This window comes from Pogona vitticeps, chromosome 13, assembly GCF_051106095.1.
Source record: "Pogona vitticeps strain Pit_001003342236 chromosome 13, PviZW2.1, whole genome shotgun sequence".
In the NCBI taxonomy this organism is placed as follows: domain Eukaryota; kingdom Metazoa; phylum Chordata; class Lepidosauria; order Squamata; family Agamidae; genus Pogona; species Pogona vitticeps.
Genome location: NC_135795.1, coordinates 11,525,635 through 11,637,423, shown reverse-complemented (window position 1 = coordinate 11,637,423; position 111,789 = coordinate 11,525,635). Strand labels below are relative to the sequence as shown.

The following is a 111,789-nucleotide window of genomic DNA, read 5'->3' as shown; positions in this document are numbered from 1 at the left end:
TAAACCTGCTTTGCTGCAACGATTTGCCACTCCTTCTGCCTCCTTACGCAGTCCCTCTGCGGCTGTTTCTGTGAGCCAGGAAGGGCAGGAATCCAGCACAGAATGGGGTAGCCTTCACCTCTCCAAGGATCTTGTCCACATCCTCAGGCATATGTTAACCTGTCTATATGTATTATGGCCTTTAAAAATATATATATTTGTATAATACCTTAAACTTTAAGGTGGCGTGGGCAACATGTGGCCCTCAAGGGGTTCCTATGGGTACCTCTAGTGTGCCCACTCTTACCTGTTTGAAAAACTTTCAAAGAAAAAATGGGTTTAGAAAGACCTTTTGGGCCCGCAAGGGGTTTGGTACGCAATTTTGCCATGTTTTGAGAGGGTGACATTATCCAGGGACATTCTACACCTTCCAATTCTTAATTTAAAAAATAAAACACAAGGAGAGTTTTTCAGGTAAAACCCTTGCTTTTTATAAGACTGTTTGGGGTCAAGTAGGGAACTTGGGGGGCAATTGTGGCTTTCCAGAGTCCATAAATGGGTATGTACATTCCCTGTTTAAGGCACTTAACAGCAACAAGAATAACTATTATTGCAAATGATAACAGTTACTTCTCTAATAATTGTTACATTCTTTCTAATTCTATTGAGATTTGCTTGTAAGTAAACATTTATAGAAGTTTGTTACCAACCAGATCTGGTGTAGGGCTTAAATGTTTCAGAGAAAGTGAATGTTTTGTGGTGAAATGAACTAGAAAATTTCTGGTTGCATTATTCTTGAGCCAAAGTGTCACCAGGTCTCCTCTACACAAGCCATAGGGTCTCAGTCACTTATCTGTGCTGTGGAGATAATGATGTTGACATATCTATGCAATTTGTTGTAAAGTTAATGGTAGAAATATTTATAGACATCACAGGTAGCAAGCAAAATCTTGGGAATGAATGCTTCTTGTTCAAGAAATTCTCATTTTGACCTATTACACAGATTTAATCTAAAACATATTCGATCAAGTAACAGCTATAATGCCAACTAAAGATTTTTGCCAATTACAGTATTTCAATAATTTTTTTAATTTATTACTATTAGGGAATCTTGCGTATGGATTGCAGTAGCTACTTCCATGACAAAAATCAAAAGACAATATTGTCATGTGTAGCAATGGGCATGCATTAGACTGCATTATTGTCTGTACTGGCTCTGATAGTGAGGGATTCATTGAGGCTCTTACAACCATGTGCCTATAATTGGTGCTGTAGCATCAGAAGTAAAAAAATTGTCTTGACTTCAGACAATGACTATTTCTCTCTTTCATCAAATTTCTGATAGAACACAACCCATCAGTGGGTTGGTATGGGAGGGAGGGAGGAAGCCCTGTACCTTTTTGTATTCCATGTAACCTTTTCCCATCACATGAAAGAGCTAGTCTTAAGGAAAAAACAGGTAGTCGATTTTTAATTCCTGTAGGTAATGCAACATACAGACTGAATGTAACTTAGCAAGGTGGGGGCCAGAGAGACAGGCCTGAACAATCAATAAAGATTCTTTTTATTCCTTATTGTATGTATAAAATGTTTTTAGGGGAGGGGAAACAGATTAAAGCTGATAACACATCTGGATCTCTTCCTTGCAGCTTATCTACATTGCTTGCTCGTATGCCACAGTCTACCTGATCTACATGAAATTTAAGGCTACCTATGATGGAAACCATGATACATTTAGAGTGGAGTTCCTTGTGGTTCCAGTTGGTGGACTGTCTTTCCTTGTCAATCATGACTTTTCTCCTGTAGAGGTTAGTCTCTTCATGACGTTTTGGGTTCTGAAATTTGACAAAGAAGGTGTACCCCAGCATAGAACTATGTGTCACTCATTCCAAACTACAGTAGGACCGCGGAATCAATACCCACAGTTTCACTTATGTATTGCCTGAAAATATTAAATAACCCCCCCCCCCCGGGAAATACAGTACGTGCTTCCAAGATGTATCACCAGAACTGGACACTAGAGGGAACCAGACACTTGATATATATTATTAATATTATTAATTTTATTTATATGCTGCATTTCTCCCAACAAGGGACCCAAAGCGGCTCACAACATTAAAATTCACACAACTAAAAGCACAATGAAATTAAATATTAAAAGACAAATTAAACTATAAATTAAACTATATATGGATAAAATTAAAATTCAAAGATTAAAACATGAAATGTTTAAAATTATCTTCTAAAATGGGGTTCAGGGATTAAGTTATAACTGTTAAAAGCCTGAAGAAACAGGTCTTTGGCCTTTTTGTGAAAAGATAAAAGGGAAGAGGCCATCGTGATCTCCTGAGGTACAGCATTCCATAGCCTGGGAGCTACCATTGAGAAGACTCTCTCCTGTGTCCCCATCAGCTGTGCTTGTACTGGCAATGGGACCGAGGGGGTGGGTCACCTCTGCTGATCTTAATAACTTAATATATAATATTTCGATACCTGTGCTTTTAGGCATCCATTGGGGGGGAGGCTTCAATCCGATCCTACTCAGATGGCACCATCCCTGCTTTATTTGTGTTTGAGGAGAATGTCCCTAGGGGAGAGCAGGGTTTGAGGAGGGCCTTCCCTTTGTGGGCAGTACCTTAATGGGAGGTTCCAGAGCCACTAGCTCGGTTTCATCTACATCATAACCGTAAACCAAAGAGGTGCCGAAATTAAAAGTGCTGATAGGTGTGTCAGCCCCAGTTCAAAGCATGTGTTGGCTGATGGGTTTGCTTTATTTGTTTCTGAAACAGTGCAGAGATAATTGTTGTAGTTGCCATGAATATCATTACATTGCAGTCCTGTATCTGCTCAGAATTAAGTCATACTGGCTGAAATCATGTTGCTTAGTACAGTAAATTATAACTAGAATATACCCGTTGAATCACTGGAACTTACATAGGAGTTTACTTACCAAATCCCCACTTCTTCAGTAAACTTGCTGTAATTACAATTTAGTACACTAATCTACAGGATTTCAGCCACCAAGTTTTAGAGTGTGTAATCTTCAGGAAAAGTAGAACTTCAGCTTTTGTTATTTAAATATTCTTATATTCTCAGTTTATTAACAGAATAGGAAATTGATCTGGTTCATTTTCCCTATTGTAAGGGAAGTGTTTGGTGCCATCTAGAGACGTAAAGAAGAACAGCAATTGTGAAGGAAGAGAAGAGAAATATGTACTGTATCTTGCATTTAGCCCTCCTGTGATTTGATGAGACTGATGCTGTTCTTCTGTATATGTGGATATATCCCTGTATTTATTGACTGAAATCCTGTTGCTTAATATAGTATATTGCACTGGAATAGGCCCATTTGAATCAATGGAACTTACATAACAGTTGACTCACCAAATCCCTACTGAGTCAGTGGACCTACTCTAGTGCAATATACTGCACAAAGCAACAGCATTTCAGCCATGTTTCGGGAGCCTGGAAAAATAATTTATGTGGTTTTTTTCCTACACCCATTCTATTCATTTATATAACAATGGGAAAAATAAACAAACATGCAGCTTTGATTTTCTCACACAAATATCACTAAATATTTTAAAAACAAAAAATAATGCATTTATGAACATTTCCTTTAATAGAAAAATGAAATAAATGCTTCTGACAAATTAAACCACACACTTATCTGTTCAGAATACTATACTTAATCGTGGTAGATTTGGATTTTCCCTGTAATGAACATTTCCTGTTTCTGTTCAGGTTTCTAGCACTTTATCTTAAAACTGTGGGTTGTTGTCAAACATGTGTTGCTTAATTACACAGCCTTGTTTGACCATATGATTAATTTTTTTTTGTATTTTGTATTTTATATGGTCGTTCTGAAATCTAACATAGCAGATTATTGCTTTTGTACAACAATGTAAAAAAATTTCAGTATCCAAAACTGCTCAGTACCGCATGCTTTCCAGAAGTAACTGTGGAGGCTCTTGAAAATGGTATAATTCCAGCATCTTTTTCTTCTTCCAGATCTTGTGGACCTTCTCCATCTACTTAGAGTCGGTTGCTATTCTTCCTCAGCTTTTCATGATTAGTAAAACTGGGGAAGCAGAGACCATCACTACTCACTATCTTTTCTTTTTGGGCCTCTACCGTGCCTTATACCTTATCAATTGGATCTGGCGCTACTACTTTGAGGGATTCTTTGATCTCATCGCCGTTGTTGCTGGCGTGGTCCAGACCATTCTGTACTGTGACTTCTTCTATTTGTACGTTACGAAAGGTAAGCCGTGAGAGGCCGTTTTCCTCCTTTGGAGATCTGGACGTGTGTTTTGGATCCCTGTTGGGTGTTTCCCCTGTATTTTTAATACTGCATCTAGTTTACTGTAAAGTATTGTCCTCAAGACTAGAACTGGCATGGACATTCTCTGTTTTTCTTCCACTCTGTTTTGGGCTGTTGATGTTTTTTTAAACCCACAAGGTGAAATCTGCTTTAGACTTTTTCTCTAGAATTCTACATCTTACCATTTTTAGAAATTGTTAAATTCTTTGTTTTTCTCTCATTCTAGATGTGTGCTAGATTTGCATAGTTTGAGGCTAGGTTGTTATGTTCATGCCTGCTATCATTATGAAATCTGTATTAATTCTGTATGTGGAACCCAGTGTTGTTGTGGGGCCAGGTTCAAAAGGTCAGAGCCCCTGGGACTTTGAGTAGGAGGGACTAGGACATCATGCCCCAGTCAGACTTCCCTTTTTTCCTCTAACCTTATAGCAGTCCTCACAGTAGCAGAAGAGGAACTGCATTTTTGCAATATATTTTTGTTGTAATGTAATATATTTGAGGGTTGCCTTGTTTTGAATGGGTCACTGAGAGCCATTAACTTTACAGATCTGCTCTTCATTTATTGATACAGAAGGCTCCAGCTGCCTGTGTTTCTGGACTGTCCTGAACTTCCTGTACCACTAAATCGAACCCTATCATAACCAGAGAATTTCACAGCGTACACAAATTTCACAGCTTACATCTACATGTATACTGCTGTGTGACAAGCCAGTTTCTAACCACACATAGTTGTAAGGAAAACCCATGCCTTGTTCGGAGGACCCTGGTCTAGATCTTTTCATACATTGTACCATCTCTTAATTTTATATTCATGTTCATCCCAGTGTGCCGAGTTCCTACATTAGCATTTCCCATTTCATTATGGAGAAGGAATATCCAGAACAAAATGGGCATCATATTAATTCTTACCAATGCCTAAGTGTCCATGCTCACATCTAGGTCTTGGTTTCATCACTTGGGGTGTTTATTTTGCTCAGATTCCAATCCTGTGATATTTATATAAATGACCTCATCAGAAATAAGAATTTGTAATTCTGGTAGAAATATAAGAAGAAGAATAAACCTTTATTGCCATGTAAAATAAACATAGTCAGGTTAGTTTGTTAGCTTTCTGGATTCACAGGGAGCGTGAAACAAATGCATCCATTCAAGGTCAGAAATATAAGGAAGGATCCTGCGGAGCACCGATTACCCATTATATCCCCATTATAACAAACAATGAGGTCCTTTGGAATGTCTTCCTGCGCAGAAATGGGGAAGCTGAACTAGTTATCCCTGTTATGTGGTTTGACTAGAATGTAGTTGCCATGTGAGGGTGTGAATGCAAGAGAAGGAAGCTCCATGTCTTAATTAAACAGTTTCACATTCACAACATAAGAAAGCCTTAAACAGTTGAGTTGGATTAAGATATACACAGGATCTGGACAATCAACTGTAATTCTTCTGAAGACCAACCTCATGGTCCTTAAGTCTACTTTCAGAGCAGATTGTTTTAATTTCTCAATTACAATTTTATTTTTCCTTCCTCTAAGGAACTCAGGGCAGTCTACATGGCATCTCTCTTCCATCTTCAGTTTTATTTTCACAATAACTTTGAGAGATAACTTATGCTAAGAGATAGTGACTAGTCCAAGATGGTCCAGTAACCGTTTTGGATGAATGAGGGTAGGAACTGTCCCGCTCCCAGGCATAATCAGAGAGTACTTTTTTACTTCACCCGCAGTTAAGAAAGACGACAGGAAAAATAGATTCATTTGAAATACGGTGTTGGAGGAGTTTAAGGGGTACTGTACATCTCTTAGAAAGTCGAATAAATGGGTTCTAGATGAAATCAACTAATGGGAAGCTAAAATGTCTAAACTTGAGCTTTTAAAATCCTGACTGTATTTAGTTGAGAGTGAAAAAGAGAGGCAGCTAATTAAAGGATATTTTTTTAGAAATGATAGAGTGTAATTTTTTCAGTAATCTACTAAATGAATTAATCCTATATTTTTCTTTAAAAGCAACATATGACTAGCATGAATTCCAGATTAAAATGTGAGAAAGAAACCGTATTATATGTGAATGAGCCTTGAAGGGCTACTGCAGTTCCGACCCGCTTTTGCTTTCCTGGGCCATTTCCCCCTTCCCCTTTCCTTCCTAGGTGGGAGTGGGAGCAGCTGAGATTACGTGCTTCTGTTTTATTCATGTTCAGTAAACACCTTTCATCAGGCATGGGCAGATGTGGCTCTCCATAGGTTTTGCTCTGCTGCTTTCATGCGTTCTAGCCAAATAGCCTAACCACAGCTGCTCGTGTTTACCTTTATATCAGAACAACGATAGTGTGTGTATATCTCTTAGCTTGTATAATTTCAATGATGCCTTGATTTTTCTCCTCATTTTCTTAGTACTCAAAGGAAAGAAGCTCAGTTTGCCAGCGTAAGTGCCAAAACCAATCACCAGCATCTGTCATCCTGGATGCTAAGACAGAACAATCCTTACCACAAGCAAAAAAGGTGAAGATGCTTGAGACAGCGAGTCTCCCACCCTTCTTGCAGAGAGTCACAGGCGGGCTTCGTAGGACCGGAGAACAACCAGCGGACTTCTGTTTGATGCATCTTGCCTTTATCTTTTTTTATTACTATGTATAAAGATTTTTTACATAAAGAAACTTAATACTGCGTGAATTTAATTCAGTGTGTAGTTTCAAATTGGAATTGTTCCAAAAAAGTGAGGTTTTTGTGGGCTTGTTTATGAACAGGAATAAGTGCAAACACTTCTTATTTTCAGAGGATTCTTTTTAAATTCTGACAACTTTATTTGGGGGCACGCAAGGGATGTGCCAGCTGATGGATGGTAACCAGTCTTCTGGTTGATTGCAAATTTCATTCCACTGTATTTATTTTTTTCTCCAGAGGCTGGATGTTGTATGTCAACTGAAATCAAACTAGAAATGGCAGAAAATTCTTGTGGGTAGGATATCATCATTTCATTAATGTCCTCAGTCATAGTTCCCCCCTCTCTTTTAAAAATAAGGATTATCCTGTAATATCTGCTAATGCTTATTGTCCTCTACCTCCGTTAAACTTCGGAAGACATTAGCTTGAGAGTATTTGGTGCCAGTGTAGGTTCTTCTGACTATAGAATTATTTGCTTTATGTGGTTTCCAGGCAGATATTTGTCATTCAGGAGAAAACTGTTCCACATTTTTGGGGTGCATAAAGCTCTATTTCTGTTAACAGCAACTTCGGTGTTGCAGCTGCCAGGATGAACCTGTGATACTTGTCCAGTTGAAGTAATCTGTAGATGGCCATTTTAAACAATATCTACAGCTTTTCTAATTCAAATACTTTTACAGGTAACACCCATTGTTCATCTTTCAAACAGTTTTAGATGTGCCAGTTTTGGATGATTATAGAGGCATTTTTATAAACTTATTCCTGAAATAGGAGCACCAAGTACTCTTCTTTATCATTTTTACATGGTTCCCTTTTTTAATGAGCTGTTGCATGACTTGCCCTGTGTTACCATCCTCAATAAACATTTTATGAAGTGGTTATACCCTTGTGGTGGTGTCCTGGAGCCGTCGCTCTGCTTCAACCTCTCACGATGAATAATTGTGACATACAGTTGTTTTGAAAGATGAGCTTGATCAAGTCTGATTATTATTATTTTTTAAATGAAAAACTTACCTGCAAGCTAGGCACAGTCCTAAAAAACAGTTAAATCTTAACAGCAATGTGTATTTTCCTATATTGGTAACTGATGTGAGGGTAAACTTAGGATGATCAGTGAAGCACTTGCGTCTAGTTTCTTTGGTGTCCCTGTATATGGTTGAGAGTGCCCTGGCTCGGTCTTGCCAAAGACGGGGTTTCCTGTCCCCTTTTTTCCCCCACAAGGGAGCCTTTCCTGAAACTAGCAACTCCCACCCCCACCAATGCAGCTTCTCCATTTCACCCAAAGCTGCTGCTCTCCAAGACATCAGGCTATGAGTGCACTTCAATTAAGCCACCTGTATATAGTCTCTGTTTCCACCTAGTCACCAGTCCTAGTAATGCACCTTTAGGAATGTGCACTTCTGGGTTTTTTCTTTTCTTTCTTTCCCAGGCAATGGATAAGTGAAACCGTGCACACTCATCCTGCAGATATGATGGTCCTACTGTAATGTACTTGGCAATTAGAAGGCTGAAAAATGTTTGTGTGAAATAGTATATGAGCCACTTGAATCTGCATACTTAATTTACCTGCCTGCTTTAATGGGTGATGATTATGTACCACAAAGCTGATCGTCTGTGTCTATTAAAGCATAAAATCCTCTAATTACTGAAGTGCATAGATAATTATTAGTTACCCAAATTACATTTCTTATTCATATGCTGGAGAGGTCTAAATAAAGTGTTTCCAGAGCTTTTCACCATGCTGAAATTTCCTCCCAAATGGAGGAAACAGTTATTGATAGGAGAAAATGGTGAAACAATGGTGCAGAGACTTAAAAAGAGATCATCCTTATTCAGAATTGTGAAGGGTGAATCACATATTAAACTCCAGTCTGGAGGAATGCAGCACTGTGCCTCGATTCTTGCTTATTGCTCACATGTATGTGTAATTTCTGTTACAAATATATTTTCTCACTATATTGCTGTGTCTCATTCATTAAGTGCTTAGATTGAGAACAAATTTCTGGCAAAGAAGTATACAGTAATAATGACCCCTTGACTACAAGTGTCATGCCCAGTTTCACAAAATTACATTGATACTAAGCAATATTTGAAAGCAGCAGGTAGAGCCAAAATCTGCTGCTGATTTTTCTTAAAAATTGTGAGTATGATTCTTTTGCCTTATGTGCATTTGTGAGCTCTTGCATATCACTATGCAGCCAGACCTTACGCTTACTTTGTAGCTGGTATAAAATATCATTCATATTTAACTGATATAAGATACATGTAAAGACTTAAGAGTTGCACAGAGAAGAGAGAGGTAGGGGATATTAAATACATGAAATACACAAACCTGTGAGTTGTCTAAATAAGCAGCTCAGTATGTGTCTTTTTTTCTTCCACCTGTCTTTTGAGCACTAAATGTAGAGGAAGAGAGATTACGGTTCTCAATTGTGATTACTGAAAGGTTGTGTGACATCTTTGGGGAGTATATAAATCAAATCAATTAATATGGCACAAGCTTTAGTTAAGACCTATGTGAGAACCTAGACAGTGTTTTAAGGAATGTTGATATAATGTGTCTGAAGAAGCGGATTGTAAACGAAACTCACACTGGAAAAAATCTGCTAGTCTTAAACATATCACAGTGTTTTAGGAGTTGTTTCATTCATGCAGAGGTGTTACATGACTTTTTGCTCATTAGCATGCCATTTTAAGAAAAAGATTTTGTTAAGCGGAACAGGCTTCCTGGTTAAGGTTCTTCCTTAGTACATATATACAGTATAAATATATATATAATAAATACATGTGCATCACTTTCAGAGGTACAAAGTATCGGACTTTGCAACAAAGCAATACAAACTAACTACTTGGAATGCTACACATATTACATGTACAAAAACTTACACATTATATCTCAGGTAGCATTATTAGAGGGCTTATACCTACACCAGAGCATCGTAAGTTATGTTGTATCTTCCAGCAAATTGGATTTTTTTTCCTGCACCACCCACTATATATTGGTGTGCAGTCAGATGAAGACTGGTACAGGTTGAAAGCTAGTTTCCCCCTCCCCCAAAAAAGTTTATCTGATAGTGTTTTTTTTTTCCAATAAAGGTATCTGTCCTTGCTTTCATGTTTTTTTTTTGGGGGGGGGTGTCTCTGAGTGAATTAATGAAGGTGGTGACCCTGATGGGATTTCTCAGAGCAATCTCTCCCATGTGTTACTGTGTGACTAGCATCTCATTCACAGCAAAAGGGGTTTCTGGACAGCTTTGCCCCACATCTGCCCAGACTAGGAAGACCTTGAAGGCAAAAACTAGGGTCTCCCTAGTGATACTGTAAAACACGTGATCCCTGGCTGCCACATGTGAATGCCTCTTCCTGACTGGTGCAAGTCATGGAGCGAGGAAATCGGGAGAACTAGCAAGTGCATCGGGTTAATAAATCCCCTCAGGTGCCAAAGATCCTTAAAGGGGGGGGAAATACGCGTAAAAAAGATGGCAGGCTAGTTGGGCAATAAAAACCGCAATTTCCTCTAGATAGGTTTCAGAATTACAGCAACAAAAAACAGAAAACGAAACACAACAAAAGCAGGAAGGAAAAAAAAAGTCGGTGTGGCGCCTTAAAGACTAAATGCTATGTATTGCAATGGAAGCTTTCGTGGAACAGGGTCCCCTTCATCAGACGTAATCGTGAGAATAGAGAGGGACTCTTAAAGGCGCCCGTTATTTATTATTTTAGCGAACGGGAGCCTCTGAACAGTTTGATCTCGTTTCTTTCCAACGTTGCCACGGCGCCCCGGGGCATTTGGAGGACTCCGACGAGAGCCTCTACACACACATAGGCTCCCGCCTAACGCGCATGCGCCTCTTCCCACACGGGCGACAACAATAGGAGACCGAGCCCATGCCCCGGAATAGCGCGCATGCGTGCGCGCTAGTCGCCGGCCCAGACAGCGGAGGCGCGTGCGTGGAGTGGGAGAAGGCGGGGGGGGGAATGGTGATCAGAGGCCGGAGCGCGGCGTGGAACGTCAGTGCGTCTTGACGCCGGATTGGCAGGAGGTGACCTCCTTTGGGGAGAGCGAGGGGGCGCCGGGGGGTGCGGGTGCAGAGCGTCCTCACCTGGGGCGGAAAAGAGGCTGGCAATTCGGAGGCCTCCGTAGGGGGCGCTGTGGCGCAAGAGGGCAGGTTTGTTGCCGGAAAGTGGCGGTTGGAAGGGTTTTGGGGGGGCGGGGAGGGGGGTCCTTGGGCATGTGGGTTAGCTGAGGGGAAAGGGTTGCTTGTGTGGTGAGGGTTATTTAATCCCTTTGTTTTGTGGGAAAGGAAAAAGGAGGGCGTTTGAGGCGGACTCTGTAAGGGGGGGGGGAAAGGAGGGACTCTCTCATTAAATAAAATTTGAGTTAAAGGGAGCCCCTGCATGCTAGGTGTTGTGGTTACTGTTGTGAGGCAGTTTCTGCTTCGGTCTGTTCCAGTAAACGGCTTTAAATATTTTTTTTTCTTTTCATGATGTAAGCCCCCTTGGGCCCTTTTTAAGGAGAGTACGGATATTTTAAATAAATAAACACACTCCACACATAGTAATTGCTGTAATAGGACTTAAGGCGGCAAACGCCGATGTGGAATGTGACAGGCAGCTGTCAGGATGCTGAATGTACTGCATTTAAAGCTTTTTGAAAAATATATCAATAAAGCTTTAATAATGGAGATACTAAAGAACGGTCTCTTTTTCCATGGTATTTAAAAAAAACACTTTTTTTGAAAAAAAGAAAGTATTGCAGCACTCCGTGTTGTTTTGGAAGAGCTCCCTATGTGTGGACCATTTCAGATTTTTGTACAAAAAAGGGTCTGTGGACTTAACGGCTTCAGTCAGTGCAGTTTGTTAATCTCATCTATAAAGTGCCCCTTTTTATCTTTGCAGTTGTGAAGTTGTTGACTTGGAAGGAAGCTCTTCGGACTTTGGCTGGGGTTGTTAACTGTAAATTTGTCACAGCAAATACAGTAAACGGGTTCGTGGGCTTAAAGTGGGCTGCAGCTCCTGAAAGCCTTCTACCTCAGTAAAATGAGTTAGGCTTTAAGGTGGTCTCTTTTCAGTAACCTAAGTCTTCTAGCACTTTACAGATAAAGCATGGCTGACAGTGTTGTAAACTTTTATTGACCAAAACTGCCTTCAGCAGTCCACAGAAGCTAACACAATGATAAATCTTTGGTCTCTTAAGGTGCTGTGGTACTCTTTTGACTCTGTTTCTAATGTGTGAGCTGAGGGAGGCCTCTTCAATCACTGATGGTTTTCTTGAGTCCTTGGGCACAAACAAACAGTAAAGTGAAAAGAGATGGATGGATGTTCAGGTCGATCACAATTGTTGTGTTGGAAAGGAGAACTAGAAGATAATGTAAGCGTTGGGGTTGGGCAGGAAGTAAAATATGGAAGAAATTATGAAAGTTTGAAAGTGTGGCAATCATCAGAGTATTTGCACTTTGGAAAGGAGCAAAAATATGTATACAGTATATGATGCCATGCCTCATTAGACCTAAATTCTGATCAGTACTCTTGAGTTTAAGGATGGGTAGGAACAAGGTGTTACATACAGCACTGATGTTACCTGTCTGTCATGGGTTTGGAGGGAAAGTTCCATCCTATGGGGAGTGGAAGGCGGGACATCAGGAGGAGGGGCTGTACTGTATAAATATGTGATGCCTGTGTGGCGAGGATAGGAGACACTGTGAGACACTGGGTTGTGACGAAGCAGCAGCTGGGAAGAAGAAGCTGTTGTGGGAGTCAGTGTGTCAGACAGGGTACTTCTGTGTGTCAGAGTACCAACCTGATAGGTTCAGGTGTCTGTTGGTTAGCCAGGACTGATAGGTTCAGGGTCTGTGCTTCAAGTTAAGGGTTCTGGGTGAACCAAACTGTATGCTTGTATGAGTGAGAATAAGCCACGTTACTTTATTTTATTCACCTGATTGTTTATTTTTCCCTGTGTGTATTTAAAATAAACCTTATTCTTTTTATTGTTTAAAAATCCATCCCTGGTCTGTGTGACTTCTTATAGGGAATGGTTGGTGGCAGCTTAGTGTAACTGTGTGGCAGATCCCAGTAGGTCTGGGTTTGTCACATTGATTGGTGTCCAGCGTGTGGGATACGACTGGTCCAGTTGTCCAGTGGTCCAGCAAAGCCTTGGCAAGTGTGCCCAGAGCAAGGGGGGTCTAGTCAGGGACAGTCTGAGGCGCGTAGGTAATCTTCTAGGTGTACCTCACGGGGAGGTGCGCTAGTAGAAGAACGTGCCAACTGGGGAGACTTAGATTAAGGTGCTCTGAGGCAGCCTAGTTTTGGCGGGAAAAAGCTGAGGTAAAACTGCGTAGTAACAGTGATCTAGCTTGCCAGCTGAGAGGCCCAGCAGAGGGGGGTAGGCTCTGACTCGATACTGTTGCAAGTTTGGTGCTGAAGAACAGCAGCAATCTCTAGGGAGAGCTGGTTCTGAGGCAAAAAGGAAAAAAGTGGTCGTTTTATTTTGAGGCTTGACTTTTAAAGCAGCCTGTTCTGAGGGGGGATTATGCCCTTGACTCGAAGCCAGATGGCAGAAATGAGTGGAGTGAAAGACCCCCAGATTGACCAAGGTTCTGAGGATGAATTTGGCTCAGTGCAAGGTGACAGCACAGGAGAGCAGGACCCAGAACTCAGAAAAATACTCCTAGCCCAACAGCATGAACTGAGGGTGAGGGAAATGGAGGAAAGATTAGAGAGAGAAAGAAGGCAATTTGAAATACAGAGAATTGAATTGGAATTGCAGAGAGAGAAAATGGCGTTTGAATTAAAAAAATTGGAACTGATGAATCAGAACAATAATAATAATAGGGATTCTGAGGGAGGCCAACTGTCTAAAGCTGACCTGAAGAAATTCCCTGTGTACCACAAGGGAGATTGTCCTGAGGTGTTCTTTTCCTTAGTGGAAAGAGCGTTTGTGGACTTCTCAGTGAGGGAAACTGAGAAGATGACCATCATGCGATCTTTAATCAGTGGTAGCCTGGCTGAGGTTTATGCCGAGATGCCTGAGGAACTGATGAAAGATTTTGCAGAGTTTAAAAAACTGGTGTTTGCCAGACATGGGATAAATGCGGAGCAGCTGAGACAAAGATTCAGGTCCCTCACCAAGAAACCAGAACAGACTTTTACCCAAGTGGGGGCCCAATTGGTGAGGCTGCTTGAGAAATGGCTATCGCAGGAGGGAACAGAGACCTATGAGCAGCTTAAAGACTTGATAGCACTGGAACAGTTCTATTCAGTCCTGCATGGGGAATTGAAATTCCAGGTGAGGGAAAGGAAACCGAAATCTGTGGCAGCAGCCGCAGAGATCGCAGATTTTATTTCCCAAATAAGAAAGCCCTTGGGTGAGGGGAAATCTGTAGGTAAACCCAAAGAAACCTACAGCAAGTACTCTCAGGGACCAGGGAAAAGCCAGCAAGGGGGAGGGGCCCATGGTGAAGGGAAGCCCTCAGATATGAAACTAAGACCTCAGATTTTGGAGGGAAAACCAAAACAAGATGAGAGAGAATCAAAATACTCCAGAAAATGTTATTTCTGTCAGGGAAAGGGTCATCTAATCTCAGATTGTGAGAAATTGAAGCAGCTAAAAGGAATGGTGCCTCAGGAGTCTAGTGGGACCAAGCCAAAAGCTGTGTTCTGTGTCCAGAAAGAGCAAGGCTCAGTGTCACTGAGGGAGCCTGTTGCCATGGCTACTCAGTCTGGAACAGCTACCTCTGCTGATCAGGCTGAGGAAAATGGTCCTCTTATAGAGGTAAAGCGCTGCTTGCTGGTGAAAACAGATTCTCAATTGTTTGAGACAGCTGGGGTGGACGTAGGAATACTTGACCGTCAGTATAGGGGGCTGCGGGACACTTGTTCCCAGGTAACCCTGTGCCATCCAGATATTATTCCTAGGGAGTTTATAATCCCAAATGAGAGCATGAAGGTGGCAGGGATTGAGGGGCAGGTAATCTCTCTGCCAGTAGCAGAGGTACCTGTCCACTTTCAAGGCTGGAGGGGAGATTGGCGGCTAGCGATTTCATCGACTCTGCCAGCAGCCGTGCTCGTGGGAAATGACCTGGCTGAACATGTGAAACGGGTGCTAGTGATTACACGCTCACAAGCCACCACGGGGACAGTTCAGGGGGGTAATGATGAGCCAGAGACGGAAGCAGAGGGGAGTTCAGAAGCTGTGGTGGAAACCTTAACCACAGACAGCAGATTTGGACAGGAGCAAAAGGCAGACGCCACTCTCCAAAAGTGTTTTGAACAGGTGACTGACGCCCAGCTAACACCTGAAACCCCAGTGAGATTTCTGGAGAAAAAGGGGATTTTATATAGAGAAACCCTGAGGAATATCTCAAAAGGGGGAGATGGGATCAGAAGTCAGCTGGTGGTACCTGAAAAGTATCGCCCCACGATCTTACAAAGGGGTCACTCTGACATGTTTGCTGCACACTTAGGGGTGAACAAAACACAGCAGAGCACCCAGGATGACCCACAAGACGTTGTGACATACATAGACACCTTGACGAATGACCTAAGGAGAAATCTAGAGCTGGCAGCAGAAAACCTGCAAGCTCAGAAGGTCAGACAGAAAACATGGTATGACCACAAAGCTAGAGAGAGGCACTTTGACCCAGGGGAGGAAGTGCTTTGGCTTAGGCCCTGCAGAGAGAACAAACTGCAACTCAAATGGGCAGGACCATATAGGGTCATTTCCAAGATGTCAGACCTGAACTACCTAATAGAGCAGGAGGAGAACCAAGCAAGGAGGGTGGTTCATGTGAATGCCCTAAAACCCTACTACAGAGGGGAACAGAGGGTTTTATTCGCGATAAAAGCAGCTGAGAGTGAGGAAGCGGAATTACCCTTCTGGGAGGGTAGAGGGGAAGTAAAATACAACCCAGAGGAGGTAAAGATCAGTCCTGCACTCACCCAAGACCAGCAGCAAGAACTAAAAATGCTGCTTAGTAAATATCAACAGGTGTTTTCCAACAAGCCGGGGATAGTGAAGGGAGTGATGCATCGGATCCACACAGGGGATGCACCCCCGCAGGCAGTATCCCCATACCGAGTAACGGGACCCTATAGGGACAAGGTGCGGAGGGAGCTGGACGAGATGCTGAGGGAGAACATAATCGTCCCCTCTTCTAGCCCTTGGTCCTCTCCGATAGTCCTTGTGGACAAGCCTGATGGGAGCATTAGGTTTTGTGTCGATTACAGGAAATTAAACCGTGTAACCACTCCTGATGCCTACCCAATGCCCAGGCTAGACAACCTGATTGAAACCATAGGGGGTTGTCGGTTCATTTCATCATTGGACCTGGTAAAGGGATATTGGCAATTAAGAATTGATCCCAGGGATCAAGAAAAGACTGCCTTTTGCAGCCCTTTTGGTCTCTATGAGTTTCGAGTCCTGAGCTTTGGTCTCAGAAATGCACCAGCCACATTCCAAAGGCTGATGGACCAGACCTTGGCAGGGCTCAGTGACTTTACAGTGGCCTACATTGACGACATAGGGATCTTCAGTAATACCTGGGAAGATCACCTGATACACCTGGAGTTAGTGCTGCAGAGGTTAAGTGCAGCAGGGCTAACAGTAAAGGCCAGCAAGTGTCAGCTGGGTAGCCCAGAAATAAAATACTTGGGTCACATGGTAGGGGGAGGAGTGATAAAACCCCTGGAGGCCAAAATAGAAGCTGTTCGTGATTGGCCTAGACCCAACACCAAGAAAAAAGTCAAATCATTTCTTGGGTTGGTGGGCTACTACAGAAAGTTCATCCCGAGGTTTAGCGAGATTGCGGCTCCGCTGACCGATCTGACGAGGAAGAAGGCTGATGACCGCATCCCGTGGACCAGCGACTGTGAGGAGGCGTTCCAGAGGTTGAAGGAGGCGTTAATCAACTATCCTGTGCTGCGCGCTCCAGACTTCGACCGGGAGTTCATCATCTACACCGACGCGTCTAACAGCGGGGTAGGAGCAGTTCTGTGCCAGGAGGATGAGAATGGTGACCAGCATCCAGTGTCCTACCTGAGTAGGAAACTTCAAAAAGGTGAGAGACATTTGGCAACCGTGGAGAAGGAGTGTTTGGCCATAGTCTACGCGATCCAGAAGGCCAAGCCTTACATCTGGGGAAGACATTTTGTTCTGTGTACTGACCATTCACCATTGCAATGGTTAAAGACAATGAAAACCCACAATAGCAAACTTATGAGGTGGGCTTTAAACCTACAGGACTATGACTTTGAAGTGAAGGTGGTCAGAGGGTCAGTGAACTGTGTTGCTGACGCCTTATCAAGAAGACCTGAAGAATGAAGACGGCGAAAGAACATGGACTATGTGTATATAATGATGACAAAAAGTAAAATGTACCTGTTTTTGATTTGGTTTATATGAATAAAGGTAAATTGATGTAATGTATATGGTAAATGTTTAAATGCTTAATTGCTATGGTTAACTTAGAATGTAAGGATAAGTAAGTATTATATGGTATGTATAACTGTTTTTGTATGTTTTATCAAGGTTGTTTTTTGGTGAAAAGCACGTTAGCTTTCCCCCTACAAAACAACTTATAAAGAGGGGAGGTGTTACATACAGCACTGATGTTACCTGTCTGTCATGGGTTTGGAGGGAAAGTTCCATCCTATGGGGAGTGGAAGGCGGGACATCAGGAGGAGGGGCTGTACTGTATAAATATGTGATGCCTGTGTGGCGAGGATAGGAGACACTGTGAGACACTGGGTTGTGACGAAGCAGCAGCTGGGAAGAAGAAGCTGTTGTGGGAGTCAGTGTGTCAGACAGGGTACTTCTGTGTGTCAGAGTACCAACCTGATAGGTTCAGGTGTCTGTTGGTTAGCCAGGACTGATAGGTTCAGGGTCTGTGCTTCAAGTTAAGGGTTCTGGGTGAACCAAACTGTATGCTTGTATGAGTGAGAATAAGCCACGTTACTTTATTTTATTCACCTGATTGTTTATTTTTCCCTGTGTGTATTTAAAATAAACCTTATTCTTTTTATTGTTTAAAAATCCATCCCTGGTCTGTGTGACTTCTTATAGGGAATGGTTGGTGGCAGCTTAGTGTAACTGTGTGGCAGATCCCAGTAGGTCTGGGTTTGTCACACAAGGGTTGGATAAGTTACTTCTTTGGATTACAATTCCCAGAATCCACTAGCCAGCCAGGCCCCTGGGAAAGAGAAAGAGGAGAAAAAGGCTCAAATCAGATCAACAAGTTGTTGAATTAGCTTCATTTTATTTGCCTCAGGCTGATATTTGTGCTTGGGAGAAGCACTAGTGAGATTCTGTTGGTACTGTTTTTATCTTCTTCTGCAGGAGTTGGGAAGACTGGCTACAGCAAAAGGTTTCCACAATGCCTGGCATGGTGATGTTTGGGAGGCGCTGGGCCATAGGCAGCGATGACTTTGTCTTCCCAGGAGCTTTTGAACTTTTCATCAGGGTGATTTGGTAAGATTTACTCTTGTCACAACTGGGTACTACCTCGTTAATTCAAGGAATTGTATTTTGTTCATTGGGAAACTGTTATTTTTTTATGGGGCACACTGAAGTAAGGCAAAACTTTATCTGCAGAAAGCTCTGAGGCTTATCCACCTGTGTCTCAAAGGAGAACCTGGGCACTCGAAAACTTTGACGCAAATATAAATGAGTTTTCAATCTTGTTTATGTAGGCAAAAAGAAAGATTTCAGGTGGAATATAGTTAAGCCAGTGAATTTGCTGCCCTGAGATGTAGCAGTGGGCATGAGCATGGACAGCTTTAGAAGGATAAGGCCATCCACGGCCAGTAGTCATGATGGCTATATATTACTTCCAGAATCTGTGTCAGTAAGCCTCTCAGTGGCAGTTGCTGGGGAGCATAAGTGGGAGGATGCTATTACTCTCACGTCCTGCTTGTAGGCTTCCCATAAGCTGTGGGATGACCACTGTAACAAACAGAATGCTTCACTAGAGAGCCCTACAGTCAGATCCTGCATAGCTCATCTTATGTTCTTAGTTGTTCTGACTCCCAATCAAGGAATCTGATTCCTGGAGTTTTATAAAGTAGCTAACGATTTCCAGGAAAATGTTCTTATCTTTACAAGTTTCGGTTTTCGGCCTTCTTTATGGAAAGCAGTGGCATTAATCCTGGATTGAATTTGTTTCAAATTTGTAGTAGAAGTCTTCCATTAAACTCTTTGATCACCTACCTGAGAATCTAGTGAATTCCCATTTTAGGTGAAGATGAAGCATGAAAGGTGACAAAATGTAAAAACGAATGTGTTACAAACAGTAATTCATATGACAAGCATTTTCTAGTGCTGAAATTATCTTTTTTGTTTAAGGATATCAGATGAAATCTGATATATTCTAGATCAAAAGATTCATAAGAGTACTCTCATGGATCAGACTAAAGGGTTATCTAGTAGAACATCCGGTTTTCTAGGTTTGCTAGTCAAATGCCTCCAGGACACAAACAGTCAAGGCATGAAGAGAATAATAGGTAATCCACACCCAGTGTCATTCCCCAGCAGTTGTCATTCTGGAACATAATATCTGTTTGATATGTTAAACAAAACATAACATGTTAAACCTGTTGCTTTTTTACAGAAGGCTCTATGCCGTATGTACCTCTTGCTTACAGCTTGGTGTAAAGCAGTTATAGACTAATATTCTTACAAAACTGCTTGAATTGGTGATTGTCAAGGAATGTCAGGGGTATCTGCTGTAAATTAACTCTGTACTTTCTGCAAGGGCAGAATATAGACTTCAGTGTGTTCTGTGGGAGTCTGATTGTTGGCCCAAGTGTTCTGCAAATCATAGTCGCTGACTGTATTCATGTGTCAGGTGAAGCCATGGCCATGTTACTTGCATGTCATGCTAAACCATAGTCAATGTCAGCTAGGTTTGTTGCAGACAATGTTGTGCTTTAACCTTAACTTGTCCCCTGGATGATGAAACGAAGTGCAGTTTGTTTCCTCTTTTCGAATGTGTTTTCTGCTGTCCCTTTTATCAGTTCCTGTTCCAGAGTAAGTATAATGACACATTGTGGTTCAAAGCAAGCCAAAATTCATTAGCCACCTACAAGAAATATTTTAGGGGGTGGGATCAGTTTAGAGCTTGGCAATATAGCATTTTAACATATTGCTTTCAACATGTTGTTTTAAGTTTTGTATTAAACAGGAAGAATGCATAAAATCTTTTAAAAATGTGTTTCGAAAGTAAATTTAATATGTTTGAAACATGAGTTTCAAAATGTTGTTCTTTAGATGTATCCACTGGCTTATCTTCCTTGGTTTTAATGCATTACATGTAACCTGTCAATGTTATTTCCAAGCTGGGAATCAGATGAAACGTGAAGGGAGACTTTTACAAACCACAACGTAGCTGAAGGCTAATCGTGGTGGCAGCAAAACAGAATCTTCACCGCTAAGCGTTTCTCTACAGCTCTGAAAACATGTTACTAGATCAGTATTAGATAGCAGGTAATCCTATATCCAGGCAACCCTGACCTCATATCCCCAAGTCTTCTGAGGCGAGGTATTGCTAAGAGTCCACTTTTACTGTCAACTTCAAGCAGAGAGCAAGGCTGCTTACATTTTACTTTTCTGTTGACAGTGAGCTCTCGGCAAGGTGTTTTTGCTCTCCTCGCAAATGAATGCAAATATTTACAGCGAATATAATAGTTTAGTTTTACACCATGTGTTGCAAAAGCAGTTAATTTCAGTTTTCCTAGCAAGTGTTCGATACTGTACAGTGTAAGTACAGTAGCAGTTTAGGAGGGTTCTAATAAAAGATCATTTCGTTCGTTCGTACATACATACCACACCTTTCTTTCAAAGAACGATGCTCAGAGTGGTTTCTAGATTAAGGTTGTCAGAAAGAGAACACTGTTGTTCAAGGATTATTGTTTGCTCTTTCTTAGAAACTTAAAAAAACAAATGGAGGGAGAATAAGCAGGGTAGAAAAAATATTTTGCAAAACTGTTAGAATTAATTTTGTATCTTATGTGGAAGTATGAGGTCTACCGGTCAGATCTCATTCTGACAGTCTCTGTACTCTGTAAATGCTAGTCCTTAAGCAGACTTGAGTGGCTGTGTAATGTTAATTATTTGTTGCCACTCAGCAGATGGGTCGAGTAATACAATTTGAGAGAGGGATTACTTCACTGGTTTAAATGGGGCATTCAGAGAATCATGGCTCCTTTTGCTGTGGTCTAACTCCTTACAGGAAGATCAATCAACCAATTGGGTTGGACTAATTATAGAAGATTTCTCTTTCTGTGTACTCTTATTAATTACCAAGTGAAGCATGAATCTAGGTGGAGGAAGGTGGAATCTTATACCACATAGTTCTGTATAGATATGAATAGAAGTTTTGCAACCAAGCTGTAATGTACCTATGAATATTTTTCCCTAACTGTAGTTTTCTGGTTTTGTGTGTGGTTTTTTGTTGTTCCTTTTTATACCCACAGGTGGATTGGCATTCTGGTGCTGTATTCCATACACAAAGGACAATATAACTGTGCAGGAGGTCCTTTGCTACACAGCTATCTTCTTGTCCTTCTGTTCCTCCTGGCAGCCGTAATATGCGCTCTGTCTTCTATTTTGTATATCAGCATGCAAGGTAAATGTTTTTCCCCATAACTTCAGGACTAAATTAATTGAGTTGCCTGTTGAGCTTGGATGTCTAAAAAAAAGGCAACATCTATCCGGGCCTTCTCGGCGGTGGCTCCTCGCCTCTGGAATAACCTACCTCCGGAGATTCGCGCTGCACCTTCGCTGGGTACTTTTAAGAACCAACTAAAAACGTGGATGTATAAGCAGGCCTTCCTTTCCAGTTAATTCCTGTCCTCTTTCCTTTTTTTTCCTCTTTATTTGATTTATTTTGTATTTTTTCCATTGCAAAATCATTTAATTAATTAATTGTTATAAATTTTTCTTGAACTTGTTATGTTTTATGTTGTAAGCCGCCTAGAGTGGTCGAAATGACTAGATAGGCGGGGTATAAATACAAATAATAATAATAATAATAATAATAAGAAGAAGAAGAAGAAGAAGAAGAAGAAGAAGAAGAAGAATTGCTTACAAGTTGTCAATAATGTATTGCCATTAGAAGGAGTGAGTGGTAAGCAAACAACAGAACCTGTTCTGTTGCATTGTACAGAATCTAGTTAATGATGATTCAGATGTTCAGTTTTATATAGTAGCAGCAGCTGTTAATGGTCGGTTAATAATTAACAGCAAGTCTTAAAGAAATAAATACAGGTTAGGAATTGTTTTATTTATTTATTTATTCAAAATATTTTATCCTGCCTTTCTCTTCAAGAAGGACCCAAGGCAGCTTACATCATTAAAAGACAATAATTAAAACTGAAAACAGTAAGTGTAGAAATAATTTAAAAGGATGAAACAAATACCACGCTACAAGATAGTAAACTAAAGCAACACCAAAAACACACTCAAAGCAGTAAGGTACAACTATCCATTTAAGTTCCCCACTCAGGCATTAAGGGAAATGTCTTCACATGCAGAAAGCCAGCAGAGATGAGGCCAGCCTGTGGGAGGGAGTTCCAAAATCTGTGATCAGCAACAGCGAAGGCCCTCTCCCGTGTACCCACCAAACTCAGGTGGTGGGACTGAGAGAAAGGCCTCCTCGGATGACCTGAGCAGGCTCATAAAGGGTGACACAATCCTTGAGGTAGCTTGGATCCACGCCGTTTAGGGCTTTATAGGTTGGAATCAGCACTTCGAATTGTGTCAGGAAGTAGATGGGCAGCCAGTGGAGCTGCTGTAACAGGGGGTCGGGGGGATGTTATGGGATCCCTGTGACCAATCCCAGTCAGCAATCTGGCAGCCGTGTTTTTGAACCGGCTGAAGTTGTCCAGCACTTTCCAGAGGCAGCCCTACGAATTAACGACTAAACAACAAATTATCCACAGTTTTCAAAATCCACAGGTGGAGCTTGTAACCAGTCCTTGTCGATACGGAGCCCTACTGTAGTCTGAGAGAGTGTGACAAGTTCACTGTCTCGATGAGTTTCATGACTTAATGACAATGTGGACCCTGGCATCCCATGTCCTGGTCTGGTGCTGTAATCTTTGGTGGTTTATAATTATATGTTTCAGGAACAATTTCCAACCCTGGACCAAGGAAATCTCTCCCAAAGTTGCTGTACCTGCGTCTGGGCCTTTTCTTGCCAGAACTGGTCTGGGCGGTCGTGGGCGCTGTCTGGGTGTCTGACCACAAAGTAAATTGTGAAAAAACGGTGATCAGTGCCATATTTGGAACCGTCATTGCCAGGTGAGAACATTTCAAGCCTCTTGGTGGATGGAGTACATGCGGTGGGGTAATAATAACTGCAACTTACAGATGCTCAAATCAAATTGCTTCATTTCTTGGATTCTGTGCGTTGTGGACGGCTCTCGCTGTTACGAGAGGTAGACGTTTGTAACCTGAGTGGAGTATGTGCTTTTTGTGTTGCATGCGGAAGGTTCCAGGTTCAACATGTGACGTCTCCAGCTGACACGGGACAGCCACGCTGCTGGTCCACTTAGGCAGACATGTGGGGAATGTGTGGTCAACCGGGCTACATCCCCCACTTGCCGTTGATGTGGCCTTAGAGCCACTGAGCAGTTTTGTGGTGGGACACCTTTAAATCCCTGTAATTTTGCACAATAAGCAATAGTGACTTTTTTTCCCCACTGTACCTGCCAGTTCAAAAGTAATGCCTTATTAATAGCTCACTGTTTCCCACCAGCCCAGACAAGATGGATGCAATGTTATGTTCACTTTGGAGGATTTATATTGTCTAAAACAAAGGACCTAATTTTTGTAACTTTCCAAAGTTAGAATCTGTGTGAATCTCTGGGCTATCCTAGATGAACCCTAACCCCACATCACTTAACGAAATCCGTTTCTTGGATACTGCATTTCTCCTCTGTTACATCATGAAAATCCTGTAAGGTAAAGGTTCCCCTTGGCATTTAGTCCAGTCGTGTCCGACTATAGGGCGCGGTGCTCATCCCCGTCTCCAAGCCGTAGAGCCAGCATTTGTCCGAAGAGTTTCCGTGGTCACGTGGCCACTGTAGGGGAGGCCTTAAGATCAGCCTTCCCTCTTTTTTTCTCCTTCCCTTCCTTACTTTTAGCATTTCACCTAATAAAGGGGTAACATTCTTGAAAGGTTTCGCCTTTAGTTGGGCCTCTGCACACTTTTGGGGTGCCTTTTATGTTTTATAAAAGTATCACACCGGGATGGGGTTTAGAATTCATTTTGTGCCAGCACAGCTGTTACTTCTTTTGCTTCTTTGTGCCTTACTGGTGTGTTCCTTTTGTATTTTGTTTTTACTGCCCGGTTTAAAATGAGTGCAAAAATAGGAAAATGCTTCCCAGTTCTTCAAAATGATCCCCCCAACAACTGTTTCAGAAGCAACAACTGAATTTTAATTGATTATGTGAAAGAAGAGAGAGCACCACAGGCTGTCATTGGATTAGGCATCCTTCAGTCTCGAGAGACGATGGTAACGTGCTCTGAATGGAGGTCTTGGAACAGCGTGTAATGTGGCTGAGGAGGCCAATTCGAGAGTGACCATCCTTTCCACACTGAAGACAAATACAATCTGTCCCCTATCCAGCTCCTGATTTTGCTGGTTTTGGGACTGCCTCTTTGCCTCAGCCTGCTGGACAAGGGTCTCTTCAATACTATGACACAAAAATCTCACCCATATCCCTGTCTTACAAAGATGTTTTTACTTGCACTCCATTATGTCTAAGCTCTTGTGTTACTCACAGCATGTGTACGGTAGGTTGGCAGTGGAGGGAGAGTTTGTATTGCATCTTTCTCCCATATGGACTACTCAAACATGGCTTTGTTTGTGGAATATCCAGAATGTTTTGAATTGCACCTAACGCGGTCATCCTGTGTTCTCTTTGGCAGCTGGGTTATCATCGTCGTCACAGTTGCGGCCATCGTGGTGGTCTTTGATCCGCTCGGTGGGAAGAAAACTCTGTACATTACTCACTGTGCCGATCGCGATCTGGAGAGCAGCCAGACTGGGCAGCTTTTTTACAATGTCAAGAAGACGGCCACTCGAGTGTGGGAGAAAAGGATCCGATTGATGTGTTGTTGCATCGTGCAAGATGATGACCACCGCGTAGCTTTTACAAGCATCGCTGAACTTTTCCGTGGTTACTTCGCTGTAAGATTTTATTCTCCTATGTTCTTTCTCCATCCTCTTCTTCCTGGATTTTGGTGGATACCCAGATGACCTCAGTAGAGCACAGAGCATTTGAAAGAAAGGTTTCCAACAAGTGGCATTTCCTTTAGAAAGAAATTCTGTGGTATCAGGGGAAAATGTCAGAACAGGATGTAATGTATTAGTTCAGAGCCTAAATAGATCGTATTGCATTGATTTTTGCACATAAGTCACCTGCGCCTTGTTAAGAGTCATTAATGTAGAGCTCCATTATTTATTTGTCTTTTTTAGGAAGGAAGGAAGGAATAACCCATCATTATTTATCTGAATCTACTTACTTCAGTTTTAAAAGAACAGAATCAGCCATTTCCTGAGCATTCCTTCTAAAAAGACAATTATTTATCTTTATTACATTTTAATTTATATTGTCTTTTTAATTGATAGGTAGTCTTTTTTTGACTATGAACTTAATTTCCCCCCCTAAGGATTCACAGATCTCAGAAAGAACGTAATATTAAAGTTACCATTATTAATAGCCCACAAATGCGTATATTTTTTTCTACTCATCATTGCTCTGTGAATGTATGTGAAGTAGCAGAAGGAGTTTTTGGAATTAAATCTTATTTTGGTTCTGGAAATTTTCCTGTCGGCAAGTGAGTTCAGTGTTGTGTTTTTAATTATTGTTTTGGACAACAATGATTGGATGTTCTTAATTACACAAATTAAAAGAAGCACAAGTTAAAATCTTAATTTGAGCCAAAAATAGGGTTTTTTTTCACTCTACTGATTAAAAAGAATTTATTCTTTTAATAAAAGATGTGAATTCTAACTTTTCAAAGGCACTAGCCCTCATGTTTTTTGTGGCTCTATCCTGGTGAGCTTAGCCCCAAATTTGTTGCTTTCCAGTAGAGATGGGCATAACTTAAGTCACGCTGCATCGTACAAAGCTATCTGCACACCACCACAGGTGCCACGTGGACCCTCCCCACTCCCTACCCCAGCCGGCTGGCCCACTCACCCTCTGTTGTGTGTTCTTGAGGTACTCCTTTTCTGGCGGCACTCCACTCCAGGGAGGAGCTTGGTCTGCCCTTCCCACCTCCCTCTGGCAGCCAACCACTCCAACGAGGAGGCAGGACAGGGATTCTCCCCATGCATGGATTCACTTATCCACCACTTGAAAATAATAAATTAAAAAAACCAGAAATTTCCATGGGGTAGTTACCAGAACTGGCTACTAGAGGAAGCCAGAGACCATGCTATTTATAAGGTTCACTCTAATCCACAGTTTTTGGCTTCCACAGCGGGGGAGTTGAAACCAGTCCCCCATGGATACCATGGTCCTCCTTGAACAATGATCTCACGTGTCCCTCTCACATTAACTGTGGTGACAAAGCGTGTTGTATATATAAAATTTATCACTCTCCATAGGACACCGACCTTGTGCCTAGCGATGTGGCAGCAGGTCTGATTCTGCTTCACCAAGAGCAAGATAAGGTAGAAAAATGCCCTAAAGAACCGGAAGAAGTTCTTGTCCAGTCACCACCATCCCCTGGGGTAAGCCGCTCGGGCCTTTCAAGGTGCTTGAACACATTTCTGTTGTCGGAGGTAAAGATCCAGAGGGCCTCTTCCCCCCCCCCCATGTCATGAACACAAAAAAAGACTGGACTGTGGTTATCTCCCTTCCATGTTGGCAACTGGACAGCATCTTTCCCTCTTATACCTGGAAGCAGTAGGCTTAGATGGGTATGGCAGACGTCTCCTCCATCACCTTGCTGCCACCTCCCAGCATGGGTTCCCTGAGGCAACTGCCTACTTGGTCGCTCAAAGCAATCCTTATCCCTTTGGCCCCATGGCATAGTGGTCAGACTGCAGTGCTGCAGCCAAGACTCTTCTCACGAGCTCAGTTGGATCCCAGCAGGCTTTGGTAGCTGCCTGAAAGTTGACTCAGCCTTCCATCCTTTCAAGGTCAGCAATTTGACATGGCGGGGAGGGCCTGCATAATTAAACTGTAAGCCACCCAGAGAGTGCTTTAAGTGCTATGAGGCAGTATAGAAGCAGCAGGCTTTGCTTTGGAAATTCCATGGAACCGATTCAGTTGTAATTTTTCCCTTCCCTTTCAAATCAAGTTATGCATGAACATGCACCACCACCACTGCCTCTGAAAGGATACCCACTGCCACCATCCCAGATTCGTCTAAGTGGACTAGCCCTATTCCCACGCCACTGGTTTTGTTAGCCATTCAATCGGCAGCTGGAATTCTGGCCAGATGCTTAGGGGGCTTGATTTGGCCCTTGGATGCCAGCTGCTGATCCTTACTATAGAAAGGACAGTGGAGTATGGCATTAAAGTGAATTTGGAAGTAAGCAAAGGGTGAAGAACTGCAGTGAACGATATCTGTTAGGAGCATATTCGAGCCTCACCGACCAGCATGGGTCTCACCAGGCCCCTGTCTTCAGGAAAGGCCGTCAGCTGTATTTTCCTTGTCGGCTGGAGTTGGGGTTGGGGAATGAATGGGAAAAGGAAGGGAACGAAGGGATTTGGCAGGTATCCTTTTTGACTTGACCAACCCACAATTGGTGGGTGATTTGAAGTGTAGGGAAAACAGAAATAAACCCTGTTCAAGGAGTTTTTGGCTGTCCTGAGAACAAACCCAGACTCTGTGGTTTCTCCTGTAATGTCATAGACTCTTCCTCCTTATCCCATAATTGAGTAATTTCCCACCTTTTTATGGTGTTCTTTCATTCTGAAGGTTAAACATCTTCGCCCGAAGCTCAATAATGGGCAGTAAAAACTTTGAGCTAAAAATGCTTATCTTTTCCCCTTTGGCCCATCTCAAATGGGGTTCCCAGAAAATTCCCTAAAGTTGAATTTGCCCCTTAGGCTAAAGTGCACTCACTCACTCTTGCTCCAATAGCTAAAATACAGTAGGAGACACTTGGTTGATCCTGTTCATTGATTTTGTACCAGAAATGACTCGATCTAATGCACATTTTGCTTGTGTTTCCAGGCTAATGATTTGGATGCCGAGTTAGAAAACGCTGCTCATTATATGAAGTTTGCTGCGTCTACTTACGGATGGCCGTACTATATAATGACAAACCCTCTTACCGGGTTCTGTAAGCTTAAGGGTGACTGGTAGGTTAGTCCACAATCTAAACAATAGAGCAAGTTTGAACATGTTGCATAACAAGACCAGGGTTAATACTGAAATTCATTGTACAAGAATGTTGTTGTTTATGAGAAAAGGGTTTGCCTGTAGATTAGCCGGCATAAAAAATGGTTCTTCCTAATCCCATGCAGAAAACCACATTTCAGAGCCGTTGACTTTTCTTTTATTTTTGAAAGAACACCCATCTTTTAAAACAGTGGTTCTTAACCTTTGTTACTCGGATGCTTTTGAACTGCAATTCCCAGAAATCCCAGTCAGGACAGCTGGTGGTGAAGGCTTCTGGGAGTTGCAGTCCAAAACTCCTGAATAACCCAAGGTTAAGAACCAGTGTTTTAAAATATAGTTTAGTAGTTGTAAAAATAGTTATTTCTTAGTGCCATCAGGTTGCTTCTTGTTTATGGAGACCCTGATAGGGTTTTAGAGGTATCTGATATGTTCTAGGAGTGCCTGACTTATTCTCGCCAACTAGGGTGTTTTCATGCCATGTGGAGATTTGAACCTGGGTCTCCTGAGTCTTAGTCCAAAAATCTGCCTCTCCACTGCCCTGGCTTTTGTAATAATTATAAATAATGGGGAGGGAATCAGGTTATTCCTTTAAAAAAATTAGATTATAGATTCAAGTCCATAATATAGCTATATATTCTTTTTCTGCACTAAGTGCTACTAACACTAATAAATAAGTAAATATGTAGTTGTCTGTATGTTACGGGAGTAATTTGGTAAAGTAATATGCGATCCTGTACACACTTACTTGGCAGTTAATCCTGCTGAGCTCAGTAGGGCTTGCTTTTAAAGAGGTGTGTAGAGGACTGCAGTGTAAGCAATTAAGGCTTCTTTAAAGCTGCTTCCTGCCCACCGTTACCTATAAGACATTGCCATGTCTGAAAAGGCAAATTACAGAGACTGTGGTCATTGGCAACCGTGTCTTTCTTAAAGAAAAGTACCTGTTTTATTAGCGATGCCTGACAAGAAGGTGCAAGAAGGAGCTTGGAAGCGACAGCTTACAAATACCTGGTTACTTGCAACTAGTCCCATCCCATCCAGTAACGAAGATGAAATTTAGATGTATTACAGTTTGCAACCAGTGCCTAGCAAGAGATCGCTCTGCTGTATTTTACAGTCTTAACTATAATGTTTTAATTCTGTAGTTACCAGGTATTTGTGGCCACAGGACTTAACCATGTTTGCCCATAGCTGGTAGCTGTTTTTGCTGTTATCTAAAAGTAACTGAAAAAGGAATATTTTTAGTTTTTCCTGGGCAACAGGACAGCAGAATATTAGTGTTTTAAAAGTTAGAGCAAGAAAGAATTACTCCTTTTTGTCTTTGAAGCAGTAACTTTGTTCTTGGGGACCCACCCAAACTCTGGATTAAACATATTTGTGGATGTGTGTGCCTTTCTAAGGAGCTTCTGTGCCTTAGGTTTCTGTATTGGCTCCGTCTTTAGGCAGGGGATACCCGATGGGAACTAATTTTGGAGATTCAGTGGAGGAATCTGCTCCAGTTCTTGAGTCAGGAACTTCAACCCAGCCTAAACGATGTAGAAAGAACCAGCTTCTCCAACTTGATGTATTTCTTGTATGACAGCCACCGCAGCAAATGCTGTATTACTAGCTGCATGCTAGCAAGTTCCGTAGGATGTTTCTGTCTGTGTGAGCTTGTATTCCAGCAGGATTTGCTACAGAAGGGAAACTTTAACTGGCCTGAGTTTTTATATCTCCTCTTTTCCTTCTGATTTCTAAGCTGCAGAAGCCCAGCAGAAACGGATATTGTTGGCGATGACCGTTTTAACATGCATTTTGGATCCATCTTAAAAATAACAGGGCTGGAGTATCGAGATTTCATTCACATAAGCTTTCACAACAAAGTAAGGAATTCAAACAAAACTCTTCCAAGATCTTCCTTCCTTCCTTCCTTCCTTCCTTCCTTCCTTCCTTCCTTCCTTCCGTGTCTCATTTATAGGCTGCCTTTCTTCCAATAATGGGACTCAAGGCAGCTCACAGTGTTTAAAAATAAAAACGCAATAAATCATAAATTAAAAAAAATTACATTATAATAGTGAGTGATTGAAAATATTTAAAACTTTAAAAACAAGCTTAACTGAAAGCTGCATTCAGGGACTCAGTTATTGTTAAAAGAGACAAATGGTCCCCCCCCATTGGGCAATGCACTAATGACTAGCTCAGTTTTTAAAATTAATTCTGTGCTGTCAAGTCCATGGTGACCCTTTCCAGGGTTTTCTAAGTAGGAAGTATTCAAAAGTGGTTTGCCCTTCCCTTCCCTTCTTTGGGGGCCTTCCTGGGATGGTGCAGCTTGCCCAAGGCCACCCAGGCTGGCTCTTCTCCCAGGAGGCCCCATTGGGGGGGGAGGGAAATCCAACTCCTCCCAACTTCTGGTTCTGCCACCAGGTACCTAACTCACTGAGTTGTCCAGCCAGCCAAAGTGGCACGTAGATCCAGTTGTGGCGACAGGTCTCAGCGGCCAAAGATGAACCTTCGTTGTTAAGCGCAGTCCTCCATTTAAGGCAGCCAGAAAGACTTTTCTAAGAGAATAAATACTTGCATCTTCATGTATTTTGAAAGTGTTTGGTGTAAGTCTCCGTCTCATCCCACTCAAAGCTGTGCTGCACAGATTGATGCTAATTAAAATCTCTTGCCTTTATACCCCAATTAATGTTGGATTTTTTTCCCCTTCAGATTTTTGAGATACCGTTCTTTGTCGCTCTGGATCACAAAAAAGAAGCTATCGTCGTAGCTGTGAGAGGAACCTTGTCGTTTGAGGTAACACTTTTGTGAGATGCTTAGGTTGCATGACTCTCTGTATTTGCTTGGCCCTAGGCATTTGCTAGTGAAAGGTCCTCAGAATCACGATTATGAAGCGTTGAGTCAAGGTTGTGACTGTGGGAATCCAAACATGTTGGGCCCAAGATTCAACAGCCCACTTTGACTCCCAGTGCTAGTGACACAGAGACTTTCCTACCTTCTCTCTGTAGTTCCTGGTAGCAGTAAAACCCCGACCAGGTTCCAGCCTTGCAGAAAAGCTTTAGGGTGTACTGGAGGATTCTGGAGCCCAGTTCACTCATGGGATCCAGCAGAAGCATGTCATTAGATCCTGGTGTTAGTAATTAACCTCAGGGTGAATGAGAAAATCTTATGCAAGAATAATGTCTGGTTAAGGCTATTCTCGAAGGCTTTCACTGCTGGGATCCGATGGCTGATGTGGGTTTTTCAGGCTGTCTGGCTGTGTTCTGGAGGTTGTTCTTCCTAACATTTTGCCAGTCCCTGTGGCTGGCATCTTCAGAGGACAGGAGTCAGAACTCTGTCTGTGCTCTGGGGGTTTCTTTCGTCTCTCTGTACGATACACCTAACATATCAGAAGCTGTCTTTGCTTTCGACATGTCTGCCTAATGTGCCCTCGCATCTGGTAAGCAGTGAAAATATTTACCCTGTTATGTTTTTAATTCTGTTTCTCAGGACGTCCTCACAGATCTTTCAGCAGACACTGAAAACCTAACTCTGGAAAATGTCCTCGAAAACGGTCTTGTACATAAGGTGGGCAAGTATTTCTACAGCCGGAGCTTGGGATTGGCCAGTCAGCCAAAGGCTGTTGGGAGAAAGTGGAAGTCTGGGGTCATGGCGGCTGGCTTTTCTCTCTTCTGTCGAAAGAATCGATAACCCGAAACGCTGTAGAAGGAGGGCAAGCCCTCACTACTGCCGCTCTCTCTGACATGTAGTTTTTAACAGATTTGTATTCTACTTTTCTATTTCAAAATCCTCAAGCTGACTAATGGCCATTATAAGTTTTTTTAAAGTTGTTTTATTGAAAAATGTAAAGCAATTAATACACATTAAAATATCTAGTACAAAACTAAAAAGAGAAAAAAAATGATATGCACACTGCTCCACCACCACGACCATTTGGGAGCCACCACTTATACCATGTTCTTTTCTGTGCCCTCCCTCTTCTTTCCAAAATTGTGTTAAAAAAAACAGCAATAAAACAAAAATAATATTTTTAAAACGGGACAGCCAATAAAACTTTGCAGATACCAGTTCAGAGTATACCCATCTCAAAGTCATCTCTGCAAAAGATTTGCCTTTTCGCATGTGCCAGCTTGATCTCATGAGGCAGTGAGTTCCGCAGCTTGGGTGGCAAAACTATACTTCAAGGTCAAACAGCTTCCTCTGAGTGTCAGACAGAGCAAGCTGGTTTATATGAGTAGAGGTGGCCATGCATGTATTTAGGTCCCAAAACAAGCATTCTGAATTGCATTTGAAAGCAAAATAGTGCATATTTATTGTACAGTGTTAGTTCAGTTCCAGAGCCCCTGTAGGAATTGTCCGTTGATACTGGAAAGTATCTTTCCAGAAGCTTAGGAGCCTTCAACAGTGGAGGAAGGAGCACTGCTCACCTTCCGAGCAATTAATTCATAAAATCATAGCCCTGTAGAGCTGGGTGGGATCTCGGAGGCCATCCAGCCCAGCCCCCTGCCATTGCAGGAAATCCACAGCTAAAACATCCCTCCAACCTTTTGCCTTAAATCCTCCAGTCTGGAAGAGCGTATCCCCTTCAAAGCAGCCCATTCCAGGCTCCCAGCATTCTGTCACGCCTCCTTTGTGAGGTTGCAAGAAACGTGTTGCAAAATACCGTTGTCCCATAGAGATCCTGTCCTCATCCGTGTAAAAAAAATTCTGTCTCCTAGGGCATAACTCAGGCTGCCAACTATATTTACAGAAGACTCGTCAACGATGGGATTTTGAACCAGGCCTTCACCATTGCTCCTGTAAGTTGCTAATTTCAAAAGTTGGGTATCCCGGGGGCAGCCTTTGTTTCTGGTGGCCGTGGCTTTGCTACTTTCTTTCCCCTTGAACCTGTGTTTCTTTTCATTTTTTTTCTTTTTTAATGCAAATATGTACCAACAAGAAGAAACAGTAAACACAGCAAAAATAATGGACATGTTAGTAAAGTAGGTCTTTCCATAGGGAGAGGGTATAGGTTTTAAAAGTGGAGCTGCTTTGGGCATTGTAAGGGAGCAATGCCAGGAGAAAAGCATTAGAGGGGGAAAAAGCATTACTGTCTTCTCTGAGTCAGTTTATTTATTTGTAGGCCAGGGCTGGGCAACTGTAGTGGATCCATAAACCAAGTTTTTGGCCCCCTGGAGGCTCACTGGACTGCCGAAAGGGCAGTGCCATGTCCCAAACAAAGCAAAAGGAATGTCATGAAATCTGGGATTAGCTGGAAAACCACTTTCACTGTGAAAAACAGATATTTTGGCTGACGGCAACCAGCTGAAAACATGGTTTGCTAAGCATGGAGATTCTCAGTAGCAGTAAGTTACATTTTGCCTGGAGAAAATTCGGATTTTGGTGGAGGGTGGGGGTGGCTAAGTTTGATAAGACTAAGGCCGGAGTGGCGATGTTAGAGCACAAGTTTTTCCACTTGTGCTCTTAACATATAGTAAAACAGCCATAGAGCTGAGTCTACCATTTGATCAGGATACTTGTCTTGGTTCTAATTTCTTTCTTTCTTTCATCCCTAGGAATATAAACTGGTCGTTGTCGGCCACAGTTTAGGAGGGGGAACAGCCTCCATACTGGCTGTCATGCTCAAAAATGCCTTCCCAAATCTGAAATGTTATGCCTTTTCTCCACCAGGAGGCTTAGTAAGGTAAATGTCTATGTTTCCATTTAGAAACAAAACAAGTTGAGGAACAGAACAGAATCTTGAGTCTGGGGCTTAGTTCAGTTGTGATACACCAGAGATGTTTTTATGATATGCTGATATACTGTTTAACATCTACATGGAACCGCTGGGAGAGGTCATCGGGAGGTTTGGGCTGAGGAGTCAGCAATATGCTGATGACACTCAGCTCTACCTCTCATTTTCCACAAATCCAGGTGAGGCGGTTTCTGTGCTGAACTCTTATCTGGACCTGATAATGGAGTGGATGAGGGTTAATAAATTGAAACTCAATCCAGACAAGACAGAAGTGCTGTTAGTGGGTGCTTCGCTGGACAGGCTGGAGGGCCATTTCCCTGCCCTGAATGGGGTTATGCTCCCCCTAGGGGACAGGGTCTGCAGCTTGGAGGTGCTCCTGGACCCCAATTTAACACTGGAAGCCCAGGTGGACTCGGTGGCCAGGGGCACTTTCCTTCAGCTATAGAAATTATACCTAGGGCCCTACCTTGATGAACGGAGTCCCATGACAGTTACAGACGCACTGGTAACATTCCGTATAGATTACAGTGGACCCTCTACTTACGGAATTAATCCGTATTGGAACGGTGGCTGCAAGTCGAAAAGTCTGTAGGTCGAATCTCCATTGACCTACAATGCATTTAAAACCGATTAATCCCATAACTGGCAGTTTTTATTCTGTTTTTGTTCCATTTTGGTTTTTTTCTGGTCTGTAAGTTGATTCTCCGGCTGCAAGTCGAAGCTAAATTTTGCGGCCAGAGAAGTCTGTAACTCGAAAAGCCTGTAAGTCGAGCCGTCTGTAAGTCGAGGGTCCACTGTACTGCAATGCGCTCTACATGGGGCTGCCTTTGTACACCGCCCAGAGATGTTTGGGTAGTGCGAGTGGTATATAAGTTAAGTAAACAAACAAACAAACAAACAAACCATGGTGTCAAGTTGGCTTAGATATTCTGGCTAGTGTCCTGTGTGGTTACCCCAGTGGTTCCCAACCTTGGATAACCCGGGTGTTCTTGGACTGCACTCCCGAGAAACCTTTACCAGCATCTGTCCTGGCCAGAGTTTCTGGGAGCTGCTGTCCAAGAACATCAGGGTTACCTATGGTTGGGAACCCCCTCGGTTATAGATATGTGGAGGGGCAATTCCGTAAGTGTTCCTCCTGCACCCTCGTCGTTCTGTCCTGTGTGCTGAGTCTTGTCTTGGTTGTCATGTGATGGATAGTCATGCAGCAGGGGAAATATTGCATTTTTAAAGCTAAAAAGGATATACCCAAACAGGATACACCCGATGAATTCAGGTCCCTCAGATAAACATACACAGTTTTCTGAGTAAGGCAAAGATGGGCTTTTTCTATCTATCACCCTAACTTCAGCAGCTGTCTGCAGTGATCAGTGGATCTCTCTGGCTACTGTGCTGAAGGGGGGGAGGTTCAGCAGGGCAGAGATGATGTAGCTACTGCTGGCATGTGGTTCCCAATAGCCGACCCACCCCCTACCCTCCAGAGAATGTGGGTCTTGATAGGAAAAAATTTGCCCAATTGTGCCTAAAGAATAACCATTGCTGACTGCAATACCTCTAGTTTATCTTGGTGCCCATTATTTAGTGCCCCATGTTCCTTCCTCTGCGTTGGAAAAGATCAGGATGAATACGAACTACCGTTGCTGAAAATCTAAAAATCAGATAGAGAAATGCTTGTTTTATAAAACAAAAACCGCAGTAGAATCTGCTGTCGGCTGTTCATAATCAGGATTCTAAGCGATCGCTGGATGTGTACAGTGGGGCTTGCTAGTGCTTTGCGCATCATGTAGTCACTTCCTCATGTGCTGGTGCAGGTGGAATGCACAAAACTGGTGTTTCTGAGTAACCCTGGATTCTTCTCCGATCTTAACTGGATCCTGTGCGGTGATCCTCTGTGATGAACAGTGTTTCCCTGAGTGCACAGGTTTCCGGGCATTTGGTAGGCAGAACTGTGTGTGTGTACATTGGCACATTGGGAAAGTGGCACGTGGTAGCCTGATTCAGAATGCCAGGTGTTGGTGCAAGCACTTTTGCATTTCTGGAAAACACTCTGATTATGCCAACGTTTGAAAAATAAAGATTCATAACTGAAATAATCAAGTCACAGGTGTCTTTTTCTGAGAGCATTTTGTGTAAAGGTGTGATTTGCTCTTGCTTCAGGTCTCTTCTGAATGTTACTGGTTTCATTTATTTTTAGGCAAATGGAAATACCACTTAAAAGCACATCTGTATCAGTACTGAAAATGTCCATTTCATTTATGGATTTTTTTGTTTGTTTTCCCCTTATTTCCTTTTAAGTAAATCGCTTGCAGACTATACCAAACAGTTTATTGTGTCGGTCATTCTTGGGAAAGACATTGTTCCAAGGTAAGGATGCTGTTTAACAGCATTTCCCACCCACCTCCCCCCTGTGAAGCCTATGTCCTTTTGCCTTCTGTCATCTAGAATCCTCCCCACAATGTTGGTCTCTTGTATCAAACAGGTTAAGTATGCCGAACATGGAAGACCTGAAGAGAAGGATCATTCGGATAGTTGCCAACTGTAACAGACCGAAGGTAAGAAAGAAAGAGGGGCCCAGCTCTGGGTTGCCCCTGTGATGGCCTTGTCCCCAATTGGCCGCCTTGTTCTGAGTCATCCTCCTATTTCTTTGGGTGCCGATTTGAATACATCATCCCAGACTCTGTCCTCCTCACTCAGCCCGCTTCACTCCTCTCTCTCTCCCTGCCCCTACCCATCTTTCTCAAACTTTCAGGTTTCTAATGGTTGTTGTGGGTTTTTCGGGCTCTTTGGCCGTGTTCTGAAGGTTGTTCTTCCTGACGGTTTTGCCAGTCTCTGTGGCCGGCATCTTCAGAGGACTGGAGTAGGAACTCTGTCCATGCTCTGTTCTCCAGTCCTCTGAAGATGCCGGCCACAGAGACTGGCGAAATGGCAGGAAGAACAACCTTCAGAACACGGCCAAACAGCCCAAAAAAACCCACAACAACCATTAGATCCCAGCCATGAACGCCTTCGCGAATACATTCCAGGTTTTTACCTATCCATCTATTTTACTGTGTGAGTTTGCCAGAGCTTTTCTTTCAATTTATTTTTTATTTATTGTTTGTTTGTTTGCTTTTGAGCTTTTGCACCACCATGTTTAGTGGATGCTTGCTTAGGGCAGCAGCACCACAAACAACCAGTGATATCCAACCCCAGTAAGAACATCCCTGGGCAGGAAAATATGCATGCATTGCAACGTTGTTAGAAGGAAAAGAAATAGGGAAAGCTGGTTGCATGTTAAGATATTTGTGTTGGGGGGGAAATGAAAACAACTACATTGGGATGTTGTTGATTTTGCCCTGTTGTATTCCTGTGTTTTTTTAAATAAGTGCCTATGGGCCTTCAAGCTAAATCTATGTGACAACGAGAGAGAGAGAGAGAGAGAGAGAGAGAGAGAGAGAAAACTGACAGCAGGAAGAGGTATTTCTCATGAGATGAGAAATATCTCATGAAAGCTAAACCCACAGATCACACAGATGGCTAAAGCAGAGGGATGGAAACCTTTAGGAAAGGTTTAACGAAACATCATCTATTGTCAGACACCCAGAAGGTATCCAGATCAGCCCAGAACCATGTCATGCTAGGGACTTCACGAGCAGATCTTGCTCTGGAGTAGATGGGACCAAAGGGAAAGAAAAATACATCATCAACTAGTGGTGAATGTTTTAAAAAGATGGAAAATAAACTTTTTTTTTGTCCCACCTTGCCTCTGCTGCCAGTTTTCAATCCTGTGTTGCGTGTGGGCAATGGGAAAAGCTCTGATATTATGAGTGGGGGAAGAAGGTTGAATCAAATGCTCAGAGTGGACAAGTTCTTAGTTTTTAATTGTGTTCAGGATCTCCTGCCTTTCTCACTCAAGGTGGTTCTTGTTCTCCCCACTCTCTTCACAAAGGCCCCAAATACCAGAGTACAGTCAGATCCCCATATCCATGGGGCCTGAGTTTCACTTCCCCTTGCCGATGCTTAGCAATGCATGCTTAGCAATGCATCATGAGCACTATTTGAAGAGTGAATACTATACATAGCATTGTCTTTGACTCCTTCTAGTGACCACTTCTGGTAATTTCACCTTTAGAAATAGGTATTTCTAGATTTTTTAATTTTTTTTTAGTATTTCTGGAGTGTGGATAAGTGAATCAGTGGATTCTGTGGATGAGGCCCCTTCTGTATGAGACTGAGAACAAGCAACTGGCTTGAGGTCACCCAGGGCATTTCATGGCTGAAACCCGGGTTTCACCCTCAGTCCATTTAACTTCCTACACAAGCTTCACCATTGACTAGCCAGGTGAGGTCTGAGGGGAGTTTGCCATCCCTCCATTTGCAGGGCTACACTTTGCCTGCCTTGCGCACAGGCGATCTCTTGCATCTCCTGGTTTCTTTTTTGAGTCCAGGCTCTCGAGATATGGGGGTAGGCGGGGTGTGTGTGTCTAGAACTGAGCTGCACAGTCGGCCTCCATTCTGGAAGAAAGCTGAAAGTTCCTTATAATCTGGGTGTGCAAAATGAAATAGTTGCAGTGACCTAAATGGCTTCGCTACTTTCCATCTCCTTCATGCGTCCTTTTCTGTTTTCCTGTGGCGCAGTACCAGATCCTGTTGCATGGATGTTGGTATGAAGTATTTGGAGGCGAACCTGATAACTTCCCGACTGAACTGGATGGTCGAAATCAAGCTGCTCTGGCCCAGCCTCTCCTCGCTGAAGAGAGCTTAATGATTAATCGGTCACCTTCGTACAGTACCATTGATGACGACTCACCGTTAAGTTCCCCTCCTCAGTATCCTCATCTCTATCTGCCTGGGAGAATCATCCATATTGTTGAAGAAAACAGCGCAAGAAGGTAAGTGATTAACGCCTGTCCTCAGTGACCAGGCACTGTTCTCTGTCAGCTTGCATTGCTCGCTATCTGCTAAGAAACAACAGATTGGATTATACATTCAAAGTAGTCTGTACTTTTGACTTCCTTTCACATAGATTTCCAAATTCAGGCCTTGCAGATTTAAATGGGGAAATGCAGAAAGACAATGTGTGAAGCTTGACTACTGCTATTTTTAAAACTCTGCTTCCTTTTCCTGTCTGCCCTCGAAAAAAGGATGCACTTGTTTTAATAGAAAACTGGGCAGCATTATATGTGCTCAAACATTGGTATGTGAAAAATGGAAATAATTATTACTTAACTGTTACCAATGTTCTAGTGTAAGGTAAAGGTAAAGGTTCCCCTTGACAATTTTTGTCCAGACATGTTCGACTCTAGGGGGCGGTGCTTATCCCCGTTTCCAAGCCATAGAGCCAACGTTTTGTCCGAAGACAATCTTCCATGGTCACATGGCCAGTGCGACTTAGACACGGAACGCTGTTACCTTCCCACCGAGGTGGTCCCTATTTATCTACTTGCATTTGCATGCTTTCCAACCGCTAGGTTGGCGGGAGCTGGGACAAGCGACGGGCGCTCACTCCGTCACGTGGATTCAATCTTACGACTGTTTGGTCTTCTGACCATGCAGCACAGGCTTCTGCGGTTTAGCCCACAGCGCCACCGCGCCACCATGTTCTAGTGCAGTGTGGCTTTTTTTAAAAACTAGTTTTGATTTCAAGAAGTCCTGCAAACCATGAATGTATATAGGTAAAGGTAAAGGTTCCCCTTGACATTTAGTCCAGTCCTGTCCAACTCTAGGGTGCGGTGCTCATCCCCATCTCCAAACTGTAGAGCCAGCGTTTGTCCAAAGACAGTTTCCGTTGTCATGTGGCCAGTGTCACTAGGGAACGCCGTTTTACCTTCCCACTGAGGTGGCACCTATTTATCTACTTGCATTTTTACATGCTTTCGAACGGCTAGGTTGGCAGGAGCTGGGACAAGCGATGGGAGCTCCCTCCGTTGCGTGGATTCGATCTTACGACAGATGGTCTTCTGACTTTGCAGCACAGAGGCTTCTGCGGTTTAACCCGCAGCGCCATCACGTCCCACATGAATGTATATACAGCTGTGCTGATACATTAAAAAGAAATTGAGATTCTGTCAATTGTCAACAGAGAAAGAATGATCTGCTGCGATGTCCAGTGGTTTCACAATGCATATTAAGCCAAGGTACATTGAGAGGAGAAATGGCTTGATACAAAAATGCCCTGTGTTGCCTCCTAATAGGTAATGGCTTGCTTCTGGCTCCTGCTATGATGACTTCCTCATGTGTTTACAAAGAAGACATCTGAAAGGAGTTCTGGGAGAAAAGAGAATTCCATTGATATTGTTTCCCCTTTTTTCCTAGGTGGTGCTCTTCAGAGGTCAAGTACGCTGCAGACTGGTCAAAAGAAACTGCCTTTGGTAATATTTTAATAAGTCCCAAGATGTTAACGGATCATATGCCAGATATCATTCTCAAAGCTCTTGACAGTTTGGTTCAAGCAGACACATCTTGTCTGTCCTGTCCAGCACAAGAAGAATCAGCTACGAACATTGTATAACTGGGGACCTGGAAGGACGGGAACAATACCAGTTTCCAAGTGTTCATGAGAGCAGCACTTTTGTATTGAAATCTTGCCTGCGGTAGAAGTTGGGTTTATGCCGTTGTGATTTTCAGGAGAAACACACACAGTTCGTGCTGCTGGGGTTCCTCTGGGCTGTTCTATTTCCTGGGTCATTTTTAAGATGAGTTGCTTCAATTTAAGAAGAGCAAAGGTACCTGTTATATCAGTTATAATCAAAGACGATGCGGACTGGCAGCTGGAGCTGAGAACAAGCTGACTGGCAGAGATGGAACCTCGTGGCCAGGGCAAGTGTTAAGACTACTTAACTCTGCTACCTCTGTGCTATGCGCACCGGTGGAAGAGATTCTGCCATCCGGCATTGCTCTTTCCCAGAGCTGGATATACCTGCAGTATTATGAAGCACTTGTTAACTAACTCCCAAGTGAAGAATAAAGGGAAGAGGAAAATTAAAGAAAACTTTACTACCAGTCTGGATATGCCAAGGAGAGCTCAGCGATGTGATCTGGACTTCACAACCTTTTATTGCACAAATCATGGAAGTAAAAAAATGTCCCGATTTTCATTCCTACTGAATGAAGCTTGCATTTTTAGATCCCTTTTGTGGGCTTAAAAGCTACGTGGATATATGTGTAATACGTGTCTGTTTTTGTTTACAGTTTTTCAACCCTGCTGAATATGCATTTTAATTACGCTGACAGGAGGGTGAAAAACCCATTCTCAGCAGTGGCGTGCATCCTGCATTAGGACAGCCTGGAAGGACTGTGTGAACTCACAATCGAGACATTGCTTTGTTGTTCAGAATGTCTTGCCTGTTGTCTTGTACAGTTAAAATGTGTGCAAAGGACCTGGCCTCTCACAATGAAGCTTATTTATTGTTTGTTGAACACAAAATGGCTCTTGCCATTTTCTGATGGTGGTAGTACTCCTATGACAATTTTGTTAAGGACCTCCTTTACGTTTTAAAAATTGACAGAGTCTGCTAATATCCGTTATAACACTGTAGAGATGTTATGGGCTAGAACAGGGGTCTCCAAACTACGGTCCATGGGCCATATCCAGCCTGGCAGGCGGGCGGGCATGTGTGCAGTAGTCTGTGTGCACACACGTCTTCCTTCAGCCCTCAAAAATGTGGAGCATATATAATGTGGCCCTCCTGCTAAAAAGTTTGGAGACCTCTGGGCTAGAGAGAATGTGCACGTGCGGAGAAGTCTTTACTCACCACTCCTTTCTGGCCCTTGTAGTGGCATTAACTTATGGCTTCAGTCTCCTGTTCCAGGGATGAAGGATTTATAAATGGAACTGGAATGTCAATAAAAAGGGGGCAATTAAATAAACCAGTAGCAGTTTTATTACCTAGGAACCATGAACTTTTATATTTTCACAAAATGAAGCCACTGTTTTATTTTGATAATGCTACCACTGCTAAGCAACTGGCAGATCAAATAGTCTTTCACACTAACAGTCTAAAACTACTACTGTACTTTTCATTCAGAAACAATGCCAAACCTTTTGTACAGTTTTTGCACGAGACAAAGATTTTTTTTTTTACACAGAATGCAGGAATGGAGAAAGGGGGGATTTTAGAATGTAGGGGACTCATTGGATATGTCTTGTTACATAGCTGAGGAGAAGTTACAAAACTCAAGACTGTATTATATAACCTTGCAAATCAATAGTACATCTTTTTCAGTCAAAAAGAGGTGTTGAATTTTGGGAGGTGTTAACAAGGAACTGGTCTATCGGATGCACAGCTGGGATGGCACTACAGAACATTGGCATGGGTTTTTGGAGAACATCAAAACCTTTTGTGGTTTGTAGCTGAGAGATCAGCAATAGGGATTCCTGCCTAAAGCTAGACTAGAAAAATACTTTATGATGGGAGATTAAAAAAAAACACTACCCAATATCAACCTATTGTTTTAAAACACCGAGGGGGATTATATTGATTTGCATATCTACTCCACCAAAAGGAAGAGTGTTGCTATCGTCAAAGTTCGTAAATCGTGTCAGATTCCTGCAGAATTAAATCCTGACCCTGATATTGGCAGTCTTTTGCCACAGTATTATGGGACTGGTAGAGATCTTGTCCATACTGAGATGCAATACACAAACTGAGGCTGTTCCACAACTGTGATTCAAGAATTTATTAAGTCATACATGCAAAACATACTGCTAAATTGCATACCAAAAAGATCAATGTAAAAACTTCACAATCTTGCAAACTCCATTTATTGTTCTTTGTTCTAGTAGTTGAAAGGTTGTAGTTCAGTGTGTTCTTGCCAGCGTTTAGGATGTATGGAACACTGTTAGCACTAAAGTACAGAACCTCACAGACCCAATTACCGTTACTAGATCACCCAACAGGAGGTACGTGTTTACAGTGAGGTTAAAAGGGCAACATCTGCATTAGTAAAGTTACAGCATCAGGATACCTGGCAAATGGTGACATGAGAAAGGTCATTAAGGTGGTATGGGATATATAAAAAAATACTAGAACTGGTAGATCTGCTGCACATGATTTTTACACCAAGTCACCAGAAGACTAAAGAAAGCATCTCAAAAGCATGTATATGGGGGGGGGGAGGAGAGGCAGAAAGAAGGCTATGCTTGAGTAGTCTACTCTACAAAAATGCAAATATAATCAGAAAGGTTTTAAAATACAAGTTACATTACTCAGGAAGGAAAGGTTCTATAAGAAAAGCATCTAGCAAGAACATGTGAGGGAATGACCAGTTCAAAATTGTAGTAAATGCCCTACTGGAAATTGCAAATATGTGATCTATAAAAACACTAACCTCCTCTTTAGTTATTGTTTAGTTGCAATGCAGGGTTTCATCTTACTTTTTTTTACTACTGAAGAGAAAAATCCATTCAGTTTAACTAGTTTGTTGATAATGTAGTGTAAATTGATCTTTACTGTGTCAAAATACTGCTGAGCTGTCTCCCTTTAGCAGCTCAAATGATTTTCACCAATCAAAACAATATACTACTGTCAAGGAAGACAATATACTTTAAGGAAAATTGTTTAATCCAAGTCCTTATTAAGCAGGAAAGCATTTTTTTATTTTAAAAAAATGGGTAATCTGTTATGAATTATTGCATTTGTTCAGGCTTGAGAGGATACTATGACTGTCATGGAATGAACGCATTACACAGCAGTATTTTCCTACTGATAAAACATCTGGAAAAAACCTATAAAGTTTTGCAATTTCTAATAAACATTAGTATCTTTAAAGACACCTGTTTGACTTAAAAAACAGGTTCTGTGCTCCATATAACAAAGCACAAGAATGCAACAACATAATGAGCAGATAATTTGGCAACACTTGATTAATTTGAGCGAAAGGATTTGGAAAAAAATAAGGCTTTCATATAAGTTTGTCTTTCTTAGGATCTCTTCCAGAGAAGGAAAAAAGATCTAAACTTTGAAACAAAGGGAACATGAAATCTCATGATTGGTTCAAAACAATTTGATGAAAGAGAACTGATTTTTAAACAGAAAAGTTGGCATTGATGTGAATGCTCCATTGTTCCAAGCAAAGCACAGAAGGTTCTGAGAAGGGATCAGGGTGCCAGGGAAGAATATTACAGCAGCAGACATTTTCTCTTCCTCTTCTTTACAGGAGGTGGGCAGAGAACGGCTCGAATAGCTTCATCAAAGACTGTCTTCAGGCCTCGCTGTGTAAGCGCCGAGCATTCTAGGTATTTTACTGCACCTGGAAAACATGAACAAAGCCTCACTATTCACAAATCCCAACCTCCCCAGCTCAAGGGGGGGGGGGACAGGCCTTTCGAGCAGCCGTGACAATGGAGACTGAAATGCTGCCTTCCTCACTGCACCTGAACCAATTCTAGAGACCCACAACTGGATTTGAAAAACACAAGACTTGTGACTTAGAAGCCCCCCCCCTCTTAGAAAGGGGTCAAAATCCTACCGATTTCTTTGGCCATGGCAAGGCCTTGTGGATAGGTAATGGGGGCCAGTTTCTTCTCCTTGAGTTTTTCAATCGTATCTTTGTCATCTCTGAGATCAAGTTTGGTCCCCACGAGGATGATGGGAGTGTTGGGGCAGTGGTGTCTCACCTCCGGATACCACTGGTGGAAGGAAAACATAATCATGTCTCTCTGGCAGGCTTACACATCCAAGATGCGAAACAGAGCTCAGAAACATTAGAATTAGAGCACTAACATGGTGACCTTAAATCTTTAACCATTCATTCATTAACATTATACCAGTTTTTAAAAAAATACTGCACACAAATACTAAACAACACAGCCTCTCTCTGCATCTTAAAATCTAACTGGTAGAAGAGGAAAAAGAGTGGGGAGAGAAGAGGAAAACATCCAGACCCTGGCAGCAATTCTTCATGTTTTTAATAGATTTAACACTGAAAAGCAATTCAGTGAATAGAATCTGAATGGCAGAACTGGCTCACTCCTCTTCCTGCCATCAGCCAGTTGCCATGAGGGAGAGCAGGCAAAATGAAAAGCAAGCAGCAGGAATATCAGTTGCTTCCTTGAGCACCTCCATCACAGATCATTTGCCACTGCCTTTTGTAAAACAGCAGTGCTCAATAACAAATGTGTTTGCAAATTATTGCAATTTCCAGCATGATTTTAATAAAAGGGGGGAGAAAATACCGTAGCTGCCTGCCAAAATTTCAGACCTGCCAGGAATTTTTTTTTTTAATATATTTTTCTGGAAAAACAGTTGCCAAGGGACAGAGAACATTCAACAAAATCTAAATCACTTGTTTTAAAATATAATAGTCATTGTTTGTTGGCTTCTTTCAGAAGTAATATTGAACTCCTTTCATATAAGCATTTAAAGATGTTTATTCCACTACTGTAAATAATACAGTAATTATTACAGTATTAACGTAATAATAAGCTAAAATCTATATAGAAAAACGAAGAATGCAAGGCCACCGTTTTTCACTTACCTTTGCACGAACATTTTCAAAGGATGCAGGACTCACAAGAGAAAAGCAAATTAAGAAGACGTCCTGCAAAACAGTATTTTAAGAATCTTATTCTCCACAGATTACTTTTGTGGTTCAATTGTTTCCCATATACTGTAATCAGATATCTAGTTCCGCCCAAGCTACCAATGCATAGCACCTCAGCCTGCCAGTAGTGAACACGTTAAAACAAAAAAATTTGGCAGTTTAAGATGCAAAAGTATGTTAACACATGAAATACTGGAAGATATGAGTAACTGACCAATTAGCTTCCTGTGTAATTTCTTATCACACCTAACATTTTACTCAAACATTCCATCAAGCTTTAATTCCAGCAGATGTTAATTTGAGTATCCACCCGCAATACAGGCAAATAGTGAATGTTTTACCCATAGCCTTACAGCACAATAAAGCACACTGGCCTGGAAGTAAATTCCATAAAGTTCAGTGGGTTGTATTTCCTACAAGTCTGTTCTATGAGAATCAGACAGAACATATCCAGGAGCCAACACTCTTAATGATTAATGTTAATCCAGGCTTAAATGAGTTTGGGTTAAGATAAATATTAATGTGAAATTATTTTAGCGGCACCTCCTTCAGAGTCAGGTATCCACCTAGTACCACTATCAATGTTTTTATCAATCCATTCTCCTGAAGATCAGGAGAAAAATTACATGGGGCTTCTGACTATTAAAAAGCCACTGCTGATTTCAAGGAAGAGGAAAACGCAGCTACTGGGAAAAACATGCAGAACATGGAGGACAAACATCACCTAAGACTATACAGTGGTGCCCCGCATAGCGACGATAATACGTGCAGCCAAAATTGTCGCTATACGGATTCATCGCTATGCGAAATAAAAAAGCCCATAGGAATGCATTAAAATCCGTTTAATGCATTCCTATGGGCAAAAAACTCACCTTTAAGCGAAAATCCTCCATACGGCCGCCATTTTCGCTGCCTGGTAAGCGAGGAATCGGGGTGAAAACACAGTGGGCGGCCATTTTATTTACCCGGCGGCCATTTTGGAACCGCCGATCAGCTGTTGGGAAATCATCGTTATGCGAAAATCGGTAAGGAAACAGCTTACCAATCATTTTCCCATTAGAAACATCGCAATGTGATCGCAAAAACGATAGCAAAACTTCATCGCTATGCGGATTCGTCGTTAAACAGGGCACCCATTAAGCGAGGCATCACTGTATAGCCCAAAGTACGAAGTGTTGCTGCCTCATCTCCTGTCTATGAAGCCAGCCCTAGCCTTTTGCTCTGAATCAGGGACAGGGAGCGCTGTAGAAATAATGGGAGCCACAGTCCAACACCACCTGTGGGATTGCAGAGGTTCGCCAACCTTTTTGGCTCTCCTAAATCCCTGGCATTCCAAGGCAGTCCGGTCAATCGGGCCCCAGGGCACAGCCGCTCACTGGTTGGTCTTATGCGGCCATGAGGGGTATCACACAATCCCATGCTCAACATGACTCAAGTGGTCCCATTCCACACAAACAACCATGCTTAACTCCCCTCAATGAGAACAGTGTGTGTTCTCTTCTGGCTTCCTCCACGCCTACTTCCATATCACATTAAATGGGAGAGAGAAAGAGCTTGGCTGCGAAATAATCAGTTGCACTTTAGGGTTAGTTGATTGGGTTAGAGCTCCAGGCCTTCCGATTGGCCCCTTGACACCTCCCCAGGTAAGCACGTGCAGCCTGATCCATGCAGCAGAACTGGTGAAGCAGAGTGGATTTTTTTTTTTTTAAAAAAAGGATCCTGTGGCCCCAACAGCCCACCTGCAACTTTTTCAGCTCGCCGGTCACAATGAGCCTCTTGGCCACATGCTCATCACCTCCTTTCGCCAATCCCCCCAGATTCATTGTTTCCCCTTTGCAAAAACATTACTTCTAAAGCTTTTTCAAGTTAGTGGCCTCTGAACAATAATAATCTGATCTGACATAACTGTTGAGTTGTTCCTTAAAGAACAGGTTTGCTTAGAGGCAGAGACTCGGAGGTAGTTTGGATGTGTATTGTGACCCTCGTGGCACCGTTTTATGGCTACAGGAGCAGAAGCGGGGCAGGAGGAGAGAGAGAGAGGAAAGAGCTTGGAGCTTAATGGTGGAAAGTTTTACATACGCAGAGTGGCTGACGTTTCACCCTGGGAGTTAAATCATTACCATTCGTTCCTTCAACCTAGTAATAGCATGAAACAACTTCAGTTAAGGTTAGGAATGACTTTAGATGGGGAAAAAAAGCTCTTTGCGCCTTTTCCAGCCTTAAATGATCAGTTGAATCACATGGCCCAAACCTTGAGACGGGAGCACTTCAAAACTGGAGGGGGGGGATTCCAAAACTGAAGGCTCCCTTATTAAAAAAAATGAGAGCAAAAACACCGTCAACCTCCAAAAGGCTAGCCTAGACTGAGAAAAGAGTTCTAATTATTTATTTCCTCAAGTTTTTTTCTACATATGGAATAGATTTTTTTCTTCAAACTCAGTCACTTGTACAGATGTTTTATGAAATAATCTACTTTGTGATCCATCCAAACACCGAAATCAGCTCTAAGGTAGAAATGTGAAACATTTAGTTAGATGCACACTCCATTAAAATGACAGGGGTTCTCCGCTGAATACGTTTCGTTTATGGGACCCATTCACAGCTTTTGACCAAATTTGTTTTCACTGCACTGCTGTACAGCAAAGAGCAAAAAACCTTGCAGCTAATGTACTTGCTCCATTAAATTTAGCCCAAAGGCTTGGACTACTATCCTCCCAAAGTTACAGGGATGTATTGATATGTATATGTCTGGAAGGCAATCTAACTTTGGGTGTTTCCAGTTTGCTGTAGTTAAGCCGTTTTTGGACATCCTTGGAAAGCTCTTTACTCCCTAGCTGGCATAGCATGCATTTTTAATCCACTTTTGACCAATTAACTGAAGAGGTCAGTGGCCAAAGCAGAAGGGACAGTACAGAAGCTGCTACTCTTTTTTTTTCAGCCAGGCTCAATGAAGTAACTCAGCAGCACATCTGAGGTGCAAGTTTTCCTCGTCACTTGGGGACTTGCCCCAAATGAGTCACACTGAGATGGCTCTTGGAACAAAGCAGCCTTTTCCGTTTTCTTGCTGGCTTTCCAGCAGTTTCCTCAGAAGCAGCAGTAGAGCCAGCCCCAGGATGCTGCCAGTGCCTTACTCCTGAGATGAAAAAGCCCTATTTTGCCATCTGACGGTAGAAATGAGCAAGGCAAGAAAAAGAAATCCATTCCCCAGAATTATAAATGCAAAATGGGTTGTGCTACTGTTCCAAAAACAGGGCACAGCATTGAAACAGTTTCTGATGCCTAGAAGAGAGAGATTAAAAATTTTAAACCTTACTCAGTAAATATCACTTTTGAGAGATCTTGTCTTTCATGCGTCTTGGGACAGTGATACTTTCTCGCTACCTGCCTCAATCGGTAACCAGGAAAGACAGTGACACATTAATCCTACATGGCAATTGAATGATGATGAAGAAAACACAAGCTTTCCACACAGGAACCTTAAATAAGGACAACGCGTACAAGAACCTAAGTATCAGAAAGAAATTAACGGGATCATTGCTGATAATTCGGCCAATTCTGAGGACACAGATTTCCAAAATTTCCTTCTTGTCTATAACAGAAAAAAATATGTCCAACTCAAACTTGCAAGATCTGAATGGTATGAAACTTGAGCTTACTACAAGAATTGAGGTTAACTAGCAAAGTCTCCATAGGTATGAGATGCTATTTTCCACTATATAGGCTTCAAGTACAGTGGTGCCCCGCATAGCAATGATAATCTGTGCAGCCAAAATCGTCGCTATACAGATTCATCGCTATGCAAAATAAAAAAGCCCATAGGAATGCATTAAAACCCATTTAATGCGTTCCTATGGGCAAAAAACTCACCTTTAAGCAAAAATCCTCCATATGGCCACCATTTTCGCTGCCCGGTAAGCGAGGAATGGGCGCGAAAACATAGCGGGCCGCCATTTTTTTACCCGGCAGCCATTTTGGAACCGCCAATCAGCTGTTGGAAAAACATTGCTATGCGAAAATCGGTAAGCGAAACAGCTTACCGATCATTGCAAAGCGATTTTTTTCCCATCTAAATTATCACAATGCGATCGCAAAAACTTAATCGCTATGTGGATTTGTCGTTATACGGGGCGCCCGTTAAGCAAGGCACCACGGTATATGCAGCTCATTGGTTCAGGTGGCTTGTTTTCAAATCAAAATGAGATCAAAAAACCTTTATTGGCATACACAAAACACCTAGACCAAAACTAGTCAATAAAACTTGATTGCAACTTTCTAGTACAGTATCAAAGTTTGTTTAGATTCAATATAGTTTTGCTATTTATGCTACAAGGCACACTCTCCACCCTACCCTATGTAATAAATAAATAAATAAATAAATAAATAAATAAATAAATAAATAAATAAAAATAAAAATAAAAATAAAAATAAAAATAAAAATAAAAATAAAAATAAAAATTAAAATTAAAATAAAATAATAATAATAATAATAATAATAATAATAATAATAATAATAATAATAATAATAATAATAATAATAATAATAATAATAATAATAATAATAATAATAATAATAATAATAATAATACTTTTATTGTCATAATTAACCCAATGATCACATCAGAAGATCCTTAAACCTGGCTCAAGGAGGGAGGTTTAAGGATTGTTTTCATTCTGAGTGAAACTTTACTGAACGTTTCTTACTTTACCTGGTGGCAACTAAGCCTTGTAAAGAATCAGACCAGTAAAATAATAAACACGTTATTTGGCACCTAACTTGGGGCAAGAAAGCTGAACTCAAAATTTTTGGAAAACTGGCTTTGAAAGAGTTGAGATCCAGTAGTCACTGGACCTAAGTGCAGACGGCCTCATTCCTTCTGCCCTGTATCCAAGTGAGAAAGCAGGAGCACATAATGATTTAACAGCAGCATTCAAGGAGACTACCAATAAATTTTGCCAGACTGCTGCACCCAGAGCCAGTAAAATTAACTCATTTCAGAGCTACAGTCTTGTGTATTTTCATTTAAATGAGCCCCTCTGTCACAATTAATCTCTTGCACCCCAGTGAAAAGCTGAACATCATCAGCGCTTAGCAATGATAGTGTCAGACGGTGCCTGAACACCAGAAACAAAGGCTGCTTTTTAGCAAAGTTGCTGACCTCCCATTAAGGACCTTCTCTGCCCTAGATTTATTATTTAACTCTTCAAGTTATACTGGTATATTCTGAACAAGTCATAGATAGACTGTAACTGTTTGGGCAACGTGATCCAACGGACATGGTATTAAGCCACTGAATGACAAAGAATTTAGCCAAGAAGCCAACAGAGAGCTATACTTTCAGTTTCTATTCTCCCCAAAATAAAAGAAAGGAAATGGAAAAAGTTTAAAAAAAACCAGAGCAACAGATAAGGTCCGTAGGATGAGTAAATTAAAAATCTGGAGCATTTTACATGTTAAAAATGTAAGCAACAGTGATTAAATGGTAGCAAGGAAGCAGAAAGTTGTTACTTTAAAGGAAGCTTGCAACTGCAACACTACACATGAAGGGGTGAGAGATCCTGACAAAAGCCACTGGAATTTCATCTGCATGAGTCACACAGGAACACACGACAGTCCTGCAAAATTACTTAAATCACATCAGTTATGGATGTGGCCATCCTGCAGAGTCAAGTGAATATGCTGTTACTTCCATGTTTGGCTGGCAGCGCAGGATCACCTCTGAAAGGATAGTATTGTGAGAGGAGGCTGTTAAGAGCCATTTCTCCAGACATTATGGCCCTGTACCACCCTGTTTAGACACACACGCACTCCAGGATAGCTGGGTGGGACCATGAGGAATGACATCAGCCTCGGCCAGGGCTTACACAAGTGAAGTTCCTAGGAGTCTATGCTTCTCAGTTGGTTTGGTAATGCAAAGTTGAAGCAGAGCTGGCAGGAAAGGTACTGGAAGAGAAAGATACCAGTTCCGGGTGAAGGAGTTACTCAACTCTCTTGAGCTCTGCCTTTCACGCCAAGGCTGCTACAAGCATCTCGTTTGCCCCTTGGGCTAGGAAAGACTAACGTGTGTGTTGTCCCAACTCCTCTGTTTTACATTACAATGTAAATGCTCCCAAGGTTCTGCAAAACTGCTATTCGCAGCCCACCACCGTCAGCACACAAACTGTTCAAATCTGCCACTATTAAGGCTTACTGTTTGAGGATAAGATAGTGGGCGTAGTCTGTCATAGTCCTCTTGACCAGCAGTATCCCACAAGCCTAGATTGACTGGTTTTCCATCAACCATCACATTGGCAGAATAGTTGTCGAAGCTACAGGACAGGAAGGAAATGTCAGCAAATTTTTCCAAACTAGTCAGTCCATTTCGATAAAACATGCTGTTAATAACTGGAAACCCATGAGATATTTTATTCTCAGATAAGACTGTGTCTCATCCGCAGAAACAGGATCATTTATGTGGCAATACCAAGTTACAGAATATCCTCTCCAGACGCTTTGTCAGGCACCTTCCTTTGTGCAGGCCAAACTGTCTGTACTTGTCCAAGCTTTAATACACAATGGTATAAGCTTTTAAAAATAGATTCCTTTGCTTACAGTAGTCTTTTGTAATTTGAGATTGCAACATTTCTATTTTTATATTTGTTGCTTAACGTATGATGTAAACTGGCATACATTTTATTAATTAATTAAAGCATAATGTAAAGATAGAATATTTTTCTGAAAAATGGACAAGGACTATAATAAGACCTTTAGAACTAACAAGTTTTATTTTGCACATGTTTTCACCTGCGGCTTAATGCATGGGAATGCCTTCTTAAGTCCCACTAAAGCAAATGAAAGCAATACACGATGGCTTTGCTCTTAAAACAATACTGCCTCTGTTTTAAAACAGGCAGTCCAAAATACTGCAAAAGGGGTTGTTCTACTAGTTATGGAAGAGCAGGACTTCTCACCATATCTACAGATCACCTCATATCTGCACTTTTCATACATGTGGTGATGCAGAAAATGTACATCCAAAACAGCAAAAAGCCAAACAGCAGTACTGCTGGGTTCATACACCCAAAGAGACATTAGACCCATATTTCTAGAACAGCAGCCCCCAATCTACATATGGAAGAGTCTTTGAAACTGTGTTATAGAAACAGCATGTGATATGACACAGAGGCAGTTATTCTCCAAACGAAAACAGTAACACACGCGTGTGTGTGAATGTAAGTAATACCTTGGTGGCCAGTATGTGTAAAGGAAAACTAAAGGTCCCCAAGTAAATCATTTGAAACTACCTCTTTTGCCAACCTTCCCCAATGTGGCAACATTTATTAGTATGGGAACTGTAGTTTAATTCATGTATAGGACATCGGCTGAGGACTCATAGAATGTGCTATTGAAATCTGTGAGGTCTGCATACGATGCCGTTGCTTTTGTGGTAAGAATTGGTAAGCGATCCAAGTTTAAATCCTGCTCAGCCACAGTACTCTTTCAGCAGCCTTAAGTTCAACCACCCTCACATTTTTCTGCAAACATAGGAAGCATTATTATACAGCTTGAACACTGAAAAATGCTAGGGAGAATTGTTCAAAAAGATACTCACACAGTGGGAATATACTCTCCAGGAAAGGCATTTGTTGTGTAACTGATGAGTAGGCATGTTTTACCTACAGCACTGTCAAGGGAAGAAAAATCCCAGTAAGAACAAGTTAGAACACATTGATATGATGAACACAGCAAACAAGCCATTCAGTACAGTACCACTAAGAATCAATACTTGATACTAATTGAAATAATTTGCTTTCAACCAAGGCAATTTCAATCCTGTGTCTGAAGATCTAATGTTGTTTTCAGACACATATTCCAAGATCAGAAATCTTAGACCTCAACATCCATGTCCACATGAATTCCCACAATAAAAACTTCTTTGCTCATGGCAAGTTAGCTTGCCAGGAAAAAATGTATTCTCTTTTTTTAGTTCAACATTTGTATTGATATACTAGCTATTTAGGAGTCAAGAAAAATCAAAACACAGTATTGCCCAATCCTCTGGGGCAAACTGCAGCACTTCAGAAGCACTACAGAAAGAATGGTGCTATAGACCAAGAGCTGAACAGACAACAGACTAGCTAAAATCCTGTCCTCCAACTATATGCTGTGCCACAAAGATGTCATGAGGCATAACCATTTCTAAGTACTGTAATAAAAAATTTCCTAGAGCCCCCTCCTCAGGTTTTGGGGATCTTCATAAGAACCACAGAACTGAAGTCCCGATTTTAGAATAAACTAGGATATTACAATTAGATAATAATTGATCAAATACTTGTATGGTTAATTGTAGCACCTCAAGGCAGCAGGGCAAGGGCACAGAGTGGACAATGCAAGTCTTTACTTATTAAGCCAAGATACTTTTTTCAAATTGTGCCAGTACCAGTTATTTGAAGCAGGCAACGTTTAACGTTCAAAGCCTGTGGGCTTTCTGAAACCATCCAGCTGGCAACGGTGAGAATGCTAGAACCTTCTGTTCAGTTATGGTCAACCTTCTGAGGAGCCTTGGAACATTTTAACTGCCATAGACATTGAAGGAAGTTGCAGTATGCCACTGATTTCAGAAAGCTGATTAGTCATTTAAATTCAAGACTAAAAGTCAAGGCCTTTCAATTTGTAATCCCAGCTCCAGATTGCAGGATCTTTTGCTTTCTTAATCTAAGCAATGAAGTAATTGTCTTGGAGGAGGGATGTGATTATGGGTGTTTGCAAAGTGCTTTGAAGATGAAAGCCACTGTGTAAGCATAAAGCATAATGGACATATGGATAAAAGTCAATTACTGTAAGGTGTGGCTGTATAACTTCTCATTCCTTGAAAAGCCTGTTATAGCTGTTCCATGTTTTTAAAAGCATGTAACAGACCTGCTTAGACAATATGTCACCTGCAGAACTGCACCTAGGAGAGATCTGTCATTTCAGAGAGTACTTTATCAACAAAAAAGGGATTATCTTCTACCCCCATGTAAATGCAAGTCCCCCAGTTTCATTCTCTAGGGCTAGAGAGCTGCCATACTAATTCAATCCCTGGTTCCACCACAAATGGTATCAGGAAGAGGCACTGAGCTGGCAAAGATTGTAACTTGCCAAAAAGGCAAATAAATGGGTGCTCAGTCAAGTCACGGCTGGATTTTCACTGGACCAAAAATGAGTAATTTGAGGCTATTCTATCATGCACATATAATGAGAATAGAACTAACCAGAAAAGACAATATTGCTGTAGAAAGTGGTGATGGGGGCAGCAGGAAAGAGGAATATCTAATATGAGACGGGTTGACTCAATAAAGGAATCCACAGCTATTAGTTTGCAAGACATGAGTAGAACTTATTAAAAAAGACAATACTGCTAGGAAGGAAGGGTAGGAAGAAGAAAAACCAATCTAACATGAGAGGCAGTTGGTTTGCCATACCTGAGCAGTGGTTTTAATGATAGGACATTTGGGTCATAGTGACTTGATGGCATATAACATCTTTGGAGATATTTTTAAAATAAACAATCAATTGTATAGGGACAAGATGGGTGGAATGGGGACTATGCCATCAAGGAAGACAATCCCTAGCCACAAAACAGGTAACAGTTGTTTCACATCTTAAACGAGTGAGCTTCTGAATAATTTTATATAAATTTTAAAGCAACTTAATATCTGTAAGACACAGAACCTCCTTGGAAGCATGATTCTGATTCCTCTTGCTGAGGTTGGTAAATTGAGTACCCAGCTTGGGGGGCAGAGCAATGTGCAGCATGCATAAATAAACTTTAAACTGCCCAGAGAGTGCTTTAAGCACTATATAAGAAGCACATTTTGCTTTGATTGACAGGGTCAAAAGTTCAGGTTGCTCCAGATTTGGAACTAATTTCTATTTTGAAAACTTATGTGATGAGACTGTGTGGTCTCTGAAATCCTAAGGGAATATTTACTGATAGTGCTAGAACAAAACACAACTGCTATCTGTTTTTCTAAGGTAAGGGAAAATGCTTTGCATATGTCTTACAAAAAAGTATGCCATTTTCTTGAACATACATGAAAAAGATGTTTCACTTTCTGGAAGATTGCTACTACATTATTTTCTTTAAAGCAAACCTGTTTTTTCTTAACTCTTAAAAAACCCTGTCTTTTCGGTCTGTTTCTGTGACCGTTAGTTGCCAGGCAACTCTCAAAATACCTCCCTCTCCCCTGCCAATGTATGTATACAATACAGTGGCGCCCCACATAGCGACGATAATCCGTGCAGCAAAAATCACTGCAAAGCGATTTCATCACTATGCGGTTTTAAAAAGCCCATAGGAATGCATTTAAACCCCTTCAATGCGTTCCTATGGGCTTAAAACTCACCTTTAAGTAAGGAATCCGGGCAAAAACACAGCGGGAGGCCATTTTTTTTTACCCGGCTGCCATTTTGGAACCGCCAATCAACTGTTGGAAAATCATCGCAATGCGATGATCGGTATGCGAAACAGCGTACCAATCATCGCAAAGCAATTTTTCCCTATCTAAAACATCTCAATGCGGTCGCAAAAGCGATTGCAAAAAATTTGTCGCTATGCGGATTTGTCATTAAACGGGGCGCCCGTTAAGCGAGGCACCACTGTATTTTACTTTGTGGAGCTCCTACTGGTGAGCTTTTACAACACATAGTGTTATAATAAAGTAGGCATTTTCCCCTTTTGAAATGTCTTTTTTTAAAAGATCAACACTTCAGCCCCTGCAGCCCAAATTCTTTCCAAATTTTTAAAAAAGGTGGGTGGGGCCAACCATTCTTTTTAAATATAAGCAAGAGTGGTCTTTACAATTTAGGTCAGAGGTCCCCAACCCCCGGTTCGCGGCCCAGTGCCGTCTATGGCCTGAGCCGGACTGAGCCGCCGAGACAGACCTCCAGCCCCCCCGCCAGCCCAGCCTGTTTGCGGCTGTGCGTGTGCTCCAGCACGCCCATGCGAGCACCGTACCACTGTTTGCACATGTGCATGAGTGTGCCTAAGCAAGTGCCACACTGCTGTTTGTGCATGCGTACGAGCATGCCTGTGCCCATGTGAGAGAGCGCACACACTTGTTTGTGCATGCCTTCCCCAGCCGGTCCACGGACTGAAAAAGTTGGGGACCGCTGATTTAGGTGATCTGTTTTAAACCTGTGGTAATCTTTGCTCCAATATTCCTGAATTAGGGGCTGTAAAATACTTTTACTTTTAAAAAGTAACTAAAAAACAATTTGTCCATGGTTGTTGTGGGTTTTTCGGGCTCTTTGGCCGTGTTCTGAAGGTTGTTCTTCCTAACGTTTCGCCAGTCTCTGTGACTGGCATCTTCAGAGGACAGTGCTCCAAACTGTCCTCTGAAGATGCTTCAGAGGATTGGTTCCAAACTGCTCCTCCCGACCCAAGATGCTGAAAAGCACAGGTCTAGAAATGCTAAATATAATACTGTACAGTATAGTGTCTGGTTCCCTCTTGTGGCCAATTCTGATAATACATGCTGGAAACACATTTCTGGGAGGAGGGGTTATCCAGGGTGTAGATAAGTGAAAACATGGGTACTAATCCCACAGTCCTACTGTACAAGTAACTAGAAAATGAAGATTTCATCCAGTCTTCTGTAACAATTTTCTAAATTCCAGCAAGTGAAAAGCACTGAAAATACTTAGCTGACGTTAGCTCCTTTCTAGAAAAGAATTAAGACAAAGATACAAGACATACTTAAAGCTCAGAATTACTACAAGCCAAAATGTTTTTAGATATGGGGAAAGTTCTACTAGTTGTATCTTGCCTGGCCCTTTCTATCTATCCTGACAAACTGCTGTTTTTGAAAGTATAACAGAAAACACATGTGAGTCAAGAAACAATTTCCCCCTTACCTATAAAAAACCTGCTTCTTTTTCTTTTTAAAAAGTGTATTAAATTCATTTCACAGATTTTTGGCAATTGTTTTATATTAACTTTACATATTGGATTATCATTGTATGGCCTATGCAACCACAAATGTTTCAGTAACAAATGAGCTCTAAAGTAAAATAAAGAAATATACCGGCATCTTGAAACTATCATTACATCAAATTTCTTTACAGATTAAATATATAGGGAGCCATGTGTTACATACAGCACTGATGTTACCTGTCTGTCATGGGTTTGGAGGGAAAGTTCCATCCTATGGGGAGTGGAAGGCGGGACATCAGGAGGAGGGGCTGTACTGTATATATATGTGAAGCGTGTGTGGAGAGTTTAGGAGATGCTGGGAGACACTGGGTTGTGACGAAGCAGCAGCTGGGAAGAAGAAGCTGTTGTGGGAGTCTGTGTGTCAGACAGGGTACTACTGTGTGTCAGAGTACCAACCTGATAGGTTCAGGTGTCTGTTGGTTAGCCAGAACTGATAGGTTCAGGGTCTGTGCTTCAAGTTAAGGGTTCTGGGTGAACCAAACTGTATGCTTGTATGTGTGAGAATAAGCCACGTTACTTTATGTTATTCACCTGATTGTTTTATTTTCCTGTGTGTATTTAAAACAAACCTTATTCTTTATTTGTTTAAAAATCCATCCCTGGTCTGTGTGACTTCTTATAGGGAATGGTTGGTGGCAGCTTAGTGTAACTGTGTGACATATCCCAGTAGGTCTGGGTTTGTCACATTGATTGGTGTCCAGCGGGTGGGATACGACTGGTCCAGTTGTCCAGCGGTCCAGCAAAGCCTTGGCAAGTGTGCCCAGAGCAAGGGGGGTCTAGTCAGGGACAGTCTGAGGCGCGTAGGTAATCTTCTAGGTGTACCTCACGGGGAGGTGCGCTAGTAGAAGAACGTGCCAACTGGGGAGACTTAGATTAAGGTGCTCTGAGGCAGCCTAGTTTTGGCGGGAAAAAGCTGAGGCAATACTGCGTAGTAACAGCGAGCTAGCTTGCCAGCTGAGAGGCCCAGCAGAGGGGGGTAGGCTCTGACTCGATACTGTTGCAAGTTAGTGCTGAAGAACAGCAGCAATCTCTAGGGAAGAGCTGGTTCTGAGGCAAGAAGGAAAAAAGTGGTCGTTTTATTTTGAGGCTTGACTTTTTAAAGCAGCCTGTTCTGAGGGGGGATTATGCCCTTGACTCGAAGCCAGATGGCCGAAATGAGTGAAGTGAAAGACCCCCAGATTGACCAAGGTTCTGAGGATGAATTTGGCTCAGTGCAGGGTGACAGCACAGGAGAGCAGAACCCAGAACTTAGAAAATTGCTCATAGCCCAACAGCATGAACTGAGGATGAGGCAATTTGAAATGGAGGAAAGGGAAAGAGAAGAAAGGGAAAGGGAGAAACAACGGCAATTTGAACTAGAGAGAGAGAGCGAAAATTGCTCTGGAAAAAGAAAGAATGGCGTTTGAATTAAGAAAACTGGAACTGATGAACCAGAACAATAATAACCATAGGGATTCTGAGGGAGGCCAATTGTCTAAGGCTGACCTGAAGAAATTCCCTGTGTACCACAAGGGAGATTGTCCTGAGGTGTTCTTTTCCTTAGTGGAAAGAGCGTTTGTGGACTTCTCAGTGAGGGAAACTGAGAAGATGACCATCATGCGATCTTTAATCAGTGGTAGCCTGGCTGAGGTTTATGCCGAGATGCCTGAGGAACTGATGAAAGATTTTGCAGAGTTTAAAAAACTGGTGTTTGCCAGGCATGGGATAAATGCGGAGCAGCTGAGACAAAGATTCAGGTCCCTCACCAAGAAACCAGAACAGACTTTTACCCAAGTGGGGGCTCAATTGGTGAGGCTGCTTGAGAAATGGCTATCTCAGGAGGGGACAGAGACCTATGAGCAGCTTAAAGACTTGATAGCACTGGAACAGTTCTATTCAGTCCTGCATGGGGAATTGAAATTCCAGGTGAGGGAAAGGAAACCGAGGTCTGTGGCAGCAGCCGCAGAGATCGCAGATTTTATTTCCCAAATAAGAAAGCCCTTGGGTGAGGGGAAATCTGTAGGTAAACCCAAAGAAACCTACAGCAAGTACTCTCAGGGACCAGGGAAAAGCCAGCAAGGGGGAGGGGCCCATGGTGAAGGGAAGCCCTCAGACATGAAACTAAGACCTCAGATTTTGGAGGGAAAACCAAAACAAGATGAGAGAGAATCAAAATACACCAGAAAATGTTATTTCTGTCAGGGAAAGGGTCATCTAATCTCAGAGTGTGAAAAATTAAAGCAGCTAAAAGGAATGGTGCCTCAGGAGTCTAGTGGAACCAAGCCAAAAGCTGTGTTCTGTGTCCAGAAAGAGCAAGGCTCAGTGTCACTGAGGGAGCCTGTTGCCATGGCTACTCAGTCTGGAACAGCTACCGCTGCTGATCAGGCTGAGGAAAATGGTCCTCTTATGGAGGTAAAGCGCTGCTTGCTGATAAAAACAGATTCTCAGTTGTTTGAGACAGCAGGGGTGGACGTAGGAATACTTGACCGTCAGTATAGGGGGCTGCGGGACACTTGTTCCCAGGTAACCCTGTGCCATCCAGATATTATTCCTAGGGAGTTTATAATCCCAAATGAGAGCATAAAGGTGGCAGGGATTGAGGGGCAGGTAATCTCTCTGCCAGTAGCAGAGGTACCTGTCAACTTTCAAGGCTGGAGGGGAGATTGGCGGCTAGCAATTTCATCGACTCTGCCAGCAGCCGTGCTCGTGGGAAATGACCTGGCTGAACATGTGAAACGGGTGCTAGTGATTACACGCTCACAAGCCACCACAGGGACAGTTCAGGGGGGTAATGATGAGCCAGAGACGGAAGCAGAGGGGAGTTCAGAAGCTGTGGTGGAAACCTTAACCACAGACAGCAGATTTGGACAGGAGCAAAAGGCAGACGCCACTCTCCAAAAGTGTTTTGAACAGGTGACTGACGCCCAGCTAACACCTGAAACCCCAGTGAGATTTCTGGAGGAAAAGGGGATTTTATATAGAGAGACCCTGAGGAATATCTCAAAAGGGGGAGATGGGATCAGAAGTCAGCTGGTGGTACCTGCAAAGTATCGCCCCATGATCTTACAAAGGGGTCACTCTGACATGTTGGCTGCACACTTAGGGGTAAAAGGGCCCCTTGATTTGATCAAACAAAATTGGGAGCAGATCACCCAGGATGACCCACAAGACGTTGTGACATACATAGACACCTTGATGAATGACCTAAGGAGAAATCTAGAGCTGGCAGCAGAAAACCTGCAAGCTCAGAAGGTCAGACAGAAAACATGGTATGACCACAAAGCTAGAGAGAGGCACTTTGACCCAGGGGAGGAAGTGCTTTGGCTTAGGCCCTGCAGAGAGAATAAACTGCAGCTCAAATGGGCAGGACCATATAGGGTCATTTCTAAGATGTCAGACCTGAACTACCTAATAGAGCAGGAGGAGAACCAAGCAAGGAGGGTGGTTCATGTGAATGCCCTAAAACCCTACTACAGAGGGGAACAGAGGGTTTTATTCGCGATAAAAGCAGCTGAGAGTGAGGAAGCTGAATTACCCTTCTGGGAGGGTAGAGGGGAAGTAAAATACAACCCAGAGGAGGTAAAGATCAGTCCTGCACTCACCCAAAACCAGCAGCAAGAACTAAAAATGCTGCTTAGTAAATATCAACAGGTGTTTTCCAACAAGCCGGGGATAGTGAAGGGAGTGATGCATCGGATCCATACAAGGGATGCACCCCCGCAGGCAGTATCCCCATACCGAGTAACGGGACCCTATAGGGACAAGGTGCGGAAGGAGCTGGACGAGATGCTGAGGGAGAACATAATCGTCCCCTCTTCTAGTCCTTGGTCCTCTCCGATAGTCCTTGTGGACAAGCCTGATGGGAGCATTAGGTTTTGTGTTGATTACAGGAAATTAAACCGTGTAACCACTCCTGATGCCTACCCAATGCCCAGGCTAGACAACCTGATTGAAACCATAGGGGGTTGTCGGTTCATCTCATCATTGGACCTGGTAAAGGGATATTGGCAATTAAGAATTGATCCCAGGGATCAAGAAAAGACTGCCTTTTGCAGCCCTTTTGGTCTCTATGAGTTTCGAGTCCTGAGCTTTGGTCTCAGAAATGCACCAGCCACATTCCAAAGGCTGATGGACCAGACCTTGGCAGGGCTCAATGACTTTACAGTGGCCTACATTGACGACATAGGGATCTTCAGTAATACCTGGGAAGATCACCTGTTACACCTGGAGTTAGTGCTGCAGAGGTTAAGTGCAGCAGGGCTAACAGTAAAGGCCAGCAAGTGTCAGCTGGGTAGCCCAGAGATAAAATACTTGGGTCACATGGTAGGGGGAGGAGTGATAAAACCCCTGGAGGCCAAAATAGAAGCTGTTCGTGATTGGCCTAGACCCAACACCAAGAAAAAGGTCAAATCATTTCTTGGGTTGGTGGGCTACTACAGAAAGTTCATCCCGAGGTTTAGCGAGATTGCGGCTCCGCTGACCGATCTGACGAGGAAGAAGGCTGATGACCGCATCCCGTGGACCAGCGACTGTGAGGCGGCGTTCCAGAGGTTGAAGGAGGCGTTAATCAACTATCCTGTGCTGCGCGCTCCAGACTTCGACCGGGAGTTCATCATCTACACAGATGCGTCTAACAGCGGCGTAGGAGCAGTTCTGTGCCAGGAGGATGAGAATGGTGACCAGCATCCAGTGTCCTACCTGAGTAGGAAACTTCAAAAAGGTGAGAGACATTTGGCAACCGTGGAGAAGGAGTGTTTGGCCATAGTCTACGCGATCCAGAAGGCCAAGCCTTACATCTGGGGAAGACATTTTATTCTGTGTACTGACCATTCACCATTGCAATGGTTAAACACAATGAAAACCCACAATAGCAAACTTATGAGATGGGCTTTAAACCTACAGGACTATGACTTTGAAGTGAAGGTGGTCAGAGGGTCAGTGAACTGTGTTGCTGACGCCTTATCAAGAAGACCTGAAGAATGAAGACGGCGAAAGAAACATGGACTATGTGTATATAATGATGACAAAAAGTTAAATGTACCTGTTTTTTTGAACTTGGTTTGTATGAATAAAGGTAAATTAATGTAATGTATATGGTAAATGTTTAAATGCCTATTTGCTATGGTTTAACTTAGAATGTAAGTAGAAGTAAGTATAATATGGTATGTATAACTGTTGTTGTTTGTTTTATCCAGGTTGTTTTTTTGGTGAAAAGCACCTTAGCTTTCCCCCTACAAAACAACTTATAAAGAGGGGAGGTGTTACATACAGCACTGATGTTACCTGTCTGTCATGGGTTTGGAGGGAAAGTTCCATCCTATGGGGAGTGGAAGGCGGGACATCAGGAGGAGGGGCTGTACTGTATATATATGTGAAGCGTGTGTGGAGAGTTTAGGAGATGCTGGGAGACACTGGGTTGTGACGAAGCAGCAGCTGGGAAGAAGAAGCTGTTGTGGGAGTCTGTGTGTCAGACAGGGTACTACTGTGTGTCAGAGTACCAACCTGATAGGTTCAGGTGTCTGTTGGTTAGCCAGAACTGATAGGTTCAGGGTCTGTGCTTCAAGTTAAGGGTTCTGGGTGAACCAAACTGTATGCTTGTATGTGTGAGAATAAGCCACGTTACTTTATGTTATTCACCTGATTGTTTTATTTTCCTGTGTGTATTTAAAATAAACCTTATTCTTTATTTGTTTAAAAATCCATCCCTGGTCTGTGTGACTTCTTATAGGGAATGGTTGGTGGCAGCTTAGTGTAACTGTGTGACATATCCCAGTAGGTCTGGGTTTGTCACACCATGTTCCAAAACAGACACACCAGCTTGATAGAAAAAGTTTTGCTAACTACATAGTATGCCACATTTGTGGGAGTATCCAAATTTTGGGGAAACATTTCAGCCCAGGCAACACTGGTAAACTACAGAAATTTAAGGTGTAAATTCATTTTCTGGTGGCCAGCAGAGTAGATCCATTCAATCACTGGGTATTAAGTAACTTAGTAATTCCCACCAACTCAATGGTCTAATGTTAAGATTAATTATCCAGATTTAGATTTTATCACCCTTGTTTATTATGTGAACTACTGAAGCTTTGCATATTAATTGGATGTAGATAATGCCTTGATAGAGGTAGAGTCTAGTAACTTACTATCAAGCTCCTCTAAATTTTAAGACTTTCATTAACCTTTAGACTTTGAGGTTTCATCGACAAACTTGGATTAATTTTCACCAATTATTGGGTGCTTATCTGAAAGATAAATTTGGTTTTGATAGAAATTAAACCTCTATAAATTTCTCTGCAGCACTGAGCCAAGCCACACACATTATGCAGAGATGGCGTACTTCCCAGAGAAGCCACACAAATTTGTTGTGATGCTCCATTATATTGAGATAACACAGGATTTTTGTTTCTTTTTAAAAAAATTCTAACTGCATAGAACCAAACTTGTTTTCCAGCTGGCTTTTAAAGCTTCTGTGGCTGTAATGTCCAGAAGAGAGAAAAGGGAAACTAAAGTTTTGCCAAAACATCCTCCTGAGGAAGTAAATATCATCCAAGGAAGTTAAAGCAACGAACACTTTTATAAGCCAGTTCTAAGTCTTATGTCTTGCAATGAACAAGAACAGCTAGAAGAGTGTTACACATTTGAATAAGTGTGAGAAGACGCGTGTTTCCATGCAGCTCTGTTAGCCTAACCTTTCTTCCAGAGTTATTGCAACTTAATGTTATGAACAAGAATGTAACGTGCAAAGTAAACACAAAATTGGCAGATGCTATACATTCTTGCTTTTACTGTATACCATAGAATCATAGATCTCAAAGCTATAAAAGAGAAAAATTTTGAATGTGGAATTATAACAGGATATGAAGAAGTTCTTGGTCTGAGAAAGTAACCAATGAAAGATGAACAAAGACCACATAATTATTAAACATATAAATTCAGAAAGCTAAAGTCATGTAATGAGAGATGAAATTACAGATTGTTACAGTTCAAGGTAAAATAAACTGGAAAAGAAAGACAGGAAGCAGAATAACTTTTGACTACAGAATACAGGAGGCTGGGTTGGGTGCAAATGTTTAGAGTTGCTATGGCCATGATCAGAGTAAGTATGCTGATGTACAACTACTTGTAGTAAAGGAACATAAATAAGATGAGTGGGAGAAAACTGTATACACTTTGTCTTGAGCTCCAGAGAGGGAGGGGATCAAATATAAATTAATCAATAAATATATTGATCAGAGTAGGCTTGAATAACTTGAATCTCAGGCCACTGGAAGCCTGGATCACCCAAGCAAAGCTGAATGGTAGGAGGTACAAGACAGATAAAAGGAGTATCTCATACAACATATAGTTAAAGCATGGAATTTTCAATCAAAAAATTGTTAAAGCCGACAATGGATATAAAAAGGGATTAAGCTAATTCATAGAGGATCTTGTGCCTCCTAGTCATGGCAGCTAATAGAACTAGAGGCAATGTGCTTTTGAATACCAGTGACTGGTGAAGGACACCAAGAGAAGTCTATGATCTTCACGTCCTCCTTGTGGGTTTTCCTCAGACAGGAGGTTGGCTACTGTGGAGAATAGGATGCCGAACCAAGACACATGATGCCTTTGATCTCATCCAACAAAGATTGTCTTATATTCATGGAAGTAGATTCATCCTTCAACATCCGTAGCATCACGTTTACAAGCTCTCTAGCATTTAACAGAATGGCTCCTATCTGAGAGAGGCAGATTAAACGCTGCTCTTGGGACGATGGAGCAGTTGCAATGAAAGGAAAACAAATCCTGACACTGAGTGACACAAACCCTTGTTTGTTGTTGTTATGTGACATCAAGCCACCCATGATTTATAGTGACCCTATGAATTAGCAATCTCCAAAAGGCCCTGTCCTCAGCAGCTCTGCTCAACTCTTGTGAACTTAAAGCTGTGGCTTCCTTTAGGGAGTAAATCCATTCTGCATGTGATCTTCCTATTTTCATGCTGCTTTCAATGTTTCCCAGCATTATTGTCTTTTCCAGAGAATCTTGTCTTCTCATTATAGGCCCAAAGTATGACAGAATTCCATAATGTCTTTGCAACACTCCATCTAATGTGGTAATTTCATTGATGGCTCCTGAATACTTTTCAAGGTGATGCACTACAGGTCATTGTTCAGGATCTTCTCCACATGATCAGAAATCACATACATAGAATCGTCATAGGGTTGGAAGAGACCTTGGAGGTCTTCTAGTCCAAACCCTTGCCCAAGGTAGGAGACCTCATACCATCCCGGACAGATGACTGTCCAATCTTTTCTTGAAAACCTCGAGCGATGGGGCACCCACAACATTGGGAGGCAAACTGTTCCACTGCTTAATGGTTCTCACCGTCAGGAAATTCTTATTTCCAGGTTGGATCTCCCTCTGACAAATTTCCACACATTGGTTCTTGTCCTACCCTCACTTGCAATGGAGAACAAATCTATGCCCTCTTCCTTATGGCAACCCTTCAGATATTGGAAGACTGCTATCATGTCTCCACTCAGTCTTCTCTTCATTAAGCTAAACATACCTAGTTCTTTTAGTCATTCTTCATAGGATTTAGCCTTCAGTCCCCTTATCATCTTTGTTGCTCTTCTCTATACCCCTTCCAAGGCCTCGGCATCTTTTTTGTATTGTAGTGCTCATAATTCCCATACAGGAATTAAACATGGCAAGAGAACAGTGGTAAAGTCCCAGGGGCCGAATTTGGTCATTTTTCCCCTTTACTGTACAATTGCACTCATTACCATACAATTGCACTCATTTCACGGGCTAGCAAGGTTATGCTCAAAATCCTACAAGGTGGGCTTCAGCAGTATGTGGACTGAGAACTCCCAGAAGTACAAGCTAGATTTCGAAGGGGCAGAGGAACTAGGAACCAAATTGCTAACATGTGCTGTATTATGGAGAAAGCCAAAGAGTTCCAGAAAAACATCTACTTCTGCTTCATTGATTACGCAAAGGCCTTTGACTGTGTGGAACACAGCAAACTATGGCAAGTCCTTAAAGAAATGGGCGTGCTTGACCACCTGATCTATCTCCTGAGAAATCTATATGTGGGACAGGAAGCAACAGTTAGAACTGGATATGGAACAACTGATTCGTTCAAAATTGGGAAAGGAGTACAAGGCTGTATATTGTCTCCCTGTTTATTTAACTTATATGCAGAATACATCATGCGAAAGGCTGTACTGGAGGAATCCCAAACCGGAATTAAGATTGCTGGAAGACATATCAACAACCGCAGATATGCAGATGATAGCAGAAAGAAATTAAAGAAATTAAAGAAAGCTATGGTTTTTCCAGTAGTAATGTATGGAAGTGAGAGCTGGACCATAAAGAATGCTGACCCCTGAAGAATTGATGCTTTTGAATTGTGGTACTGGAGGAGACTCTTGAGAGTCCCTTGGACTGCAAGGAGAACAAACCTATCCATTCTGAAGGAAATCAACCCTGAGTGCTCACTGGAAGGACAGATCCTGAAGCTGAGGCTCCAATACTTTGGCCATCTCATGAGAAGAGAAGACTCCTGATGTTGGAAAAGTGTGAAGGCAAGAGGAGAAGGGGATGTCAGAGGATGAGATGGTTGGACAGTGTCATCGAAGCTACCAACATGAATTTGACCCAACTCCGGGAGGCAGTGGAAGACAGGAGGGTCTGCCGTGCTCTGGTCCATGCGGTCACAAAGAGTTGGGCACGACTTAACTAAACAACAAAATAAGTGCTGAATACTAAACTAAGGGATAAGTTGTAGTACTCCCGCACCACTAAAAACCAAATCAAGCACCAGAAAAGGCAGGACTAGAGAAATATTATAAATTTTTGGGAATTAGAATCATATTTAAGATGTTATTCAGTGGTAAATAAATCACTAACTGTTCTGCATACCATATTCACATTTTTAGGTGCTCGGAAGACCAAATGCCTTGGAACTTTCAAGCATGGGATCCCTTGTGAGAGAAAAAAAGCTGCCATCTCCAGATATAAAAGTATTTTTCTGGTTGTCTCTACTGTGAAATACAGCAATGCTCCAATGCCAAAATTGTGTGAATCGCCTATTGCAATGTATTTAGTCATGAAAAAGCCTGTATGCAAACTTCAGAGTCAGAAAACAAGCCAACAATATAAGGCAACACTAAAGAAATGCTTAGCCCATACACAACCACACTAACTGGTAGGACAGTGTACCAGCCATTAACATAACATTCCTAAGACATAAGGCTAGAAAGAACAAGGAAAAGGATGTATGGCCCCCAAGATTACACAAATGCACAAATAAAAGGGTGATACCTTTTATTGGGCCACTAAAAATTAAATAAATAGCAAGCTTTTGTGAATGGAAAAACCACACAAGGCTGCTATTCGTTTATCTTTTTAAGTAGTCCAATAAAAGGTATCACCTACTCCTGCAAGAAATAAGGCATAAGATTTCATGTTTGTTCTCTTCCAAAAAGCCAGGAATAAGAAGTCATTTCACTAACATGCATTTACTTACAGTCTGACTCAACTTGAACACTTCAAGCAGGAGACACCACTTACTTGTAAGTAAACACCTTTAGTTATCTTCATTTAGGCCAGATAAGTTAAACGGGACTGGCTTTTTAATACGCAAGTTAAGTAGCACTGTCTTGAACAACCTCGGTACCATTTCAGGAAGTGGGTTTCCTTCGTTAACCTCAAAACAGAACAGAGGTTTTACACCAATACCACAGCAGGTTGTAGAGCAATAATACGAAAACCTCAACATCAGCCAGTGAATTTGGGGAACACCATCTCATCTGGCAGCAGCAGTTAGGGACTACTGTATATACAGTCTATGCCCCACCAGAATCTAAATGGTTATCACTTCCTTACTTGAGAAGCTCCTGTTAAGTCTCCCTGTCCTCTTCACACACAGTACTGTATTTCCTTTCTGCATACAAAGACCTGGCTGACCACTCTAAACTCTGGGGCACCACTGGGAAAGCACACATACTCAGCAGACTTGCCTCCCATGGATAGTAACTCCTCCCTTTTGTAACCGCACCTTCAGAATCAACTCTGTCTGAATGCAGTTTTCAGAGAGACAGCTCTGCATGTCGACTTCAGCAACAAGAAAACTAAAACCATTCTGGTATCTTTAAGACTAACACATTTGTTTCCTTTTTAAGATTGTACTCTACTTTTTCAGAAACAATGAATTAGTAATTTCTAAACGAGAGACTAAGGTTGCTTTTAGCTCCACATCAAAAAGTGCCTTGTCTCAAAGGATCGAGTTTATTGGAGTGGGGGGAAGGCTCACAAAATAGCTCATGTGCCACACAATGAAGGCATAAAGCAAGATTAGAAATAGCTAAGAAATGGGGATGGGGTGGAAGAAAGGAAATGAACAACAATCCAGGTGTGGAAAATCTTGAAAGTGTACACCTTTACACAGGAATAATGTACAGTACTGACTTCCCTAAGATTGAGTTGGCAAATCTACAAGGCACATAGTACAACTTCCATGAACAACTTGGGCCACAATTCCAAATACACTTACTATACCACTGAAATCAGTATTAATTCTAAGTAATTCCTGTTATTAGTATACGGTGGGTGCAAAGAAACGAGGAGAAAGCAAATGAGTCCTACTCTTTAAACAAAACGTAGCACAAATAATCATAGAACTGGGGATTCAAGACGGCACCGAAGGTGCAAAAAGACAACTGGAATGCAAGAGTCTGGCAAATTAAGACCTCCCCTCCACACCCTGATTGGGGGTAGAGTCATCAGTGGGCTGGAGCCCAAGGGGTCCAAGCTTCTAGTCCTCACTGAGTCCTCTCTAGACTAGAGAGCGCTGGCCCATTCGTTTCGGCTGCCCCACCTCACAGGGTTGTCGTCAGAAGCGCCAGCCGGGAGGGGAAGAGAGCCGCGCTTGAAGGCTCCTTGGAGCCCCCAGGGCGAAAGAAAGGCAGTCAATCGATACGGACAGTTCTGGGGGCGAAATGGGGCGGGGGGGGCGACCTTGCCCACCAAGCAGCCTCAGGGGGGGTCTTGTGAGGGAGGCCCCACAACGAGTCCTGGACGTCAGAGAAAGTTTGATCCGAGGCTCTCCCTTCTCCCCCCACCTCAACCCCCCCCAATCCTGTTAAAAGACGCCTCAGGAAGTCGCCTCAGCCCACACTCGCGTCTAGGCCCCTTTCAGTCGGGGGTGGTGGGGGTCCCATTATTTCTCTTCAGGATGGTCCCTTTTTTGAGGGGAAACGGGGTGGGCGCGAGGGAAAGGAGAGGCCTCCGAGTGAGGGGGCGCGCGTGAGGGCCCTCCCCGCCCCGGGGCTGACTTACCCGTCTCCCACCACCACACACTTGATGGCCTGCATCGGGGCGGCGGCGGCGGCGGCTTCGGGGCCGGCGACCGGGGCTCTCCGGGCTGGCAGGCGCCGAGCGGTCCGCGAGACTTCGTGGCGTGGGCGGCCGCGGGAGGGTTATAGGGGGTGTCGGAAGGCGGGCGGCGAGAAAGAGGAGTGCCGGCCGCCTTGGCTGGCGCGGGAGGGGGGGCGGCTGAGAGGGCGGCGGGGCTGGGAAACGGGCCCTGGGGCGCAGCTGAGGGAAGGAATGGCCACCACCCAAAGCGCGAGGCGGGCGGGCGGGCGGGCCAGCGGAGCGCGTAAGGAAACAGGAAGCGGCCGCCCCGCTCACATCCGGCCTCGCGCTCCCCTCACGGACGGGCCAGCCCGGACCCCGCCCGCCTGTCTTCGGGAGTTTCTTTTTCGGCCTCCTCGGCTTTCCTTCCAACTCCAGAGAGGGAGGGAGGGAGGGAGGGAGGAGGGGCGGACGTCGCCCTTCGGAACCGCTCGGCTCCTCTTCGTCGAAGCTCCGCCTCCCTCTCGACCGAAGGTGTTCCACAAAAGGCATCGCGGGCAGCGTTCGGAAACGCTCGGCTTTCCGCGTTTCGGGAAGGTTCGGAAGTATTCGGAGGTGTTAAAGGGAGGTGGCGGAGACGTCGCCTCGGAAAGCGCTCCCTTCTTCGTGTAAGTTCGGCGATCTTCGGACGTCGCACTTTGACGAGCGTGTCTTCTCCTGCTTCCCCTCCCCCACGCCTTTCCGTTCTTCGAGCGCCGTCGAGACGGATGTTGGCCTCGGTTTGGGCGGGAGCGCCATCTTTGTGCCACTGACCTAATCCAGTCGGGGGGGGTTGTCCCTCGCTTGGTGGGGGTTCGTTCCCCCCCAAATTCTTTCTTGACAGCTATATGAATGTCTGCGTATATTTTGATATATTGAGTAATATTCATATTTTAATACTAGGTGTCATAACGTATCCGAGAAGAGGAGGCTGTGTGGATTCCTGGGAATAAAACAAAATCCCACAAATCATGAGCAACACCTTTATTTTTACTTGTAAAGGCAGGGAATAGGCAAGCTTTTGAGCTCTAGAGACATTCAATCATAAGGTGAGACGTTAAACATGAGAGAAAAAAAGGTAACTTCTCAAAAGTGCTTCATCTTTTGTGCTTTTAAAATTCTAATAAAGGCACTGTTCTGTGGATTTTTGAGAGTAAGTCCTATGTTATTTTCTAAAACAAGTCATGTAATAAATCCACAGGACCTGGGAGTTCTGGATATTTTTCAGTGGTTGAGTCTAGCTGCTGAGCCTAAAGTTGGGAGTTCGAATCCCCCCATGTATTCCAGAACAAGCCACCCAGGGCCAGCTGTACAGTCCCAGGACGCCTCCAGAAGAAGGGAGTGGTCAATCACTTCTGAGTATCCACTACCTGGAAAACCCTGAAGAGGGTCACTATATATAGTCAGAACTGACATGACAGCACATAATTATATAATGTTTCAAGAATAATGTCCAACGGCCTAGAAAACAAAGCAGTACTTGCACACTGCCTATACTGTCATCAACACTCCATCCTGGGTTGGCATTGAGAACCTTTGTGACATGTTAACATTCAACAGGTTGAATGTGAGATGTAGTGATTTACAGCACAATTGTAACTTCTGTTACAGTAACTGTTGCAGTAGCAGGGCTGGGGAACATGTCCCTCCAGATGTTGGACTGTAGTTCCCATCAGCCCAAAGGAAACAGTAGAAGCCACCTGACACCAGACCTGGGGTGAGATAGGTTGCTACCAGGTGAGATGCTGTGAAACAGCGGTGGCAAAGTGACATACATACCTGTGACAGTGGCTGAAATTCTGTTGCTTAGTGCAGTAAGTTGCACCAAAAATAGGGCTGCTGAATCTGGAGAGTTCATGAGTCATCTCCAAATGTTTAATGAATAAAGTGGGCCTAGTTGCAATTTGGTATGTTAAACAAAAGGATTTCAGCCAATATCTGATACTATTTCAACAGTGTTACACGTTCTAATATATTCTAGTGTGTGTTTTAGATTGGTTCTCTTAAAATTAAAACACAGATTGCATTGCAAACTTTATTCTGGATGGCAAGTCTGAAAACCAAAACATTTGGAAGAAGGTGGGATAAACTTGGTTTAAATAAACAATGCATACAAGTTACAGAACAAAATCACAGAATGGAATATTTACACCATCCTAAATGTTCACATTGTATACTCTGTTTTTCAGTGTTCCTCTCTATTAAAATACATCTGCAAAACCAATGTAACAGATTAGTTGGAACCTTTCTCCTTGATGCACTAGCTTATTCTTGTTTTTTAAAACATGCCCCCAAATCCTGTTAGTTACACCTGGTGTTATACTTAATTGGTACAAATCCGGTTGGCCAATTGCTGAAAGTTAAACAATCAGCATAAGCATTTTACATTGTGCAAAGTTTTATGAATCAGTGCACAACAGCAAATACCTATGCTGACTTCCTAATTTGCAGTAGTTCATCCCTGAAACTGATGCTAATAGAATTACACTGGTGTAAATAGGTAATAAGATTCCACTCAATGTTTATTCAGGTTTTTGAATGTAAGTGTAATAGGTAAAGGTTATAGGTAAAGTTTCCCCTTGACATTTAGTCCAGTCGTGTCCAACTCCTGCGGGTGGTGCTCATCCCCATTTCCAAGCTGTAGAGCCAGCGTTTGTCTGAAGACAGTTTCCGTGGTCACATGGCCAGCACGACTAGACACGGAACACCGTTACCTTCCCACCGTGGTGGTACCTATTTATCTACTTGCATTTTCACGTGCTTTCGAACTGCTAGGTTGGCAGAAGCTGGGACAAGTGACGGGAGCTCACTCTGTCACATGGATTGGGTCTTCCGACTTTGCAGGACAGAGGCTTCTGCAGTTTAACCCACAGTGCCACCAAGTCCCCAAAAGTGTAATAATCAGCAACAAATATAGAATGCTATGATAGCCCAAAAGTTAACTATAAATAACAAAAGCAGAACACCTAGTTTCATGTGCTTTCTATGTGCAAGGATTTCTTTTTGGTGTTTGGACATATATATTTCATATATTTCAGCTTCAGAAACTATTGTAACTTTCAAGCTTCTTAAAATTTTATCAGAGGACTGGAACTAACATCATATCAAATCACAACAGAGGCTTCTGATACAGCCATATGGCATAACCAACCTCCCACTGATTTGTGCTTTCTTCTGGTGAGGAAAGGGCCCTGCCTTTGCCCAAGGGGCAGGGTAAGAGCAAATCTTCCACTCGCTTGACCTCTTGTCTGAGATGAGATAAAATTATTCTGCATTGTTGGGCAACCTCTAGAGAGCTCATTGTGTTCAGGCTGCAATCCTATGCACATTTATCTTATCAAGTCTCACTGAAAACATCTTGTTACTCTGTAGCAACAAAAATAAGAGTCTTATAATATTTTATAAAATAAAAGACCGTAGCTTCTGCCTGTGTGTTTTATACAGATATTTATTTTTAAAGGAAAAAAATATTGCAAAAGCCATATTATATTGTTAAGCCCTAAGTGACTCTTTGGTTCTATACATGTGCTTGTTCACAATGATCATCAGCTCCAACTGGAGCATCAATGAAAACGAGGTTGTAGCATGTACAATCTAAACATCTGGAAGGCCAGATATTCAACACCCTTCATGGAGAGCAGTGGTTCCCAACTTTGGACCCCCAGATGTTCTTCGACTAAAACTCCCAGAAGCCTACAACACTAGCTGTGCTGACATAAATTTGAGATTCAACTGTGAGTGTATTTGCTTGTATGTACAGTATGGTGGATAATTATTCTTTTAATTTGTACTGTATACTGCCCCATAGTGCACACACTCTCTGGACGGTTTACAACAGATTAAAAACATATATAAATTCAGCAAATAACCCTCATATGCTTGTGTAAAATGGATCTTTCCCCACAATATATTTTTTTTCCACAGGAACATTCCACCATCATTATTGTAGATGATTGTGTATTTGTTTCAGAGTGTACCAAGCACATTTCCTTACCAATCAATTTGATGTACTGTGACTCTTTCGTTTACTTTGTGCCCTTCTGAGAGATCTGGAGAACAGCTTGTATAACTTGAGGAAGTCTGGTTCCTATTAATTTTTTACTTCAGAAGTTGGGGTGGTAACCAAAGTGCAGACAGAAGTTGCGTAAGCGATACTGGATTGTTCAGTTTTTGTTGATTCATTATCTTCCCCACAAGGATTGTAACAACATCATGAAACCTTAATGCCAATTTAACAGTCTGATACTGTTCCTCTTCTCATTTCCTCTACATATAAAATGAGGACAAACGGATCTTATTTATGGTGTTGCTAGGCGCCAAGTGCATGATCTAATCTATATGTTATACAAGTGAGCTACTCAAGCAATCCTACCCATCATAGCCAATAGTAAAGGATGATGCGATTTACAGTCTGTGTGACAAGTTACCCACCCCTGTTATGCAGATTTTGGGCTCAGATTCCAAGGTCCAGGATCAGCAACCACCCTCCTTAGACAGGAAGAAATAAATAAATTTTAAAACAAAGTTTGGCTTTACGTGTGGCTTTGTGTATCTTGGCAATAAAACAGCATAATGAGAGTATGTGGGTGTGGACTGCTAGAATAATACATGCTGATGTCGTCCTGGAAAATTTGACAGCATGAGACAACATAAAAATTCAGAAGACTACAATTGATGATATGTACAGTATATACAGCACCTTTATACCCCAAGGGATGGTGTCTGTAAAGTTTTAAGTGGTGGGGAGAACAGAAAAAACAACATTCTTATTTCATATACTTGCCTCCTTCTCTGTAAATATTTTGGCCAGAATATAAATAAGGCAGTATTAACTCGGTTAGTGTAAAGTTCAGTGGCAAACAGCTGCCAGAAAAGAAGGCGATTACAGTTTTTCTGGTCGTACACCACGCCACATGATGAGAAAAATGAGTGCCAACTTCTGTTATCAATTTGTAACAGAAATTTACAGTAACAATTTATGCTGGCAGGCATAATTAAAAGCAAAAAGTGTGCTGCTTATATACCATCCCATTGCGCTTAAAGCTCTCGCTGGGCAGTTTACAATTTAATTGTGCAGGCTACATGTTGATCCCTGTCCCCAGCAAGCTGGGTACTCAATTTGCTAACCTTGGGAGGAAAGAAAGCAATGTTAACTTAATTTTATTGTTGTATCTGTATATTAATCCCCTTATAATAAAACCCCTAAATGCATGCCCTATGGCACAGTGGTTAAACTGCAGTCCTGCACGTCAAGCCTCTGCTCACAACCTGAGTTCAATCCCAATGAATTCAGATAGCCAGCTCAATCCATCCTTTCTAGGTCAGTAAAGTGAATATCCAGCTTGATTGGGGGCAATGTATTCCTTGCATAATTATGCTATTAAACGCCCGGAGAGTGCTCAGTACATAATGTGAAACAACAATAATACAATGCAAAAGCACACGTATTTTAAAACATTCTGCAAACAACATTAGAAGCCAGCTTGTGATATAATTGTTTTTGAGGTTTTTTTTAACTGCCTGTTGAAAATCCAGTAAGAATAAGGCCAACCCAAAGTCCTTTAGAGAAGCTGCACAGTCAAGCTGCTGATACACTCACACCCAGGGCATTTTTACAACTTCAGCCCACTAGTGACTATGTGGGTGGCAATGCCAACGTGACATCCACACAAAGCGTTAGCTGATGAACTCACCATGAGGCAGCTTGGCCAACCTCTCTCCACCCACAAAATAATGCTACAATTTGAAAATGTAGAGCTTAAAAAAGTTACTTTGTGGACTGCAACTCTCAGAATCCCCAGAACTGGCAGAGTTTATGGATGGTGCAGTCCAAAAATGAAAAATAAAAATGCCATGGCCAAATCAGGTCTACGGTGACCTTGGTAAAGGCAGGCTCTAGAGACGGGTTCGCATTGTCCTAAACTCCTTAGAGCTACTGTTTTGAAGCACCACACCCACAAAAGGAAGGAAAAAGAATTTATCTAACACAGAACCTATGTAATTCTCTGCCCAAGGGCCAAGAAGAGAGCACACACCATTCTTCGGCTTCAAGGGTTCAAAACCACCGAAGACAGGAAAAAGGAGGATAGACAAGACACCTACAGGATGCCCAAAGGTTAATGGCCTCCAATGGTGTTGTCAGTACACAAATCTTCCCCCAGCTAGCACCCCCATATGTACTGGAGTACAACTCCCATAATCCTCATCAGCATATCAACTGACGGATAACTGGAACTGAGGAATTATGTTCCTGATCTCTTAATTAAAAAATACAACTTGTCCCTTAAAAGCCCCATAGTGCCAGGCGACCAGAGGATAGCACATGTCACACCAATCTTGAAGGAAGGAGGGGGGACCCAGGAAACTACAGGCCAGCTAGCCTAATATCTGTTCCAGGGAAGATGGTGGGAAAGTCTCATCCAAGATAAAACACATAAGAAGAACAAGCCTTGCTGAGGGAAAATCAGCATGGCTTCTGTAAGGGTAGGTCTTGCCTCACAAATCTTTTCGAATTCTTTGAAAAGGTCAACAGGCATGTGGATGTGGGCGAACCAGTGGATATTGTCTTATCTGGATTTTCAGAAGGCATTTGACATGGTCCCTCACCAAAGGCTGAGAAAACTCCACTGTCAGGGGACAAGAAGGCAGGTCCTCTTATGGATTGAGAGGCGGTTGAGAACCAGAGTGGGTGTCAATGGACGATTTTCACAAGGTGAAGAGCGGTGCGCCCCAGGGATCTGTCCTGGGACCGGTGCTTTTTAACCTGTTCGTAAACGACCTGGAGACAGGGATAAGCAGTGAGGTGGCCAAGTTTGCAAATGACACAAAACTTTTCCGGGCGGTGAAGACCAGAAGAGATTGTAAAGAGCTCCAAAAAGATCTCTCGAAACTGGGAGAATGGGCAGCAAAATGGCAAATGCATTTCAACATAAGAAAGAAAGTGTAAAGTAATAAACAATGGGGTAAAAAAAATCAAAACTTTAGTTATCAGCTGATGGGTTCTGAGCTCTCCATGATGGATCAGGAAAGAGATATTGGTGTGTTGGTGAACAGCCTGGTGAAAGTGTCCACTCAGTGTGCGGTGGCAGTGAAGAAGGCCAATTCCATGCTAGGTATCATTAAAAAGAGGATTGAAAATAAAACAGTCAATATTATAATGCCGTTGTACAAAACGCTGGTAAGGCTGCACCTGGAGTACTGCATACAGTCCTGGTCACCGCACCTCAAAAAAATCATGGAACTGGAAAAGGTGCAGGAGAGCGTGACCAAAATGAGGGCTGGGCTGGGGCACCTCCCTTTTGAGGAAAAGCTACAGCGTTTGGGGCTCTTTAGTATAGAGAAAAGGTGCCTGAGGGGGGATACGATTGAGGCATATAAAATCATGCAGGGGATGGATAAAGTGAAGAGAGGGAAGCTCTTTTCTCTCTCATGCAACACCAGAAACAGGGGACATCCACTCCAATTGAGAACAGACAAAAGAAAATATTTCTTGAGCCAGCATGTTAAGTCTGTGGAACTCCTTGCCACAGGATGTGGTTATGGCATGTGGCCTGGATGCCTTGAAAAGGGGATTGGACAGATTTTTGGAGGAAAAGTCCATCATGGGTTACAAGCCACGATGGGGATGTACACTCTCCAGGCTTAAAAGGAAGGTACAGTACTTCCAAATGCCAGATGCAGGGGAGGGGGATCAGGTTACCGGTATCTAGCAGCTGGTGGGGCCACTGTGAGATACAGGAAGCTGGACTAGAAGGACCCTTGGCCTGATCCAACAGGGCTCTTCTCATGTTATGTCGGCAAACATATATTGTATAAACATGTTATATTGTAATAGTTTATTAGAGAACCTCTGGTTAAAAGGACATGCTCTATTTAAAAATGCTGCTTCTGAAACATTTTCACCATATATTTATGGGGTTGAAGAGGGCCTGATGGTGCCCTCTTCAGCCCCATAACTATATCCGCCAACAGTGCCTGCTCAGTTGGCAGGCTGTCTGTGGATTATGGGAGCTGTAGTCCATTGCTTGTTCGTTTTGAGAACATTTATAGTGGCCTTAAGAAGGCTTTCAAGGTGTGTGAGTTATTTAAGGAGCAGTTTCACCAATTCCACAACCTCAGTGAACTTCCATGCCTGAACTGTGGTCTCCAGAATCATATATATATGTATGAATCATATATACAGTATATGTATGATACATATATATATATATGTATGATATATATATATGATTCTGGAGACCACAGAATAATAAAAAAAATTGTCCAGAATTCCGCTCCGTCACCCTATCCACGCTGGGTGCTCCATCGTCCAGTATTACTTCTACTTTTTAAAAAAGGGACGCGTCCGAGTAGAACCTGGCCGCGATGGGAGTTGTAGTCCAAAACTATTTGCAGGGCATCAAGCTGAAGAAAGCGATTACGTCAAACAAAAACCTGGGGGGGGAAAAGGAGCCGGCGAGACCGTGGGAGCTGCGGATGATGGGACTCCTAGTCCGACACCACCGGAGTGGGGGGGGCGAGGTCGAAGCCCACACGCGCTCCCCATTGCCGACCGAAGACGGGATTGGGCCAGGCGGCGGTGCGTCGTGACGTCAAGGCGCCGCCGACGGGCGAGCCCTGTTGCCCGAACGCCTCGCTCGGAGGCTGGCGTGGCGGCTGCCCCCCCCCCACTCCCTTCCACGGTTGACATCCGGGTCTTCGCCGCCGCGGGGCAGAAAGGGTGGGGGCGAGGAGGAGGAGGAGGCGGAGCCTGAGAGGGCCGTGTGGGCGGCGGGGGAGGGGCGGCAGCAGCCGCAGCAGGTGGTGGTGCGCGTGCGTGCGTGCGTTCATGGCGGCGGCGGGCGCGCTCCTGTCCGCCCTGTCGGTCCGGCTCTCGCAGTCGGTGGCGGCGCGCTCCTACGGGGTCTTCTGCAAAGGCCTGACGCGGACCCTCCTCATCTTCTTCGACCTGGCCTGGAAGCTCCGCATCAACTTCCCTTACCTCTACGTCGTGGCCTCCATGATGCTCAACGTCAGGCTACAGGTGACTGGCTTTGGAGGAGGAGGAGGAGGAGGAGGGGCGGCGGCCGGGGGGGGGGGAAGGGATGATGATGATGATGATGATGGCGGAGGCCTCGGGGAGGGGTCGCCCCTTCGGTCTTGTGGGTGTGCTTAACGTCCAAAGGCGTATAAACAAGCCGCCCCTCTCATAATACAGGTGTATTCACTACCCAAACAGGTGGTCAGGACCTTTCCATGGGAAATAAGAACTAAGCAGCACCTTAAGTCAAGGTTTTCTGGGGTTTGTTTTTTTTGGGGGGGGTTCATTTAATCGCTAAAATATATATACCCACCCTCTACCTAGAAGACTGTGCAAAGAGGCACCATAAGTCAGACTCGTCTTGATTATTATTTAAGAGTGACTGACAAAAAGAATCACTTAAGAATTATTATTGTTCAGTTATTTGTTAAGCTGCTCTTGTTTCCCATGCATACCTTTGTTATTTTTCTGTAATGCGTTTTATAACCTGCTTTTCTTCCAAGGACCTTATAGCCGTGTCTTATATTTCTCCTTCATCCTCGCTTTATTCTTACAACAGCCCTGCCAGGTAGCTCAGATTGGGAGGTGGTTGGAAAAGAGACACCGTGAAGGTGAACGGCAGGCCAGTTCTCCGAAAAGGAAGCGCTTGAGTGTAGGTCTGGGTTAAAGCGAAACAAGGATACAATCAACCCATGCACATATTTATTTATTTATTTTTATTTTTATTTATTTATTGTATTTATACCCTGCCTATCTAGTCATTTCGACCACTCTAGGCGGCTTACAACATAAGGATAACAAGTTCTAAAAAATTTATAACAATTAATTAATTAAATGATTCTATAAGATGGGAAAATTAATTAATTACGGTAATTTATTGTGTTTCACACTCTGCTTTTTCTCCAGAACGAACAGAGTGTAGGGCTCCCATCATCTTAATTAAGGACTGATGGTTCATCATACAGTAAGACTGTTGGGCTTTTTTTAAAATTCACATATTTCACTGTATGACCTACTTGTGTGTCCTACATTTGTGCCCTATTTATCTTGGACCTCACCTGACGATGTTGTGCATGTCTGGGTGTGCGTGGCTCACTAAAGGAAGGTTTCATGCTTTCAGAAATACCGTCATCATCATTCTTTATTACGGTCACAGGCCAGCAAGCTTTTGGAAATATGTTAAAACCTTTTTTTGTCAGACCAACTGTAGTGAGAAATAAGTTGTCCGCACATTTTTTCCACTGGCATTGCTTTCTGGATGGTGAAGAAAGATAAACTTTGAATTGAGCATTTGCACGATTAGAGGGCAGATGCAACACCGTGGAAAGCGGCTTGATCACTACAGTGGACCCTTGACTTACAGACGGCTTGACTTACAGACTTTTTGAGTTACAGACTTCTTTGGCCGCAAAATTTAGGTTTGACTTGCAGCCTGAGAATTGACTTACAGACCAGAAAAAAACCAAAATGGAACAAAAACGCCCTGTTACGGGATTAATCGGTTTTCAATGCACTGTAGGTCAATGGAGAATTGACCTACAGACTTTTTGACTTGAGAACCGCCTTCCAATACGGATTCAGTTCTCAAGACCTCACTGTACCATGTTTCAGTTAGGGCCATAACATCTTTCACTGGTTTCATGAAATATGTGAATATATGCAAATTAAATATTGACCCAAGTATTGCTAGTGAGCAGTACATTGGAATTCCCATGGGGCCAGAAAATATCTCCATCTGTTTTTTTTAAAATTCCATGTAGATGAGGGTTTTAAAAAAGGAGCACGCCAATATTCCATTTGATATTTTCATAGACCTTGGTGCTATAGAATCACTCTGAATTATGACATCATAAATCACGTGCTAGTATCTTACTGGTTAAAGTTAGCGATTGTTATGTAATAACTATTCTAATGTTGAGGTTGATGGACAATGACAGATACTTCATATCCCGTATCTAAAGGGGGAAAACCCTTTATTGCACTAATCCACCTGTAAAAGGAAAGAAGGTATCACAGGACAGAACAGAGAAATGTATGACTACTCTGCATAAAATAGGGGTGGCAACTGATACAACATTGAATTATTTGAATAATCACAAGTAACGTAACATGAACACACTAGACATAGAGTGAAAATGAAACCCTTTCTTGAGTTGTGATGATTGCGAATGCTGTGCAGACACTCTTGTTTGAGGAGGGGACTATACTGATATAAGCTATTTTAATGTTAGCACAGAAGCGGGGGAAGGAAATTGTAACATGGCTTGTTGAAAAAATATGATCTTGAATTTGATCCTGGCTTGTTCCAGCCCTAATTTAAATGAAGCAACTACAGAAATTCTGACTGTCCAAATCTTTCTGAATGCTAATTCCTACCAACTTCTAGATAGCTTGGCCAGTGGTGAGGTGTGGTAGGAATAATAATTGATCAACATCTGTAGGAGCCATACCCCTGTTTTAAACTAATTGTAGCTCAAACGTAATAAATTTGGTGACATTTCTTTAAAAAAGGCGATTCCAGTCTTGAGTCAGCCGATAGCATGTGAGACCCCATGATGCTTCTCCTTATTCAGATAATGGTAAGCTGTTCTTCCAAAATAACCCATTTCGTCAGTATCTCAGGAATCAGTATCGGCATCAGTATCGCCTATATTTGGGCTTTTAAAATGTGAAAACTGAATTAGGTTAATCTAGTTTAATGTAATATGGATAGATGATTCATTTAATATTACTGACTTTGTTTTAAGCCTTAATATGCCGATTTTCAGTTTTTGTGCTCCTTTTCAGGTTCATATCGAGATTAACTAATTGATGTCCAATCCTGCAAATGAGAAGCATCCCACCACATACTGTTTCTCAGTACGATGCAGAGTTTGGAGGACAGACGAGTGCTGCCTCTCTCTTTTAATATGGATCGGGAAGATGATTTAGGACATGATGGATTGCACGGAAATGCCCTGAGTCAGGAGAATGAGATTCTTCGTCTTCCAAGCATCCGCTCATTATTAAACAGCAGTCATGTTGTGGATCACAATCATTTGCAAAATGAGTTTTTTGCTCTCAAGATCAGGAATTGTCCTCTCTTCAAGGCTGTTCCGCTGCCTCATATTGGCAAAAAAAGGCTGCCTCATCCTAGGGAGGCTGTAAATACTGCTGCGTCCTCCAAGGAATTGCCTGGTCTGCTTTTCTCTCCTGAAAAAGATCTGTTTGAGAAGATCTTCCAGTATTTCGACCCTGCCAGAGCAACAGGCTGGCTGGAGAGAGCCCAGAATCTCATTAGCGAGATGGGCGAGTGGAGTCGTTTTGGAGATAACTATGTTCGCTTTGCACATTTCTGGCTGGCTGAGCTCCAGGACGTTCAAAAACAACAACTGTTGGAACTGGAAATGGGGGTTATTGAGGATGAAGTTAGCCTTGCCTTTCTTGAGGGATTGGACTCTACGGAATTCCAGTCTTCGGAGCTGAATTCCGTTCTTGCTGCTGCGCTGAGCGAATATTCCCTGGCACTTGTATACAACCAGAACCCATTTATTTTTCTTGACTACTTGAGCCTCATGTCTTCAGCGGATACAGCCGGCTATAAGGAAATGCTTTCAAATATACAATACACAACCAAGAACCCTCAGATAGCAGAGTGGTTATTAGCTATACGAGCTTTTGCACTTGCCAGTCTCTGGCATGCAATAGTGAAGGTAAAAAACACACTCGTTCTGCAATGCTAGCACTGGTTGTTTTGTAAATTTGTGTGAAGTAGTTTTAAGACCCACCAGGTGCCAAAAACAACAGATTTTTTTAAAAAATAGCGAGATGTTATCTGAATACATTAATAACATCATAGGCAGCCGAAATCATAGGCAGTTGATCTGCTCTTAATTTTGTTTGCAGTAGAAATATATACTGACAGTTTAGTGTCATTACAAATCTGTAATGCCATTTACTGCACTGAACTTTTGGCATTTATATTTTTGCTACAAATAAATATATTGAAGGAGAGGATGCTGTTATTTTTAGGGTTGTTGAGTAAAATATAAGGCTGCAAAACAGGTGAAGAACAGCATTAAGGAAACCATCCCACCAAGTCAATGTTATCAGCATATTAATTTGAATCAGACCTGGGGAGTAATGTGCAGGCGTTGATGTTAAGATTGTTGCTCTTTTATTAAACAACAGGACAGGCAAACATTTTTAGTATTCTAAAAATAACCATCTGGGAGTAAAGTTTGTTATTTTTCCAAATGTTACTTGTTTTTATTAAATGGATCTTTTTGCTTGTCCTACTATATAACGCCAAGCAACAATTTCAATGTAAACCCTAGCACAGTATTTCCAAGTGCTGCTTTAAACATCACACTCTTGTGAGTTGTTTCATATATGTCTTGGAGGCACATGCACATTTTCCATTGTACAGCAAGAAAATTCACCCAGTCTCAGTGTTCTATGAAATGCAACCTTATCATACATTTTGCTATGAACATAAATGACCTCTTCAGAGCAGTTCAAGAGTACACCTAAAATAGAACTTTGAAAAATCTCTTTTCACGTCTTCATCTTCCAAAACCTCCTGGCCATGCTCAGTTATAGTCCCTCTGAAGTAACAATTTCAAGCTCTAATCTTGAACATAACATGCAGCCCCTCTGACTTCTGACAGTTGTTGGAGGCTGTTAGAATACATTTGTAATTTTATTTGCCTTTGTTTGGACTGCGAGAGTTTTTTGTTGTAACATCTGACAAAACATGGTTTGCCAGCAGTCAGCAAACTATGATCTGAAACCATGGTTTGAAATTGACATGCAAACCATGATATTGGCTTATTCAAATATATTGTTTTCTGTTGCAGTACATAGTTTTCCTAGAGGGCTGATTCCATTGTAATGCCAAATCGTAATCTGCATTGCATTCAGACTGAAAAACAAACAAACAGGAGGAGCACCCTGAGAGCCCATTCATTGGCAATCCCTAGAAGCAATCCTGGAGAAGATGATAGAAAAAGAGAGCTGCACACCCTCTGATCAGCTTGTTTGCATACACTGCAAATCATGGTTTGGCTTTACGTTTGAACCACCTCTAAAATAGCACTGCCCACAGCAGGAGCAGCAACTATAACCATCTTTTAAGCTTATGTGTAAGCACTAAATGTGCTCATGTTGTGGTTTTGTTTGTTCGTTTTTAAAAAATTGCTTGGTGCTCTAGATGTGTAAAATGTTTCTGTAATATCACCTACCTTCCACCTGAAGATCTCAACACAAGAATCTCGGGTATCAGATGCATTTCCCTAGTGCTGTTTTACCACTTTGCAGTCACAGATGTTTGGAGCCCTAAGACTGTCGTATGCTGGCTTGGAATTTGGTTGCAATGTGTGATACTCATTTCCAAGAAAGCATGTGTTCAGGGCAAGGGGGGGTGTCAATGCAGTCATTTCCTGTGCATTTGCACTAACAAATAAGAACTAGTCAGAGGAGGGCTTAAGTTTTGATGCTCAGAAAAAAAAACCCTACCCAGAACAAACCATCTGTCAATCCAGATGTTAAATTCCAAAAAAGTAACTTTTCAGGCTCTACCTCAAAGAGTCAGGAACATAACAGTCACTGGGTCTTATTGTGCTGATGAGAGGCTGATGGTTCTTTTACCTAGCCTTTAGGAACTGCTAAAGTTTCCCATTTCCTCTGGGAAAAGAGCAAAATACTTGCCATCTTGTTTGTAAGCCTGCTTGGACAGTCTTGTTTTCTAGAAAACATAAATCAGTTTAATTTACAGATGCTGCGTTCCATTTGAGCCATGGATGCTTGGCAGCCTGAGGTATAATGCTGACGCATGATGGCATTGCTCAAGAGCTAAGGCAGTACTGCAGGTTTTGGCAGAGATGTGGGGCCAAGAGTCCACAGAGGGTCAAAGGCTTGCTTTTCTAATTGCAAGATGCAGTGGCTTTCAAGATAATATTTCTCATTGGCCGTCATTTGAACCAGCCACGTAGGGACTTCTGAAGAATCATCACCTTTGACCCTCCAGATATTGGACACTTCAGTCGCAGAACACCTGGACCGTTCGCTCTGCTAGGTTGGGACTTTCAAGAGGGGTGAAGACCGCAATATTTGGAGGACCAAAGGCTGAAAGCCATTGATCTGAAATTCATTTAGGCTTAGTAATACACAAGCTGTTTGGCTTTCCAGATGTTGAAGAACTGCTATTCTCATCATCCTTCACCCTTGGGCCAGGCTGGCTGAACCTGATGGGAATTGGTACCTGACAATATCTGGAGAGCAATAGGTTCCCCAGCTCAGATACAGTTTCCTATGGCTGAAATCCTGTCACTTAGCATAGCAACTAGAATCGGTCCACTGAATCAGTGGGGATTTGATGAGTCAGCACCTCTGCAAGTTCCGTTGTTTCAGATGGGTCTACTTGAGTTCTGAGTTATTTTGATGTAAGAAATCGCACTGAAAGCAAGCCCATTTGAATCTGTGAAACTTACAAGGCGTTGGCTCACCAAATCTCCAATGATTTAGTGGACCTATTGCAGTATGGCTTACTATGGTAAGTAACAGGATTTCAGCCAGTGTTTTGCTATTTAAAACCTCTCATCCATTTGAATTGCAGTAATCTTTTAAAATCTGTGAGATTTAATCATGAGGATTGGGATCCAGCGAATAAGGCAACTAATTCTGTATGCCCAGGGGATTTATGGCTTGCATTTTTGAATATCTCATGGTAAATCTTGTCAAATTGAAGCAGATTTCAAGGGTCTACTTGACGTATATCGGAAAAGTAGTTGAATCATTCCAGCAGAGCTAAAAGGAAGATGAATTTAATGAAGTTAGGATAGTTTGCATCTCTGTAAAGCTGAATCTCATGTACCAACAGGGCTTTTTAATACTCTAGGCTGAGCTATGATTCTTAACCTTTGGTCCCCAGATGTTCTTGGACTACAAGGCCCAGAAATATTTACTCGTGGTGAAAGCTGCTGGGAATTTTAGTCCAAGAACATTTGGGGACCCAAGGTTGGAAGGTACTGCTCCAGAGTCACATTTGAAGCATCTACACAGAAGTAGACCTATCATGTACAGTATAGACATTCTATGGAATTGTTATCTTAAGAGCTGTAAACAATTGCTCCATATTTTGTGACCGCTTGCCATGTAAGTAAAAAAAAAACACACATAGAAAGCCGGAACAAAATATACCCTAATAAAGCTATTGCTTTTTGTCACTGGAGTACTTTTTTCAAACAATGTATACAGTATACTGGGGAAGAAGTGTCTCCTGGTTTGCCTTTTTTCAGCAAACCATGATGCTTCCATGCAGGGGCGACAAACTATGGCTTGTTCATAAGTTGGCTGCATGCAGGATGACCCCGCAAGGCACACAATTTGTGTTTTGTTTTTGTTGATTTAAACTGTAGTGCATGTGGATAAAGGACATATGCAGCCTGGTTGGGTGTAGTTCGTTCCATTGATCGGCTATATAATTGAACTTCGGCTGTATCAGGCAGTGGAGAATCCTGGCTTATCCTTCACAGATACCCCACTACATTCCTCTTGGCAATGGGAGTGGCTAAAGTAACCCAAAACAGGGTGGATTTGAGTTAAATCAAATCACAATTGAAATTTAAAAACATCAGATATTTTTAATGATTTAAATTTAAAAACCTAAATTGTGATTTAAATCAATTTGGTTTAAAAAAAACATTGTTTTTTTTTAATCCACCCTGATCAGAAACCAATCTAAAGGCAAAAACTTATTTTTACCTCTGAAATGGAATCCCCAGATTTATGCTTTCAAACAATGGAGAAAGCAGTGGGTACCTACAAGTCGCTTATTCAGATTGTGTCGCTCTGGCTTTAGATTTTCTGGCTTAGAACTCTGACTTTAGATTCGGGTGTGTTAGGGGAAAGACAAGGCAGGATTCATGGTTAAGACGGACACCAAGCCTTTGTGACACCGAGCGTATATATTTCTGATTCTCATTTATAAACAGAAAGTGGGATTTAAATTTAATAAGTCAATATACAAAATTATGCTACTCCCGTTAGTGGGAGGAGCCAAACAGTTTTTATTGGGTAGTGGGCACTAATTCAGGAATCATAAGCTAGGGATTTCTGGAGGTCAAGTGCAGCCATCATATTAGGCTTATTCCCCTATTATTGCTCTCCTGATTCCAGCATTAGTCTGATTTCAGTGGGAGCATATTCCAGTCCTAAACGCTTCTGTTCATTCAGAAGTCCCAAGGAGATCCAATTTGGCTTTCGTTCTAGATGTGTACATTTCAGGGTGAAGCCAATGCCAGCTGAGTTTCAGATGCTTTTGCTTAATTGGGTTGTGGATTGGATCGTGATAACATATTTGTAATGTTTGCACTTTATACTGGGGTAGTGGGGGCTGTCTTTTTAAAGATTTATTTTTTGCACTACTAGAATTATTTACGTGATACAGAAAGCTTAAATAGAAATAAAACAAAACAGTTGGTGGTAGCAAGCTATGTGTATAAATTGGGGGGGGGAGATAAAAATAATGCAAAAAAGTATACAATAGTAATTATCACTTTTACTGCAGGTGGCTTCCTAGTATCTCTATGCGGAAAATAAATTTTTACTGTAGAAGATGCTGGAGCCCTGTAGGGCCAAGAGAAATAGAGAGGTAACAATTAAGTCTGAAGCTGAGATCTGCACAACACCTACAACTGTGTGTGTATACCTCGGCAAGCTTTTCCTTTTTGAAAACAGATTGAAGCAGCTTTTTTTAATCTCATACTCTACTGGCATTTTGGACTTCAAATCCATTAGCCCCAGCCGGGAGAGCCAGTGATCAAGAATGCTGGGAGTTGTAGTCCAAACCATTTGGAGAGTACCAGGTTGGGAAAAGCAGCCTATGAACAATTCTGTCTAAAATGGCCTTGGCACTAAAATACCTTCAGCATGCAGGGTGATTGGGATAAACTAATGTTGGTTTACTGATCTTTTAAAAAATAGATGTTGTACATAAGGCACTGATTTCTCTAATTTTTAGAGAAGCTGAGGTTTCTGGTATAGTGGTGAAATTGGAATTAACTAAATGTCATGCTTTTAAAATTCAGTTTTATAAGGCATTGGTCAGTACGCAACCCTCGCTCGAGCAACGCGCCAAGAACTCTGTTTCTTCCACTAGAAAGCAATCCAGTGAAGTGGTTAAAGAAAGGTAAGCTGACTTGCATTTAGGGAGGGCTTTCCTTTTTTTGGTAGTATATTTTCTCACTTTAAAAAATTGTTTAAAACTAGAATTGATGGAAATGCTGCACTGCTTTTCTTTGGGAATAACCCGCTGGGGCATCTCCTTTTCCACTCAGCTTGGATAAGAGAGAGGTTCTCGGTGGATTACGGCCGTTGTCTTCATGTTTGGAAATGCTTTTGTATAACCTTGAAGTTAAGATGTGCCTGTAATCAGTTTTTGTGTGAAATGCCAAAAATCACAGCACACTGATGATGCTTTAATGTTTATGTCACTGATCTCACTTGTTAGGTACTCTCTTTTTTCGCTAAATGCAGACACCTAAGGATACAGAAAAACTTCCTAATTTTTAATATAGAGAATAGATGGTTATGCTTCTCAAGAGAACATATCTAAATCACAGCAAGGCCTTGCAATGTGAAATAATGTGTACGTTACTGAGAAATGTTTTATTTGCTTTGCTTGTTTCTAACGACACTATGGAAGTTACTAATATAGCGTTGCTGAATTATACTCTGGTGCAAAACTTTGTGTGTGTACTTGATTCCCCTGGAGAAAGCAACTCCTCCACCAACTCCCATCCACAACTTTTCAATGACATTTCAGTCCTTTTAATAAATGTGTGTACAAGAACCCCACTGATGACATTGTTCAGTAGTGATGCTTGTTGAACTGCATTTCCAAGTTTCAAAGGGTGAGTACTTATGTCATGATTTTTATTAACTATGGTTTGTTAGCTCAATCCAAATTGTACACCAAGCAAACCGTGGCTTGTCTTCTCCCTTTTTTGTTTCTTTTGTCAACTGCTGATTTGGGATGGCCAGCTGGGGGAAAAAGCCTGAGATAAACACTACTTGTGTATTCAGACATGACAAACCAGGATTTAAAGAAGCAATGGTTTATAAGCCAACAATGAAGCACGGCTTCAGAATGGGGTTTGTCTGGTCAATAAACCATGGCTTGTGTGCAGAGACAGAGCCTCATATCACAAATCTGATTCCAGTAGACTAAATCATAATTTGTCATAACTCTGGTCAGTATTTATATTGAGGGGAAGTAACTGGAATGGATCTGGCTCCAGTAAAATAGGCACATGGCCCCCACATATGGAGGATCCTTGTAGGGCATATTTTGCATAGTCCCTAAATACAAGTGAAGGTTCTATGCATTAAAAGTATTTTTAGCTTTCCATTCGTCCTAGGATATCAGAATATAAGAGGCATTAGAAAAACAAAATACATTACAATATAATACAATAAGATCATGAAACTGTAGTAAAAAACTAATGGAAAGCATAAAAACAGGACAGAAGGCTAAATATAAGACAGCACAGCTCTCAAAAATGCATGACAAATAAGTTTTAACCTGGTGCTCAAATGACAGTAGGACTGGGATCAGATGGGGAGAATGTTTTAGGAACTGGTACAGAGTGAGCATGCTAATGTCTCACCACATAGTGAGCTTTCCTTAGCTAATCATCATCAAACAGGACAGCCTCCTTTAAAATCTTAAAATACTGTACGGGTAAGTGACTTGCTATGCCAACTTGGGGTGGGGCAATGGTGAAAGAGATGAAAACCAGCATTGCAGGAAACTAGGTGTCTCGGTGTGCCTACATACTCTCCATCCAGCCCTTCCTCCCATCCAGCCCTTCCTGGCTTGGAGGGATGGCAGATGAGCACGGATCTTCCCACTTCCTGCCGATACAAAAAGATTCCTGCTGGATCAGATGCCATTTCGGTGGGACGGTGAACAATAGGAATAAACAGTTTTAAATCTGACTCTTGTTTGAAGTTAGCAGCACAGACTCCTTTGAATGGAGTGTGTCCAGTCATAGTGCAGAAGGATATTTCAGCTCTTATCACTGATCTTGTGTCACTGATTAGTGATAACAATGGGGATTCCTTTCTTTGCCGCTGGCCAGAGGGAGGAGGATCTTGCTCTGGAACCTTTTGGGGCTTGATTGTGCCCATGGGGTGGAAACTGCCAGAACTTGTTCTGGCAATCCAAGATGACCGACTTTTACTGTGGCCAACAAATGCCATCAGGGCATTCCCCCCCTCCCCACTGTTCCATATAGTAATTGACATGCAATGACATACAATTTTGGCCTGATGGGGTTCCATATAAACATTGTGGTACTTTGCCACTGACTGGCCTCTTTCTAAGCCTTCTGTGTGAATTGCACTGATTTGGGTACAGTATTGAATTGAGACGGGATATTGAGTTTTCTCTCCTTCGCAGAGCAGGCCAACTCACAGGCTGACCCTGAGCCAGTCCCTCTTGGTCTCAATCTGGCCCGCCTTATCGGGTGGTTGTGAAAAAATGGTTTGCAAGGGGAAAAACTGTTCATGCTGCCATAACACCCCGTGGAAGGAAGGCAAAATGTAAATTTAGTTAATGAATATGTTGCAAAATCTTTTGGTAATCAGTTCCTTAAATTTTGAGCCGAGATGTTTTTCTTGTGCTCTTGAAGAGGAGAAATGGCTCTGCTGAGAATCCTGGAACCTCTCCCTGGGTTCTACACCCAGTTCTGCAGGATCGAGACAATTAAAGGTTCCCCTTGACAATTGTGTCCGACTCTAGGGGGCGGTGCTCATCCCCGTCTCCAAGCCATAGAGCCAGCGTTTTGTCAGAAGACAATCTTCCGTGGTCACATGGCCAGTGTGACTAGACACGGAACACTGTTACCTTCCCACCGAGGTGGTCCCTATTTATCTACTTGCATTTGCATGCTTTCGAACCGCTAGGTTGGCGGGAGCTGGGACAAGCGACGGGTGCTCACTCCGTTGCGTGGATTCGATCTTACGACTGCTGGTCTTCTGACCCCACAGCACAAGCTTCTGCGGTTTAGCCCACAGCGCCACCACGTCCCACATGCAAAGAACATGTTTGATTCCTTTCAAGCACAGGGATGGGGTCCTCCTCCTCCTCCTTTTAGCCCATTAGCTAGTTAGCATAGCCGATAGTCAGGGATTATGGGAAACTATAGTCACCATTACTCACCCTGCTCTAGCATGTGCTCTACTGTCACGACCCACCTTCTATGTCTGACTGAGTGTTGGCATGATCAGTGCTTATAGTAATCACCTTTGAACTTAAATTTCATTAAGAAATAGCTTGAGGATGGGAATTCTGCAGCCTGTTGGAACTGCTTGACAACAGCTACAGAAGAGAAACACGTTAATATTTGTGGAAGTATTTTGAGTTTCTTGATGCAGGTGGTGGAGTTCCCGGCTTGCACCACATGAGGGCGATAAAGATAACATGTTTTAAATCTATTCCATGTGGGGATCTAGTTTTGTCTTAATACTGATGCTTTTCTCAGCATCCAGATGTTACCCCTGCATATGTCGTGAATTTTACACTTTTCTCTCACTCTTGTCATAGCAATTAGCCTAGTGTGTCAAAGCTGGTAACTATATGCTAAGTGTGATGATTTACATATGAAAATAAAATACCACTGGATGGTTTATGTTGAGCGGCATTGAAATGAATAAAGACACTATTTATAAACTCTAAATAAGTTTTTTTTTTCTGTCTTGTTCCCCAGCTTTGCCATGCTCAGCCTGATCTGCTATTAGCTTCTGCTTCCCCTCCTTTTGATTCTTCCTTCTGTTTTCATGTAGAAAAGGGCAGGTGGATATTGACAGAATGACCAGGGCCCAGGGAACTAGCGGGCAAATTTTTCCATAGGAGCTGAATCTCAGGATCAGGTTCTTAAGACTTTGGGCTAAATCCACTTGTTTGCAACTGGAGTTGGGTCGTGTCACATGTGCACTGGCAGAGGGAGGGAAGAGTGGCTTTTAGGCTCTGGAAGATTACAAGGATGTCTGCACAGGTGCAGAAGGAACCCATATGTGCGAATCACAGAAACCACAAAGAACTACTGAATCAGTGGGACTTTAGCAAATATTCACTTATCAGAGCCCTATTGATTTAATAGGTCTGCTTTGGGTTGGACTAGCCACAGGATGTTTGAGTTCCATTTCCCGTCCTTATAAGCTCTGCGCACCTTTTACAGTGGTGCCTCGCATTACGAGGATAATTCGTTGCAGCGAAATTGCTGTAGAACGGAAACGTAATGCAAAAATAAAAAGCCCATTGAAATGGATTAAAACCCGTTTAATGTGTTCCAATGAGCTAAAAACTCACCGTCCAGCGAAGATCCTCCATAGGGTGGCCATTTTCGGTGCTTGTGCAGCGAGGAATCCGTCCCAGAAAACAGTGGGGAGCCATTTTATTTACCCGGTGGCCATTTTGAAACGCCGATCAGCTGGAGGAAAAGCGTCATTTTGCGAAGAATCGGTTCCTGAAGCAGGGAACCGATCATCGCAAAGCGAAAAACCCCTATTCAGATCATCGTTTTGCGATCGCAAAAGTGATTGCAAAAAGATCATCGTAATGCGGTTTCATCATAATGCGGGGCAATCGTAAAGCAGGGCACAACTGTATATGGACTGGATGTCTACCCAGCAAACCGGTTGTATGTGTTCACAACGAAGCCACAAACTTACAACAGATCCATTATTATTTGAGACAATCTGGGCTCTGATACTGTCTAGTTGTCTCACCACCAACTATCCCTGTGGCTGGTTTAGTATTTGTTTCTTTTAAACATCTGAGGTCCTCCAGATGTCATTCAGCTTCAGCTTCAATCCTGCTTTAGCATTAGCTGTGTTGGCTAGGGCCAATGGGAGGTGCCGTGGCCCTCCCGTTTTAGTTGACGAGAACTGACAAAATCAAACCTGTAAAATGTCAGTTGATTTCATCAGTTGTCAAAAAGAGCAGCTTATTAACAGATCCTAATGGAAACCAGCAGCAGAAAACGTGATGCCATTTTGTTTTTTTGTTTCGGATTGCTGTGGTTTGGGCCGTTTCCAGCATGTGTGATTGCTGGAAATGGACCAAAAGTGAGCCTTTCTCTAATTTGCCAATATCATGAAGTGGCTTAAAAAAGACAGCCACTTCATGATACTGAAGATTAATTACTTCCTCTGCTCTGTGGAAGTGGAAAAAAAATAAGTGTGTGGAAGGGCAGCAAATATGCATTGCATCACTTTAAGGACCTAAAAGACTAATGGAAAGCAAATGTGTATTTTGACAGCAGGCAAATTGATAGGCTGGGCTGCACTGCCGAAATACATGTTTCTTTCCATTCCTCTTTTACGTCTGAAAAGTGATGCAGTAAATATTCACTGCTCTAAAACACACGTAATTTTTTTTTCACTTCCACAGCCCCTCCATCAATTAATTGCAATTCATCCACCAATATTGTGAAATGGCTCTTTTTTAAAGCCACAATAGTGGCAAATTACCAGCAGGCTGCTGTGGCCAAAAAGGGTCATTTCAGGTCCATCTACCATTTGGATGTGAGGATGGCTCTAAATGGCATACCGGGCCTCCTGGTAACCCTATTTAGCCCTTGCCCTCTCATTCCGAATGCCACATGTAGACAAGCCTTTAAATTCTGTTGACTTCATGGTTCTGCTCTAGTTGGGATCAACAATGAGCTTTAGCTTCAATCGTATGCACGTTTCTGGCACAAGAAAGAGGACATCAAGACTTTTCTCTGTTGTTCAAGGCATCTCCTAATATTTTTGCCATCATTACGGAGTTTACCTTGGCGTTTTTTTCATCCACCCAAGCATTTGCCAAATGACTTTATTCCTGGCCTTGCTTTGCTCGACGCTTATTGCCCGAAAAGCTGTGGGCCCTTTGAGGCTGTTGCTGAGAGAGAATGAGAGAAAGGCAGTGAGATTATCACTAGAACAGAAGACGGATTGCAAATTACAGTGGTGCCTCGCATAACAATGTTAATTGGTTCCATTAAAAACATCGTTATGTGAAAACATCGTTAAGCAAAACACCATTTCCCATAGGAATGCATTGAAAACCCGTTAATCCGTTCCAATAGGAGCCTATTCAATACATTTCAATGGCGAAAAAAAATCACCAAAAATTCAAAAAGACTCAGAACGAAGCCAAATTACTTTAACGAAGGTTTTATTTGGTGCACTAATGATTCCAAGCATTTTAAACATTTTAGAATATTTTTAAAATAATGAAAACAGGGCTGTCAAAAAAAATGTTAAGCGAAACAGGGGACCTAAAACTGTCATCGTTAAGTGAAGCAAGGTCCCAAACATCGTTATGTGAAAATCCCCCATAGGAAACATCGTTAGGTGAGGCAGCAAAATTTCCAGCAAAGGCCATCATTATGCAAATTCATCGTTGAGCGAGGCACTCATTAAGCGAGGCACCACTGTACAAGCATGCAATTGGCCCCGAATTTTTCATGTCTATTTCTGAGGCTATTAGAGGGTGGTAGATCTAGAGTTTTAAAGGTAACAAAGAATATGATATAAATAAAAAGTGTGGGGGGGAGGGTCTTATACTAGTGAGAAAAACATGCCACATGAATGGGAGTTTCTTTGTGTCAATGGCCTGTCACAGTAAAATACCCTAGAGGGAGCCCGTGTGTGTGATACTGAAAATTATCTGCCGAGTGACACACTGGCAATGTTTTAGGCCCTCAGAATTGTATCGTGGTATAGTAACTAGTGGTGCACATTGTGACATGCGGGTGAAAGTCACTGTAGCCAGTGCTGGGAGGACTTTGGATGTCCAGGTGGAGCCAAAGGCAAATGTTTGTACTATTTGGAGAGAGAAAGAGAGAGAGAGAGAAGGAAGCTAAAATGTACATATGCACATGGAGAAGCCAGCAGGCTTTGCTCAAACGCTCACCAATGTGCAACATTAATTTTACTGGAGCACTCGGATAAGAAGCATAAACGCACACCTTATCCCTAAGTTAGAAATGCTCCTACAGTACCTACTGCCCTTTTTAAATTCTTCTCCCTAGTACCCCCTCCAGTGTGAGGAAGTGTGCCTGTCTGGTGTAATATATAAGAGTGCTAGATCCCCACCTAGCCATGGAAACTCACCCAAGGTTGGCCATGGCTGAACACTCCTTCCAGCATCTCATGTATCTTGAAAACTCTAGGTAGGGTTGCCATAAGTCAGAAGCAACATAATGACACGTAGCAACAGTGCTCCCACTGATGGGGGCTGGTAGTTCGACAGGGAGATAACATAGCTGAGGTCCTTTGCTGAGGAGGTAGGAGCAAGCTGGCTAAAGAGAGGCTGAGGTGGGGCCGTGCCCCCTGTGCTCAAGGAAACTGCCCATCCGTGCATTAGTGTGTTGCAGGAATTCCCTGTTGCAACTGCCCATCCGTGCATTAGTGTGTTGCAGGAATTCCCTGTTGCAACTGCCCATCCGTGCATTAGTGTGTTGCAGGAATTCCCTGTTGCAACTGCCCATCCGTGCATTAGTGTGTTGCAGGAATTCCCTGTTGCAACTGCCCATCCGTGCATTAGTGTGTTGCAGGAATTCCCTGTTGCAACTGCCCATCCGTGCATTAGTGTGTTGCAGGAATTCCCTGTTGCAACTGCCCATCCGTGCATTAGTGTGTTGCAGGAATTCCCTGTTGCATGCAGTGTGGTAGCAAACATGATTCCCCATGTATTTATGGTGATTTTTGACTGGATAGCTCAATTAATTGGAGCATTAGAGCCTGAAGTTCAAATTCATACTGTTTCTTGTAGGAGAAGAATTGGCCTTTGTGGTCTGGGACAGGGTCTCAGAACACATTCAGAAGAAGGGATTGGCAAACCATTTCTGAATACAAATGAGTGTCCACCCTCTTTCTATATGATAGGTGTCCTCCTTTTCAGTGATAGATCTGTCGGTGGCCACCTTAGCCAGGATACAGTGGCTTGGAGTAGGCAGTGGTGTTATGAAGCTGTTCATCACGACAAACCCCATAGCCAGGTTACCAGTAAAGAAGAGGTAGACAGCTGTGTTGCACAGTATCTGAAGTGGAGAAAGGCATCAGAGGCTGCATATACTCCGTTTTTATCTCCTGGATTGTACGCTGTGGGGATTTTGTAGTTTAGAGCTCCATTTTGTGGTTGTTTAGGGATACATCAGTGATGTTTAACATAATCATTATTTTAGTATAATCATGCATTCTCCTGTGATTCTCCTTATAATCATCCCATTGTTATGTGATTCTCGTTGTGCGCAGGCGTGGAATGCCTTAAGACTGATAACCACACGACGCCTCTATGGCCAAATTCTTATCTTATGCTAATTTTGCTTGTTTTGCCTGCTTAATAAAAACGTCTGGGGTGAAGAAGGTATCCATCTTCTTCTTCTCTACCGGTACCTGAATACTAACAAGATAAAGTCTGCAGTGTCTTTTTTATCAGAGAGTTCTCTCATCAACTGTTGCCGGGCAGGCCTGGTAATAGTTCCCTGGCTACTTTCCCACAGTACGCATCCTTTCTGATGAAATTGGAAGTGCCCAAGAATTTAGTGTTGGTTTTCTAAGCATGCAATTTGTCCCTCCCCCCTCCAAAAAAAGAAATTTCTTCCTTTGGAGCATTCTGCACAAGAATGTATCCAGGAAGGGCTTTTCAGGACCGAGGGGAGGCTGCGGGGTTTACACAAGAGGCCTCAGGGAAGTAAATGAGGCCCACGGGCCGTATAATTCACACTCTTAATCTATATAATCAAACCAGTTTTAGCCATTTTAATCTCTAGCAGTAGTAGGTTATTTGTAAAGCTAATGGCTCTTATTTGGCTATCTAAGACTATGCTGCTCCAAAATATGATAGGGGTGGCTTAGACCTGCCTTTTTGGATAATGACAAGGCAAACACATAACAGTATATTGTTATGGAAAAATTACATCCCTTCCCCTCCCATTCCAGCTGCCCTGAGGACTGCAGCTAGAGAGATGGCAGATGTTATTATTATCCTGCTCATCAAAAGTCCCAGTGCTTTGACCCTGCAAGTCCTGGCCTTATTATACCACTGTCTTTAAGCCTCTTGCATAGATTATCTTTGTAGAAAATCCAGGTTTAATTATCATCACTTTTAACTGAGAAACAAAACTAAAGAAAATCTGGTAATGTATACATATCTTCAGACAGTTATGTACATAAGTGCATCTTTTTCATAGGATATGGGCGTATAATCCACCACAACTGGATGGTTGAGGAGGGGAGCAGATGGCTAATGAAGTCTGAGCAGTTTAAGGTTTAAAGTAGGAACCTTTCTGTTTTTTGTTAAAATATACATTCCCCCCCAGTACAAAATCAGGTAGAAAATCTGAGAGTTAGATCTTGATAGTTCTTCACGGTCCTTCATAATGGAAAGTGTCACTCATACCTGTCCTGGACTCTCAGCTTTTGTGGCATTACTGATTTCCACCTGGAAATCTGGTGCTGTCATTTTAATTTCCTACATTGATATTCCGACATCATTGATATTCTCCATAATGCCCTGATGCAATGATTTTATATACTGTACACTTTATTACGGTCACTGACCAGTAGGTATATCCAATGTAACTATAACACATAATACAATTTAAAGTAGCACAAGGTAGCAATAATAATACCACATGTACACAATCTGTTACACTATAACTAAATTAGATGGTGCAATGGTATCTTGAGGGCCCACTGGGATACTGTAGAAAATTTAAACTAGCACCTCGAGATGCACTAAAGCACAAATCAGTTGTCATTATCAGGAAAACTGGAGGGATGGACCTGATAATGGGGGCCAGCTAGAGCAATGTGAAGAGCTTTATGTACCAGGGTTCCAGTCTGGCCCAGCTGAGCTTTCAAGACGCCGACACTCTCTTTCTCATGATGTCATCATTCAGTGATGTCATCTTTTCTGTTTCCTCCCATTGCAAAAGGATGAGCCAGCTGTTCTAAGCTTTAGTCACTGGCAATAAGAGATTTAGAATAACATTGTAATTTTTTGCCTACCCTTTTGCCTTGGCTTTGCCCCACCCCTTCAAACCTCCTCACCCACCAAACCGCCCTCCCAAAACTTGAAATCCAATACATCTGGCCTTTAGTGTGGAACGCTGCACATGCTTTTAGTACTCTGCAGTCAAAAGCTTGGAAATGTTACTTTTTTTGGACTTCAGCTCCCATATTCATCCAGGTGGCATGGCCAGTGACAGGAGAAGCCAGGTTATAGTCCTAACAAGGTAATTTTTGGAAGGCCAGTTTCCAGTGCCATGCCTAAACAAGGTTAATAATTATTATTGTAATTGTGTACTGTCAGCTCAAGTCTGACATACGCAACCCTTTTCAGGGTTTTGTACATGAGAATACACAGATGTGGTTTCCCATTCTGGTTGCTCTCTGGGACTGCGCAGCTTGCCCAAGGCCACATAGGCTGGCTCTATTTGTAGCAGGCACAGTGGGGAATTGCACTCTGACCTCTGGCTCCACAGCCAGATACCTAAACCACAGCTATCCAGCCATTTCATTGCCCCATTAAAAAAAGAATTATGCAAATAATATGGCCGGGGTTACAGGTTACTTGGCTATTATAAAAGAGGGCCATATCTCAAAAAAGGTTGGGAAACAGTACTATAGAGCACTGGTTCTTAACCTTGGGTTACTCAGGAGTTTTGGACTGCAACTCCCAGAAGCCTTCACCACTAGCTGTGCTGGCTGGGGTTTCTGGGAGTTGCAGTTCAAAAGCATCTGAGTAACAAAGGTTAAGAACCACTGCTATAGAGAATTCAGAAGTAGTTTATCATTTCCTTCTTCTCAGAGCTGAAGTTTACACAGAAGCTGGCCCTTCTCCTAGAAGGCACAGTGTGGAATCAGACTCCCAAACTTTGTCTCTGCAACCAGTTACCAAACTCCCTGAGCTATTTAGCCAATGAGCTACATAAACATATACAGTACAAAAGAACATGAGAGCATGCGTAGGCCTGTCTCTACATCTCTGCATGCAGCCACCTCCTCAATTCCTGACCTCTCAGCATTGATGGGTTAAATTTCACTGTATTTCATTGAACATAAGTAGATTCACCCTCCCTGTGTCACTAAAAGGTTTCCTTGACAATTGTCCAGTCATGTCCGACTCTAGGGGGCAGTGCTAATTCCCATTTCCAAGCCATAGAGCAGGGGTCTCAAACTGTGGCCCTCCAGATGTTCTTGGACTTCAACTCCCAGAAATCCTGGCCAGCAGAGGTGGTGCTGAAGGCTTCTGGGAGCTGTAGGCTAAGAACATCTGGAGGGCCACAGTTTGAGACTCCTGCCGTAGAGCCAGCATTTGTCCATAGACAGTTTCCGTGGTCACATGGCCAGCGTGACTAGACACGGAACGCCGTGACCTTCCCACCAAGGTGGCCCCTATTTATCTACTTGCATTTTTACATGCTTTCAAACTGCTAGGTTGGCAGGAGCTAGGACAAGCAACGGGAGCTCACTCCGTCATGTGGATTCGAACTGCTGATCTTTTGACCTTGCAGCCCAGTGGCGTTGCAGTTTAACCCGCAGCGCCACCACGTCCCTGTGTCACTGGAAACCCTAATAACACACTATTCTACAGATGGAAAGCTCTGCCTGTGTTCAAGCAAATCTTAATAGCAACCCCACTCCAAGACCTGATCACTCAACCTGACAATGGCAGGACAAGCAAGTGTGATCTTTCCATAAATTTACCACCTGAACAGGACTTTTGATCAGAGCTTGGAAAAGTTACTTTTTGGCTGGGGAGATTGTTTAGAATTCCATTCCCAAAAGCGACTTGTCCAAGCTCTGCTTTTGATTTATGCCCGTCTGCGGGTGTTTGCATCCACAGATTCTTTGATTTATGGTTGTCTGTAAAAGTTGTGAAAACAATAATGTTCTCTCACAGAAGTGTCTCTCTTAAAATTCCTTTCATGTGATGAAATCAGCCTGTTTAGTCTGCAGTAGTGCACAATAATATCCACATTTTCCAGAACTGGATCCACCTACCAATTTTCTTTAATTTTAGTGATCAGGAAACTGTCATTTTCTTGACCACAATGTGCCCCTTGGGGTGTTTTGTATCTTTTATTCCATGGTCCTTGCAATGATCATAATTAGAGCTACCTAAGTATCGTACAAGGATAGCCAGGGTGGTGCTGTGGATGGAGTCGTGGGTTCGAGTCCCCACTCAGCCATGGAAACTCACTGGAGGTGTGGAACTCGTTAAATATCTCCTGTACTTTGAATGCCCTGTTAAGGTTGCTGTAAGTCAGTTCCAATGTGAAAGCATATAACAAGTATTAGACAACTGGTGTGGTGAGTGTATAATACGCTATACACAGGCCTATTTATTGTCCCCGGATGTTGCTCATACTTCATACCAGTTTGCATCATAGCCTACTGGGAGAAAGGAGATGATATGCTATTGAAGGGATATAGAAGCAGCCATGCAGAGTAGGTGACTGGGAATATTCTTTGGTTGGCTACACGCAGAGGCTCCCTCTTCTCCTGTGTGATGAAATAGAGTCTAGCTGTGCAGAGGGGTTCAACTTTTATGGAAAATTACTTTTAAAAAACTCTTTGATCTATGCATCAGAGCTCCTGAATTGTGGTCAAGGGTCCTTCAAAGCCCAGAGTAATGTAGTCGTTAAGACTTGGGAGATCCAGATTCAAGTCCCCATGAAACTCACTGAGCAGGCCTTAGCCCTGCCACACTCTCTCATAGGACTGGCCTCCCTTGCAAGGGTGGTTTTGACAATAAATTTAAGAAGGTAAAGCAGGGAATAAATGTAGCTAGTAAATGAGAATGATAAGGAGGTGAAGGAGAAGATGTGTTTGCTGAAATACAAGAGAGTTCATTTTTTCGGAGGGGCTTTTATCTACTCAAATGAATCTTATTCGATTTGATTGGTTAAGGAATTCACTACCGTTATGTCCAATTGAAATTACTGTTTTGAATCACTGCCCCCCCCCAACAAACATACCTGATTGTTTTTGCTGGACAATGTGCCTTCATGTTGTAGCGAGCATCACTACAACAGTAAGGCTGTTTATCCTCCACCATGTATGAAGGAGGAATATAAAATGTGCTTTATTGAGGAATACCCAAGGCTATGTAAATACTCTTTTAAGTAGAGTCTGGCCCCATCTAAAGTAGACTGCACACCTAGTTCCAGCGTACAAAAAACAAACACAAAAACGTGCTACCAACAGGGCACACATCTCATCAAGATTCAGCTTCAATCTATTGTGCCTTATCCAGCACTAGCATGTTAATACCCTGTTTCCCCAAAAATAAGACCTAACCTGAAAATAAGCCCTAGTATGATTTTTCAGGATGCTCATAATATAAGCCCTACCCCCAAAATAAGCCCCAGTTAAGTGAAAGCTCGCCCTCCACCCTTGTGCAGCAACCAGAAGATGACATGACTATATTTGAATCAGTGTAGATTGTTGTACATGAAAAAAATAAAACATCCCCTGAAAATAAGCCCTAATGCATCTTTTGGAGCAAAAATTAATATAAAACCCTGTCTTATTTTCGGGAAAACACGGTAGGTGTGATCACATTACACTGTTTCTAAGAAAGTTTCACTGGTTATCTATTTCCTTCTTGTTCCAGTGCAAAGTGTCATGCCTTTGCAGCCATAAACAGATTGGGAACTACATATCCAAAAAAATCTCTATGCTAATCTGCCCTGAGAGAGAGTAATTCCTGTTTGTTATGTGACAGCTAGGAAAAGTCTTCTGTTTTATGATACCTCTTTTTAGGAACATCCTCTCTATCGAGGTTTGATTGGTGCTGAATCTTTTTGTTTGTCTGGGCATTTACAAATTGGTCTGTTGTCTTTTTTTTTAATTGCTATTTTATGGTTGTATTTTATTTTGTTGTTGTTGCATTTTGTAGAACCATTTTTGTTACATTTATTGTTCATTGCTTTCCCACCTTTCGATGAAGGATGGTTTATAAATATCTTAATAAATAAGTAAGCGCAAAGTTTATTTACTGAAAGTAAATGAGATCTGCCAATCCGTCCCTTTAGAAAATGTAGCTGATCAAAGTCGTCTTGCGTTTCTGTATTCCATTAACATCTTTTGCTTTTTTTTCTTCCTCAGAGCTCTACAAACTGTTCAGCTGGGATATGCGGATGTCTTGGATTATCTTGTTAGAAACCAGAAGCTGGACCTTGGTGTTGTTGATAACAAAAACAGAAATCTTTTATTTTTAGCCACTATATATGAGCAGTCTAAGATTCTGGACTATTTCCTTGAAATGGTCAGTTGTGTAAATTTCATTCTATTGACTTTTGTAGATTTTTTTAAGATTTTGTTTTACATTTTAAGGCTTGAAAGATGTTTCAGACTGCACTTCTGTGTAACCTTTGCATAGACACAAGCTCCATGGGAAACAATAGTTATTTCTGTGGAGAAGATGCACAGAATTGGTAAAATTGCTTTTTCGGTGTAAATTTTACTCATTGAGTGAGGCATCTGGATGCAGAGCCAGAGGCTGGCAGTTCAGTTCTCCACTATGCCTCCTGCGAATACAGCCAGCCTGTGTGGTCTTGGGAAAGCTGCACAGTCCCAGGAAGCCCCCAGAAAAAGGGAACAGTAAACTTATTTTGAGTACTCTGTACCTAGAGAACCCTGGAATGGGTCACCATGTCAGAAGCTACTTGAGGACATGTAATTACTATTATTTTTACAAGAGAAAACCATGTTAGTCTGTGCTATATCAGGCAAACACAAGAGAAAAATAAACAAATAAGACAAAAATGTGGCATCTTGATGACTGATTGTTATATGAGCTTTCATGGACAAGTTCACTTACTCTGAAAGCTCAAAGTAAAATATAGCAGTTAGTCCTTAAGGTGCCACAATGTTTTTGTCTTCTTTTTTATTTTTATTTTGTTTTTTCCTGATACTTTGATTCTGTAAGCCCGTTCATTGATTCATTTATTCCATACCTTTCTCTAAATAGCTCCTGTGGTTTAGCCACAGCTTGGAAATACTACTTTTGGGATTATGGTTTCCATAATTCCACAGCAGGCATGTCCAATGTCCAGGATGCCTGGGAAACTCCGGGACTTTGTAGTGAAGAAATAGAATATTCCATGATCTGCATGTCGGTTGAGCTAAGAGATAAATGGGTTGGATACAAGTTCAGCAATACTTAGAGTACACCTGTTGGTATCATGAGCTCTACCATACCAACTGATCAGCCTAGTATCTGGGAAAATGTTCTCTTTAAGGGAATCATGGGGCTGGGTCTGTATGACGGCCTCTTGAAAATAATTATAAATGGCTAAGGCTTACTTCATGGATGGTAAGAGAGGTTTTACATCTATGTTGCTCCAAGATTGTACAGTACATTTCCCACTTTCTGTTCAATCTGTCCTTTTAAACTCTTTTGATAATTATTATTGTACATTCAAAAGCTCTTACGATGTTTGTTAGTTGGTCTGAGCACTATTGTGTTAATGGAAAGCTAGGATAAATGTGATAAATGAATACATGATGCATATGATCCCAAACATGGGACTTACTTTATCTGGAGTGGACAACTTGTGGTTCTCCAGGTGTTATTGGATTTCAACTGTACTAATCCTAGACCAGAGAAGAGTTGGCACAAGGAAAGAAGAAAAAGAGAGGGTAGCAGAGAGAGAAATGGGAAAGGGTGGCACGAGAGAGAGAGAGAGAGAGGTGGGGGTGAGACAGATACTTACTTTTGTCAGTATCTCTTCCCAGTGCCAACTCTGACTCCACTCATCATCAACATGCAGTCCCTGAAAGATTATCCCATAAAATACCACTCTCAACAGAAAAGGGGGACTATACCCCCAGGTTTGATGTCACTTTAGCCAATCTTTAAATCTGCTTTGATTGGTGAACTTTATTTCCTCCTGATTTTTTTTTCTGTCTTGCTCTTTTGTTCTAGGCACCTCCTATACCTGATATAAACCAAGCCGCAGAAAATGGAAATGCACCACTTCATGCTGCAGTAAACACTGGAAAAATGCATCTTGTATCTTTGCTTTTGCACTACCCTGGAATTAATGTGAATGTCCAGAATTCGCAGTGCGACGGGGCAACTCCACTACATCTTGCTATTGTTTTTGGTAATATTTTGGATGTTTTTGTCTCTTGGGTGTTGATTTTATAACAATTCTGTTACAGTATTTATATTGAACACCTGGAACATTTTTCATCATTCTTCTGGAGTCTTTCAAGTCACCACTGCCTTTTAAGAAAAGTTTATTCTGTATATTTATGTATTCATTCTCATGGATTGTTACCTGCCTTTAAGACCTCTTGACAGGCGAAAAGGCAGGCTGTTAATATTTTAAACAGTGATACAGTGACAAAGAAGCAAATAGGTGTTTTGCCACTTTTCGTTAGGGCCAAATTAGTTGAGTTATTGAAGATCCGTGATCACACAGAATCAATCTGGTGTTGCAAATGAATAACTCTGATTGGGACGTTGACAGTGAGATTTATGTAATAGAAGAGGGGCATAGATTTCTGGTATCATGTACTGTAATTGTGCCAGAAGGACTATGTGCACTGTACAATTGCAGGAGTCAGACGCCATTTTAACTGCCATGCCTCCATCCTAAGGGATCCTGGGGTTTATAGTCTAATGGGATACATGGAATTTTCTGCTGTAGTTTAGGCTAATGTACTACAGGACTCTAAGCAGTTAATTTTAAGTACCTCGACAAATTTTAAATCTGAGGATTCTTTAGGATACCGTCATGATACTCAATGTGACATTAAACTCTTCTAGCTATGTAGTACATGTGCACCTTTAATACGAGTATAATTTTAGACAGCGCTCAGTATGGTGTACTGGATAGACTGACTAGAACTCAGGAATTGGTTCTGATTTGACGGCACATAACAACACATCATTATAGATACCACAACTGCTTTCTTTGTCATTTACTGCAAGGGAAGGAGAAGTCAAGCACATTGATAATTAAATAAACCTCTCATACTTGTAGGTGGTCCTGTTTGACTTGCAAAATTATTATGTATGTGCTACACTATACCAGACATACCTGCATGTTTTTGACAAGCTGGAAGATCTTGTCTTCCCCATGATATGTTGCTGAAGTTCTATTGTTCAGTTCGTAATAAAATTTTGAGTTAGAACAGGTGTTTTACTATTTGCATAAATGTGTGCTAAATTTTAGCAGCTAAAATACATAATAATGTGTTCCCTATTGCCATGTTTTAAGTTTTAATTGTACATTTGAAATCTACTAAGACCCCCCCCCCCTTTCTAATCTGCCCATCTGTTTCTCAGCTACCTCGGAAGTGATTAAGAACATTTATGAAACCCTTGTAACTGAATAGACAAAATCCAATGTCTTGGAAGATCTAGATGAAGGGACCTAAGATCTGAGCTATGTAGCAAATTGTTATGTTGAAACAGATGAAGCAATATTGCTGAATACTTTCTGTTCATAAAACTTTAATAGAAGATGTATTCTCGAAGGCTTTCACAGCCGGGAGCTGATGGTTGTTGTAGGATTTCCGGGCTCTTTGGCCGTGTTCTGGAGGTTTTTCTTCCTAACGTTTCACCAGTCTCTGTACCTGCCATCTTCAGAGGACAGGAGTTACAACCCACAGAGTTCTAACTCCTGTCCTCTGAAGATGCCGGCTACAGAGACTGGCGCAGTGTTAGGAAGAAAAACCTCCAGAACACGGCCAAAACAGCCCAAAAAACCTACAACAACCATTTAATAGAAGGCTTTATACCTTTGCTATGGAAAGGCTCAGTGATGATAGTAAGGTTTTGCAAACTTACGGTTTGCAAAAAAGAGGACAAAGGGGAACACAGATTTGTACACATTTTGTATGTGCTAGTTATTCTGTCAGATAATCCTATTAAATGCACTAGTGGTTCCGCTAGAAATAAGGTGAGGAGCAATAGATATTGGAATTAATGGTGAGAACCCCAGTCTTATGGTCAGCCTTTATGTATGCTTATTTATCCTAGAACCCTGTGAAACTCCAGGAAGTGCTTCCAAATAAGGTGACCAATTATACACTGCAAATAAAGAGGATGCAAAAGGAGACTCAGGGTGTGATCAGAAAGCAGGAAAGGTGTATGTCTGATTGCACTGGAAAAGGTCACTTTGCAGGAAGTGATCTCCCTTAAAGCTACCTATCCATCAGTTGAGGAATCACATCAGCCCAGTCCCCAAAAGATGTAGCCCTACAGCTTGACTAAAAAAGTCCAGCTTGGGCATGGATCAACATTGGTCTGGAGTGCAATACCCCATCACTGGGAAATAGATTATACTGGACATCTTTGAAGAAAGATAGTAATTTATAGATTCCATAAGCTCACTGGAGAAGAGGAAGGCTATAAAGTGCATGTAACAAATAACAACATGGACAGACGAATATTCTGACTAAGTGTGAGCAGAATCATATTATGGTAGAAAATACTTAAATAGCAAATCATATCTTTCTCTTTCTTTTCTGTATCTGTTTAGGGCATCTGGGAATTTGCTATTTATTGCTGAATGCTACTGCAGATGTCGAAAGCCCCATGGGAAGGCTGACACCTTTGCAACTTGCTGAAATATTTGGTAATGAAACTATAATTGGCCTTATAAAGATGTACATAAGGAAATTAAAGCTACAAAATAAAGTGTTTGCCTGATGAGCTTCACTGAAGAAAATTCCACAAAACCTTTTTTTAAATGTACTTATTCAATCTCTCGCTCAATTGCTGTCTTGCTCTATTTTGTATTAAAGATTCCTTGCCCCCCAAAACTTTGGAAGTTCTGGTGCTTTCTTCTTTAAAAGTATGATATTTTGTTCTAGTGGTACAACATGCTTTAATTGGTCTTTTGTTTTGATTTTAATTTTTAAATCTAAAGCTGCTTCCCAATTTCTTGACTTTCTGGTTTTAGGACGGAGTGCATTAGAAGAGACAAACTTGTGTAGAGAAAACAAGGATCATGGCATTCCAGAGTGAATAATGATGAGTGGTCTAGTGCAGGAGTCTCCAAACTTTTCAGTATGAGGGCCACATCATATATTTTACACAGTTTTGAGGGCCGGAGGAGGGAAAGGGGACCCAAGCGATCCCCTACCCCCCACTGTCTTTGTAAAGACAGCAGGGGCTGTGGGATCGCTTGGGTCCCCTTTCCCTCCTCTCCCTATGCCTGGGCTGGATGAAAAGGCAAGGCGGGACGGATGTGGCCCATAGGCCATCATTTGGAGGGCCTTGGTCTAAGGAAACTACCATATTTTCCCATGTATAAGACCATACTTTTGTCTAAAAATTTTAGACTAAAAATTTAGTGTCCTCTTATACATGGAAGTAAGCTGAGGAGAGAGAAAAACCAAGTGGAAGGAAAAACAGGGATCAAAGTGATCCTGCAGGGCTTTGATCCCTGCTTTCCCATCCACTTGCTAAACCTTAGCAAAAGGAAAGCAGGGGTCAAAGCACTCCAGGATGGCTTTGATCCTTGCTTTCCCCTCTGCTTACTAAGTCCCATGGGGCTTAGCAAGTGTAGTGGGAAAGAATCAAAGCAATCCTGCAGTGCTTTGATCCCTTTCCCCCTACACTTGCTAAACCCCACTTAGATTTCTTAATTTTGGGTTAGAAAAGTGGGGGCGTCTTATACATGGGGCCGTCTTATACACGGAAAAATACGGTAGTGCTCACAGGAGTCTCATTATCTGGGAACATGAAATATTTGAGCATGTTAGGGGGAAGAATGTCTGAGGAAATGGGTTTTGATCTCTGAAAGCTCACACTGAGATAAATCTGTTAATCTTTAAGGTGTCACAATATTTTGTCCTCTCTTTTCACATTCTCCTTTTCCTTTCTTGCCAAAATGTATAGATCCTGCAGTCCTTAGTAATGCATTCAAGAGCTTTACTTTACAAAAATATGCATAACCTAGTTTTCAAATCTTTATCAGAGTTGTTTATCATATTTAGATTAAAAAAGAGAATATATGAAAAACTGTGCTTGAGTCTATCAAAGATTGATCTTGTCCTACATATGTTTTTAGATAAGAAGGTCTCTGCGAATACCAGGAGGTAAATTATTCCACAGGCGAGGAGCGACCGCCGAGAAGGCCCTATTTCTTGTTTTCTCTTTTCGGGCCTCCCTCGGCGTTAGGCTCCTCAGCCTCACCTCCTGGCTCGCCCGTGTGACCCGGGTAGAACTTGGTGGGAGAAGGCGTTCCGCCAGATATCGAGGCCCTAAACCGTTTAGGGCTTTATACGTAAGCATTAGCACTTTGAAGTCAGTGCGGAACTTGATGGGCAGCCAATGCAATGCGGCCAGAGTGGGCGAAATATGTTGGAATTTTTTCACTCCACTGAGTAATCTGGCCGCCGCATTCTGCACCACCTGTAATTTCCGCAGCAACCTCAAAGGAAGCCCCACGTAGAGCGCATTACAGTGGTCTAATCTCGAGATTACGAGCGCGTGTACTAAGGTGGTGAGCGCCCCCACCTCCAGGTAGGGCCGCAGCTGGGCTATCCGCCTGAGATGAAAAAAGGCGGTGCGGACCACCGACGCCACCTGTGACTCCATGGAGAGCACCGGGTCCAGATGGATCCCCAAGCTGCGTACCCCATCCTTTGCAGGGAGGGTCACCCCCCCAAAAGAGAGGGAGTTTCCCAAGTCCCGGACTGTGGGGGGGCCCACCCTCAATACTTCCGTCTTGTCCGGGTTCAGCCTAAGTCCGTTCTCCTGCATCCATTCCAGTATAGTCCCCAGGCAGCGCTGGAGGCACAGGACGGCTTCTCCTGCGGTTGGCAAAAAGGAGATGTAGAGCTGCGTGTCGTCCGCGTACTGGTGACACGAAGCCCCACACCTCCTGATGACCCCACCTAGCGGCCTCATATAGATGTTAAATAGCATTGGGGAGATAATCGACCCCTGTGGAACCCCACAATTGAGGCTCCATGGGGCCGAGACTCTCTCCCCAAGCTGAACTCTCTGGGGACGGTCCTCCAAGAAGGAGCGGAGCCAGGACAATGCCAGGCCACCTATTCCCAGCTCGGAGAGCCTCCCCAGGAGGATACCGTGGTCAATGGTATCAAAGGCCGCTGAGATGTCGAGGAGGACCAGCAGGGGCACTTTGCCCCTATCGGCCTCCCTCAGTAGGTCATCACACAGGGCGACCAAAGCCGTTTCTGTGCCATGGCGGGGCCTGAAGCCCGACTGGAATGGGTCCAGGGCATCTGTTTCTTCCAGGAGCGCCTGAAGCTGGTCGGCCACCACCCTCTCGACTACCTTGCTAAGGAAGGAAACATTGGCGACGGGCCTGTAATTGCCAATTTCGTCCGCCGCCAAACTAGGTTTCTTCCTGATGGGCCTAATGAGTGTCTCCTTCAGGGCAGATGGAAATCTGCCCTCAAGGAGAGACCCATTTATAATAACCGTGGCCCACTCCGTTGTTAACGGCCTGGCTGCCTTGATTAGCCAGGCCGGGCAAGGGTCCAAAGAGGAGGTGGTGGCACAACAGCGATCAAGCGCCCTGGAGACAGTGTCAGGCATAACAGGCTGAAAGGTGTCCAAGATCACCGGGCAAGACGGAGCGCTGGACATCTCAGCTCGACTCACTGTACTCAAAAAAGGAGAGAGGTCCCGGCGGATGGCCTCCACTTTTGATTTAAAAAATGCTGCAAATTGGTCCGGCGAGAAACTAAGGGGAGGCCCATCGCCCGGACCAACTCCGGAGAGGTCGCGTACTATACGGAATAACTCCGCCTGCTGGTTGGACGCCTCGCTTATCCGGTTAGCGAGGTATGATCTAGTAGCAGCCTTTACCTTAGCTAGATAAAGGTTAGTAGCGACCCTGACAGCTATCTTATTAAAATCCGTCGGGGTCCTTCTCCATCTGCGCTCTAGCCGTCTCCTGACCCGCTTCCTCGCCCGGAGGTCCCGGTTAAACCAGGGAGCCGGGCGATCTCTGCGGCGGAGAGGGCGTTTAGGTGCGATCGTGTCAGCAGCCCTAGTCGCAGCGGCAAGCCAGCCATCTACCAGAGCCTCGACAGGAGCGCCAGCCAGGTCAGCCGTAACACCTCTCATGGCATCCTGGAATCCAACAGGATCCAGTAGCCTTCGAGGGCGGACCATAACAATAGATCCCTGCTCCCTGCGGGGGGGGGGGAGAGCCATTTTAATGGTACACTTTATTAGGTGGTGATCCGACCATGACAAGGGTACCGACTCAAGGTCAGTCACCATCGGACCACTCTCACTCCCATTGGTAGAAAAAACCAGGTCAAGTGTATGACCCCCCACGTGAGTGGGGCCGTTGACATGTTGGGACATGTTCAAGAAGGCCATGGTCTCCAAGAACTCAAGAGCTGGACCAGAGGTCTCCGCCCCCGCATGCACGTTGAAATCCCCCAGCACCAAAAGGTTCGGGGAACCCAACAGTGCCGCGGAGACGAAGTCCACCAGCTCTGGTAGGGAGGTGGCTGGGTCGCGGGGAGCACGGTAGCCCAGCAAGATCCCAATACCATCCCTGGCCCCGATAGACACGTGGAGGGCCTCAAGACCCGGCTTTATCACCGAGGAGCGCCTAGTGACCTCCAAGCTGGACTTATGGACAATGGCTACTCCCCCCCCGACCCTCCAGTCTACCCTGGTGTTGGACAGCATAACCGGGCGGACAGATGAGAGCTAGAGGGGGACCCCCCTCTCCGCTAATCCAAGTTTCGGTTATGCAAGCCAGGTCTGTATCCTCCTCCAGGATAAGGTCTTGAATTACCTGGGCCTTATTGGATACAGACCTGGCGTTCAACAACACCAGGCGTAGAGTGGAAGGCTGGCTGGTCTGGCTACCTCGATGCTGGGGGCTGGTCTCCGTCTCAGAACAAGGAGCAGCCTTTAAACATCTGTCCCTAGTTCTTCTAACACGAGCGGAGACGGAGCCAACGCCATATCTCCCCCTACCCGTAATCACAGAAATGTTCTGGGGCCCCTCGCTGGGAAGGCAGGCCTTCCAAACCATATCAAAGGAGAAGAAAGGAGGAAAGAAAGGGAAAAAAAAAGAAAAGAAAAAAAAAAGTACAAACAATCAATTAACCCACAATAAATAACTTATACAATTATAAAATAAACAAAAGTAATCTAACAAAAAATAATATAACAAAAAATAATAACAGTATCAATTAATCAAACATTTAAAGGAAAAAAAAAAGTCACAATATAACTACAGAATTCCCCCAAAAGTTATCCCCCACTTATAGCCAAAAGTTGTTTTACTCGGCCAATTGATTTTGTCCCTTTAGGTGGAACTGAAGTCCCTTTAGATGGAACTGAAGTCCGTGGCGTTTCATTAACAGGGCAGGAGTCCCAAGTCACAAGAACGGGCTCAGAGGTCTCAATATGGTCACAGGGCAGGGTCAAAAGCACTAGCAGGCAAGCTGTAAAAAGTTTGGACCCTGCCATTTCCCCCCTTAAAGAACCAATTGGGGGGAAATCAGTTGGGAACAAGCAGGCTGAGGGAGAGAGGCAGGCGAGGGAAGAAGGAGCTGGAGGGGAAATCTCCAACATGGCGCCCGCGTTCCCACGCTCCGGCGACCTCCCAGCTCCCGCTGATGTTTGCAGGATCCTGCGCCCTCTCAACTGCCCCCAAGTCCAGCAATCAGTCCAGCCGAGCCTCCGAGGTCCCCAGACTCCAAAAGGTGCCCCGTTCCTCCACCAACTCCACCGGGGCAGGACACCTCCCAGGCAAACAAGGGACCCCCGAGCTCCTCCAGGCAGCCGCTCACCACCGCCGAACAGGCGAACCCGGCGTCCCGCGCTCCGAGCTCCGCGCTCGCCCGCAGCGGGGTCCGTCCGCAGCACCAGCTGCCCAGGGCCGAGAT

At 42.7% G+C, this 111,789-nt stretch overlaps 4 protein-coding genes and 1 long non-coding RNA gene across 11 annotated transcripts in view; 4 read left to right on the top strand and 1 right to left on the bottom strand.

Moving 5' to 3' along the window:
- Nucleotides 1-7,841, top strand: part of KDELR2 (KDEL endoplasmic reticulum protein retention receptor 2) — a 20,398-nt gene extending 12,557 nt beyond the window's left edge. Inside the window, exons 3-5 of the mRNA XM_020799556.3 lie at nt 1,629-1,787; nt 3,991-4,243; nt 6,691-7,841. Of these exons, the coding sequence (XP_020655215.1) occupies nt 1,629-1,787; nt 3,991-4,243; nt 6,691-6,725 (447 nt within the window). The 3' untranslated portion in view covers nt 6,726-7,841. The remainder of the gene's footprint in view (nt 1-1,628; nt 1,788-3,990; nt 4,244-6,690) is intronic.
- A 3,039-nt stretch (nt 7,842-10,880) lies between these two features.
- On the top strand, nt 10,881-41,877 carry DAGLB (diacylglycerol lipase beta). 4 transcript variants are annotated; one of them, XM_078381520.1, is made up of 17 exons: nt 11,077-11,129; nt 18,293-18,424; nt 20,290-20,437; nt 21,427-21,578; nt 23,080-23,254; nt 24,888-25,149; nt 26,575-26,700; nt 28,155-28,282; nt 30,058-30,181; nt 31,011-31,094; nt 31,788-31,865; nt 33,017-33,097; nt 33,854-33,981; nt 36,325-36,393; nt 36,509-36,581; nt 38,647-38,900; nt 40,324-41,877. In XM_078381520.1, exons 4-17 carry the CDS (start codon nt 21,572-21,574, stop codon nt 40,517-40,519), a joined length of 1,785 nt encoding a protein of 594 aa, XP_078237646.1. In that variant the 5' UTR covers nt 11,077-11,129; nt 18,293-18,424; nt 20,290-20,437; nt 21,427-21,571; the 3' UTR covers nt 40,520-41,877. The 4 variants fall into 4 exon arrangements, with proteins under 4 accessions (XP_020655262.3, XP_020655263.3, XP_078237646.1 ...); XM_020799603.3 differs by lacking the exons at nt 11,077-11,129; nt 20,290-20,437 and adding an exon at nt 10,881-11,003; XM_020799604.3 differs by lacking the exon at nt 20,290-20,437 and having other exon boundaries at nt 10,991-11,129.
- Nucleotides 41,878-42,672: 795 nt separating this feature from the next.
- On the bottom strand, nt 42,673-69,986 carry RAC1 (Rac family small GTPase 1). Of its 2 annotated transcripts, XM_020799572.3 has the most exons (7): nt 69,810-69,986; nt 53,142-53,213; nt 51,741-51,858; nt 47,632-47,688; nt 45,487-45,549; nt 44,479-44,638; nt 42,673-44,259 (listed from the first exon to the last, which is right to left on the bottom strand). In XM_020799572.3, exons 1-7 carry the CDS (start codon nt 69,842-69,844, stop codon nt 44,129-44,131), a joined length of 636 nt encoding a protein of 211 aa, XP_020655231.2. In that variant the 5' UTR covers nt 69,845-69,986; the 3' UTR covers nt 42,673-44,128. The 2 variants fall into 2 exon arrangements, with proteins under 2 accessions (XP_020655231.2, XP_072838603.1); XM_072982502.2 differs by lacking the exon at nt 47,632-47,688.
- A 378-nt stretch (nt 69,987-70,364) lies between these two features.
- On the top strand, nt 70,365-73,740 carry LOC140702513 (uncharacterized). The gene is made up of 3 exons (XR_012081709.2): nt 70,365-70,495; nt 70,770-70,915; nt 73,416-73,740. It is a non-coding gene; the product is annotated as an uncharacterized LOC140702513 (long non-coding RNA).
- Nucleotides 73,741-78,591: 4,851 nt separating this feature from the next.
- LOC110082189 (small integral membrane protein 10-like protein 3) lies at nt 78,592-106,713 on the top strand. 3 transcript variants are annotated; one of them, XR_013539151.1, is made up of 6 exons: nt 78,592-78,888; nt 81,673-82,577; nt 87,954-88,054; nt 102,040-102,199; nt 103,862-104,042; nt 106,431-106,713. XR_013539151.1 is itself a non-coding variant. In XM_078381521.1 (5 exons), the coding sequence occupies exons 1-5, from the start codon at nt 81,750-81,752 to the stop codon at nt 106,598-106,600; spliced, it is 1,440 nt and encodes a 479-aa protein (XP_078237647.1). In that variant the 5' UTR covers nt 81,690-81,749; the 3' UTR covers nt 106,601-106,713. The 3 variants fall into 3 exon arrangements, 2 of the variants coding, with proteins under 2 accessions (XP_072839092.2, XP_078237647.1); XM_078381521.1 differs by lacking the exon at nt 78,592-78,888 and having other exon boundaries at nt 81,690-82,577; XM_072982991.2 differs by lacking the exons at nt 87,954-88,054; nt 102,040-102,199; nt 103,862-104,042; nt 106,431-106,713 and having other exon boundaries at nt 81,673-84,662.
- Nucleotides 106,714-111,789: the final 5,076 nt, after the last annotated feature.

Excerpts from the sequence above, each read along its gene's own strand:
- DAGLB (XM_020799603.3), top strand. The coding sequence starts at position 18,330 with ATGCCTGGCATGGTGATGTTTGGGAGGCGCTGGGCCATAGGCAGCGAT. Across the intron at positions 31,866-33,016 it reads AAAACGGTCTTGTACATAAG|GGCATAACTCAGGCTGCCAA; the intron begins GTGGGCAAGTAT and ends TCTGTCTCCTAG. Across the intron at positions 33,982-36,324 it reads CCACCAGGAGGCTTAGTAAG|TAAATCGCTTGCAGACTATA; the intron begins GTAAATGTCTAT and ends TTTCCTTTTAAG.
- RAC1 (XM_020799572.3), bottom strand. The coding sequence starts at position 69,844 with ATGCAGGCCATCAAGTGTGTGGTGGTGGGAGACGG. Across the intron at positions 53,214-69,809 it reads TGTGTGGTGGTGGGAGACGG|TGCTGTAGGTAAAACATGCC; the intron begins GTAAGTCAGCCC and ends TTCCCTTGACAG. Across the intron at positions 44,639-45,486 it reads TTGAAAATGTTCGTGCAAAG|TGGTATCCGGAGGTGAGACA; the intron begins GTAAGTGAAAAA and ends TCCTTCCACCAG.
- LOC110082189 (XM_078381521.1), top strand. The coding sequence starts at position 81,750 with ATGCAGAGTTTGGAGGACAGACGAGTGCTGCCTCTCTCTTTTAATATG. Across the intron at positions 82,578-87,953 it reads TCTGGCATGCAATAGTGAAG|TTTTATAAGGCATTGGTCAG; the intron begins GTAAAAAACACA and ends TTTAAAATTCAG. Across the intron at positions 104,043-106,430 it reads ACATCTTGCTATTGTTTTTG|GGCATCTGGGAATTTGCTAT; the intron begins GTAATATTTTGG and ends GTATCTGTTTAG.